Genomic DNA, 107,206 nt, shown 5'->3' with positions numbered 1-107,206 from the left:
ACACTGGTGTGTGAGATCAGAATCAGGCCCTTGGGTCTGCATCCTACCAGCACAGTAATATTCTGACTGTTACCAAAGAGGTTGCAAGAGGAAGACCTGAACCAATAAACGATCTGCCTTTTATAAAAGGAAATGTTAGCTGTCATTCAAGCCCATCACTGTCTATCTCTTGTCCCCTTTTCAGGAAGCCCTGTGGGGGAGAGGGGCTCTTCAGGACTGGCCCATTTGGTACTTTGTGTCCCAATCCTGCTGCACCCACATAAGAACTTCCAGGTTGGGCCCTGTAAGAATAGTGTGTAATGCTAGCTGGTGGCTTGAGAGAGGAGGAGACATGCGGACATATTTTTCTGGGGCCTTATTGGAAGTGGCTGTTGAGGGGGCCAGTGGGTGGAGTTGTACTAGTGAGGCCGGTGCATTGTCTTACTGCTGAGTGGCTTCATTTTTTGTCTCTGTGTGCAGCTGTAACTGGAATTGTGTCAGAGCTGGAAAGTGAGACCAGGCAGGTTATTTAGTCTGCCCATCCAGCCAGCAGCGAGTCAGAATGTCCCTATTTGAATAACAGCGTTGGTCTTAACCAGCCTGTTGGTACCAGGAACCTAGCACCTCTGAGGAGAATGCACATGTTGTCAATATTTGTTGAGCTATGTCCTCAGCTGGTGATGCGAAGAAGCATAATTCCATTAACTTGTGTGTGTGTATATATATATATATATGGAGATATACCTATCTGCTAGAGCTGGAAGGGGCCCTGAAAGGTCATTGAGTCCAGCCCTCTGTCTTCACTAGCAGGACAAGTACTGATTTTGCCCCAGGTCTCTAAGTGGCCCCCTCAAGGATTGAACTCACAACTTTAGATCTCGCAGGCCAATGCTCAAACTACTGAGCTATCCCTCCACTTCAGTAGAGCTACATTGGCTTCCACCAGCTGAGGATCTGGCCCTCTTATCTATAAGACAATTTCTTTTCTTTTTGGGGGGTGGGACTAATTCCTTAGCTGAAAAGCCCTAGTCTTCTTTATGGCCCCTGACCCTGACTCCTGTACAGAATTTAAAGAGCAAGGGAATCTGCTCAGCACTCATCAGCAGTTTCCATTGCAGGACAGAATTACAGGGTGAGCAGATGAGGACGCTGAAGCTGTCTTACTCAATGATTCTCGAGCCATGAGCCAGGGACCACCGGTGAGCTAAAGAACCATGGGATGAAATATTTTGGGAACCAAATGTTGTGGAATTGACTGGCTCTGGATGTCACTCAAAACACCTGGTTCTGATTAAATGGTCTTTGGTATCCCAATGCCAGAAAAGTGCTGGTGGGAATTAACCCTCTTCTAAGGAAAAAAGTATTACACAGAGATCTACTTAATATCATGTACCAGGCTTGATCTAAGCTAATAGCATGGGGAAGGGGAAGGAGACTGGCTTGACTGGCCCACAAATAGCTCTTACTAATGGAGTCAGATTATAGCTGTGTTAAGTACTCCCCTGTTTATGTTGGAGCGCCTAACAGCTTGTGCTAATGTATACTTCAACATGTGTTTGGATCCACCAAGGTATGGGGACTCCAGATAGGATGAAAGGCTTTTTTCTGAATGGAAACATACTCACCTGGGCTGGGAACAGCAGGAGGAAGCCAAGAATTGATGCTGCACCTGAATGCAGCTGAGACAGAGTCCAAGAACGTCGATCATTGAAAAGAGTGTATCTGTGTATGGCGAGTGGAGATATTCTCTAGACACAACCTTGCCTTCTGGGATTAGCAGTGTGTGAGAGAAAAGGAGTGCCTGCAATATGTCTTCTCATGCTGTCTTTGAGTGTAGTTTTGTGTGTTTTTGATGGTTTCCATGTAGACCACCTCTTCCACCGGAGGAAGCCTCAGTGAACCACCACATCCAAAAGCATAGGATACATATCCCAGAAAGTGGCTGGGAGTTGGTTGGAATCCAGCTTCCTCAGCTGCATTGGCAGAGCAGTCCCAGCAGGAAACTTGGGATCCTGTGTTCTACATACATCTCTAGCCCCACTCTGGAATGGATTTGCACATGGGCTCATGTGGCAGGATTTCTTGGAGGAGGTATGTGAAGATCTTTTGGCCTTGGCTGAAGACAATCTGTATGAGATGAAGTGGCTTGGGAGAATGTGAGGAATTTTTGGTAACACTTAGAAATTGTGCCCTTTGCACAGCTGGTAAAGTAATGACCTGAGAATGCCTGATTCTAGAATTTGCTGGTGCTTCAATGATGTGTCCCTATGGAATTTATGTTCTTAAGCTATTTCCATGGAAAAGCCCTATAGAATTGAATGGAGAATTCTATCTGTGCTTATAGGGCTGATTAAACATAACCTTCAGGAAGGACCTCGCTGTCCATTCAAATCTATAGGTTTTCAAAAGTGGTTTCTATAGACCCTACTGATTTCTGCCTTAGTACATTCCATAGGACTTTCCCACAAGTAGCCCCATAGCAAGACGTTGCTGAATGCTTTTGTGTGGTATTCAGGACTGTTCTGCTCTTTGGAAAACCAGAATAGCTAAAAGTTCCATAGCGCAGAACTCTTCTGACCCCCTCTGCTGTTGAACAGAGGCAGCCTCTTCCAGCTGGTGGGACATATTTAGGAAGAGAAAGTCCGCTTCGCAGCCATTGCCGTGTTCCATTTTGTTACGTTTGAGGACTGGGTAAGTTGTTCAGTTACATCTGAGCTTTCTTGATCAAAGCCATTGAGAATCTCTCCCGGGCTGCATTCCAGATTTCTAAGTATTGCCTCGGTGGGGTGGAGAAGGTGCCTTGTTTGTGCTCCAGGCTATGGGAAAGAGTCACTGGGAGTCATGGCCCCAAGAGATTAGTGTGTGAGCTGCTTGCTAGGCCTCAGTTCTGTCCCGGGGACATGGATTGTGGAGGCTCTTATGAAATAAGGACCTCGCCTGATGCCTCTTGAAGTCAATGGGAGTCATACCATTAATGTCAATGGGTGATGGACAATGCTTGAAAGGCCTCATCCTTCAGACATTGCTAAAGCACAGTAGTATCGTCCACTGGGCCTCGTTGGGCGACTTTTACCCTGCTCCACACCTCGTCTCGATTTCATCAGGAAGACTTGCAGAGTAAGGTATCTGCATGAGCACAGGTAGGAAAACTGGGCCACTGACTTCGATGTAGTGTTCACACCAGTAAGAACTATGCTCAGCAGTTTTCAGGAGGCCTGTGTGCAATTCTCAGCTGGGCATAGCGAGTTCCAATGTGTGACCTTTACATTGGACACTTCCTTGCTGCGCAATCTGTTCTGGAAGCGGTCATTTGTCGGCACAGCGGCAGTTCTGAATGGGTAACTGAGGAGAAGGAGCTGCCTTTTCCTCCTTGGGGAACGATCCAGTGTGTGCGATCAGGGTTATGTCAACAAACAAATGGGATAAGTGCAGAAAATTCTGGGTCTGCTTCGAATCTCTTGCCAGCATGTAAATTTGGAGTCACTACACTGAAATCAATGGAGTTACTCACTGGAGCTGAGAATCAGACCCACTAACTCTGGGACAGCGATGGGGGAACAATGTTAGGATGGTCTCTAATCCATTTATCATATTGGTCGGCTTGTGGGTGCTTCATGTGACTCTCCCCCACATATTACTTCTGTTAACCCTTTCCAATCAGTAGAGTTGCTATTGAGGGGTACGTGTTAATTGTGATGCTAACTAGTGGCCTCTGATCATCTGTTTGTATATACACAGCATCACAGTGATGGTTCGCATGTATGTGTAGCCTCCATCATAAGGAACTAAATATATATTTATACCTTATCGCCAACGGACTGGTTTTGAGAGCCCAGCAATAAAAATGAGTGGTTGTGTCCAAATCCCCCCACAGCCGCAGGTGCTATTCTGCTATCCCAGGAAATGATTGCTTGATTGATTTCATGCTATGCACAGGAATTTTTCTTTCCTGCCAGGAAGCTATTGTATATGTGATGTTTCTTCTCCGGTTAGCTTTGGAAGTCTTCTGTGTCCTCTATGGAAAAGTCCTGTAGAATTTAATAGAAATTACCCTTTCTGTAAATTCTATTGTTAACCATCCTGTAACATTTTTAAAGACCCAGTCAGCTTGGGTTTGTTTGTTTCTTTAATTTGTTTTTAAAATGTTTGTTTTTCTGATTTGATTTTGCTTTAAGTAGACTGTCGGGTAATGTTTTAAGGATGTCCTTAGAAGAAAACCAGGGAGCGGATGCTGATACGCTTACACATGCTGGGTAGTATCTTATTCCATAGGTAACCCCACTGACTTCAGTGAGATTATATCTGGAGTAAGATACTCCGTGTTGGCAACTCTTGTGGTTTTTATCATGAACCTCGTGATATTTTTTTTTTTAAGTCTTTGGCCCCACTGTCAGGATTGTGAGAATCTTCCTCTTGCTTCTAACGTATTTGTAGAGTGTTTTCTTGTTACCCTTTCAGTCATCACGGGAAAGGAGGGCTTTAAGAAGATATTGAGTTAGTTTTGCAGATGTTTATGGGGAGTTCCTCCCAAGCATGAGGGCAGCATAAAAGAAAGTGTGAAGGGGCTTGTTTGAAATATAACACGTAGCCAATGGAGGATGACATGGGCCGATCAGAGGTGGGAGCTGCCCTTTTGATGCTGAATCAGAGATAGTAGATTAGGTGTTACCTATAAAAGTAGTTGGTGCCACATTTTCAAAAAGAACTTGATTGTCTGAATTGAAGTTTTCCCCTGTAACATAAATGATACCCTTGCTGTAGGCTGGGGTTAAAAGAAGCCTATACAAAGGATCTCATTCTTTATTGAATTCTACCGGCTTTTGTTCTGTAGAACCCCATTATTCCTCTGATTTATTTAAGCGCTTAAGCAAGTGCCAAAATCTTCTTGAAGTCAATAGAATGGGAAAGGCTTAAGAGAGGTAAGTGCTGCTCTGGCTACGGATGGACTTTAAGATGGAGTTTAAAGTTTCTACGGATTTAGGGCCTGTGATGGGGTGGGACCTACCACCGTGGCGCCCCCTGCTGGATGTCCCAGGGATCAGTTCTGCTAGCCAGTGCGCCCTCTTCTGGTGATGTCTCGCCGCCATCATTTCTACTCCAGGCACCCATGTCACTCCCAGGATCACAGCGTCCTCTTCGTGACACTATTAAATTCTGTAGGATGTTCAATAATGGATCAAGCTCCAGGTCTTCTGTCCCATTTGTTAGGTGCATTGGTTGTGTCCTTATGTTTGCATGTCTGCCTGGATAATTTGTTGCTTAAAAATCTGGGTTAGACGAACAGCTGCAACTATCAGTAGCTTGCAAAATCTAAGGGGCACATTTGTCCCTTTTCCATGTGCACCAGTAACCCGCATTGTGTTGTCAGTGGGGATTATTATTATTTAATATGTTGTAACACTTAAAGGTCACACCAGCTTGGACCCCATTGTGTTAAGTGCTGTACAAACACATCTTAAATGACAGTCGTGGATGCACATGAGAAGGGGGAAAATCACAGTTGGGTTTGAATTTCACATAACCTCATCAGTCTAGTTTTAACTTTTCAAAACAGGGATGGTTTGCAGCAGAGTCATAATTTAACTCACTGTCCAGAATTTCAGGAGAAGGGTGAACTGGGTTAGGATCAGCTGTTCAGTTTTTAGACTGCTTCTATAAAACAACTAGTGGAGGGTGTGAACTGCCATCCCCACCTCCACAGGGTTTAACAAAAGGTTTCAGAATCCTTTACTTTCAATAAAATGAACATGTAGACTAGTAGGTGTGTGTTATGTACATGTTGATACACACACATACACTAGAGCTCTGTAAAATACACACTTACTGATTGCAGAATCTCACATGACAGTGTTCTCCAGTTCAACCAATTTCATAGCCCTTCAAGTTCTATTTTAGTTACAGGGTTTGTTTTCACTTAGACAAGGGGATGAAAAATTTTGCATGAAAAACTCAAAAGAAGTGTGCGCTTTAAAAAAAAATATACAAAGGCTGCTCTTGCTCACTGATGGTTGTATATTTGCTAAGGCACCATCCCTAGTCTCACTGGAAAATGGGTTTACAAATTCTTTTTCTTGAAGCTTTGCATTCTATAGTAAGATTGTCCAGGAAAATGGGGTGATTTTTGAGTTGGTAACAAAAAGGGAACTCTCCCACCCAAACGTTGATGATAGTCATTTGCTAATAGATATTTTGCACGCCTCAAATGGGACACCCTGCAGTTGTTCTCGGCTCCTGCAAATCATTTGCTCAGCTGGATGTAGAATACATTAGTGAAGATCTGAAAGTCTAGTGCATCTTTTCTTCTCCTCCCCTCTCTCCCCCATCACAAATAGTTTGTAATATGGTTTTGTTTTATCTTTTATCCAACATTCCCACACCGGTTGGATGAATTGAGACTTTAAAGACTCATTTGATACTCTTCATTTTGTTAAGTTTTAAAGAGCATTGTATCAAATGATCATCTAGATCAGTGGTTCTCAAACTAGGGCCGCTGCTTGTTCAGGGAAGGCCCCTGGTGGGCCAGGCTGATTTGTTTAGCTGCCGCGTCCACAGGTTCGGCTGATCGTGGCTCCCACTGACCGCCGTTCGCCGCTCCAGGCCAATGGGGGTTGCGGGAAGCGGTGCAGGCCAAGGGATGTGCTGACCGCCCTTCCTGCAGCTCCCATTGGCGTGGAGCGGTGAACTGCAGCCAGTGGGAGCCGTGATCGGCCGAACTTACAGATGTGGCAGGTAAACAAATCGGCCCGGCCTGCCAGGGGCCTTCCCTGAACAAGTGGCGGACCGGCTTTGAGAAGCACTGATCTAGGAGACTGGTGTGAACATGCTGCAACTGGAGATAGCAGAGGACTGAATTGACCACTAGTGCTGTCAATTTTTCACAGTTGATTTTGTCCCATTCTCCCAAATTTGTAGCCACAACACCTGAAATTTTGCACCTGATTTCAAGGTGTTGAGGTGGAATTCCTGTGTAAAATACGCTCGAATTCAAACAGGAATTATTTCGGAGAACTTCTCTGGCCTGTATTATACAGAAAATCGGACTAGATGATCACAATGGTCCCTTCCTGCCTTGGTGAGTCTATACCTTATTAACTGTGCTTATTAACTGTGTCCTACTGAACAACCTCCAAAGAGGAGCACACGCTCCTGCATGTGTCACTGATGCTCTCCCAGACTTTTCTTGTTTCCCCAGTTTCTTTAAGAGAGTCGTAGCCCCCAAGGATAGGTGTGGAAGGTGGGGGAGATAGACCAGAGAGCTGAGTTTTTCAGGAATCAGCCACACCACGGTTGGGGAGGAGAATGAGGAAGGAGATGGCTTCCCATGTTCCTCTCCTGGAGCTGCCTTCAGGACCCTGGGTTCAGTCCACCCTTTTGTGCCAAACTGTCCATCCTCAGGGTCAAGTGCTTGAAAACCATTTGTGCGTAGATTGTTTTCGGGGCCTCGGAGTGCACATTAAGAAAGGGCAAGTTGTTTCATGTTAGCAGATTTTACCTTCTCTTTGTAAATCAAATCTGCACCTTGGCCCAGATCTTCATCTACTGGGACGCCACACAGCCTGAGCAGCTTCGTCTCCTGATTTACACCAGCGTAAGTACTGCTTTTTAAAAGAACGGCTACAAAACCAGATCAATGTCACATGGGACCTGATCTCCCACCAGAGGCAAGTGAGAGCTTTGCCATTTGCTTCAAAGGATGCAGAAGACATACTTAAGGGCAGGATAGCTCAGTGGCTTGAGCATTGGCCTACTAAACCCAGGGTTGTGAGTTCAATCCTTGAAGGGCCATTTAGGGATCTGAGGCAAAATCAGTACTTGGTCCTGCTAGTGAAGGCAGGGGGCTGGACTCAATGACTTTCTAGGGTCCCTTCCAGCTCTATGAGATAGGTATGTCTCCATATATTATTATTTATATGCTTAATTTTGAGCAGGTGGCCACAGGCCTGATCCAAAGCTATGAAGTCAGTGGAAAGTCTCCCAGTGATTCCAGTGAGCTTTGAATCAGGCTCTTAGGCCCAGATCCTCAAGCGTATTTAGGCTCCCAACTTCCATGGATTTCAGTGTAATTTCGCTGGATAGGGATAGAACTACTCATGTGCTTAAAGTTAAGCAAGCAGTCACGCCCTGTACTGCTCCAGGATCTCGCGGTGCCCATCCCTAGTTTAACAAAGAAGCCAGTCGGATGCATGTATCCATGATTAATAATTTTCCCTCATAACCACAGAGTTGTGTACATAGCATTATAATGTTGGACTCCTGTCGCTGTGCTTAGACAAAGAGCCGTGTGGGAAGGCATCTCTGTCGGCTGGTGCTAATAATTACTAGTGGTCTGTGTGCGTTCCGTTTCCTCTGATAGTACTGCTGAGTGCAAAGCATCTATCATTCACATGAGACGGAAACTGAATACGTTCTTTCAGCATTAAATAATGAAACTAGTGACAGTACATTCGGGGTGCTCTCTTTCCTTTCTTTCCTCCTGGATTCAGCTTTGTTTTGACTCCAGGTAAGGACTAAAAGTCACAATGTTACAAAAATAGTTTTTTCAGGGGTTTTTTTGGTGGTGGTTCTTTTTTTTTAAACCTGTCCTCTGGGTAGGTAGCGTAAATATGGCCACAATTAAGACTCATTTTCTTTCTCTTGTTTTGAATACAGGGACAAGAAGAAACTGCTGAGAATGTTGGCAAAATTTGTTCAGTTTTCCCAGCAAAATCTCTGTGATTTTGTTGTGGTTGTGGGAGTTTTAGGTAAAATCCATTCAATTTCTTCCTGGATTTTCTCACTTGTAGCCCAGTCCTGGAAGATGTTGATCTCCCTTCGCTTTCATTGACCTTGATGTGAGTTGCCAACACTCAGCAGTTTGCAGGATCGGGCCCTTACATTTTAGCCCTGCGTCACCCAATTCCCCTATTTTAACACTGGATCCTATTAGAAGATGATACATGGGAGAGTCCGATCTCGTGCTCGTTCTCCACTAAAGTAAATCTCTTGTTGCCACTTCTGGTTTATGCTGGTAGAAGATGTAAGATCAGAATTGGCCCAAAGAGAGTAGCTCAAGATATTGGATTGGAGCCACCGAGCAATCATGGTTCCTCTGATGGGCGATCAAGCATCTGGTGCCATCCTGCCTCTGTCAGCAGGAGAGAGGAAATTAGCTGAGGTAGCCAAGAATCTTCATCTCCTCCTCCTCCTCTGCCTACCATTGGTGTGCTGTCAGCATGCTAACCACCATGCAGCTCAAGAGAGGGCACTGGGTAGCATTGTCCAGCCGGGGGAAACCGGTGCAGCGACAGCTACACATGGTCTCTTGATGGGGCTGGACAGGGAGACAGATGGAAGGGGCAGAGGCGGAGCTGAATAGAAACAATCTGTGGCTTCCAAAGGCTTTGTTTTTCAAGAAGAAAAGAGAGGGCGATGAGAGGAGCCATGGTGAGTGGCTGTTAGTTACTGAGAGGCCCACAACGTACCCACTGGCATGCGCTGGGTTGTTGAGAATGAGGCACCGTTCCTTCTGTGTTCTGGGCGACGTTCTTTCTCCCCGTGGCCAGTTAGGCCAGGGGGCGACATGGCTGAGGTGGTGAATCCCGACCACTGCTTCTTGACCACGTTTTATAGGCCCCCCTCCAAAGCGACAGGAGTCCAACGCTCTGCCGCGGACTGCGCTGTACGTATCGTTCAGTGGACAGGACACGGGACGAGGACTCAGGAGACCTGGGCTCTGTCTGTGAGACAAACTTGCAGCCAGACCAGAGCTACTCACTCAGGTGCTGCGACGAGTCAGCCCTCAGGCTGGCAGCAGCCACCTATCTCCAAGCAGAGCCTGGGTCAGGTGACCCCAGGCCCAGGTATTTCCACAGCCCTGGCAGAGTTGCAGCTCAGTCTGAGCAACAGCACTCCTTGCCCAGGAACCGTCCTGCTGCTGCCTTGCAGGACACCAAGCTCCAGAGACTCCCAGCCCTGCCTGAGCCCTGCCCTGACCCTGCACTAGCCTCTGCTCCTCACCGACCTGCTACAGCCCAGCCTCCGCCTCCTGATCCTCCCGACACCCACGGACTCTCCCTGGGTTTTGACCTTTGGCACGTATCTGGACCCTGGTTTCGGTACCGATTTGGCCTGTCCCCGGATCTCGATTCCCGGTCCACCCTTGGTTTTGGCCCAACCCTACACCTCACTGTGACCCATGCTCCAACCACTAGGCCTGACTGTCAGAGGCAGTGCCTGACACTGTCACCAGCTCAGCCACTGACTTCCTGTGGGTCTGGGAGCAAGATACTCCACCTACCTGTTCCCAATCCCGCCCTGTGTCTTGTCTATTTAGATTGCAAACTTTTTGGGGGTAGGGACTGCCTCCAACTATGTACAGCAACCAACCCAGCAGGGCCCCAAGCTCCACGGGGGCATATGATGCCAACGATAAATATAATAGGAATTAGGTTGGTATAAAAGCTTAGCTAGATTATGTGTTATCCTTAATGTGTGCACGGAGGAAGGGTGACCTCAGATAATCAAGGTCAAGGTTGTTGGCACAATAACCAATGCACAGAACTGACTTTCGTAATACTAATGTAGGCTGCCAGGTGTAGGCGGCCGACCTAGTGGGTGGAGCAGGGCCGTCCCTGGTGGGTGTGGCGGTAGTTTGGAGGAATGGTGAGGGTAGATCCAGGAGTCAGTTACCGGCTGGGGGATGAAGCCAGAGTCGGGGGCGAGGAGCAAAGGCAAAGGTCAGAGCCTGAGTCAGAATCAGAGCAGGAAGGGAAGGACTAGACTGAAGTGGGCAGGGGGCAAGGCACGAACAGGGCTGGAGCAGGAGGAGGAGGCAGAAGCAGGGCAAGCACTGCTGCAGGCATGGGACACGGTGAGCAGCCACCGAAGCTGCCGGACTCAAGTAGGGGGCTGCAGGCTCCTGCGCCCAGTTAGGAAGCAGGACCATTTGGAGAAGGCTCAGGGGGACCAGCTGAGTTTGCTGGGTTGCCTAGCACCCAGGCTCAGAGCCAGCTGTGCTCATGACAACTAGTTTCCAAACCTGTTCAGTGCAGCTGCAATTTGATTCTAATGTTTAGTTGCTATGGAATGGTCATCGCTCTCTGTCACACACACACACACTCATAAACATGCTGTGTGTCTTTCACATTTTTTTTTATTGTAAAATAAAACACTGGTCAGGTAACATAGGCGTCCTTAGACTTTCCCTTCAACAAAGATTTGTGTCCACTAGAAGTACAGTTGTGTTTCTCTCTATCAAAAATTGTTATTGGCACCTAAAAAATGCACATTTCATTGGTAGGACGCTCCCACTGATTCAAAAGCTGCTGAGATCTTGAGTTTTACTGACCTATTTTGCAAACTGTGATTTAAGAAAAAAACAAGGAAAGGACATTACAAATTTCCGTGACATCGTAAATATAAAACAACCCTATGAAAAATGAAAGTTGATGCAACAAAGCCTTTCAAAACTCTGTGTGCGATCATTGCACTTGTTGATTCTGTTATTGTGCGGAAGTAGGGGGGATGCAGACTCCAGGTAATTAATCAAACTGAACAGATATAAAACTACCAGGACTATAGGGACAAGTCAACTGCTTCTGCAGCTGCTAGCACAAAAAGAGGATTTCTCCCATGCTGCAGCCCTCACCTCCTTGGAGCATGCATCAAAGTACTGCTCTTAAGCAAATAGATATATCAACTTGTTACAGATCTGTATCTTTACTTTTTACCCATTGATGCAAAAGAAAGACAGGAAGAATAGTAAAAAGCCAAGATGGCTCCATCAGGAGGTCTTTAATGATCGGAACATCAAAAAGGAATCCTACAAAAAGTGGAAATATGGATAAATGGGTAAGGAGGAGTACAAAAGAAGAGCACACGCAGGTAAGGACAAAATCAGAAAAGCTACAATAGAAAATGAGTTACACCTAGCAAGGGACATTCTTTAATTACATTAGGAGTCAGAGAAAGATGAAGGGACGTGTAGGTCCTCTACTTAGTGGGAAGCAGAGCTAATACCTGATGACATGAAGAAGGCATTTCCCCCCTTCTGCCTCTGTAACAGAAAGCACCTGAATGTAAAGATTAAATGAGGCCAAGGAAACAAAACTCAAAAGGCAGGTGTGGAGGTCAGTCCGAGGGTGTGTGTCTGTCGGAGACATCTAGCATCATGGTCTGGTCTGATTGTACCTGTTCTTCAGAGCTCACTCCTTTTAGCCTTACCTTTCTAGTGCACTGTTTGCTGTTCCAGCAGGCGAAATCCCCCTACCCACTCCCACACTTACTCTTTTCTTTCTAGCGTGAGTTCTGCTCAAAAGAATGGCCAAGGCTTCTCACCTTGCTTAGCGCTACATGCTTCAGACCAGCTCCAAATGCCTACAGCACAGATCTGCTGCTTCCCTTGCTGCTGACAACTGACCCCCGTGTGGTGAGGCTGGCTACCGGGTGTGGGGAGGAGCTGAGTCTGAGATTCCATAAGAACATAAGAATGGCCGTACTGGGTCAGACCAAAGGTCCATCCAGCCCAGTATCCTGTCTACCAACAGTGGCCAATGCCAGGTTCCCCAGAGGGAGTGAACCTAACAGGCAATGATCAAGTGATCTCTCTCCTGCCATCCATCTCCACCCTCTGACAAACAGAGGCTAGGGACACCATTCCTTACCCATCCTGGCTAATAGCCATTAATGGACTTAATCTCCATGAATTTATCTAGTTCTCTTTTAAACCATGTTATAGTCCTAGTCTTCACAACCTCCTCAGGCAAGGAGTTCCACAGGTTGACTGTGCGCTGTGTGAAGAAGAACTTCCTTTTATTTGTTTTAAACCTGCTGCCCACTAATTTCATTTAGTGACCCCTAGTTCTTATATTATGGGAACAAGTAAATAACTTTTCCTTATCCACTTTCTCCACACCACTCATGATTTTATATATCTCTATCATATCCCCCTTAGTCTCCTCTTTTCCAAGCTGAAAAGTCCTAGCCTCTTTAATCTCTCCTCATATGGGACCCTCTTCAAACCCCTAATCGTTTTAGTTGCCCTTCTCTGGACCTTTCCCCTTGCATGGGTGACCCTTGTGCCATTCTGGCTTGCTTCATTCTTTTGGGATCGGCCTTCAGTCTTCCCCAGTCAGAAGAGTGGTTGAGATGATGAAGGGCCTTGTTGGATGGAGGGAGAAAATGGGGAAGGGGAGGATGTGAATTCCTGGAAAACAGAGGATTCTGCCCTGAAGGAAAAATGTGGTTACTGTTCTTTTCCTGGCCAGGAAGAGGGAAACATATCTGTTCCTAGAGATAGAATGAGTCCAGTGCTTAGGCCACCTCAGCTCCTTGTGGTCTCCAGATCTGGGTTCTAAGTAGTGCTTTAGCTTTTAAGCTCCTGTAAGGATCCATTCGAATTCTTTCCCTTCCCCTTTCCCTGCTGGGTGAAGTAAAATGGCAACAAATCACAGATATGTTTCTCTGGCTTAACCAATACAGTCCCTCCCCACCCCATTTATATCAATAAACGTGAACTTAGAAACACCCAGGAACAACATAAATCATCGCGTCATTTACATCTTTGTTAACCGTAAAACATTCATGCGCACAGGAAGGAAGGTGGCGCCTGAGGCATACTGGAGCTCTCTGAGGACACCTTCCCACTTCTTCCCTTCTTCGTCATACCTGAAGGGAGGGAGACAAAATATTATGATCAGCAAAGAACTGTATTCTCATCAACTGTGTTCCCTATCCCAGCTCTAACTATGACAAATAGTCAGATTCAGTGCTGCTCTAGTGATGTGTTTACTTGCAGTATGTTATTCAGCCACTAGATGTCTCTGTGTGTAGAGTTCCAGATAGGGTGTGGTGTCTGGTAAACAAGAGAGACAGAAGTGGAACTCAAGGTGTGTTTGATTGTGTCAGTAGCTGTAGTTTGTTTTCTTTAATACATGCCTCCTGTTTAAGGACTATGATTCCATATATCATGACAGCTACCAAGATTGGTAGGTAGGGCTTGTTTGTTCAGTTTCTATCATTTGAATATGGACTTAGGCCTTATCTAAAGTCCATTGAAGTCAACAGACTTTGAATTTGGCTCTTAGAGCTGATGAAAAATGCCAGACTGAGGCTTAAGTCCACTCCACAGAACTGCTACAGTACAGGCATCAGCTAGCAAATTTCCTTATGATACCCTGCCAGTATACCTGCCCCCTGCCCCTGGTGGGGCACGTTTAGTGGGGAGGGATAGGTCACTTCCCAAGGACTGACTGGCAGTGGTCTCTCTGCTGAGACTGCTGACGAGGGTACCTGTTAGAGAGGTCTTGAGGAAGTAGGTACTTTTCCACTGGGGACTGGAATGAGGCCCCCAAGACTTAAACAACCCCCATTGCTTGGTAAATACCCACCTAGCTTTGATATGATCCCATGCCAGAGAAGTGACAGAGACAGCTCTTCAGCTGGTGTAAAATGCCATAGCTCAAATGAAGTCAGTGGAGCTCAGGGAATTTACACAGCTGAGGATCTCATCCCATAGATCCCTCTCCTCCCAAGTTTGTTAGGTTTTGACAGTCAACCTGCTTGGGAAGTGGCCTCATATTTTGTCTTGGTTCAAAGCAGATTTGATCAGCACGGCGCTTGGAACACTGAGTTGCCTTTTGGCACCAAGACTAAGCACATACCAGTGAGGCTCAACCCCAGAGTTAGCACTAGCGGGAAACGTTGTGCAAAATTTCTCTAGTGCAGACAAGGCCTTGGTTAAAGGGTGATTGAAAATTTCCAGTTTCATAGACTTCGAGGCCAGAAGGGACCTTTATGATCAGCTAGTCTAATCCCCCGTATAACACAGGCTGTTCACTTTCACCCAGTTACCCCAGTTTTGAGCCCAATAAGCTGTGTTTGGCTAAAGTGTATCTTCCAGAAATGCACCCAGTCTTTATATGAAGACGTCAAGAGATGGATAATCCAGCACTTCCCTTGCTAGTTGTTCCAGTGGTTAATCACCCTCACTGTTTAAAAAAAAAAAAAAAAAGTGCCATATTTCCAGTTTGAATTTGTCTGGCTTTAACTTCCAGCCATTGGCTCTTATTCTGTCTTTCTCTGCTCAATTAAAGAGCCCTTCAGGACCTGGTATCTTCTCCCCATGAAGGTGATATACACTGTGATTGTCATTTCTCAGTCTTCTTTTCTATAAGCTAAACCGACTGAACTCCTTAAATCGCTCGCTGTCAGGCATTCTCGCCAGCCTCTGAATCATTTCTCTGGCCCTCGTTTCTGTCCCCTCTTCATTTTTTAAATCTTTTTAAAATCGTGGGGGAGAAGTGAGCAATCAGTGGACAGCAATAAAAACAAGGCAAGAGAATAGATTTTAAACCGCCTCTGGTTAAAACTCCAGAAGAACTCAGCCCCCAGCCATGCCCTTCGCTCGCAGTGGCGATGTCTCTTACCTCCAAACATCATTGAGCTCGGTTGGCACCAGTTCTCCTGACTCCGTCTCCACTGTGGCAAATCCACCAAGTAAATACAGACTGCCAGCCAGACTCACCAGGCTGATGGAGCTGCGCTCCTGGGGGAATTCAGGGAAGGGCTCCCACCTGCCGGGCAGAAAGGTCAGACTTGTTAGCAAGGTGTTCTGGGCACCCTCTATCAGTGCAGCTGTCTCAGCATGGATGTGGGCCTGGAATCTGGTGCGTTCTGAGTGCTAATCCCAGTAGTGTGACTCGCCGGCTTGTGTGGCCCGCAGGCAAGTTGCTTGGGGCTAGTTTTTTTCAAAAGCAGCCTCCAGTTTGGGGTGCCCGATTTCAGACATCCACAGCCTGATTTTCAGGAATGCTGAGCACCCACAACTCCGCTCGGGAGATGCAGAAGACCGTGGATACACCAGAAACAATCTATCATATTCTTATCTGTATCATATTCTCAATCTATCAGGTTCTTATGCTGCACTCCTCACTGAGGCATCTGAGCTTACCAATCATGCATTACACAACGTGACTGGTGGGCTTCTGCTGAGTGTGTGTAGGAGGGAGAGGGGAGAGTTTGCACCCCCTTGCATACTACAGAGCACCAGACTCACCAGGGGGTTTTGGGGTAGGGCAACAGAGTGGATCTAAGACTACATAGAACCATGGAAGGGCCCTTGGGAGGATTCCTTCCCTTCCAAGTTCCTACAGCTACATGGCCTGTGCCCGGTGCGCTCTCAGGGGTTCAAGCCCGTTGAAGCCAGTGGGGATCAAGCTATTAGTGAGCAGGAAGGAGTCAGAAATCTCCCCTCCCAGATGAGTTTCGTTCACACCCTCGCCAGGCTGAGAAGTGAGAGTCACCCCTGGAAGTTGCGATATATCTGGATATCTGGACAGGGAGGCTACCCCATCCCAGTGTCTGGGGATGCAACAGCTCAGACCTTCTGCCTCTGCCCTGGTTGAGTGATCCCACTCTCCAGGTTCTCTGTGCATTCAAGCTATTGATACTGCAGCAAGCCTCTGGCGCTAGACAAATGCCCCAGGCAATTGGCAATAATTAACACCAGATGAAGAGGTGCATCAGTTGCACAGGGAGCTGGATGGATGGAGCCAAGACAGCTCCAAATCATTGGCTGATTGGGGGCAGGTTGTTTCATACACTCCTGCAGCTGGTCCCTGTAGCACGGAGGTGGCCAACCTGAGCCTGAGAAGGAGCCAGAATTTACCAATGTGCATTGCCAAAGAGACACAGTAATAGGTCAGCAGCCCACCGTCAAATCCCACCCCCCAGTGTCTCCCACCCACCAGCAACACCGCCGATCAGCACCTAACCCTCCACCCCTGAGCCTCTCGCCCGCCGGGATCAGCAGTTTTGTGGTGTGCAGGAGGCTCAGGGGTGGGGGGGGGAGGAGGAGGAGCAAGGGCGTGGCAGACTCAGGGGCAGGGGTAGGGGCCTTGGGGGAAGGAGTGGAGTGGGAGCTGGGGCCTGGGGCAGAGCCAAGGGTTGAGCAGTGAGCACCCCCCCCGGCACATTGGAAAGTTGGCGCCTGTAGCTCCAGCCCTGGAGTTGGCGCCTATGCAAGGAGCCACATATTAACCTTTGAAGAGCCACATATGGCTCTGGAGTCACAGGTTGGGCACCTCTGCTATAGCATTTTCATACCAAGGATGAGCCATGCTACGTACTTGTTAGCTGCAATGTCATACACTTCCACCGAGTCAGTCAAGCCAGAGTCGGTCACGCCAGTTGCCACATAGATCTTGCCATTGTGTACGGTTGCTCCGAACAGAGAACGGGCAGTTTTCATGGGCGCCAGCTCCTTCCACTCAAACTTCTTTGGGTTGTAGACGCACATCTTGTTCAGGCACTTCCTGGAAAAGGGCACGAGGGAAAAGCAACCTCACTGACTTATTACATGGAATCGTTCCATTGTGCCGAGGGATTCTGGAGTATCGATCTAAGTCGGCAGCTGATTGTAATTTACAGACTCTGCCGTTACAGTTGAAATTGGGGCCAGTGCATTTTACTGTTGAGCCCACATCAATAGATGTCTTTCCTTTGTACAACAGGCACCTTTCTTGTCTACAAGCTATTGACCATGAGCACCCTGGCATAGGCTCCAACTTCCCCTCCATTCCACTCCCTTCTCCCAAGTCCCCGCATCTGCCCCGCCTCCTCCCCTGAGCTTGCCACGTCCCCACTCCTCTCCCTTTCTCCCGGAAAGTCCTAAGTGCCGCCAAACAGCTGTTAGGCAACAGGGGGGTGGGAAGTGCTGGGAGGGACGGGGAGGAGTGGGAACGTGGTGCACTCAAGTGGAAAGGCGAGGCACCATGGGCTCAGCGCCTCTGCACTGATTGTGGTGTTGTGTATGTGACATTTCACTCCATATTCTTTATGAAAATATGATCTGAATATGACATAACTGAGATGTACTTTATGCAAGATGGATCTTGCAAGATATCATTAGAAAGGTTATAATTTACTGAATGGGATTATCCAATTTGTATGCCTGTATCATTTCTGTATCTGAAATTAGGAATATTGACTATGTGTCTGTATTTCAACTATGCTACTTTGGGTGACGCCCACTGCCAACACTTCAGGTACAACCATGGAAAAGCCAGACAGGGCTGATGGGCATCAGAGAGGACAGTGGACTGTGAAAAGGCTCGGCCTTCCTGCGGACGCTTCATACTGCCACTGACTCATGGACGCTGTGATTCTACAGAGTCAGGGGGTCTTGTCACCTGATACTAAACATTACCTGGGACTTCTTGTAACTTTCCACTGGAAAGGACCGGGTGTGTGTGTCAATTTTGGGGAAAAAATGGATTCCCGCCTTATGTAAATCCTATTTAAGGGTGGGGAGGTAGGCAAATGGCCTCCTCTCCATAGCCGATCTGCCCAGGAAGAAAGACTGAAAAGGGAAGACAAGGGGGGAGTCTAGACTGAGACATGGGTCCAGTCTGAAAAGAAATAGAACTGGAACTCTGAACCCCAGAAACTTTGAAACCTGCCTAAAATAACATGTAGGGTAAGAAATTATATTTTATAACCTGTTTCTTACGAATATTGAGCTTAGCTTGCGTGCTTTGGTTTATTTGCTCAGTAATCTGCTTTGTTCTGTCTGTTATCCCTTCTAGTCACTTAAAATTCACCTTTTGTAGTTAATACACTTATTTCTTGTTTATAATATAACCCAGTTTATGTAATTTTTAACTGGGCGGGGGCGGGGGGGAGAAGTTGTGCATCTCTCCCTCCACATTGAGGGAGGGGGCGAATTTCATAAAACCATTGGGTTTGTGCCCCTTAAAGGGAGAGGGCCCCAGAGTGTTGGGGGTGAGCCCCTAAGGCTGAATCTTTCCAGAGCAGATCTCTGTCTCTGTGCAGCTGGGCGTGGCCCTGCCAGTGTGCTTGGCTGGAAGAGGCTTGTGAGCCTTGCCCAGATAAAGGGGACCCCGGCTGGCAGAATAGGCTGACTTAGTGGCACCCCAGCACATCAGGTGACACCCCAAAGGGCCCAAACGCACCGCTGCTAGCTATGTGTCTGTCTAGCTATATGCAAATCAGGGATCTGCATGCACGCACCCGGCAGCAGGCCTTATTTGTTAAGTACTGAGGATGAAATTTGATGCTGTACCAGAAATTAACAAAAAGAGTCCCGGCCCCAAAGAGCTTACAATCTAGGAGGTATCTGCCTGCGTATACACCCTCCTTCCAGACTGTAATCTCTTTGGCGCAGGGCCTGCCTTTGCTGTGGTAGGCTGGGCTTATTTTGTCAATATTTATTTTTGCTGTTTTACAATGGCTGGAATTTTCTTTTAAGGCAGCAGGTTATGCTGAGGCCTTGTTCCCTGCAGATAATAAATGGCAACTGGGCCTGACAGAGTGTTTCGTGAGGTTGTTTACTCCTGCTGGGGCTGCGACAGCTGAGTCTTGCTGTGCCAGACCAGCCTTCTCCCGGGCAGGGATCCTTGGCTTGATGCCAGGCAGCTTCCCTGCTAAGGGGATTCTCAGGTCTCTCCTGTCTTCTCCTGCTATTCGTTATGCTTGTTTATATGGGGAAGGAGGAGGATGTCCTTTCTGCATTGTGGCCTTATATTGTCCCTGATCCTTGTGCAGATCTCCCATTGATCTCAATGGAGTTAGACAGGGGGCCAAAGGCCCTGAGTGAAACTTTAGTGACACAATCAAGGCTGGACTCTGACCAGAGGCCTGGAAGTGAAAGGTTCCATGTCTTAGCCCCCCAGCCCAATTTGATCCATCTGTTCCCCTCCACTTCTTCATCTGCTGGTTACCCTAGAACGCTACTTATGTACCCAACAGAGCTCCCTCCGCGACTTCCTTCTTCTAGACATCACCTAGGATGTGGAAACAGCCCAACCCATGTGCCATCAGCGATGTTTTGCCCCTCCCACACCTTTTATATCCCTTGTTCTTTCACTTACTTGTCACTTCTCTTGCCTCCTATGACGTAGATTAGATCCTTGTCTGATACCACAGCATGGCCATAGACCGCATAGGGGAGCGGATCTGACTCGCCCCACTTAAATGACCTGTATAAGGATTATGGAAAACAAGGGTATTATATTGTTTAGCTGGGGGGAGGATCCAGAAGGCACTAGGTGCTTTCCAACCCCATAGGTGGAGGGATGCAGTTCCTGCCCAAAGTGCATGGAGTCTAAAAACTCATTAACAAATTCATAGTCGACCACTAAGAAAAAGAAGCGACATACGGGATACTTGCTATAATGCCCGTTCTTTTCTGTAGCATCCTCTCGGCCGCTTAACTTGTTGTATTTGGCTTCATGTTTTTACAGCACCTTCTGTCCCAGGATCTCAAACACTTCACAAACATTCATTGACTGAGACCGCTGTAAGGTAGCTATTCCTGCATTATCCTGGCTTTACAGAGGGGGAGGCACCGATGTACAGAGAGGTTAATGGTCACATTTTCAGAAGTTACCACTAATTATGGGGTAACTGAGTGTGACACTCAGTTGGGGTGTTGAGTGTTCGGCATCTCTTAAAATCAGGCTCTCGTTTTCTAACGTTGGGCACCCAAATATGGCAGCACCTAAAATTCGAGGCCGCATCTGAAAATCTGGACCTAAGTGTCTTGCCTGAATTTCCAGAGCAGGTCACAGTCAGAGCCCTGATTAGAATGGAGAGCTCTTGACTCCACCCTGTAGCCACTCGACCATGCTATCCAAACACCGCACACACCACTCCAAACAGTCCCTCTCACACCCCGACAGATTTCTCTTCCCACAGACTGAAGACCAGTGGAAGGCACTTCCATAGAAACCGAAAAGTTCTGGATTGAATTGGCCTTAGATCTACCAAGTCTAACCCCTAATTCAAGCAGGAATAATCCATCTATCAATAGATAAGGCTGCTTGCTGAAATTTCAGCTGCCAATAAAGTGGGGCCGTGTATGATTATTGGGCTGGTCACTTTGAAACCCAGTTGCATAGAAGAGGATCTGAAAGCTCTCCCTGGTTATCATCTTTTTCAGCTACATGCACTTCAGGCCACTTAGCAAAGAGAGCCCCTGCCCCAAGAGAGATTTAGGGCCCAGATAAACACCATGGTTGATAGGAATGGGACTTGGTTTGAAATCTCTGCCTATGAAACAGACATGCCTAAATAAAACAGTGCAGACATGTCTAAATATAAACTGAGCAAAACTCCAGCTCACTAGCTATTCCAGCTCATTGCAGGCAGGCTGGGAAGGATTGTTTGGCATTTCTGTTTGCCTTTCAGTGAGATTTAATACTTCAGGCAGTTCATAGTGCACAATACAAAGCATATGCTAAGATTAGTCTTAACCACTGTGGGGAAGCCGAACAGCTCCTGTACTTCCAGGGGTGTCTGCTAGATTAATGGGAAAAGACAGTTTGATGCTTTTTTCCAGAGAAGAACATGGGACATGTGGCTTTCCGCAGAGTAGATTAAAGTTAGGTATAGGGAATGGAGATGTTATGATTCACAGATGAGAAAGCCCAAAGGGGCCATTGTAATCATCTGGTCTGATCTCTTGTATAATACAGGCCATAGAACTTCCCACAAATAATTCTTGTTTGACCTAGGCCAAATCTTTTATATGCTGTCCTAGTCTTGGCTAGAAGTGGGTGAACCTCCATCTTTACAGATGACTCATTGCTTCTTGCTCATTAACAGCTGAGTCCATAATGGGTTGCACTGGATGACTGGATTATGGAAAATATAAGAGCCGGAGGGGTGGGTGTATGCTTTAATTTTTCAAACCATGCAACATGGTTCTCAAACTAACTGGAATGCAAATACCTCGAAACAGAGAAAGGGAAAATATTTTATGCAATGTGTAATTAACCCTGGGAATTCGCTGCTGCATGATAGGAATGAGGCAACTAGCTTTACAGGGAAATGACTGGTATGACGCCACCTTCTCTGCTCCCAGAGTTGAAGGAGAATTTGGTAGCCTGGGCTCTCTCTTTTTGGTCCCCTAGCCAGAGGGGAGGGAAATCAGGCTGGTCCCTTTGGTGCCAGATCAGTGCACAGCGCCATAACACCTGAGACCCTGCGCAGTCACTGGCATCACTTATTCTTGTCCACAGCTCCGCTCGCTGGGATTGAGATTGCCAGGGCAACTGACGTTCATGCTTCTGAGCATATGATGCTCAACAGCGGGGTGGCACAGGAGAGCACACTATGGGGTGTATTGGGGGCAGGGGCTGCAATCCTCCAGCAAAAAGGTTCATTTCAAGTTTGGTTGTAAAAAGAGGCCAATAAATTCTCAGTGGACCTGATCCTCTGAGTATCCTCCACAAAACCTTGGAGGATCTGGACCTTTGAGTGGTCTGGGTTTGAGAGACTCTGAACCTCTTTATCGGCAGCATAAACTGCGGTTGTGACCAGAGCCCAGTTTTGCTGCCCATGAACAGGGGCTTGTTTGCCGACGGGTGTCCTCTTAGGGCTGTTACACACCTATGAGATTTCCCCGGCACCCAAAACATTAAGGGCCATATCCTGCCTTCTGAGATCTCCGGGCAGTTCCTGTGTGAGCATAGCCAAAGGCATAGTCTGGCCCTTGATACAATGAGTGTTGAGTAGCTGCCCCTTAATGGCCTCAATCTCCTTTTCCTTGGAGGTTTCAGTTGCAATACACCCAACAGATGTTACCGGAGATGGATCAGAGCCACAAGGGAGGGATTTGGATTTGGGACAATGCCAGTTGCTGGGGTGACTGGCTCTAGCGTTCGGAGACTGTCTCTAGATGTTACTTCAATTTTTAGGTCCCTGTACAGATTGACTCATTCTTACACCCCAGCCCAGCTGCTTCGCTTCCCAGGCACTTACAGTCGGTCGTAGCACATGACGGAGTCCAAGGTCTGTTCTCCTTCTTTCAGTTCTTTCCCTCCTACCACAAAAATGGAGTTTTCTGCCTCTCCCAGGCCAAAGAGGCAGCGGGGGGAAGGCAGCGGAGGCATGCCCAGCCAGTCGGAGTCCAGGTGGTCGTACTGCAAGGAGAGGAATCGCCATGAGGGTACAGCATGCCCTGCGCCAGGCCCTCTCTGGCGTGTAAAGAACAGATTTGCTTACTCTGTCAATTTGCTACATTCAAATAAAAGATCAGGGGCCAAGTGCACAGTGACAAAGCGCGGAGCCCACTCCTACAAGCAGCAAAGGGCACGCCCGGTTCTGCAGCCTCCTGCCAAAGCAGCCCCAGAGTGGAGATGCTCTGTGGGTCCTTTCCTTGCTTGTTTCCTTGTGCTCCAGTTGCATCCACCTGCTGGCTTTTGTCTCATACTTAGCTTGCAAAGTCTTTGGGCAGGGACTGTCTTTTTGTTCTGGGGCTTGTACAGCACCTTGCACAGGGAGGTCTTGCTCCATGATGGGGGATCCTACGTGTATGGTGATAAACAGGACCCCAGTGACCTGTCGGAACGGCCTCTGCTCTTTTCACGGAAGGCCACTCTATGATGACTTGGTACGTTTATATGCAGCTCAGTCTCCTTGGGCTCAGCTGGTCTCGAATGTTTCAGTTACTGAGCAATCATTGTGCCAGGAGGGGCTCACATACCACAGCCACCTCAGCTTTAGCTCCGTCTCCCAGCCTTCCAAAGAGATTTCATCATAATAGCTTTCGGCAAGGGAAGTAATGCAGCCCACTCCCTTGAGTAACGTAAGAATAAAATGGTGGTTCAGTGCTTGTCCCACCTGGCAATGATCAATTGGCACTCTCGTCCTTTGCTTCTACTGCAATCGGAAACCGAGCTGGCTCTCTTTGCTTGCTTCCCTGTTTGTGCCAGGTGAATGGCAACACTGCACTGCCAGTAATGTCTGCTAATTATTTGTAGTTGCAGAGCCAGGGGGAGGGAGCATAAGATATTGGTATTGATCCTATATAAGCATGGGGCAGGGGGCGTGTGCGTGCATAAAAATGTGTATTTCTATGAAATTGGTGTGTTAGTGCAAAGATCAAAGCTCTTGACTCAGTCTTAGCCCCATTTTATAGATGGGGACACTGAGCCACAGAGAGCTGATTGATCAAAATTTCAGAGGTGCACAGCACCCATGACTTCCACTAAAGTCAATGGGGGGGTACCCAAAATTACAGGGCCCTGGGTCTGAGCTTCTGGTTCTGGTGACAGGCTGTCAGGGCCGCCTGGGGGGGGGGGGGGCGGCAAGTGGGGCAATTTGCCCTGGGCCCCGCAGGGGCCCCCACGAGAGTTTTTTGGGGCCCCTGGAGCGGGGTCCTTCACTTGCTCCAGGGGCCCCGGAAAACTCTCACGGGGCCCAGGCTCCCGGAGCTTCTTCCGTTCTGGGTCTTCGGCGGCAATTCGGCGGCGGGGGGTCCTTCCGCTCTGGGACCTGCTGCCAAAGAGCCCCGAAGACCCACCACGGGGGGGTCCTTCCACTCTGGGACCTGCCGCTGAAGAGCTGGGTCTTTGGCGGTAATTCAGCGGCGGGGGCCCCCACCGCGGGTCTTCGGGGCACTTTGGCGGTGGGTCCCGGAGTGGAAGGACCCCCCGCCGCCGAATTACCGCCGAAGCGGATCCCCCGCCACCAAGGACCCCAGCCCCCCTTAATCCTCTGGGCAGCCCTGCAGGCTGTGTTGGGTTAGATGAGACCGGGGCGCGGTGGTTAGGCTGCCAGCCTGGGAGCAGGATACCTGGGTTCACTTCCCTGCTCTCCTTGTGTGAACTTGAGCAAATCCCTGCGCCTCTCCTTGCCCCCTGGGGACAGTGGTGCTGTGAGGCTAAAGATTGGGAGGTGCCCAGATCCTGGAGCTGATGGGGGCCCAGGTCGGTGCCATTGAGAGTGGCGCTGCTCGCTCGCTCCCGCTGCTGTTAGAGCACAGCTCGTCTGCGCCAGGTGAGCAGCTTGTTTATTCTGAGTCTCGCTGAGCACAGAGGGGGGCAGGCGAATGACCTTGCATTGCTCAGCGCTTGTTCCAGCCAGTGCTGCAGGACTCCGCAGCAGGGAGCGGCTGCTTTAGTTGTTGCCTGAAGCCCTGTTTGTCATGGGTTGTTGCTTCAGGGTCTCTCCAGACTAAGCATGGAGAGACTAAAGCAGGGAGAGTAAAAGCCCAGAGCTGCTGGGTTGAGGGTCCCTGGAGTGGAAGCTGGTGTAGAGGGCAGGCCTGGGTTCCCCTACCAGCCACTGGGGGAGTGGTGCAGACTAGGCAGTGGGGAGCAGACCACTTGGGACTGTTTGCCTCAAATGGCTTGTGACACTCTGGAAGCAGGGAGGGTTTTAATGTGACTTGGCTGGAGGGCTAAGCTATGAAGAAGACACTGCTGCCGCCAGGGGCGGCTCTGTGTATTTTGCCGCCCCAAGCACGGCAGTCAGGCGGCTTTCAGCGGCGTGCCTGTGGGAGGTCCGCTGGTAACGCGGATTTGGCAGCACGCCTGCGGGAGGTCCGCCAGTCCCTCACCTTTGGCATACCTGCCGCTGAAACCACGGGACCAGCGGATCTCCTGCAGAAATGCCGCCGAAGGCAGCCTGACTGCCGCCCCCACAGTGACCTGCAGGCCGCCCCCCGTGGCTTGCCGCCCCAGGCACGTGCTTGGTGCGCTGGTGCCTGGAGCCACCCCTGGCTGCCGCTCCCTGTGCATGAGAGGCCGTGGAGTAACTGAGGGGAACAACAGACTGAGTAGCCGCAGGAAGTGGCGTCAGACCAGGTGGCAGAGCTAATTCCCCAGATGAGGCCACAAGTGGGTGCTGCTGAGTAGTGAGCAGAAGAGTCCCCCGTCCCAGGGCCTTACAGCCTAAAGTTTGTGGGAAACAAATGACAGGAGAAGATGGGATGCTGGCATATAGAGAGTAGGGAAGGGGGAGGCTGTTCTGGGAAAGGCATTATTTTTCAGAGTAAAGACAATGCTAAAGGCTTTGAGAGCCATCTACAAGAATGACCTGTCTTGACAGCCCAATATACATTCTTTCCAAGGTCACCAGCAGGCTGGCTTTAGGCCGATTCCCCCGAATTGGACCCCATGCCTAAGAGGGCCCCGCGCCCAACCAGAGCGTGGCAAGCCCGCGGTCCCCCTCCCCCGGCCAGAGCGTGGCCAGCCCCGCGGCCCCCCTCCCCCGGCCGGAGCGCGGCAATCTGAAGTGCCGCCAAAGACTCGGAGCGCTGCCCGGGGAGTACAAGCCCCACGAATTGGGCCCCACACTTGCTAAAGCCAGCCCTGGTTACCAGTACCTTTTTGTTAGACCTGGAGCTAAAGACCCACCTCCCTCAAGGCATCCAGTTTCCACCAATACATAAGAACATAAGAACATAAGAAAGGGTGCAGGTCAGACAAAGGTCAGGTCCATCTAGCCATCTGTCTGTACAGTACAGTGGGCCCCAGCCAGGGCCCCCGAGGACCCTGACAGCAAAGATCAATGATCTCTCTCTCCTCTCTCCCATCTCCCATCTCTGACAGAGGGCTAGGACACCATTTCTTACCCATCCTGGCCAATAGCCATTTTAGGCCATATATGGACTGAATTTATTATCCCCCCCCCCATTAACTTATTTATAGTCCTCTCACCCACAACTCACTCCTCAGGTAAGGGTAGTTTGTTGAGAAAGCTGTGCAAGAAAGAAAAAAAGAACTTTTTTTTATTTTAAATGCAAATTAATTAATTTCATTTGACCCCTAGTTCTTGTATTTGTATTATAAATAACATTTTTCCTTTTTCCTTTTCTCTTTCCCACACATCATTTTATATACATATACCTCTATACCCTCCCCTTTCCCTTTTTTCCTCTTTTTTGAGTCCCTCTAGTCTCAAGCCTCTTTCCTCTTACCCTCTCTCCCTCCCCTTAAATTTTTTCAGTTTTCTTTCTAGTTTTCTCTTTTTAAGTAGTGCTTTTTTTTTTTTGAGTAGACATCTGAGATGTGTGCGTACCAGATATGGGGATATACATGGATTATATATATATTATATTATTCTATCTCTATTATTCTTATTCTTTTCTTTAATGATTCCTTTTTTTTTTTTTTTTGCTTTGACCGACCACATCTTGAGAGAACTATCACACTAGAACACTATCCACCCACTCTCCATGATCTTTTCCTAACCTATTAGCCATATTAGCCCCATGTATGTTTGTTGTATTTATTTTTTTTTTTTATATTATTTTTTTATATTTTTTTTAATTTTTAATTTATTTTTTTTTTTTTTTTTTTTGTTTTTGTTTTTTCTTTTTTTTTTTTTTTTTTAGTTTTTTTGGTTTTCTATCTTTTTTTTTAGTTTCTTCAGTTTAGTTTCATGCTTTGCACACTTTTTTCACTCATTTTTCCTTTTATTCTTTCATTTTTGATCTTATTTTGAGGATTGGGACCTAGACTGACCCACCCTCTACCCCACCCTTTCCTACCCATTACATTCTACCCTTTTCCCCCCCTCTTTCTTGTTTCCTGTCCTTTCTCCAGTTCCTTCTTTTTTTTTATCCTTTTTTTCTTTTTATGATACCTTTTTAATTTTATTGACTTTGGTTTGAGGGAAGAGCAAAACACTCTGGAAACCTATCCCCTTGGTCCCCCACCCCCATCCCCTTGTCCACTGTCCAGAGAACCCCTTAAAAACTTCAGAGATGAGTAAGACAAGATTTCACCTAGATAGATTTGACAGTTTATTATGTTTTTATGTTTCTTGTTTTTTTTTGTGTTTTTATTTTTTTCTTCTTTTTTTTATTTTCTTAATTTCTTTTGTACTTACGAGCCTCTCAACTGATCACTTCTAGCCAGACTTATAATAGACTCTACATTGGCCAATTGTATTTGGGTACGAAGCCGTTTTTTGGACAGGTTACAGTTAAATTTTAATTTTTCAACCTTTCAGTTTAGTTCTTCAGAACTTCATTTTTGAGTTCTTTCAGAACTTTGAGTGAATCAATTCTGGTTTATCAATTAATTATGGATCCCTCCCATTAATTTAATTCCTCTGAGTTTATCAAGTGACACTTCAATCTGCTCACAGCAAACTTCAATGTCACCTCCAAAAGCTCCTCAAGGCCGGGGAATCTTTCAACATCTCAGCAACATCAAGACTGAACAAGAGTCATTTTTTTTTTTCCTTTTTCTTTTTCTTCTTTTTTAATTTTTCATTTTTTTTTTTTCCTTTGTATTGCTTGTGTGCTTCTTTAATTTTGTTTGTTAAGGTTGTTTATACATTTGGCTTCTTTATTACCTTTCTTTTTTTTTTCTTTTTTCTTTCACTTTTGGCTTTCTTATTTTGTGTTTTCCTTTCTTTTTGGTTTTTTTTTTCTTGTTTCCTTTTTAACCTTTCTTTTTTTTTTTTTGAAGTCTTTTATTTTTATTTTTTATTTCTTCTTTTTTTTTTTAATCTTTTTTCTTTTTTTTTTTTTTTTTTTTTTTTTTTTTTTTTTTATGGCATTTTCACAATTTACTATTTTGTGGGTTTTGGGGTGTCTTTACAACTTAACACTTTACTTTTAGGCCTTTTTACTTTTTACTTTTTTCATTTAACTAACCCTCATTTTTTATAGTTCCCCTTGTCTAATGGGGGCTTTTTTTGTGTTCAGTTGAGATGTTCTTCTTCCATGTGTTTTCTTTACCACTATTTGTATTCCCACTATTGTTTTCCAAGCGGTCCTCTATTGTGGTCTACTCACTCATCTGGTCCAGCTCCTAAATCTAGTCTCCTCTCTTTCTGGTCTTCAATTAGGTGGTCACTGGAAATAAATGTCACTTTATGAGTTGACTGGCTTTCCCTGTTCCTTTGTTGTTGTTTTTCTAATTATCAGGTGTGAGAGGGGAAGAGCTGGTGCCATGCTGGAGATGAGCAGTGGGAATTAATGTACGAAAGCAGAATATGGTACCTGTGAGCAGACAGTATTAGCTAGGGCAGTGGTCCTCAACCTATTTACCATTGTGGGCTGCATCCGCACAATATATATACTACCTGTACGTCCCTGAGGATGTCACATGGGCCACAGCTGTGTCCTGATTGGGCCATGGGTTAAGAACCAGTGGTCTAGGGGATCTCTTGCGCTCAGCTGACCCTCAGACCACACCTGGAGAGATGCTAGTTACTGCGAAGAGCGCTAATGGGTTTTGCATCCAGAGTAAAGGTGGTTGAATAATACTTATTCCAGTCTACATATGTTCTTATGCCGCACTCATCACTGTAACACCTGAGTGCCTAGGTCCTGCTCCTAATATTCATTGTGCATTGCGACTAGAGCTGACTGAATACATGGAATTTCTGTTTCTGCAGGAAATTCTGTGATTTTGAAATTTGGATTTGTCCTGAAATGGGATAAAAAGTCAAAAATTCTTGGAAATTTTTGCGAAATTAAATATTTTGAGATGTTTAATTTTGACTCTATCATTTCACTATGACCTACAGTATGGTATGATATAATACTATTGACATAGCATGTAAGTCGACATGATAAAATCAAAACAAAACATTTCAAAATTCTCAAAATGAAATGTTTGATAATCTCCTGTCGAAAATGTTAATCAACACATTCCCATGAAACATTTTGATTTAGTCAAATCAGTATTGTCCGATGGAAAACTGTTCCATTGGAAAAATATTCACCTGCTCTAACTATGACATATCCAGGTCCATCTATCTACCCAGATACAATATGGCCCACATCACCAAAGCATCTGAGTACCTCTCATGATCTTAATTTCTGTGTATGTTACCTATTTATACATTTTCAGCCTATTTATTTGTTATTTATGTCATGTGACCAGTCACATGCTATTATGACTTCTTCCTGATTGGGTGACTGAAGTTTATTTTACTTGAGAATAACAAATGGCAAAGAGAAAACAATGCACTTCCAGATACACCTCAACCCTGATATAACATGACCCGATATAACACGAATTTGGATATAACGAGGTAAAGCAGCGCTCAGGGGGGGTGGGGCTGCGCACTCCACTGGATCAAAGCAAGTTCGATATAACGCGTCTTCACCTATAACGCAGTAAGATTTTTTGGCTCCCGAGCACAGCGTTATATTGGGGTAGAGGTGTATGAATTTTTAGCTGAATAATCATTCATATTAAAATTTGCAAGACTTCTGGATTTATGACCTTTTTTTTTTGTAATCAGCATCTGAACTTTCATTTTTTATCATTGTCTGTCCAACTTGTATGACTAAACCTATCCCTGGTCTAACTCTATTGCCTTCAGTGAGAAGAATTGGGCCCCTAGAAGCCTGTATCAGCAGACGCACTGCCCTATATTGGTGGACCCGGATACATATATGTAATATGTATATGGTACCAATGTTTTTAGGTATAAATTTCTCTCTAGATCGGACTGAAAAAGACTTGAAACTGCTTTGTATTCATAAGGGCACCGTCAGCTAAAGAACAGTGCAATAGTAATAATGACTACTTTTGAAATTTTATAGCACCTTCCATCCAGGAATTTCAGAGCACTTCACAAACATGAATTTAGCCGTGTCCCCGTTTTATGGGCAAGGAAACTGAGCAGTTATGTGATTTGCCCAAGGCATCACAGACAAGCAGTGGCAGAACTGGGAGCAGCATCTAGAAATCTAGAACTCCTGTCTCCTGCAATTTAGCCAACAAGGCCATGAAGAGACTTAAGCTCTGCTGTTAAGGTTTGGCTTTAGGCAAGAGAGACATGAAGATTTAACAGGACCTTCCTTGCTATGCAGGGCCGACTCCCACTCGCTGGTACTGGAGCAACGAAAGAGGGAGTTGTTCTATTCCCTATGCAGCAGACTAACAGGTTGTTAATTGGCATAGCTGCTAATTGCAGGGAAGGGCACTCTGGAGGGGATCTCTGGGCATTACCTTGCCAGCGACTGTACTAGTCAGCATTGTTCAGCAGAAATGTGCTCCCTTGAATGTTTGTTCATTAGTTCTCGCAGGCTGAGCACAAACACTGTCTATGTTCTCTGCTTATCAGTGCCTCCAGTCAGTGTGAAGAGCGGTGCAAAGAGGTAAACGGCTGTGGGTGTGGAATTTTTCCCTCCTTGGCTTCCCCGCCTCTGTTTCACCTTTAGTCCTAGGCCGGGTATGCAGTGGACAAGCTAGGCAGCCCCAAGAACTCAGCTAGGGTGGGGCTGATTCTTCATTGCCACCTTCTCTGTGTGTGTCACTTACACCTGAGCCCAGTGGGTGTAAAACCCTGTTGGGTCAGAATAGTAACATTTCATACTCACCCTGTGCAGGTGTCTATGGCGAAGGCAAGTGGAGAATCAGGCCCATTATACCTATGGGGGGAGGGAGGAGCTTGTTGTTTCACACCCTCTGCTTTGTGCAGCCTTATACACAACTACTTCTTGCCTTATGATCTTTGTTCGCTTTCCTCTGGAGCATCAGCTGTAGAGTATTGCTGATTGTAGTTACAGGTATTGGTCAGTGCTGGAGAGGGAGGATACAGGATTTGCTGGGTGTCTGTAAGCCCGGAGCATAGGAAATGGGGGAGAAGCAGGCTCCTCGTGTTAGCTGCATATTTTGCTGAGGGGAAAGATTGCCTTGAGTTACAGCACAGGCCTAGGTTCGGATGGCTGGTTCCCACCTCTCTCGCTGATCACAGATGTCTTTGGTTACTTCTGGGGTTCAGCGTGCATCCAGGGCACTGTTAGCTAGGGAAATTAATGCCCTAAGACAGCAGTGAATGAGACTGCTAGCACGGGTTTCAGTGGCAGAAGACAGATGAATGTGGCAGAGAACAGAAGGCTGCAAAATCAAACAGTGCTTAGCCTGGTGCCAGCTCACAAGACATGTTGCCTCTAGAGAGGGACAAACCAGCTTTGAAATAAAAACCTCCCTGATAGATATCAAGGCCAGAAGAGACCATTATGATCATCTAGTCCAACCTCCTCGTAACATAGGCCAAGGATCCTCACCCAGTCAGCACTGCATTAGCCCTATTTGGAAATTCCAAACTTTTTGCAACACATCTATCTATCTATCTATCTATCTATCTATCTATCTATCTATCTATCTATCTATCTATCTATCTATCTATCTATCCCAATACACTCTCTCTCTCTCTCTCTCTCTCTAATCTGTCTATCTCAGAGTTTTCTGTAGTATCATTTCACGCTAGTATCTAAATATTTTCACGGCCTACATATTACTATGTAACAAGCCATTGACTTAATGCGTAACAGCGATCAGTGTTCAATCAGTCTCTGTGTCTGACAGAGCAAAACAATGCTTGTGGCATGAATTTTTATAAGGGACACACAAGCCAAATACAACTCACACACATGCCGGTGAGTTTCATTGGCTTTGTGCTATACAGAACCTAAAAATCAACGATCTTTCTAGTGGACCATAGAAGCAAAAGAGTAACGAAGCCAGTACCTGTAAGAAGTAGGAGCTCATGGGGTCCTCTTTGTTATCCTCATTGTAGTACAGTCCACCTGCTATGAAGATCTGGTTCTCTTTGGTTACCAGACTGACATGATTCTTTGGGATCTGAGCCGAGATGGAGGCAAAATAGCACTCGTTAGCGCTGGGGTCATAGGCCACCGCCCCAGCACTGCTCACCATAAAAATGAGGTCCTGGAGGAACATCCCAAAGCGCATTGTGTCATTTAAGATCCCCGGGAGGACGTCCTCCTCATTATCATCCCCCTCAGCCACTTCTCCATTGACAGCGTTGTCCCCAACTGTTGTCTCACTGCTTTTCTTCAGCTTCTTCTTTTTCACCACCATGAATTTGCCTTCGCTGGCATCCTTCACCACCTGGAGTTTCTTGACCAGCTCCGGGCTGGACTTCACAATGGGGTGCTTCTCCACATGGTCCCTGATGTAATCCTTGGGCATGAGGCGGAAACGGATGCTCTCGAAGACGACTGGCAAGGCCTGGATCCGGCTCTCGCGGTCCTTGGCTTCCGCCCACTTCATCACCACCTCGAAGACCGTCTCCTCCTTCTCAATGTTGAGGGAATCGGTGGATATGACAGCAATGAGCTCATCGGGGGAGAGCTGGTAGAACTCGTCATCCCGGGAGACCAGGGCAAAGCGGTCGCAGATGAAATCCCGGGCGGCCACTGCTAGGCGGGCGCAGTCCAGCATCAAGCCCAGCCTGAAGATAGCCAAGCAGTTGCTGAGGCAGAGACGCTTCTGCAGGAAGGAGACACAGACGGTGAAGATGGAGGGGATCTGGAACATGTTGGCCACAGAGAAAATGTCCTGCACGTTCTGCTCGGTGAGCTCCAGCTCGGAGGTGTAGATGTAATGGAGGATCTTGCGCATGACTTCAGGGTCCACGTCCTCCAGGTCGATCTCCTTCTTCTTACTCTCCTCCATATCTGAAAGGAACATCGCCCGGAAATAGGGGCTGCAGGCTGCCAGCACCAGCCGGTGGCAGGGGAATTCCTTCCCCTTGACTTTCAAGACACAATCCAGGAACTTGTTGTGGTCCAGCATGTCTTTGAGCCCATCCTGGAGGAGCGTCTGCTGGTAGAGACGCAGCTCTTCTGCTTGGTCTATAGGCAGCGTCATGCTCGGGAGTAATGGCTTGTTTGCTCGTCTCTGTTTTTCTCCCTATGCCCCAGCAGAGAGACTTACCCGGATCTGTGCAGCTCACCCTTGCTTCCCGACAGCTGGAGCCTTAAGAATGTGAAGCACTTGCTGCTAATACAACTGGCTGTGTGCTTCAGCCTCAGTGAGGGGCTTTATATATAACCACAGCCTCACAAAGCTTAAGGAACCCATATTGGAGCATGTGTAAGCCGATCACCCTCTAATATGACACATTGGACAACCGGGAAGGGAGGGGGCCGGGGGAACAGCTGTACGTGCAGCCTGGACCCATCAGGAATGGTCTGTCAGCTCATGAATCAGTGCTGCAAGGGTCTGGGCTTTTCCGGAAGGCCAGCGTGTGACTGGCTGCATCCATAATAGTGCAGGGGAAACAACTTTTCCTTCAGATGAATCAGAAAGGAAAAAAACCCTGCTACCTAGCTGGTGATCTGTAGGGTTGTTCTCCCTCATCTCCGCTCCCCCGACACCTGCCCCTCTTCAACATGGAGTGCAGGACTCACCTGGCTAAAAATACACTATGATGCTAAATCTGTAGATATGCAATGAGGGATCGTATTGTACTGTCATTGTGACACAGCTAAGGCTGTCTAGGTCATTCGGACGGTTGATTTTCTTGGGGGCAGAGGGGAAGGGAAGGGAGACATTCCCGTGACCTGCTCCAGGGTAACTGTTGTGGGGAGAAGTGTTTTACATGCTCAGCTGTGTGTCATAGCCCTCTACTGGAAGCAGCTGAAGGAGGTTCTCCTACAGCACATGTGGTAGGGGCCTGTGGTTTTGGAGGATGAGACTCTGGGGTCTGTTCCGTCTGTTGTATCTTTATGGAACCCCAGCACTGTCGTGTCTGAACGGGCCACACAGCTTTAATGTCTTTATCCTCCCACCCCGTCTGGGAGGCAGGGCAGTGGTGCTATCCCCATTGTACGGATGGGGAACTGAGGTACGGAAAGATTAAGTGACTTGTCCAAGGTCACACGCGTCTGGTGGAGCCGGGACGCAAGGTTGGCACCCTGCTCACTGGGCCGTCCTCCCTCTCTGTTGCCCGTTATTCCCTGTGATCTAGAGCCAGCTGAAAAAAATTCACACATTTTCAATGGAGGAAAAGGGACGCACGTTTCGTAATAAAGTCTGAGAAAGATGATCCAGTTTGGGGTCCAGCTCCGGTGCTGTCTCTGTGGCATTTCCAATGGCCAGGGAATGTAGCGTCACGGCACCCGCGGTGCTCCGAGGTGGCTGCCAAGATATTGTTACCGTAATAAAGCAAAATGGTGACCGCTCAAAAAGCTCATGGGAGCATTTTACGATGGACGAACCAAGCAGGGGAACCATTAGAATCAGGGCCGGCTCCAGACCCCAGTGCGCCAAGCGTGCGCTTGGGGTGGTGTCCCGCGGGAGGGCGGCAGGCGGCTCCGGTGGACCTCCCGCAGTCATGCCTGCAGAAGGTCTGCTGGTCCCGCGGCGCCGGTGGACTTCCCGCAGACGTGCCTGCGGAGGGGACGCTGGTCCCGCGGCTCCGGTGGAGCATCCGCAGGCATGCCTGCGGGAGGTCCACCGGAGCCGCGGGACCAGTGGACCCTCCGCAGGCACGTCTGCGAGAGGTCCACCGGCGCCGCGGGACCGGCGACCGGCAGAGTGCCCCCTGCGGCGTGCCGCCCTGCTTGGGGCGGCGGAAATCCTAGAGCCACCCCTGATTAGAATCACCATTATGTTGTCACTCGATAGTTATAGTTTATACTTAGACATCAAGTTGCATAGCAACGTTTCCGTTACAAAGGTCAATCCCTTCCCCCTAACCTGTACCTCTTTCCCCTCCCCCTCCCAATTACTATTAAGGGTGCGTCTACATTGTACAGGCTTTTATCCAGATTTTAGCCCTAACCCCTTTCCTATCCACACCGAAAATCTCTGGCCTGTGGAATGCAGGTCAGACTACATGATCTCAAGGGTCCTTTCTAGCAGGGGTGCTGGAATGGGGGGAGGGGGCCATGGCCCTCCTACTTGTTACCAGCCGTAAGAGAGAGTGATGAGGGGCGGGGTCATGGGGAAGGGGGCGGAGCAAAGGCAGAAGCTCGGGGAGAAGGGGCAGCACATGGGCGGGGCCTGGCGGAAAGGGCGGCATGAGGGCGGGGCCTCAGGGAGAAGGGGTGGTGCAGGGGCAGGGCCTTGGGGGGCAGCGCAATGTGAGGGGGGAGGGGCAGGGCCATGATTTGGGCACCTGTGGTCCCCCCACTTTTAGGGTGCTTCTGCCGCTCCTACTTTCTAGCCTTACTTTATGTTTATGAATCAGTACAAATACCCCCCAGTATAGACAGGCCCAGAGAGGAGAGAAGATCTTGGTTTTCACTTGTGCTAGGTCTTCTCCACTGGGGAAGAGCATCCTTCAGTCATTGTACCTGGCATTGTCACATCAGGCGAACAGAAACATGCCTGATTGAAACTCACGTGGATACATGCTGGCTCCTCCAAGCAGTTCTTGTAATGGAATAACAATCTGTAAACAAGACAAAGATAGATGGAAAGAAAATTGTGCTGTACCTGAAGATTGGGATGAGGCAAATTAGTTTTGATAGACAGAGGTGAGCACAGTAACTACAACAGGGGTCGGCAACCATTCAGAAGTGCTGTGCCGAGTCTTCATTTATTCACGCTAATATAAGGTTTTGTGTGCCAGTAATACATTTTAACATTTTTAGAAGGTCTCTTTCTATAAGTCTTTAATATATAACTAAACTATTGTTGTATGTAAAGTGATAAGGTTTTTAACATCTTTAAGAAGCTTCATTTAAAATTTAAATTAAAATGCAGAGCCCCCCGGACCAGTGGCCAGGACCCAGGTGGTGTGAGTACCACTGAAAATCAGCTCGCGTGCCGCCTTCGGCACATGTGCCATAGGTTGCCTACCCCTGAACTATAACATAACAATTCGCAGCTATTGTAAAATTGGTACATACGTTTCTTTTATTTTCTTCCCTTGATATTAGCCTCAGGGCCGGTCTACACACAGAAATTGCACCAATTTAATTATATCAATGTAATTAAATCAGCACAAAGATATCAGCCACTTTTACTGGTTTAGTTAAAACGGTACAACCCACCCCCTGCAGTGTGGGCGTCGTTATATTTGTATAAAATTGCCTTATGGTTATTCTCCTACCGGAAGGGAGGCAACTATCTATCCTGGAATAACTACAGCCATGCTACTGGTATAACTATTTCAGTGAAAAATCACAGCCCTCACCGAAATAGTAATACCAATACAAAAACTGGGGTGGACCAGGCCTAAAATAATTTAAGAGTGTCCACACAAAAAGAGTGCTAATTTTACGCAGAGACAGGTTTTCGTAACTCGGTGCAATTTCTGCATAGACTGGGCCTCAGATTTGAACTTACCACTGTTGTTTCAGGCTCTGGATGGCTCCAGGCCTTAAAAGGCCTCTTCTTCTAGATTTAATCTGGGTGCAGTTAGAGGTGGCAGAGCTCTCCTGAGTTTTCCATCATTGATGGTGGAAGCCACCTAAGATCAACTGATCTCACCAAAGTGTTGCCATTTGGGGATGGAGGCCTGTGAGAACAGCTCTGGAGACTTCGGTGCCATCAAAGCCCAGCCCTGGTTTGGCCTGGAATCCAAACACCAGACCCATTATTCAGAAAGGGAGCAGCTGGGTGGTTGAGTGAGTGTGAAAATCTGGGACTAGGTGACCTAGCCAAGGTGACACAGGAAGTCTGAGGAAGAGCCAGGAATTAAGCCCAGATCTCCATCTTGTTATATGTGGAGCAATTTGTCCATCTAGAAGATGGGGGGAAGCATCCAATTGTTAGTGATCTGAAATGAATGGAAGACAACAGAGACTCTACACGATACTAGAACCTTGCAAAGTGTCACTGAGCTTGTGATAACAACAGTCTCAGATATGACCCTATCTGTCTAGTTGACTGACAATCAGTTTTCATTACGGCCCCAATACAGCTGCATCCCATTCTGCTCATGCACCAAAGCTGATGGAAACAGCATATTGTCCTAAGGGCCATCACTGAACTGGCAGAAGCTCAAGGAGTCTGTAAGCCAGGGACCTGGATGTTTCTCATCTGCTGCTGGAGCACTGGATCCATTTGGCTTAGGTGGGTTTAAGCTATGCAAGCAAGTTCCTACAACTGTATGGTGGGAAAGAGGGCATCATTGCTAGAGCTTTTCATCTTCTTTGGTTCTATTGGATATATTTGCATCTTGGAGTTCAAGAGAGACACAGCCCATCGCAATGCAGGGCTTGCTTTTTAGCCGGCTGGGAGTGGGCTGCATGGCCACTATACACACAACATATCTGATGCCTTGCTGACTCCCGCATGCCCAGCAGTGGATGAGTGACAGATTGGAATATGGCCCTGAGAATGCTCTTACCCTGCTGTCTCTGCTCTGTCTTTTTCAGGCAGCGTCTTCTGTGGCTTTTAAACTGCAGCGTTTTAGGAGCTGGTTTTGTAAGCTGCGTGTCTGATGTAGTGTTGCTTTTTGGGGCTGGGGGCTGTGGCTGCTCAAAGCCAGGATCCAAATTCTCCCTGCCACTGAATATCTGGGTTTTGGATTATTTCCCCCCGATGCATTAGTTTGGACTTTTCCAAGCTGAATCTCATTTTTTACCCATGTCCTCAATCTCTCCAGCTCCTGTTCTTTTCTTTGTCCCTCTTGAATGGTATCATTTCAGTTTTATGAGTGTGTTATTTATTTATGCTTCCAGGTCATAAGGTGAAGCAATTCATTGAGACTGGACCGAACCCAGTTCCAGAGAGCAGAACATAAGAATGACCATACTGAGTCAGACCAAAGGTCCATCTAGCCCAGTATCCTGTCTCCCGACAATGGCCAATGCCAGGTGCTAGAGGAAATGAACAGAACAGGTAATCATCAAATGATCCATCCCCTGTCGCCCATTCCCAGCTTCTAGCAAACAGAGGTTAGGGACACTAACCCTGCCCATCCTGGCTAATAGCCATTGATAGACCTATCCTCCATGAATGTATCTAGTTCTTTTTTGAACCCTGTTATAGTCTTGGCCTTCACAGCATCCTTTGGCAAGGAGTTCCACTGGTTGACTGTGCATTGTTTGAAGAAATACGTCCTTTTGTTTGTTGTAAACCTGCTGCTTATTCATTTCATTTGGTGACTCCTAGTTCTTGTGTTATGAGAATGAGTAAATATGGAGTAAAATGATCCTGAAATATACACAGGTCATGGTTTCTTCCACTTTGGAGTCCCACATGGGGTCACAGTGACACACCGGACCAAAAGCCGAATTGAATTCTCCATTGATTTCAGTGGGTTTGCGTAGGGTGTAGGAACCTAATCCAAAACCCGTTGAAGTCAACGGCCGTCTTTCCATTGACTTCTGTGGGGTTTGGATTGGTCCCTACGTCAGTGCAGAATAGTGGTGTTAATGGTATAATCTGGCTGCTGTGAAAAGTTTTTGTCCTCTGACGATTGTGCAATGGTGGAATTTGTTGGGATCATTTTGGATTTTGGCCACATGTAATTAAAGCAACATTTGTTTGTAACGGCATCTCCCGGTGGAGATTGCCATTCTCGGCTCTTCCAGAGAACCTGATCATGGGAGGAGCGAAACACAATAATGCTTAGCATTGACACCTGCCAGCGAGCCCACAACACCTCTGTGAGGGAGATCAGCAAGTGCTAGACTTCCCCATCCCCACAGAATTGCCTAGGTGAGGAAACTGGGACCAAATGTGACTTTGATTCATAGACTCTAAGGCCAGAAGGGACCATTGTGATCATCTAGTCTGACCCCCTGTAGAACACAGGCCAGAGAATTGTCCCGAAATGATTCCTGTTTGAACTAGAGCAGATCCTTTAGCAAAGCATCCAAGCTTGATTTTAAAATGACCAGTGAATGAAAGATCGTTCAGCCCCAAGCTGGGCACTGAGCCAGGATTAGAACTCAGGCCTTCCTCGCTCTTTCCCTGCACCAGGCTGGCTTCTAACATCAGCAGTAGCTTAGCAAGACAGGAGTGGGGTTAACCTCATGTGTGTGTGTGGAGGGGGAAAGCACCAGATCTTTCATTAAGCGTCTCTCCAGCAGATTGCTCCCACAGCCAGCTTCTAAGATTAGCTCCGGCTGAAAGTTCCAGCAGGTGCAGCTGGGGGATAAATTTAGATTCTTAGGGAATGGATTATTTTTTCTCCAAGTGCACCGAAGGCAGTACTGCCCTGCACTGTCACACACAGCTTTGCCACTTGAGTCATTCATTCTGACACCCGTGGCTGGATGAGTTCTGACTGCTCTGAATAGTCTGTGCCTTGGCTCGAACCTCCTGGGGCCAGTCCGAGGGATCAGCACGAAGCAACTCGATACATCTTCAGCCTCCTTCTGGAGGAGACCTGCATTTCATAAAGAGGAGAAGTGACTTTTCTGACTATGTTGCTGTTACTGATGGGTAAATTTGGCATCTCTGGGGCTGCTGGCTTTGCCAAGAAACATGTTCCAAGGATGCCCAGCAGCAGAACCTATGTTCGGGTAGGGGCTGGCATCTGAGTGGGTTTTATGAGATCATGCAAAGGAGAGGCTCTCCCAAAAGACAGTGCCCATCCATCTCCCAAGACTTTGGACCAGATCCTCAACTGGAGCACATCAGCCTGGCTCCTTGATTGTCTTACAAAGACATCCTGACATTACGGGCAGGCGTCACTCCAGTTTTATGACTGTTGGAAAACCATAGTGCTAATGAAGCCTTTTTGTATTAGGCCTGAGTAAACCAAAGTTGTTATGCTTGTCCAAACTGTGTTGGAAAGCTTACAGAACTCATTAGACTGAAGGCCGTGTATCTACCTGTGTCAGCTATTTTGCTTATCAGTTTTATTTGGCTCCCCAAGTATATGTTGGCTCCCCAAGGGTATGCAGCTGTGTTCCCATGTAAGTCTCCAAAGTATTTAGTACAAAGTGTCAACAGATGTATTTTGTGTCCCCTTTAGAATGACAAATGTATCCTCAACAGATGTATCTTGTTTCCCCCACAAAATGATATATGTATCCTGCATACCCAATTATCCCTTAACAGATACATGTATAGGTTCTACAGGTCAACCAAATGACGTAGACGAACGTAGGCTAAGTCGTTTGTTACTGATTATAAAAAGGCCCGTTCAGGCTTGTGGGGTGTGTCTCTTTCTCTGGCACTAGCCGAGAGGAGCACCTGCTCAGCTGACCGATCAATAAAGGGTGTGGTACTTGTCTTCCTGTCTCCGTGCCTCCTTGGTGTAATTAGGTAAGCTCCAGGGGGAAACGAGCCCTTTTGGCTAACATGACCGTGTAACTCCTTTGAGTTCAGTGGCATTACAGCAGCATGAAACTGGAGTAACAGAGAGTGTGCATCTGAGTCAGACCTATGTGTCACTCCATGGGGCCTGATTGTCCTCTCGGGCCTGCTGGTGTCAATTGGGAGTCACTCCGGTAAAGTCAGTGAAGTTATATCTTGTGTAAATGGGTGTGAGTGGAGAATGAGGGCCTGTGGGCTGATTCTCCTCTCTTGTGTGGTGGTTTTACGCTGATGCATCAGTGGAGTTACACCCACGGAAGTGAGATCAGAACCAGGCCCCCCTGTGTGTGTCCAATCACATCACCTTGTGGGAACTTCAATAAAATCCCTTCCCCCTGAGGATTGCAAAGCTCCTCATAGAATCATAGAATCTCAGGGTTGGAAGGGACCTCAGGAGGTCATCTAGTCCAACCCCCTGCTCAAAGCAGGACCAAACCCAACTAAATCATCCCAGCCAGGGCTTTGTCAAGCCTGACCTTAAAAACCTCTAAGGAAGGAGATTCCACCATCTCCCTAGGTAACCCATTCCAGTGCTTCACCACTCTCTGAGTGAAAAAGTTTTTCCTAATATTTAACCTAAACCTCCCCCACTGCAACTTGAGACCATTACTCCTTGTTCTGTCATCAGGTACCACTGAGAACAGTCTAGATCCATCCTCTTTGGAACCCCCTTTCAGGTAGTTGAAAGCAGCTATCAAATCCCCCCTCATTCTTCTCTTCTGCAGGCTAAACAATCTCAGTTCCCTCAGCCTCTCCTCATAAGTCATGTGCTCCAGCCCCCTAATCATTTTTGTTGCCCTCCGCTGGACTGTCTCCAATTTATCCACATCCTTCTTGTAGTGTGGGGCCCAAAACTGGACACAGTACTCCAAATGAGGCCTCACCAGTGCTGAATAGAGGGGAAGATCACGTCACTCGATCTGCTGGAAATGCCCCTACTTATACAACCCAAAATGCCATTAGCCTTCTTGGCAACAAGGGCACACTGTTGACTCATATTCAGCTTTTCGTCCACTGTAACCCCTAGGTCCTCCAGAAATATTAATGAATTCAGCCTGAGAATGAGAGGGCTAGGAATAGTCCATGTGGAATCTGAACCGCCCCGAAGTTAAGTGACTTGCCCAAGGTCACAGAGTGGTCCAGAGTCTAGTCTCACTTACACAGATATGAATCAGGAGTAAGACCACAGAGGTCATTGGCATCCACACCAATGTGTGTGAGACCAGCGTCAAGCCAAGTGATTATATCAGGGAGCCAGGAGTAAGACCCAGATCTCCTGACTCCCAGTGCTTTAACTACAAGATTCATAGATTCTAAGGCCAGAAGGGACCATTGTGATTGTCTAGTCTCACCTCCTCTATAACCCAGACCAGAGAACTTCCCTGAAAAAATTCCTGTTGGAACTAGAACATAATTTTTAGAAAAACATCCACTCTTAATTTTAAAATTGCCAATGATGGAGAATTCACCACGACCGCAGTAAATTGTTCCAATGGTTAATTACCTGCCCTGTTAAAAATGTATGCCTTATTTCCAGTTAGGATTTGTCTAGCATCACCTCTTAATCTTCTCTTTGTAAAGCTAAATAGATTGAGCTCCTTGAGGCTGTCACTGTAAGGCAGGTTTTCCAATCCTTTAATCATTCTTTTGGCTCCTCTCTGAACCCCCTCCAATTTATCAACATCCTTCTTGAATTGTGGACCCCAGAACTGGACACAGTATTCCACAGTGGTCACACCAGTGCCAGATACAGAGGTAAAATAACCTCTCTACTCCTACTCGAGATTCCCCTGTTTATGTATTAACCCAGTGGTTCCCAAACTTTTCCCCTCCATCACCCCATTTTCACACGTATTGCTTCCTGTGACCCCACACAGCCTGGAGGACTCATTTTTAAAATGGCGTTCTCCACACAGCATGAGCTCACACACATCATGTATCTGAGGTCATGCTCCACAGAGGATGCCATTTTGTAGAGCAAATGGTGTTCTCCATGTGGCGTGACCTTGCATACGCCATACGTGCAAGGTCATGCTGTGCAAAAGATGCTATTTTACAATCCTGCACACTCAGGATTGCTGCATCCCCATCCGCTGACGGAGTGACACCCCCACACTTGGGGTCGCGACCCATCATTTGGGAACTGCCGCATTAGCTCTTTCGGCTGTAGCATTGCACTTGGAGCTCATGTTCAGCTGATTATCCACCATAACTCCCCAGATCTTTTTCAGCACCACTGCTTCCCAGGATAGTGTCCCTCATCCTGTAAGCAAGGCCAGCATTCTTTGTTCCTGGTTGAATACATTTACAGTTGGCCATATTACAAAGGTCTATTGTTTCCCTGTGTCCAGTTTACCAAGCGATCCAGATTACTCTGCATCAGTGACCTGGCCTCTTTGTTGTTTGCCACTCCCCCAAGCTTGGTGTCATCTGAAAACTTTATCGGTGATGATTTTATGTTTTCCTCCAGGATCATCCTCCCCGCTGACGTATCTGTATGTATAAAACACACCCAAATGCACTAATCCAGTACATTTCAAAGGAGCAGTTTCCCAAAGCCACACAATATTTTTCCACTGATCAACATGTGTGTTTGCCCATCAACTTCATTCAGAGTAAACCTTAGAATTTGCCCTTTGGATGTGTGAGCGCATCTCATCCATTCACATCACCGGCTCAGACTGTGAATCTGTCAGAATCACTCAAGCATTAAATGGAGGATCTTAATGGCTGAGTGGTCAGACTTTCTTACTTCTCAGTCACTTGTATGAATTTGAGCCTAAGCCTTTTCAGTGGTCAGGACAAAGTAAACGAGTGGGTCTCTGTTTGATTCCTAGGGGACAGGTATCCGTGTCACAGAAACCAACACCAAAAATGTCATGGAGGTCGCACTACTCTCCTAGTCCTATAGGTGGCGCCCTTCAAGTCAGACTCAAGGCATATTGGTGGAACGTTGGGTGAGACGTTTGCACTACGGTTGCTTGTAAGTGACCATTCGGGAGGTCAGTACAAGGCCTCGCTCTCCCAGGCTGTCATTCAGGCACCTTTCACCAGCACTTAATAGACTTAAAAATGTAATTGATGTTAGAGGAACTTAAAAAGGGAGGCTCAGGGCCTGTTCCGCAGAAAAGTTGAATACTCACTGATGCTGACTTCTTTGCATTCGTCTTCAGCATAGATGTTTGGAAACCCCTGCTCTGTCCGGCGCTGCTGCTGGCCCTCTTCATTTACATATTCATTTGTAGAGTCATTTAAGGGCAGAAGGCACCATTAGTCTGACTTCCTGTATAGCACACACATCCCTCAATTTCACCCTGTTACCCCTGTATTGAGCCCAATAACTTGATTTTGACGAATGCACACCTTCCAGACCGGCATCTTGATCTGAAGACATCAAGAGATGGAGAATTCCTGCAATGTTTCTTCCCATCCTGTCCCTGTATTTCCTTTGGGAATTTGTTCTAATGGTTAATCACCTTCACTGTTTAAAATTTGTGCCTAATTTCCAACTCAAATTTGTTCTTGTTATGCCTTTCTCTGCTAGATTAAAGAGCTAAGTAGTCCTTGGTATTTTCTTCCCTTGAAGGTCCTTATATACCGCAATCAAGTCACCTCTGTTTTATTTCTTGCAAGCTGAAGGCTGAGCTCTCTGTCACTGTCAAGCATTTTCTCCAGTCCTAATCATTTGGGGGGGCTTTAAAAATTTGGGGCGGTTTATATAGATTTTATGATGGCCTCTGTTGTTATACTAGGTTGACCAGACAGCAAGTGTGAAAAATCAGGACGGGGATGTGGGGTGGGGAGGTAATAGGAGCCTATGTAAGAAAAAGACCCAAAAATCAGGACTGTCCCTATAAAATTGGGACATCTGGTCACTCTATGTTATACAGAGATTAGAGTGAAACATATGCATAGCACCCAGAATGCATTAGTGAAGGGCTGGGTAATTTTTGGATCCCTACTACGAATCTATAGTTAGATAGGATAAGAACATAGTAGCCAAACTGCATGCTTCAGTGTATAAGATGGTCCTCTCTTCTTGGGAACAGGAAGGAATCCTTCCCTTCCTATGGGGAGAACAATCAGCTCGGTGCATTATAGGGGAAATGCCTTCTTCTGAAACACCAAGTGTGTCTTGCAAAAGGACTGAATGCTTTATCTCAACTAGAAGTTATGGGCTTGAGATGCTGGGATCAGTGGGTGTTATGCAGGAGGTCAGACTAGATGATCAGGTCTTAGAATCTATTAAACGGATCTAACATAACTTAGCCTGCCATATGTTCTTAGCATATTAAAAGCCTATTCAAGTCTTATGGAAAATCTTTATTTAAGCTAGAAGATTTTTATTACAGGTGGTTTGTACATGGGTGAGAAACAGTAGCTTGACTGCAAATAATGCCGGAGAGCCCCATTTCAGGGGTCTAGGCCTGGATGGCCGGGAGGAAGTGATGCTGCCGCTGAGCTGTCTGGGCCAATCCTCTTCTCATCTCTACGCTGCCTTTTCTTTGTCTCGTTTCTCCTCTTCTATTGCCAGGAGGCGCTCCCTCTCCTTGATCAGCTGCACTCCGCAGTAGGTGATGAACCAGATGGACAAGGTGCTCAGTGGGAAACCTGCGAGTCAGAGGGACAGACAGTCAGCTTGGCTTGGGTGCTCATGAAAAGGGTGAGGTTCTTCTCCAAAGCTAGTCTGAATGCAACTCAGCATCCTTGCTCGGTGTGGGGCAGGTCCTGAGAGGTGATAAACACGGGGAACCGTGTCTGTGCATGAGCCACAGCCCACGGCGATCCATGGCAGTCTTTCCATCGACTTCCATGGGCTTTGGATCTGACCCCATCTGCACTCATCCACTGGGGTGGAGTTCTCCAGGGATGGGCCCAGATCTGCCGAAGTTGCATGGTCTTCTATAAACCATGAGGCCCTCCCAGCTTTGCATCCCGTGGAAAAGACTTTCTCAGCTCCCCAAGCTCAGACGGACTCCTTCGTCCCACTTGGGGCTTCTCTGCATGACTGCGTAAGTCAATGTAAGTTAGGTCACTCAGGGGTGTGAAAAAGCCACCCTCCCTGAGCGCTGTGAGGTACATCAATGTAAAGCTCTGTCCACGCCGCGCTATACTGGTGGGACATGTTCCCCACCAACATAGCTTCCGCCTCTCGTTGAGGTGGAGTGTAATTATGCCGACGGGAGAGCGCTCTCTCCCATAGGCATATGTGTCTTCACGAGACGCGCTACAGCAGTGCAGCTGTGCCGATGTAGTGTGGCAGTGTAGACTATAGCTCCATGCAATGTTTCTTCACATCCCATCCCTCTATAAACACTGGGCCTGGATCTGGCCCTCTGGAGATCCCACCCCAACTCTCCATCTCTCTGTCCTAGATAACAGGAGAGTTCAGTCACAGGCCCTCGTTTAGAATATCAATAATAGAGAGGACAAGCAGCCTCCAGTACAGGGCCGTAATTCCACTGGGCAGGGGACTGGCAGTGTTAGAGGCCACAGTGATTTCCATAGCAGAGAAAGAGAGATCTAGGCTCTGTGCCTGTTAAAACAGGACCTCTGAATGAGTTACACGACTAGCTCCGACAATGAACTCAGCCGTCAGGAACGTCTGTCGTGCTGAACCCCCCAGGCCACACGTTATCCCTGTCCTGGGCCCTGGGTCAGTCCCATGGGGGAGTCCGGAACAGGACGGGGCACCACTCAGTCAGCCACTTATAGCCCAGGCTGTTTCAACACGCTGCTGCCACCTCTTGGTGAGAAACGCACAGTCAGGGTAAGTTATTAGGGGATGAGAGAACGAATGGGATTTAATAGCAGAAGGGATCCAATACAGCTGCCTAAGAAGCTCTTAGAAATACAAGGCTGGTGAGGAGAGCGTGTGTCTGACAATCTCAGCTCCACATGGGAATAGCGGCTGTAATGGAAGAAGGAGGCAGTGGGGAAATAAATCCCTGTTATTATTATTTCCGTTGCAATAGCATTGACAGGTCTAAACCATGGTCAGGGCCGCACTGTGCTAGGCCCTGTACAAACACGGCAACAAAAATGATGGTCCCTGCCCCAAGGAGCATATAAGCTAACCACCAACGCTCCTCCCGTGAAGTCGGGGTGCCAGGCTGGGGGGGGTCGTTGGTTTGAGTTTGGTGTAGTGACTCCTGTATGCAAAGAAAAGGGGCTGGCCCATCCCAGGGGGAACAGAAGACCTTTACCTGTCAGGAGGATTCTCTTGGCAACCAGCAGTGTGAAGTCCAGGCTGTTGAGGGCAAGGACGTTGTAGAGGACAATAGCCCAGAAGTTTGCAGCCCCGAAGATCCCTCTAATCCGCCGAGACATCGGCTCTGACATGTTGGCCTGCCCAGCGAAACAGAGGGACAGGAGCATAAGGGGACAGCGCTGCCTGCTAAGGGGAGTGGGGGTTTTGTTAGCTGTGCTCTCCGAGAGCCCATCTTTCTATCTCAGGTTCCACGGCTGTGGTATCTGAACACCACACCATCTTTATCCTCAGAGCATCCCTGGGAGGTACAGTCGTGCTATTACCCCCATTATACAGATGGGGAACTGAGGTGTGAAGAGACTAGGGCCTCACTCCCACTGAATTCAATGGGCCCAAGATCATACAGGGAATCTGTGGCAGAGCAGGGAATCGAACCCAGGTACAAACCACCTGAACCATCCTTCCTGTCTAGTCTATTCGCTCCTCTCTCTGGCCCATTCGTTGTCTCCCTCCATTTGACACTCCTGCTCCCAATCCTGTGAAGTGTTGAGCTGTGAAGTCTATGGGAGCTGGAGATGCTCAGCACCTTCCAGGAGGCACTCCCGGGACTAGGGTTGCCAACCCTGCAGGATTGGCCTGGAGTCTCCAGGAAGTAAAGATTAATCTTGGATTAAAGATGATGTCATGTGATTACATCTCCAGGAATACGTCCAACCAAAACTGGCAACCCTACCTGGGCCTGGGCCTGCTGCCCACAAAGATGGGCTCTGTGGGAAGTGCCTGTAGCAGAGTGAGGATCCCGTGCGGCCATCAGGCTAACGCGTGAGCTGAGCCAGCCCGAGGCCACCACCTTCCATTCTGCGAGCACCAGCCTGCAACGGCGTTTAGTGCTGCGGACGGGATGGCGCGCGCCCCTGGAGGGCACAGTTCAGAGTGAGGGAAGTCACCAGAGCCAGGGCAGCGGAGTCTGGCCTAGAGAGCAGAGACCCTAAGTAAACGTCATTGTGCTTCACGCTGGCTCGTGCCCACGGCTGACGTGGTCACTCTCATTTTCCCTACGCTCTTCCCCCTGCCTCACTGCTGCCTTCGCCCCTCTCTCCTTCCTCTCGTGTGGCGGCCTGGGCCTTGGTGCTCTCTCCACCCCTCATAGCCACCTTGCCAAGCAAACCCTCCCCACTTCAGTGATCCCCCCCCACACCCGCCCTGGCCTGGATTATACCCCTGGGTCTTGCCCCCGGTTCATTTGTCTTGCCTGAGTGAGACTGGAGGCTCATCAGGACAGGGAGGCTGATGGGAGTGGAAGAATTCAGCCTCTCCCATCACCGGGCAGGCAGACAGTCCAGGTTCACTCCATACTCTAGCTGCATTGTTCTGCGATTCCTTCAGTGGGACTGGCCACCATCCCTCCTGGCCTCCAGAGGGGGGGCCTGGTCTGGGGGAGGGGGCATGGCTGGAGACCTGTGGCTGATCTCCAGTTGCTGGAATGGTTTCCTGGGGGCCGTGGGCAGCCATGTGTAGAATGCAGCAGCATTTAGGCTCTGTTAGCACCCAGGGGACCCAGCCCTGGGAGAGCACAAGGGTGTGTTAAAACTTCTCTGGTCCTGCACCGAGTTCCGCTCAGGTAGACAAGGGAATGGGCCAACGTTTGCGAAGTGCACACTAGATGCCGGGAGCCCCTCCTGTGCACCTTAGTAATAGCAGGCTGCCCTGAGGCACACTGCTATGGGCACGATCCCTTGTCATAATTGTCATTGGCTCTAGCTGGAGGCTGTTAAGATTGAAAAACACCTAAAGCCCCATGACAACGGCAGAATGTGACCGTCACTTGCACATCATCCTCAGTGCCACTGCTGTGACTGGAGACGGGAAGTGGTTTTTATAGCAATCTTCAAAGAGAACTAGAAATCCCAGGATCCTTGGAGCTGAGAATTGTGGTGCCTTGGGCAATAAGATTTCTCTGGCTTTGTGTGTTATAATCTGGTTACAGGTTCAATTTGAAGAAGCAAGGGGATGGTTAGCGCTGAAGTGTTTCTTTGAAGGGAGTCGTTGTCAGGGCCGATGGTTTTTAGGTTTGGTAAAAACAACAGAAATGTTTCCCTGGTGTGATTTCTTGCATCGTTCCCAGCAGCATCCTCCTACCGGCCACTAGCTCCCAGATTTAGAGGGGGGTCACCGGTCTTTAGAACGGATCAAAAAATGGCATTTCAGACCTGTGGGAGATTCCAGTATTTCAATGTTTGTTTTCATCCCAAATCAGAATAAAAAGTTGAAATGTCAAAAAAAAAATTGCAGAATGAAAAAAGGTTCTGGAAAAATTCCCTGTGGACACACTACATATTTTGTTTCGGGTTGGCATTAACTTTACTTCCACCTGAGTTGCTGTGGGTGCTTCACGGGTAGTAGTTCTGGGTCCCTCGATGTCCTCTCCATTTTCCCCTAGGGGAAGCACCAGGTCTCTGGCTGGAATCAATCTCCCCGGAAGCACTGCAGGAGCTCAGGTGGGCTCTGGGGGGAGGGAATTTGGATTTTGTGTGTGCATGTTGCTGCTTGTGAACGTGAAGGACTTGGAGCACAAAGGCTGCCATCCAGAGCCCTTGTTGGTAATCCCAGCCAAAAGGCCATGGACGCTATGGCCATGGAGACTGAGCTGCCCTCTCTGCCCTAGAGGTGATCCCTTCAGATCTACCAGCCTTTCAAAACCAAAATGAGGGTGATCTGAAGTATCCAAAAGGCTTTAGGTGGGAGGGATGGGGCCGTCACCCCTTCCCAACCAAAGATGGGGAATGTCCCTGTGATGTATAGACCCTATGAGAGAACGGACACTAAGGCTACGTCCACACAGCTCATGGCAGCGAGATGCCTAGCCTGGGTCAACAGCCTCAAGCTGGCACTACTGTGCTAAAATCAGCTGTGTAGACGTTGTGGCTTGGGCTCTGAAGCCTAAGGAGGGGGTGGGTGTCAGGCTCTGAGCTCTAGCCTGAGACACAGCATTTACACAGCTGTTTTTAGCACGGTGGTGCGAGCCTGACTCTGTTGACCCCAGGATGGGACGCTCATGTAGACATATCATAAAGGGTTAAAAAAGGGAGTGATCACCTCCCCAGCTGCACCTATGGGCCAGCTATGGGAGGAGGGGAAGGTCAAAGGCTGCAGCCCAGCCAGAACAGGGGGGCTGGAGATCCAGAGAGCCCCAGGGCAGGGGCTCCATGGGGCCAGACAGGAGGATGCTGCCCAGGAAAACCAGTTCTCTGCCAGAAGGGATCTGAGAAGATTATCAGGCAGGAGGAACTGTCAAGGCCCTGAGGTAGGAACCAGCCCAAGGAAGCAGTAGAAGATTTATATAAACAAGTCCCTGATTGCATCACCCAGGGTCCCTGGGCTGGGACCTAGAGGAGAGGGCAGCCCTGGATCCTCCTCCTAGCCCCGCACGGAGTAGAGACTTCTGAGTACCCTGACCAGGGATGGCAACAATAACAGAAATACACGACTTTGCCTTTGTGTTCCTGCTTTAACTTACGTTATTCCTGCCCTGTTGAAGAAAGAAGGGAAGACACCTGTAAAGGGGGCAGCCCCAAAAGAGGGGATAAGAACAGAGGCCCCAGGCCGAAAGCCCAAACTCCTGGGACTACTGAGAGAAGGTCCATTAAAGAGACAGGAAGGACTTTGGGTGGGGCCAGACTCCTTTCAGCCCTAAAAGGGGAGAGACACAAGTAACCCAGCCGGAGGAGTGGAGTTACAAACGCAGACTGAGGGATATAGGTTCCATCCCTGAACAAACTAAGGGAAACCGAGGCAAGGACAACTGCAGTTCGGTGGCAGACTGCCAGGGAGTGCAACAGTGTTGAGGTTCCTCAGTTACGGCTCCCCATTTGATCGGAAATCTAAAATGATGTCTGAAACCAGCGTTTTGGACCCCTGGGTGTAAACTGGTGCAGCTCCACTGAAGTTGCACATGTTGTTATCGATCTGTCACCCCAAACCAGATGATCCACCCCACCTGACGGCAGGTTGCCGTTGAGTTTCTTACCTCCATGCTGCCAAAGGGCTCCCTCTGGAAAAACTTCTGCACCCAGAGCTCGAAGTTGAGTCCAAAGCAGTTGCAGACAGACCAGATGTAAACGATCTCGCAGGGGCCCAGCCACAGGGTGGTGACAGCGAAGGTGCAGATGGTGGCCCGAAGCTCCTTCACAACATTGTCATGGTTCTCCCCAAGGTGATCGTAGATGTACCTAGGGGTCAATAGGATCGGTATTGTTTAGTGGAGATCTGCATTGTATTCCTGGTCCGGCCACTGGTCTGCTGGATGACCTCGGGCTATAGGTGCCGACTCCATGGGTGCGCCAGAGAACCCACAGGAAAAAAATAGCGGGTTCTCAGCACCCACCAGCCACAGCTGTTTGGTGGCCCAGGGAGGGGCTTGGGGAAGGGTGGAGTGCAGCAAGCGGCAGGTGGGCAGGGACTTTGGGGAGGGGGCAGAGTGGGAACAGGGCCTTGGGGCAGAGCAGGGGGTGGAGCACCGCTGGGAAAAACTAAAAGTTGGTGCTTTTGCCTTGGGCAAGTCTTGTCACCCCTCGCTGCCTCGGTTTCCCCATCTGTAAAATGGGGATGGTGATCCTGGCCCTCCTTTGTGCTTTGGGAGCCATGGATGGAAAGTGCTGTGTAAGAGCTAGTTGTTGTTCTTACTCCAGCCCCTGGGCGAGAGCAGCAGCTCTGCAGCTTGAACAGAGAATTCCTCCCCTCGTTACCCTATGGAGAGCATTGGCTTCCAACCAAGTTACTCCAGGCCTGTCTTCTGCAGGCGTTTTATCTCCTGGCGATCGTACGGGAGGAGGAAGATTTTGTAGGGGTTCCCCTGGCAATGAAAGAGTTACATCTGCTGGGGAGTGAATGGCGGGGGGGCTGGGGATGGCTGCGGTCCGGCACTGCCAGGGTTACACCCTTCTGCAGGGCAACTGGGAGGAGAGCCAGTAGGGAATCGCAAGACTTTTCACAGGCGTTTGGCCTGGGGCTGGGATTCTGCAGCAGGCAGGGCTGGGGCCGTGTTACTTGCGGGGCTGGAAGGATGATGTCTGGGAAACCTCCAGCAATGAGCATGTACCGTATCACCGTGGTACAAGCCACTGCACAGCCCCTCTCGCTCTTCTCCCACAAGGGTCTGGGTTTTACGATATACACTTATTGTGACACCTCTTCCTAAGGGGACCACGGTTTTTTACCGGAAAGGTGGGTCGAAAAGAGGATCTGATAGTGTCCAGTCAGATCTACTGACTGGACACACCAAGTCCAGTTACTGTGCGCGGGGGTGGTGGGGAGGTGCCAGGTCATTACCCACGCCAGCCCCTACTCAGCCAGGGCCGCCTCCTACCTGCATTGGGCGGCTGCAGCTCCCAGCCCCAGCTCCACAGATAAGTCCCTCCCAACCCCGGCAGGGGAGAGAGGGGAATAGCGATGGGGGAGGGAGGAAGAGGAGTGAATGTTGGCGGGGTCTTGGGGGGGACGAGGCGGGGCTGGGGCGGGGCCTCAGAGGGAAGATGCAGGGTGGGGAAGGTTCCGGCACCCCTGCTGAAGTATCCAGTTTTTAAATATTACAAAGTTTGCAACCATGAACCATTTACCAGGTTCCCTGGTGCACAACCATTTCATCACAGGCCACCTGACACTTTCCTCGCAGTCACTAGCATGTTATTGTTACTGAAAACAGTTGAAAGGCTGAGGAAGACGTGGATGCAGCATAAGCCATGGGATATGGTCAGAACGAGGTCACCAGAGATTTTGAGGGGCTGGATTCGGCGGAGTGAGAGAGAATCGGATTGGAGGGGAGCCGGGATAGAATTGTTCAGCAAAAAGGTTTGAGTCAAGTTCTGGGTGGTGGTTCGGGCTGGTTCTTATTGTCTCCAAACTAGTTGGCTCAGCCCTTTTTTAAAAACAGACTGGCTGGATCACAGCTTAGGGAGCTGATCAGCAAACAGATGAGAACTGAGATGCTTTAGGGTTCTCTGTGACCAGGGTGAATGATGCTTAACATCCTTCTGCCGTCTAGGGCCAGTTACATTGCCATTCCGGGAGTCAGTCATTCCCTGGAAGAGACGGTCCCGAACCCCAGTGGAGATGACAGATCTCCTAAGGAGACTTACTTGCATAGCCAGTCATTAATCCCTCTGTCAAAGTGCCTAAAATACAGACATGCAAAAGGAGAGAAAAATATTAACACGGGAAGTGTTAACAATTGCATTATATTACATAGTCATTCAAAGATGTCTGCTCTCATTTGCACCTATTTTACACTGGTGTAACACCATTGAACTTACTGCTGATTAACCCGTTTGTCTGCCAGGCGCAGAATACCAGTGTTAACTTTAACTGTCTCTGATGCAAACGTTTCACCAAAGCATCTGATTTTGCAGTTATCCCTATGCAAACGCCACAGAAGTCAATGGGCCACCTTGGGACCTGGGCATAAGCAGATGCCTCTTCCAGCGCCGTCTCTGGGCCATTGACTTCAGTGATATAAATAGTGACGTGAGCTACATTTTTAGCACAAGTGGGCCAGAAAAGGGTGGTAATTCTCCTCTCACGTCACTGTAACACTATGGATAGTTGGGAACAAGCTGACGTTTTCCTGACGGATCCACCATTGAAGCTGGAGGTGGGAAAGGTTTCGTAGTTCACTGACTGAATGTACCTCTCGGGGAAGGACTGTTTCCTGCATTGCCTAGTGTCTAGTCTTAAAAATGTCATAAGTAATGGGGCTTCCACCTCCTCCCTTTGGAGACTATTCCACATGACAATACATCTCCTTGTTGGGAAGTTCTCCCTGCTGTTCAGCCTACATGTCCCTTCTCTTCCATCCATCCCATTACTCCTGCTTACGTCCTCCTGGATCACGCTAAAGAATTTCTCTCCATCCTTTGTGCTTACACCATTCTGGTATCAGTAGGCAGAGATAATGGGCCAGATCCTCAGCTGGTGTAAATCAGTCTAACTAACTCCATAGACTTGAGCAGAGTAATGACTGTTGACACCAGCAGAGGATCTGGGACCATGTCCACATCTATCTAACTAGGTAACATATGTGGCATGTGATCATTCTCCCTTCCTTTGCAACCTTAGCCGATAAGATCTTGGGACTATCTGACCAACTGGGTGCAAGGAGAGAGAAATGACAAAGCTCTGTTCCTTCTCAGTATATTTCCCTTGGACTGACTGGATCAGTCATCTGCTGCCTGAGCCCATTAACATTTTAGATGCACTCACGTTTCTGCAAAGACGTAGAGCATGGTGATGCATTTTGGGGGCTGCGGTGGGTCCAAGTGATCCAACCTAGCAATGGTGTTGATAACTCCAAACATCACCGCAGCTTTCAGCCAGTCATACACCAAGTTACAGTAGGCCAGGCCAGCTGTATGGTGCGCATCAACAAAGGGAGTAAAGAGAACAGCCCAGTGAGAGGCAGGCAAACAGCAGCATGATCTAATATTAACACGAGAGCTGTGCAGAAGACAGAAGTTCCGTTTAGCGAAGGATTTTGTGATTTTGAAATCTGGCTTCATTCTTAATAAGAACAGACCCCAGAGTTTTTGGAATTCTCTGGGAAGGAAAATTCAGAAGAAAAATCGTTTTGCGTCATTTGAAACATTGTTTCAAGATTTCCCTTTTGATTTTCTGCTATGATACACTACAAAATTTAAAAAAATTGAAGTGAAAAGTGGTTCCAAACCAAAAAAGTTGAAACGTTTTGTTTGGAACATGTCAAAATGGGAAGTTTTCATAGTGTCAGAACTCTCCCCCTTCCCTCCCTCCCCGGTTTTCTTCCAAACCAAAATTCCAGTGAAACTGTCCCGATTTCACAAAGAATTTTCATCTAGATGCAACTGCATATTCTGACAAAATAGGCATTTAACCCGCTCTGGTTACCACAAGGGGGCTCTGTTTTCCTCTGGGGTCCAGACTTCATATAGAAGTAACTTGGATTGTGAGCTTGTTTGGGCAGGGACTGTCTTTTTGTTGTGAATTTGCATGGCACCTATGGGGTCCTGGTCTGTGACTGGGGTTCCTAGGCAGTGCCATAATACATAAATCATCATCATCATAATAGGCTTAGGACTCTGCTGCTTCCTCTGAGCTAGCAGACCTGGTCTTTTTAACTCAAGCAGTAGAGGCTTGTGCTTTTAGATCTAAAACTCCTGGATTCAGTTCCTGCATGTGATCCATCGAGGATAATGGCTCTAGTAGCATATGCCAGCTGTCTCAGCACCGGTAGCAGCGGTTAACCCAGGCGTCACACTTTAAAACAAATCAAAGTTTGTTTTTATTCCATTCTCAAACCTTCCCATACATTCAGAGGCTGAGCTATGGGCACATTCTGGTCTCAGAAAGCACCATGGCAAGTACACCTTCCGCCTGAAATGAACCAGGCTCAGCCAGCGGCAAGTTTTCTCTTTATTTGGTTGTTGCCAGTGGCTCTTGATTCAAGGCTCTGTCTCCTGTGACACCTCTGCCTGTGTCCACACACACGCATAGTAGGCCAGATTCTGCTCCCGGTTACATCAGTGCAGATGTGGAGCCACTGCACTGAAGTCCTCTGCTTTTACCTTCTGGTGGCTGTGGCTGAGATCAGAATCTCAGACTCTGGCCCCGCGAATACAGAGTCATGATAAACAGCGGCGAAGCTGTTGTCGAACATGAAAGTAGATACTCTGACAGTGTCTCTTGTTGTCTTAGAACTTTGGCCCAGGGGCTAAAATGTTCATACATGGCCACTAATTCTGGGTTACCGGGTGCCCCCTTGAGACACCTTGGGGCTGATTGTCAGAAGTGCTGAGCTCCCATGATTCCCACTGAGATCAATGGGAGCTGCTGAGTGCCAGGCCTTTTTACTACAGCTCCCTAAATAATGATTTAGTTGCCCAACTTCAAGCACCCACAGTTAACCTTGCTTTATCTTCGCTTATTACATTACGTTATCCAGGCACCTGAATAAAAATATTAATTAACATTTCAGACTCGAGCAGTTCCTAAACCTGCTAAGATCAGAGACTGCCAATGACCAAGCGGCTAAGGGACAGGAACGAAAGGTGGTTCTCTGCGTCACTCACCTAAAGCCCAGTCTGAGAGCCGACTCACAAACTTCACGTCCGCAGGAAGGGTCAAGATGTAGAAGAAGTGGAAAAACACGTCCACCGCGACGATCGCCCCCAGGTTGACAAAAGCCTGGACGCGAATGTTCCACATCTCATTGTCTTTGCGTCTCAGCTCGCTGATGCTTACCTATTGGGAAGACGAGCAGGGGAAGGGCTGAATTGAAAGGGACGCACTTGCTATGCCACCCAGAGGATGGACTGAGAGTCAACCAGCCACCTTTGGTCATCTCTAGTAGAATTTCCCCAGCCTGCCTGAAGCCTTGGCTACACTGGGGTTTCTGCAGTTTCTCTTTGAAGTCTGTTTTTGAAGTTTTTTGTTGCAGGATGGCTACTTTTAAATCTGTTATCTAACGTCCAGGGAAACTGAAGTGTTCTCCTACTGACTTTTGTATGTTACCGTTCCTGATGTCTGATTGTGTCCATTTATTCTTTTACGTAGAGACTGTCCAGTTTGGCCAATGTACGTGGCCGAGGGGCATTGCTGGCACATGATGGCATATATCACATTGGTAGTTGTGCAGATGAACGACCCCTGATAGTGTGGCTGATGTGATTGGGTCCTCTGATGGTGTTGCTAGAGTAGATATGGGGACAGAGTAGGCAACGGGGTTTGTTATGGGGATTGGTTCCTGGGTTAGTGTTTCTGTGGTGTGGTGTGTAGTTGTTGGTGAGTATTTGCTTCAGGTTGGGGAGCTGTCTGTAAGCGAGGACTGGCCTGTCTCCCAAGATCTGTGAGAGTGAGGGATCGTCCTTCAGGATAGGTTGTAGATCCTTCATGATGCTCTGGAGAGGTTTTAGCTGGGGGCTGTAGGTGACGGTCAGTGGTGTTCTGTTATTTTGCTTGTTGGGCCTGTCCTGTAGTAGGTGACTTCTGGGTACCTGTCTCGCTCTGTCAATCTGTTTCCCCACTTCCCCAGGTTGGTAGTGTAGTTTTAAGAATGCTTGATAAAGCTGCAGAGCTACAATTCATTTGCAAACTTAACACCATTAATTTGGGCTTGAATAGGGACTGGGAGTGGCTGGCTCACTACAAAAGCAATTTCCCCTCTCTTGGTATTGACACCTCCTCATCAGTTATTGGGAGTGGACCACATCCACCCTGATCGAATTGGCCTTGTCACCACTGGTTCTCCACTTGTAAGGTAACTCCCTTCTCTTCATGTGCCAGTATATTTATGCCTGTATCTGTAATTTTCACTCCATGCATCGGAAGAAGTGAGGTTTTTTACCCACGGAAGCTTATGCCCAAATAAATCTGTTAGTCTTTAAGGTGCCACTGGACTCCTCGTTGTTTTTGTGGATACAGACTAACACGGCTACCCCCCAGATACTTGTGTGCATCAAGCTGCTCTGGCAAGCACAATCCTGGCTGCTCCTCCTGCTGGGGCAGGGTGACTTCACTCTGACCCCTACTTTTTAGAATGGCCATTGCACCATGTGCATATTCCCTGACCACAGTTTCACTGCCATGCAGCGAGGGTTGTACTAAAAGACAGGAAGGGCTGGAACAAGGCTCTCAGGAATCCAGAGCAGGGGAGAATCCTGCATCAGTTGGGGCTGCTCTTTTCCCTCTCTGATTTCGGGGGTTCATTGATGTGCTTTGCAGTAACAATCACTGCTATTCCTCCCAGTACCTGCAGCCTCCCTGGAATATCGGAATATAATAATGTTCCTAGTGAGCATTTAGGATTATGCTGGGGAGATTGACAGCCTTGGCTCTCAGCAGCTCCGTAAAATTGCTGCTGAATAAGAAATCCACTTATATTCACTACGATTTCTTCATTCCCCACGGGGCGGGAGTTCTCGGAAAGCACTTTGGCAGCGGCTGTAATAGCCCAATCGACAGAAACAGATGATTTCCAAGGATTAAAGCATTGGCCAGCATCGCTTGTGTATGTTACTCTCGCACAGCCTTTGATATCGGCCTGCAAGCAGCCCCGCTGTCAGGAAATGAAGAGGCTTCCAAACATAGGAACAGAGAAGCCACCGGAGTTTAATCCGGCGGGGATCAGCTGTTACTGGCCGATTATCCCAGCTGTCATTTCTCCCCTCTAACAACGGGTTCTGGAACATTGAGGTCTAAGAGGAAACATCTGTGACGCAGTGCAAGAGGCTTCAGCGAATCACAAGGGCCTCCGCTCAGCTCTCTATTTCTAATGCCATCCCTACGCAGTGTCCTGGGCTGGGCGTGGGGATGGATGGAACGCCTGACTCAGCATTCCCATGGATACCACACACAACATCCTTCCAGGCGATTCATCCCACTAGGGGCTGAAGGTCAGCTGCTTTCTCTTTGCACTCAGGGGCAGTGCAGAGCCTAGCTGAGTGGAAGGATGGTGCAGTGATTAGGACTCTAGTGTGGGAGATAGCAGACTGGGGTTGATTCCCTGAGCCACCACAAACTTCCAGTCTGACCTTGGACAACTCACTTAGCCGCTCTGTGCCTCAGTTTCCCCTCTAGACAATGGGAATTGTAGCCCTGCCCTGCATTAAAGAGTGTGAGGCCAGCAGAGGTAATGGAAATTGTGGCCATATAAGCCCTTTAAACAGATGATCAGTGTGGAGGTGGTAGCAGTGCCTGTGATTCAGGTTGCTCAATGCTTTCTGTGATAAATGAAATTTCACTTGCTTTGGGCTGAAATGTTTTCACTTGCTTTGGGCTGAAATGTGCCACACTGGGCATCTGCCTCAGGCGGAATGATTTTTGGAAAGTTTCAGCTCAAATGGCTCAGCTGTTTCTGAAAATGAGGCTGGAGGGAGGGTATTGGAAATACATTGTTCTGGCGATCTTTCATTTGAGAAGGCACTAGAAATTTGGCAGGAGCATGACCTTTGCCTCAGGAAGGTGCGGCAGGGGTTGGGGAGCAGGACCATGGTTCCCAGCCAATGGGAGCTGCAGAGCTGGTGCGGCAGGCACCCTGCCTGCCCAGTCAGCAATGCTGACTGGAGCGAGATGGATGCCAGGTTGGGGGGATTGGATAGGAGCAGAAGAGAGGAGCGGCTGTTTGGACGGGAGGCAGTGGGTGGACACCGATGGAGAGAGGGAAGGAACAGGGAATGGGGGGTTGGATAGGTGCAGAGACGGGAGGGGGCAGGAGCTCGGGGTGGGGTCGGAATAGAATAGGCACAGAGGGAGAGGGAACGGCTAGGAGCAAAAGTGGAGGGGGCAGGAGGCACGGGGGATGGATATGAACAGTGGGGGATGGATTGGAGCCTGGATGGGAGGAAGATAGGGGGAGCGGCGTACAAGGACAGGAGCTGGGGTAGGGTCAATAAGAGCAGAGGGGAATGAGAACAAGCTGGGGGCACAAGAGCAGAAGGATCTATAACCACTAGAGCACACTTCCCTCGAACCTGGAACTTAACCCAAAGCTCCTGAATAGCTTCATTTCTCTGCTGTCAGCAAAATAGTTGGGAAAGTCGGCATCCCCCTGTAGTGGCTGGTCCGCACCGAGAATACCAGCCTGCTTGTGGCACCAGTGACTCCGTTAGCTCAAGGGGCAGACCCCTCGGCTGTGGCTCGCAAAATCTGAACCCATGGAGGGAGTCAATACGCTTCCACAGGATGGAACTTGGTCAGTTTTCTTGTTCAGCAGCTTAGAAAATTGCATACGAAACACCTAAATTAAGGTTAAGGTTGCGAAGTCAAGTACTGAAAAGCTAGAAAATACCAATTTAAGGGTGCCCTTAATTCAGCTCTCCTTTGTACGTATCTGTAATGAGCCAGTCTTTAATTACATGATCACTTCCTAATTTTCCCACCGGACCCTGCCCAGGAAATTTCCATCCAGTTGAATACCACCCTGGAGAATCGGATTCTACCCCTGCCTCAGTGCCAGCTGTTCCTGTGGCAGTCTCTCCAGAGGGCCCAGCTTTCTGCTAACTGTCTCCTTCTCTCCATCTCAAATTAGCTCAGTCCATCAGCCCTTAATCTCCAGGGCTTGCAGTCTTCCTTTGTCCCCCTGTCAGTTTCCCAGAGGCAGGCTGTGGCCCGGCTGCTATCCCAGGCCTTTCTGCCTCCTCATCTCTCTCTGGTGTCCTTCCGTTAGAGCTGGGCCTGTTTTCTTTATTGGTCTCAGCTGTGGTGCCTGCCTCCATGATGGGCCCTTCTGGCAGCTGCGCTGGGGTGTAGTCAGGTGGTTGCCTGTTGTAAGAGCCTGGAACAGCGGATGTTCCCACAGGGCCACCTGGCGGGTCTGCAGAGCCACATCGCGAGAGCTCCGTGGAGAGCAGGCGCCGCAGAATCTCCCACCCAAAGGACCCGGAGTGACAGTACCCTGCGGCCCTCTGATTGGCAAAGCGCACTATTTAACCCAGCAGGGGCCCCGGGAAGTTGTCTGGGCAACCACACAGACTTCTGCCCCCGCTGCGACTTCAGATCTCATCTCGTCTTTTGATCTCCGGTCTCCGACTCCAGCCTGACGCTGACCCCCACTCTTGCAGGCTGGTACTACCTCTGATCTCTGAACCTGGCCCGACTCTGACTCTTGCTTATTGAACCTGGCTCTAGTAATTCCTCTGACCCCTGCTCACGGACTACCATCCTTGACCTGTGGACCCCAGCCCAGCTGTGACCGCTAGGCTACACTACCTATACCCGGGTTCCTTACATCTGTAAGTGGAGAAGATTCTCCTCTCTCTTCTGCCTATGCTCAGTATGGGGTTTGTAAACCTCATTACATCTCCTCCTCCACAAGGCCGAGGCCTGGCCTTGGCTGGCAAAGGAACTTCTCTTGACAGAAAATCGGCATTGAGATGCAGGCTTCCTGCCTTCTGTTGTATTGGGACGGCCTCCTCATCTCTGCAGGCTCTGTCCTTTAGAGGTGGGCTTGTTTTCCTTATTGGGCCCATCTGTGGGTGCCTGTCTCCATGATGGGCAGTTGTGGCAGCGGCACTGGCTGCCTGTGAGCGGGGAAAGACTCACCCTCCCTTGCTCAGTGTCAGCTTGGTGAACACCATGACACTCTGCCAGGGAGTTTTTATGTGATGCTGGGCAAGTCAGCTGGTTGCTAATTCTCGGCTCCTCATTTTCGGGGTGCGGAGCCTGACACAGCTGGGACTACATAGACTCATAGACTTTAAGGTCAGAAGGGACCATTATGATCTTCTAGTCTGACCTCCTGCACAACGCAGGCCACAGAATCTCACCCACCCACTCCTGTAACAAACCCCTGGCCTATGTCTGAGCTATTGAAGACTTCAACTTATCCCTTACAAGCGTCGCAGGAACATCTTTCAATGGAGTGTTTTGGATTGGTAAGACCCCTTTGGACACCCCACTTTCTGTTCCAAAAAGGTTAGCTGGGTGGATTTCCCCCTTCAGGAGATCTGACCCTCAGTCTTCCCTTAAAACCTGATTCACAGGAGAGGGATCTGGCATCTTAAATGCAGATTTTTCACCCTTCTCCTGGGAAAGATCCTCCCTACAATATGCAGAGGTGCTGAGCGCTCACAGAAGCTGAAGTCAGTGGGAGTTGTGCTTTGAACAAACAGAGTGCAATTTAATGCTAAGCACTCTGAAAACCCAAGCCCTCGCTGTCCCACGTTGGGGACCCGAAATTAGTGGAAACTTTTACCTTAATCTCTCCGTGCCTCAGTTTCCCATCTGTCAAATGGGAATAACAGCCCCCCATCTCATACGAGAGAATTTCATTAATTGAAAAGTGAAGTGTTTTGATATTAGAGTGCTGAGTGCCATAGCAACACCTCTGGGGAAATGAACAATTCTGTATTCAGTGCCAGCACTGGATGGTACTCAGTAAATAAGGCTGGGGGAGAGGGGGATAACAGCACACTGGATGAACAGAAATATCGAATAGCCACCCACACAGGCTCACCGTCCTGTGAATGGAATGAGGCAGAGTCCTGGGGAGAAAGACTCCTAGGTCTAGTAATATGTAATGATACCTGGTCATGTCATAACACATACGCACAAGGAGGCCAGATTGAAGTTGCTCCGGCAACCTGAATTCTGGCATTTCCTAACTTTTGCGTGCTTGGCTTTGTTCAGTTGTAATGTTCTTCACACGTGAGTTTTGGGTGTGTGACAGCTACAGCGGCTTCCTGTTGACACTCATGCTTCTGTGCATGACCCAGCCTCTCGGGGCCTGAGCCCAAAGCCCCCTGACTTCAATGGACTTTAGATCAGATCCTGAGTGATGGAGGTTAGGAATAAACTGCTCCTGTGGGCTGGTTAGTCCATAACTGTCCCCTCTGGGGTTTCTTGCTCTGCAACAGCTGGCACTGGCCACTGTCAGAGACAGGATACAGGGCTAGATGGATCATTCGTCCGAGCCAACCTGGCATTTCATACGTTCCAATGGCTCTTCCAGAGACTCCTTGGGCATTTAGATGCCTCCTTATTACCCCAACTTTTTAAAGTTTCCCGTCTTTTAAGAGTTATTTCAATGGGTCCTGACAAATAGACTCACCGTTTAGGGTTTGTGTTAGTGAATATATAATTTCACAAACCCCAATAGGACAGTCATCTCAAATTGAACCTACTTGTGCCGGTGAAATTACCCAGGGATGCGTTTGGCCCAAGGTTAAAATAAATGCTTTGCTGAAATGTTTGCAGAGTGTTAAATTCTCATATTATTATTGGTTATTTGTATTAGCGTGCTGCCTGGGAGCCTGGGTCATGGACCGGGACCCCACTGTGCTAGGTGCTGTACAAAATACAGACCAAAGAGATGATCCCTGCCTCAGAAAGCTTAGAAATTGCTGCTGATGCTCTTATGCTGACTAGCATTTACTCCCATGAATAGTCCCACCGAGTCAGCCCTAAAGCCAGTTTTCCATTGGGAAATGTCATTGGTTCCACCGTCCAGCTGAGCCGGCATCAGGACTGGTTGCAGCCCTAACTTAGACAGGATTCCTGCAGCTGCCCTTGTGTTCAGCGCTGTATTAATTAAGCTGGCAGTCAGCAGGTTTAGTTAAAATGGTGGTAAAACTACCAGATCTTCTAAAATCTTGTCTACACAGGGCTCTCACAGTTGCTACTGCTATTGTTGTTGTTATTCATGTGTACTGCAGTAGCACCTAGAGACCCCAAACAGGGTCAGAGTCCCATTGTGCTAGGTGCTGTACAGACACGTAGTAATGCACAATCCTACCACTGGTGCAGGAGTACCAGTGATAACACCCATGGGAAATTAAAACCCCCTCGTGTACGCACATCTTTACCCTGTGAACTCTTTGGGGGAAGGGACCAAGTCTTTCTTTGATTTTTCTGATGCACCCATCCCATCTTTGGGTATTATGCAACTGTTACTATAATTATTATATTATTATTTGTTATTAACAAGGCACTGTACCAACAATATTTCAGGGTCCTCCATCCCATAGATGGCGCCATTGTGCAGCCCACCCTTTCTGAAAGGGGAAATGGCGGCTGCGGTGGGAGGAGATGTCTTGTGTTTTAAGCATAATCAAAATGTGTTGTCTGGGGGATTCTGGTGGGCTTGGTATTGCCTGGCGGGGAAGTGTTGCGCAGTAGGTCATAAGGGAGAGGACAGTTCAGCTCTGACAAGCTGCAGCTTTTACAGCATCAGGGCTGTCAAAAAGCAGGCTTTGGTTCTTTGGGCAGGCGAGGCTCTGAATATTGCCCAATGCAATCTCATTCGTCCGAATGGAGCTGGGGAGGCGTGACATCTCAATGGACCGTCCAGTGCAGCAATGCACATCCAAGCCTGGCCCAAGTTTGGATAATGAGGAGGGGTGGGCAGATGGGAGGGTTTCAGAGATGCAAGTTTCTGATGTATTAACGGGTCAGGGCCTGAGGTCCTTACTCAGTTTTTGTTCAGGGAAACGTCCATTGCAGTCAACGCACTTTCTAAACATAGTCAATTCAGCCGCAGAGCATCCCTGAAAGTTCCTAGATGTAAAGGCTCAAAGGGACCGTTAGAGGATCTAGGCCGAGGGCTTGTCTACACTTACAATGCTATAGCAGCACAGCTGTGCCACTGTAGCTGTCAGTGTAGACAGGACAGAGTTTGCCCACAGGAGGGATTCTCCCACAGGAGTAGGCAATCCACCTCCCTGAGAGCCGTAGCTAGGTCGACGGAAGAATTTGTCCATTGACCTAGCTCTGTCTACACAGGGACATAAGTTGGCTTAACTACACCCCTCAGGGTGTGTATTTTTCACACCCCTGAGCGACGCAGTTATGCCGACCTAATTTTCCCGTGTAGACCAGGCCTGAGTTAATTGGCATGACCAGTGCTCCCAATTTACAGGTGGATAAACTGAGAACCAGAGAGGCTAAGTGACTGCTCAGAAGTCACAGAGCCAGTTAGGGGCAGAGTCAGGAGCAGGGCTGGTTCTAAGGATGGGCAAGCAGGGCAGTCGCCCTGGGTGCCAGCTTCCAGGGCGGGTGCCGAACAGCTACACCACTTGTCTTTTCCCCCCCCACTCCCCCGACTGGCCAGCGTTTTGTTTTTGTTTTTCTCTGCCACTGCGAGGGGGTGGGGAGTAGGGAGGCCACAAAATTTTTCACCTTGGCCAGCAAAACAGCTGAGGCTGCTCCTAGCCAGAAGTGAGCCCCGGAGTCCTGTCACTGTTCCCGGCTCCAACCATGAGCTCCCCTTGCCTCCCCAAAATAGCCCTCAACGACCTGCGATCGTCAACGCTGTAATGAAGTGTGTAACTTGCCACGGCAAGTTCAAAATATAAAAAGGACCCTCAGGGCCAGATTTTCAGCAGCCTCCTAAGGATAAGGGCAGAAGAACCTGTTGCATGTCCATTTAGCATCGAGGTCTTGCAGGTGCAGCTAGAGAGTCTGTGGAAGTTACGCTGACCTAGCTTGTTAGCCATATATAGGAGCTAACTAGCTTTGCCTTCTGCAGTCATGTGCTAGTGCAGCTGTGTTTATCTCCAGCTTTATGTTTGGCTTGCTTGTGAATTTCCCTTTATTTTCTCTAACAATCCCTCCTTTTGTTGTTGTTTTTAAAGGCAATAGCACTGGAGAGGGGCCCTGGGGAGAAGCAGCATGAACTCAGAGGAGGCTGCTCCGGAGAGAGGTAGATCTGAGCACTCGATCCGGGGTGCAGGGCCACTTCCTCTGTAAATAAAAGGGAGCTGTTGGGCTTAGTGCAGGAAGCACTGGGTGAAGTGCTGTGCCTTTTGCTATGCAGGAGGTCGGACTAGATGATCTTACTGGTTCCTTCGGGGTTTTGAGCCTGGGAACCAGTCTGCAGGGTATGAAACAAAAAGGCATTGACATACTCCAGCGTGGGTGTGGGCTGAATCTAAAAACATAAGGGTCACGAGGTTTGGTGGCACTGAATAATTAGAAGGCTTAATTACAGCCTGACATGGAATCTCGGGCCAACTTCTCTGTGACACCACTGCACAGAGGGAGTAATTCCACTGGTATCAGTCAGCCAATTCTGGATTTACCCCCGTGAAAACGAGCACAGGATGTGGTCCCCTGTGTTGATGTCACATCAGATCACATTTTCAGTCTTGCACAGGAGAACTTATGTGGCAGCAGCTGTGCAGGTTGCAAATGGTGTTTGACTGGAAGTTCCCCAGGGACAGTAATTAGTGGATGTGTGAGGTTGGCCTGTTGGTATCTGGCAGTCGGCATCATGTCTGCTTTGCGTGCAGGTGAGACAGAACGGACCGTAGATGTCAGGTGGGTGGAGCATATGCTTTGGGAGGAGCACTAGAATTAACTTGGAGAAGTTATTTACTGCACTGTGTCACTTATTGGAGACAGATAAGGCCCAGCCCTAAGATGCAAGAAGAGAATCCTCAATTCCTATTGACTTCATTAGCAGATGAGGGTGCAACGAAACCTCTCATCAGCAGGGTTCGAACCCAGAACCTCATCCATCAAAACGCAGATCTCTACCATTGGAGACAAAATATAGCTCCGTTAGCTGGCAGCAACAGCAGGCTGTTCTCCTTGATGTTGGGTCACCCCCTAGGGTGAGCTGCAACACTTATTTATGTTACCAGGCACTCAGCACTTCATAGGAGGGGGTGCAGATGGAGAAAACAGCTTGCTGGCTGGGATTTGGCCACAGTTACATGATGAGGCATAAGGCTGTCTGTAAACAACATGGCCTACACACACAAATCCAGTGACCATGTCGTCATCATGCAGTGCCACGATGAATCTGCACGATCAGCATTCTGGTTTAGTCTTCAAAACTAAAGAGACACTGTCAAGATGCAAAAGCCATTTTTGCCTGCCTTGCTAATACCAATACAGGGTGATAAGAGGGAAGAGTTTGTTAAGCCGTTTATTCTGTTTTATGTTATGTACTTCGCTTCACGTGGGCAATGAGGATACACTAGTCGGTTTCACTTGCTAGTTCTTCTGCCTCAGCACCAATACTGCCACGTTTGCGGTTCCATCCCTGCAGGGAAGCATTTACCAGCCCCATGTTTTCACTGAATTTTTTTTGAATTAATTACAAGATTTCTATTTGCGTTAGGTTTTAGAGAATGTTTCTGGGTTCAGATCCTGAATTTTAGATCTCCACTTGACCTTGTTCCTTTAAAAGAAAATGAAAGTGGGCTGATTAATATTCCACGATCTGCTAGCATGCTTGGCTGTGTTTGTGAGTGGATTTTTTCCTAGCCTTTTTGGGGGAGAAATGGGGGAAAAAAGAACTGGCGTGTCATTTTGTTGCCTTGCTAATATTTAGGTTTTGAATCATTTTAAAAGCAAAGCTGTGATAGGGAGGGTGAAAATGAGCCCGGTGCTGCTATGTTGCTTTGTGTTTAAATATCACACACTACACAGATGTCAGCTGGGTTCCCGCACTGGGAGTTCATCATCTCTTTCAGGTTTCAAGACCAAAAATACGGCAAAAAGAAACAGCATGTGCTTGTTCCAAGGCTTAACATTTCCACCTTATTTGGTGTCGTACTGAGTTGTGGGTTCTGTTTCTCCTTTTTGAACAGACAGTTGAGTATCAGCCAATGACTAGGATTACTGGGTGACTGCGTACATTTGGAAGTTCTCCTTGCAAAGATAAGTTCTGTGTTGTACCAACATGTAACATACGTATGTATGTTAGTGTCTATAGACGTACACACGTGTACGTATATACAGACACAGGAGTATGATAGGAGGAGCAGGAGGAACCCATATATTTAGTTCCCAAGCCACTTCCCAGTATAAAAATTCATTTGTCTGTTATTTATTTATTTATATATCGATAAATGGCTTGATTTTTCTGAGCCTTAGAATATCTACATCTCCCGTTAACTTCAGTGAGGCTACGGGCACTCAGCACCTCTGAAAATCAGGCCTATATAAAATTTTGCTGTGTAGCTCGAAAGCTTGTCTCTCTCACCAACAAAAGTTGATCCAATAAAAGCTATTACCTCCCCCACCTTGTCTCTCTAGACTGAGATTCTCTCTTATACGAAGGCTCATAGTGTCTGTCGGCTACAGAAGCTAGAGGGCGACGTGATCACATGTCTTAGCCTGCCTAAGCAGGTCTGATGTTGCATCCAGTAGAGGGCAGTGTTGCACACATACATTGTGGGAGGACGGACAGACACAAAGATGTGACACACAAGGGACGCAAACAGATAATGTGTCTAGTCCACCTTGGGGCCCACGTGGCAGCTGCACAATGTGTGAGCATGTGCACGTGGGGATAACTGCATGTACAAATGGGAAGTTGTAGGGGCAGCTAACTCTGCACACCGCTGAGTACTTTGCAGGTGCAACTTCTGTCTGTCATCTAGGTTGTCATCTGGCCCCCATAGTACCTCAGCTCCTCACAAACAATGAATTTATTCTTGCAACACCCCTAGGAATTAAAGAAGAATTATCATCCCCATTTTGAAGATGGGAAACAGACACAGAGAAATTTAGTCCCAAAGTTGCACAGTGAGTCAGTGGCAAAGCCAGGAATTGAACCAAGATCCTAGTCCAGTGACTTCACTGCAACACATTTCTTCACATATTTTCGGTAGAAACAGCTCAGCTGAAAACTTGACCCAGTGGCGCTGATTTTTAGAAACAGCTTCTTGTTTTGCATCGGAATTTTGTTCCATCGCCTAATTGCAGGTGCAACTGATGTCACCTTGATGTTTAGCCACTGTTTAAAATTTGTGGTGAGCCCTGGCACCTCTGGGCTTGGCAGTTCATAGCCCCGTCACCTCTGGACTTGCCGCATCAGAATGTAAAAAAATTGCTTGAGCCCCAGCACCGTTTTTGTCTTGCTTTAAGCAGGGGGTGGGACTAGATGACCTCCTGAGGCCTCTTCCAACCCTAATCTTCTATGATTCTATGCTAAATTAAGCACTGCGTCTACCTACCTGACTTGTGCCCTCAAATCAGGTAAGCATATGTCTAAATGAAACTGACTGTGCCAGCAATTATTTGTGGGAGTAAAACTACAGGTTCGAAGTGGGAGACTGGGCTGAGGATCCCTTTTAAAATCTGCCCCGTAAGATGTAAGGAGGAAAACCACAAAGCTAGTACCTGAGAGTAGAATCGATCAAAGGTCATGATGGGTCCGAAGAAAAAAAACGGGAGGTAGAAATTATATTTCAGCAGGTCAATGATGGAGTAAATCCCTTCCTTCCTCTCGGAGTTCTCCAGCGCAAAGCTCATGCAGCGCATGATGGTAAAGCCGCTTCCTCCATAAAACAGAACATCTTGAAGATCAAAAGTTCGTGTTACAAATCCATTCTAAACAAAAAAGAATAGTTACTATGTCATATGGCTGAAAAGGTCTTCTGTGCAACTGCCTACAGTTGGCATCTTCTATGACCGAGTCTGGCTTCAGATATGTTTTTCTATGAATGGCGCCTAACTTTCTGAGAGCGTAGCTATATAGATTTTAAGACCAGAAAAGTACCATTATGATTATCTAGTCTAACCTCCTGTATAACATAAGACCTGGAACCTCACACACTAATTTCTGCACCAAGCCCATAATTTCCATTGGAGCTATAGCATATCTTTTGAAGAGACACCCAGTCTTGATGGAAAGACTTGAAGGGACGGAGAACCCATCACCTCCTTAGGTAAGTTGTTCCAGTGGTCAATTACCCTCACTACTGAAAAAACTGCTTGAATGGTCTGGCTCTTACAACCAGAAGGATCACAAAAACTTTAAGCTGAAATTCACCATTGTGCAGGAGTCTAGCACAAGGCCGAGGGTGCACATAAGAGCTCAATAGAGCACTGAAGTGGGTATAGGTTTTGTGCTGGTCTTTGGAACAGGTGTGAATGTCACCCTTATAGAATATCACACACAGGGATGACTTCACCCAGCGCTGACCTGCAGCCACCTCTGGGGTGGAATGTGACCACTAGCCAGTCTATACAAATGGCTTGAATGGAAAATTGCAGCTGCGAAATTGCAAAGGGGTATTTAGATTGACAGAAAGTAATTACCAGTGGTGGGACTGAGCCAAGGGAGCTCGGACTATCACCTGTACATCTGCAAAACGTGCTACGGGAAATGGCTTGATGTGCAGAAGTGCTGAGAACCCAGAGCTTCCGTTTTCTCTAACGGGAATTGCGGGTGCTCGGCACCTCTGAAAATCAAGCCCCGATGGACTGTGGGTAGGCAGGACGTTGGTTTTAAGCCTTATAATACCCCTGTAAGGCAGAGAAGTATTACTGGTCCTGAGTCAGCAAGCTAATTAAGGAATATGCCTACCAGTAATTTAATAATAATAATATTCAGCTCTTCCATAGAGCTTTTCAGCCGTAGATCCTGAAGCACCTTACCAATGCGTTCAATACCATTTTAAAAGATGGAGAAACTGAGGCACAAGGAGGGGAAATGATGCACTCAGAGTCACCCAGCTAACTCGATGCAGAGCCTGAGTCCCAGTCCAGAACCCTCTGCACCAAGCCTTAGCTGGGCTATCACTACTTCCATGGGACTGCTCAGGTGCTTAAGGGGGAGGGATAGCTCAGCGGTTTGAGCATTGGCCTGCTAACCCCAGGGTTGTGAGTTCCATCGTTGAGGGGGCCACTTCGGGATCTGGGGCAAAATCAGTATTTGGTCCTGCTAGTGAAGGCAGGGGGCTGGACTCAATGACCCTATGGGGTCCCTTCCAGCTCTATGAGCTAGGTATATCTCTGTCTATTATATTACATTGCTAAACTGAAACAATTATAATCTCTGGGGATGCTGAGGCACAGACAGGCTAAGTGACCTGCCTGAGGCCCCTAGCTCATCAGTGGCAGGGTCAGGATTAGAACCCAAGAGTCCTGGTTGCTGCTCTAGCCATTAGAGGATGTGCCTCCATACAGGTGGCTTTTCCTCAAATGTTTTAGTTTGACAAGAGCTATCAAACCATAGGCCCAAATACACCAGTGTGTGGCCTGGGAAGAAAACCGGCTGCGCACGTACCTGCCACGTGCTGAAAGGTTCCAGCCTGAAAGAGGCCAGGCTGCAAAGCCCGGCCGCAAAGCACAACCACCTCTGCTTCGCCAGCGCCACAGCGTAGAGCACAATGCAGTGAGAGAGGACAATCATCAGGTAGGCGCGGCCCATGGTGCCCAGCACGGCCAACATCCCATAGAGCATGTAAACCACAGATCTGTGCTGTGAGAAAAGAGACCGTGCGTCAGGCTGCCCCTGGGGGAGTCTAACACCCAGCGCCCACGGGCAACAGAGCCCTGCCGCCCACTGCACCGCGGGGGTGCCAGGCAGGTACAGGGGGAGCAGGAACAGCTTCATTTACACTAGAGCAGATCAGCGTATGTGGGTTCTTCTTCTTATTATTTTTAACATCCAGCCAAGACGGGGGAGTTTTCTGCCCCTCTCCTTGTTCGCATTAGTCCTCTTAGAATCACATCACCCTGGGAGCTCGTGTTCAGCTGATTATCCAGCAGGACCCCCAGGTTCTTTGGGGCTTTTTCCAGGCATGTGCCGCCATTCCTAGATGGGTGCCATCTTAGCCTCACTGACATCAGCAGTGACACTCACACTGACTTCAGTGGGGCCAGGATTTCAGCCAATAAGTTTCTCTTTCAGGTACTTATCTGCCTCCCATCACCCCGGCACCTCACAATCTTTAATGTCTTTATCCTCACAGCACCCCAGTGAGGTAGGGAAGTGCTGTTATGCCCACTCCCCAGGTGGGGAACGGAGCCACAGCGAGACGAAAGCCTGGATTGTAAAGGTATTTAGACACCTAACCTGTGTTGCAATCAATGGGAGTTAGGCACCAAACCACCTTAAAAAATGTGGCCCTAATTGGCTTGCTCAAGGTCTTCTGAGTCGCAGGCTAGTACGCTAACCACTGGACCGTCCCTCCTCTCTGAGTTGCAATAACTGAGCCAGGAGGTCTCAGATTTGTGGATTTTTTATGACACTTTTTAGAAAAGGAAAACAAGGTTAATGAAATGTGTCCCCCCACGCACAAGCAGCTGTAGTAAATAATGAGCAATGATCCTGCTTTTATGCATCTGCCCTGATTAAATGAGTGATGGACAAAGAGCTAGAAAACCATCCCCCAAACGTGTGATTGAAAAAAACAACATTGTCTGGAAAGTCGAGAACCAAATAGTCCTTCAGCATCTCTCTCGGTCACAGCCACTCATGGCCTGATCACCCACACCCACACCCAGCAATTGTTAGTAGTGCCTAAGTGACAGACAGTCCCTGCCCTGGATGGCTTTTAATGGGGCACACTTCGAAGGCCATTCTTTGGGGGAGCCCCCTCTCCCATCAAATTCTCAATATACACAGATGGTTTTTATGATATTGTCCAAAGTGCCAAGTATTTAGCTTCCACCCTGCCAGCGTGACTGTGGATTCTCTGTGGCCCAGCTGAGTTCTTTTGTCTTAGGCCTGGCCTAAACTAGAAAATGAGGTCAGCGTAACTACATCACTGAGGGGGTGTGAAAAATCCACACCCCCGAGTGGCGTCATTAAGCCGATCCAATTCCCTGTGTAGACGGTGCTAGGTTGACAGAAGAATTCTTCCGTGGACCTACCTCCTTCCTCTCAGGAGAACCCCTCCCGTCAGCGTAGGTAGTGTCTACACTGAAGTGCTAATGCGTCACAGCTGTGCCGCTGTCACGTTTCGAGGATAAACAAGCCCTGAGCCCCACAAGGGCGGGTCAGAGCATGAGGCATTTGCAGACCTTTAAAAAAGTCCCCTAGGTCCAATGAATGTGCCCTGTGAACAGTGTTTATTGGAATCGTAAATGACGCCATCACTAGTTAAGCAAGGAAAGGGATCTGTGTTTGCCCTGCACTACCATGTGCGCCCCTGTCTGGGCATGTCTGGGGAATGGCCCTTGCTCACCTGAGGAGCCACCATGGAGCAGATCTTGGCGAACAGGATGTGCCCTGAAAGGGCAAAGATGATGATGTTCCTGAATGAGGTGAACCACATCGCCCACTCAAAGTCAGCTGCGTCCTGTCAGAACAGAGCCACGTCAGCACGGACAAGCCACGGAAAGGCTACTGCAGTCGCTCCAAGGCCCCCTAATCTCTGACTTCCTGCTTAGTAACCCTCCTCCCCCCCGAGCCTTCAGCTCCCCCAAACGTCCTTCTCTATCAGCTAGCACAGATACAGCACCTGCTCCTTCTCGGTGCTGGAGGCCTTCCACTTCCATTGACTTCAACAGGGGTCGAGGGCACTTGGCACCTCACAGGATCAGGCCCACAGTTCAAGTTATTTTCCTGCCCTTTCTACCATCTGTTGATTTCAAAGGATGTTAGCTTAGCTCTAGCAACCCTGTACGGGCTCTGCTGGGATCACTTGTGTCTCTAGGTGCACGTAAAGGCCGTGCACGCTTGCTGTGTTGCGTAAATAATACATTCCTTAGCGAGTGAACTTTTAATTGATGACGCGGTCGTTCCGACAAGCAGCAGAAAGGTTCACGCGGACTATGCAGAGGGACCCGAGTGGCGGAAAAGTCAGGGCCCTTTTTTTGGTAGCTGGCAGCCTTGGTGGTGGTACTTTAAGCAACCAGTGTCCCACTGTTGGGTTACTTACCATTTTCCTGCCGAAGTAATGCCAGCCCGGCTTTATGCCCTGCCGAAAAGCTTTTCTGTTCACATTATCTGCAAAAGAACAGGTGTTACCCGGGGAGATACCACTCTGATGCGGAGACTGTCTTCTGTACACAGCCCAAGGCCGCAAAGCACTTAGGCACGTGCTTCACTTTGAGCTCATGCGCAGCTCCCATTGAAGCCACTGCACTCGCTTACAGTGGAGCACGCGCTCCAGGGCGTTGCTGAGTCAGGGCCTGCGCCGTGATGCTGCAGCACTTCTTCCCCGTGATTGGTCAGCCCAGGGGACGAGCATCGGGGTAAGCAGGGGAGGGGTTTCCCCTGGCTTTGTTGCCTCCTTCTGGTAGGTGGGAGGAGAAAAAGCAGCTGAGGTTTTCAAAAGTGACCGGGCGTGGGATTTACTGCGTGGCTTCTGCTGGAATGAACCTACAGGGGCAAGGGTGCGGAAGATTGACGAGGAGCTAAGTGGCGGACCAAGCACGTGACTGAATGTGAAATCATAGAATCATAGAATCTCAGGGATGGAAGGGACCTCAGGAGGTCATCTAGTCCAACCCCCTACTCAAAGCAGGACCAAGCCCCAGACAGATTTTTGCCCGTGAGCGGAAGATGCAGGCCGTTCAGTGAACTTTGCCTGATAGACCCTGATAGACCCAGCCAAGATATGGTTTAGTACCATTCAGCATATTTTTGTCTGTAAACAAGTCAGTTTCTATTTATGAATGTAGCCAGCTGTTGACCCCGTATAACTGTGAGATAAGCATGGGGGATATAACATCACAGAAAACTCCCCTTGGCAGAGTCCTGCCTGGCCAGCTGTCCCGAAGGGCCAGAGTCCCCCGCAGCCCCTCCGCGCGCCTCAGGGACTCCGCACGCAGCTTGGAGTGTAAGTTCTTCCCTCAGTGAAGCCTTGCGTATTATTCTCGGGCTCATGCTTTCGCCAGTACCTCGGCCCCCCTTGCAGGCACAGAACGGGAGCTGTGTAGCTACAGCTCGTCTTCCCCTTTGAAAAATCCCACTCAACCCAAGGAGCCATCTCCGCCATCACTCCAGCTCTTTCGAGTCGCCCCCTGAGCACTTAGGGTGGGGTACTTCTGGGGGTGCCAGACAGCTTCTCTGTTACCCCTCATCATAACTATAAAGGGAAGGGAACAGCCCTCCTGTGTACAATACTATCAAATCCCTCCTGGCCAGAGACACCAAAATCCTTTTACCTGTAAAGGGTTAAGAAGCTCAGGTCACCTGGCTGACACCTGACCCAAAGGACCAATAAGGGGACAAGATACTTTCAGATCTTGGTGGGGGGAAGGCTTTTGTTTGTGCTCTTTGTTTTGGGGGTGTTCGCTCTTGGGACTAAGAGGGACCAGACATCAATCCAGGCTCTACCAATCTTTCTGAACCAGTCTCTCATATTTCAAACTTGTAAGTAACAGCCAGGCAAGGCCTGTTAGTTTTATCTTTGGTTTCTCAACTTGTAAATGTTCCTTTTGCTAGAGGGTTTACCTCCGTTTGCTGTAACTTTGAACCTAAGGCTAGAGGGGGTTCCTCTGGGCTCCTTGAATCTGATTACCCTGTAAAGTTATTTTCCATCCTGATTTTACAGAGATGATTTTTACCTTTTTTTTAATTAAAGTTCTTCTTTTAAGAACCTGATTGATTTTTCATTGTTTTAAGATCCAAGGGTTTTGGATCTGTGTTCACCAGGACTAATTGGTGAGGGTATACTCTCAAGCCTACCCAGGAAAAGGGGTGTAAGGACTTGGGGGGTGGGGAGGAATTAGTCTCAAATATGCCCAGGAAAGTGGGGGTTAGGGACTTGGGAAATATTTGGGGGAAGGCAGAGTTCCAAGTGGCTCTCCCCTGATTTGCAACACACTTGGTGGTGGCAGCTTGCTGTAAACCTAAGCTGGTAAATAAGCTATGGGGGCTTTCATGAGGGTCCTCACATCTGTACCCTAGAGTTCAGAGTGGGGAAGGAACCTTGACATCCCTACAGCCAGCCCATAAGGGACCAATCATGGGAGGTGCTGAGCACCTGCGGCTCCCATGGGATTTGGGAATGGAGCCACTCTTCTGAAACCTACGGGCCTGATCCGAAGCCCACTGAAGTCATTAGAAAGAGCTTCATTGATTTCAGTGGGCTTAGGGGAAGGTTCTCGGTCAGCTGCTTGGACTGCTCCTTGGTCCATCGAGGCGAGTTAGTCTCAGTCATAGCTATGCCCAGTTAACTGTGTGGATTTAGGGTTTAGCTGGAGGGGGCTGGCATGACCACCCTCAGCCTGAAGCCCCCTGTTTATGCTTCAGACAGATACATCATAGGCAGCAGCAGTCCAAGCGTCACCTGCATCACCCCACCAATGTGCTTCAGACTCAACCCAGAATGATCAGCCCTACGAGGGTTGTTTGCACTGCTAAAGGAGCCAGAGGAAAGGAGCAAAGACCAAAGAGCCTCCAACCAGGGATTTCTCCAATGTCCTGCCCCTGCCCTGTTTGAGGAACCCTCAAGAGATGAAACGCTGTAGATAGGAAGAATTGGGAGCTCTCATAGGGGGAGGGGAACCCAGCCGTCAGCAGTGCCATGGTCTGGTGTTCCATAAAAAGATGTGCTGCGTTGCTGACGATCAGAGCCCTTGAAGATAATGTATCGGCCTGTCTAGGACGTTGACAGAGGGGCTTTGCCACTTCTTTGTGCCTGATGTCGCCATTCACATCTGTGCCCAGTGAGCGTGGAACACAGCATTTCACACCTACTTTGCTCAGGTGTAAGTGACTCACAAGGTCATTCTCAGCAGAGAATCAAGTCCAAGAGCTTTATACTTATGCTCATAAGAAAAAATATTGCAAATGGGTGGAAATTGGGCTCCTTCTGAATTCTGGATTGTAAGAATACCTGTTTGGAATACACCTACCACTTACACACCCACACCTGGCTAGCTTGGATTAGGAAAATTACCTCTCGATGCGTCGAAGATCCCATTTCCACTGTACACCACTGCACAAGTCAAGATCAGAGCGTAGAACCCCAGCTCATAACTCGGTAACGCTGCTTTAATACCCATGTTGGTGGGTTAACACCCCAACAGCCAAGTGTCTCCAGATCTGGCAGAGAAAAAAAGGAAAGGAAAAGTTTGGTGTCCATAGCTACTCATACCCACACGGTGTGTGGGATCTCATTACGCGTGAATGACTTGAAATTGGAGGGTTGGATCCATTTTGTCGTCTTTTGTCTGCAATGTTCTACCAGGTGACGGGCTCCTTTACCTACCACCCCTGGGCTGACATATCCTTCTACTACCCTTCCTGAACAAGAAAGAGAATTTCCTCAGCACTGTGATTCCAGCCTGCCTTTATTTTTCGAACATAAGCTGCTAAACTCAACACAAGAATGGTCCATCTATTCCACTCCGTCTCCAGCAGACCACGTGACCATAGAAACCAGAGGGGCTATTCGGTCATGTGTTTGCTCTTTCTGATGGAGCAGGGTTGCTCCTTACAGCGCTCGGACCAGCCTGGTTTTAAATATCCCAGGGGATGGGATTCACCTCATTATCCGATATGATATCATGACTCTAATGCGCCTCACCGCTGCAAAATCCCCTTGCAGTCAGTCACTGCCAATGCCGCCCTCTGCTGGGCGCTAGCACGGTCAGTGGCACATTGCATTCAGCGTTGTAGTGTTGCAGAGCACTTGGCTCTCATCCCTTTCCCCCAGGCCGGGGCTGATCGGCTTAGGCCAGCTTCCTCACCTGGGGATGGCCAGGCAGTGAGCCACAGCAGAACCCCACCATACAGCCACCTTATGCCATTGCAAAGTAACAGCCTCTCTGCCCTCCCTTCCCAGCTTCTTGGAGGGAGGAGGTCCCCTGTTTTGTCTCCCCCCTCCTGTGGACTAGGTCAAGCCTCTACCTCATTTACTGCCCCCTGGGTGGTACTTTTCATCCCTAGATCTCAGGGCTCTTTGTACTAGAGGGCAGGTATCATTGTTGCCCTGGCACAGAACCCAGCTCACCTGAATCCCAGCCTAGTGGATAATCCTCTGGACCATGCTGCCTTCTTATATGAGTATTGGGTACTTCTGGGATACAGGCAGAGGCCATGGAACACCTATCTAATGGATGGATATTGCGGGAGCCTTGAATTATATGTACCTCAGAGAACCACAGGCTGGGATTCCCTGCCTCAGGAGATTACATTGCTTGGCCTCTGGCCACTTCCTTTCATTTAAACCATCTCCCCCCTACTCACCTGTGTTGGTGCTTTTCCTTGCAGCGGACTTGCCACAATGAAGCTAAAGACCACAAACCCGCGGCTGGGAAATCGTCTAGGCACAGACATTGTTTTCGAAGGCACGTAGGACTGTGTGTGTCCAGGGCATGCCCTGTGGCGATGCCCCTCCCACAGTATGCTGGCACCGGAAGCGGACTGCAGTCCTCTGATCCCCACAGGGGCAGACAGGCATGGAGCATGAAAGTCACAGCTGAAACCTTGGCCAGCACTGGGGATTTTAACCTGGGACCTCCAGAGCCGGGCTCTCTGCTAGTGCTGTAACAGAGTCACCATCCTCTGTGACTCAGGCACAGATGGGAAACTGTGACTGGCGCACGATAGAGGGATCATGCAGGAGAGTCCTGACCTAGGCAGGATTCTTGCACTAAACACTGAAGTCAGGGAGAGCTGTAGGGAGCTGAGCAATTCTAAAAAAAGGGGCCACTTGTGTCGGGGCTAAGGCATGTTTTTTGGTGCCTAACGTTGGTGATCAAATGTGGAAACGCTGGCCATTCCGCTTAGCCTGGGGTTCCCCAGAACTACTCGGGGCGGGGTCTGGTGGGTAAACCCCCCCTGAACAGGACTGAATCTCTTGTGCCAGGGCCTGTGTTTCTCTGTGTCCGTGCAGCACCTAGAAGGATGGGGCCCTGATTTCTGATTAGGGCCTTTGGAAGATGCCATAATACAAATAATAATAAATAACAAAAGTCTGGGTAGTTTAAGCTGTATCGGGAAATTAGCAGAGAGCTACTATGCTCTGCTACTCCCTTTCCACATCATTGGCTGGTTCTGTGCTAGTAAGTCCCATGGCAAGACACTCCCACATAGGGGGAGGGATAGCTCAGTGGTGTGAGCATTGGCCTGCTAAACCCAGGGTTGTGAGTTCAATCCTTGAGGGGGCCATTTAGGGAACTGGGGTAAAAATCTGTCTGGGGATTGGTCCTGCTTTGAGCAAGGGGTTGGACTAAATGACCTCCTGAGGTCCCCTCCCACCCTGGTATTCTATGTCCTGTGTGTAGCTGATAACCACACAGCATGTTGGATGCTAGATACTGGATGTAGCTGGTAGTACAGAGTCATGGACAAGAAGCTATTGCATCACTGGCAGTGTAGCATGTTTAGCCAGCCGTGTACAGTGGCAATGAACAATGGGTAATGTACTTGGTATCATTGGCAACATATGGTTACCAGTGACAATGTGTCATGTGCAGCAGGTCCCTGGTAGTGTCCTCTGCATTGTTAAGCAATTTAGTCTAGGGAAGCAGATTAGAGTTTTTATGTGTATCTTGTCATGTTAAACAGGGTCACATTTTTCAGGGATAGACTTAGAGCTTCCTGAGCCATCACGACCAAGTGGGACTCCTGTATGTTGCATTCCCCACTCCCTATTCTGGGATCAGAGACTGGAACAATTTGTATCTAAACGCACCCCCTCCCCATGGCTGATCTACCCAGCACTTGCTTTAAGGCCTGCTAGGGTGGGATCTCGCAGGGCGAGTATGACTGCAGTGTGGTTTCCAATGGCTTGGAGAGATTTAGTGACCAGCTTGTAACTGCTCTGAGTGTATTTGCTTGTCTGCTAACATGATCGCCTTCCATGCATCATGTGTCCAGACGCCGCTGAGGGAATGGCTAAGGGCAGCATTGCTTGTTCAGTCAAAGCTGTCCAAGAGGCAGGACGGCGTTCGGTGATCTTGGGCAAGTTACTTCCTCTCTCTGTGCCTCAGTTACCCACCTGTCACAGGGCACTTCCTTCCGCTCCCTTTGTGTGGCTGGTCTTCCACTATTGTAAGCTCTGTGGGGCAGGGACTGTTTCTTCCTCACAGTGCCTACGGCCAGGGGACTCGGAGCTTGGTTCTGGCCGAGCTGCAACTCCAAAGTGCTATCTCTTCTTAGCACACCAGTGCAAGCCCTGCTAGCCCAAGCCTGTTAACCCAGGCTGGGAGCCGGGAGCTGTGTAGACGTGCCCATTAGTAGTAGTAGCTGGTGAATTTCTCCCCTCCCCAGTTAGCAGAGTCACTCATTCAGTGACTCCATCTCCTCCATTACAGCGGCCGAGTCTCACAGGCTCATAGACTTTAAGGTCAGGAGGGACCATCATGACCATCTAGTCTGACCTTCTGCACATTGCAGGCCACAGAATCTCACCCACCCACTCCTGTAACAGACCCCTAACCTCTGGCTGAGTTACTGAAGTCCTCAAATCATGATCTGGAGCAGGGGTCTCAAACAAGCGGCTCGCGCCCGCCCCCCTGGCATACCTCCAGGCTAGGGGTGAGCAAACTACAGCCACGGGATTGCCCCCCCGTCGAGCCCCGTGCCGCTCCCTGAAGCGGCTGGCATCACATCCCTGCAGCCGGGGGCGGCGGGGGCGGGGAGGCAGAGGGCATCGTCCTTGTGCTGCCCTGGCTTCCAGGCACCACCCCCTCGCAGCTCCCATTGGCCGGGAACCGCACCGGGAACTGGGAACCGCGGCCAATGGGAGCTTCGGGGGAGGTACCTGGAGGCGCAGCCAGCAGCATGCGGAGCCCTGTGTCCCCCGCCCCCAGGGGCCACAGGGACATGGTTCCAGCTACTTCCCAGAGTGGAGCGGGGCCGGGGCCGGCAGCCTGCCCTGGCCCTGGTGTGCCCAGGGCTCCACCCTGGAGCCCGAAGCCCTCCTGCACCCAACCCCCCCAACCCCCTGCCCTGAGCCCCCTGCCTGTACCTCAACCCCCTGCTGCACCCCACACCCCAACCCTGTGCCCTGAGCCTCCTGCTGCATCGCACACCCTTTCTGCACCCCAACTCCCTGCCCTGAGCCCCCTGCCTGCATCCCAACCCCCGGCTGCACCTCAGCTCCCTGCCCTGAGCCCCTTGCCTGCACCCCACCCCCCTGCTGCACCCCAACCCCTGCCCTGAGCCTTGCCTGCACCTCCACCCCCCGCTGCACCCCAACCCCCTGCCCTGAGCCCCTGCCTGCACCCCAACCCCTGCTGCACCCCACCCCCCTGCCCTGAGCCCCTTGCCTGCACCCCAACCCCCTGCTGCACCCCAACTCCCTGCCCTGAGCCCCTGCCTGCACCCCAACCCCTGCTGCACCCCAACCCCTGCCCTGAGCCCCTGCCTGCACCCCAACCCCCTGCTGCACCCCAACTCCCTGCCGTGAGCCCCCTGCCTGCACCCCAACCCCCTGCTGCACCCCAACTCCCTGCCCTGAGCCCCCTGCCTGCACCCCAATCCCCTGCTGCACCCCAACACTCTGCCTTGAGCCCCCTGCCGCATCCCACACCCCTTCTGCACCCTGAGCCCCCTGCCTGCACCCCAACCCCCTGCTGCACCTCAACTCCCTGCCCTGAGCCCCTGCCACACCCATGCCCCCTCAGGGGGCAAGGAGGGGGCAGAGATGGGGTGGGGACTTCAGGGAAGGGGTTGGAGTGGGGGTGAGGAAGGGGTGGGAAGAGGCGGGGCCTCATGGAAGGGGTGGAGTGGGGGCAGGGCGGGGGGGCAGCGAGGGGTGTGTGTGTCAGTGATGCGGCCCTCGGGCCAATGAACTAGCCCTCATGTGGCCCTCGTGGTCATCTGAGTTTGAGACCCCTGAGCTAGAGACGTCAAGTTACAGAGAATCCACCACTTACCCTCGTTCAAACCAGCAAGTGACCTGGGCCACATGCTGCAGAGGAAGGAAAAAAGCCCCCAGGGTCTCTGCCAGTCTGACCTGGGGAAAATTCCTGCCTGATCCCAAATTGAGCAATCAGTTACACCCTGAGCATGTGGGCCAGACTCAGCAGCCAGCCCCTGATGAACCAGAGGCAGGGGAGCCGAAAGGCTCATGGCTCAGGCAGGGAGATGTGCTTAGCTGGAAGCCACCCTGGGCTACCTGGCAGGGAGATGCAGAAAACACGGATCCGCAGAGGAGCAGTTAATCCTGTGGACTCAGTAACATTAGCAGAGTGAACTTTAAAGGGGCTCAGGAAGGGGCCTGCATGTGTGAGCAGCAATAAAAAAACAACCTCTGGCGGCCCCTGATTTAAAGTCTGACGTGTAAAGCTTTTGCCTCTGGTGGGTTATTTTTTTTTCTTTAATTTTACTGAATTTTTAAAAGCTGGAGCCTCTCTTTGATCCAATGAAGGCAGCTCAGTCACGGCACCAAAAGCGCAGGTCAACCCGTGGCTTGGCTTGGTGAAGGGGTCACCTGGGGCCCAATCCGAAGCCCAGTGACGTCCACAGGAGCCTCTGGCCCTGGTCTGAACCCTCCTTCCCGTTCAGCCCAAATGCGGCGGAAGGCAGGAGGGGCCAGTGGTTAGCCTAAAATGCGCCAGACCTGATGTCAGGTTCCTCCTCTGCTGCAGGTTTCCTGTGTAGCCTGGGGCAAGACTTTCAGGGCTATATCCACGGCCACTCTCAGGCCAACATCTAGGTGCGCCCGAGCGCCTCAAAATTCCCGCTCAGCCGCAAACTAAACTAATCCCAAATCTCCTCCAGGAACAGCCCCTTAGGCAGCCTAAGTGTCTGCTAATGGGCCTGGACAAAGCCACCTCAGTCCTGGCGCTGCCTCATCGCTCAGCACCGAGGTCGTGCCTATGGCCTTTCTCCGACGACGCCTTCCCCTGGGTCTCTCGCCTGCAGGTGTGCTCAGAGCACGGGACAGGCCGTGCACCAACGGCTGCCGGGGGCAGTCAGATGAGGAATTTCTGGAGCAGGCGGGCTGTGTGCGTACATCCCATTGTACCCAGGGGGTCGCACACTCCCTCGGAGCGAGGCGACTCAAGTTTGAAGCCCCAGTCTGGAGCAGAGCCACGAGCCTGACCCTCCCGCATGCCAGCAGTGTGCCCTAACCACCAGGCAATAGGCTGCCTTCTCTTTCTCACCCGCTTGCTCACCCCAGGCATAGTGAACGGGAAGCTTCAGCAGGAGAGAGGAATACCCGAGGGCCCAGCACTTTGGGCAGTCAACTGGAAGATCTGGGTTCAAATTCTGGCTCCAGATCAGGCAGAGCAGGATTGGAAAACAGGACCACCGCTTCCCAGCAGCACCCCACCCAGCTTGCTGGCATCTGTGCCGCGCATTCTGTGTCCTCCTAAAATGCCTGGGGATGCCCGCTCGGGGCTGTGAATGCCACGGGGCGCCTGGAAGCTAGCTGCTGTGGCGGTGAGCGCTGGGACGCCTGCATCCCCTTGCGGGGAGAGCCCTTGCTGTCTCCATGCTCCTCTGCCCACCGCTTAAATGGGGCCAATGGCATTTTCCTGCCGCCCCGTGGGGCTGTGAGGAGGAATGAAAGACTGTGAGATGCTCCGCGTGTGCAGCTGGAGGCGCAGAGTGGCAACGATAGGGTGGCCAGGTGCCCGATTCTCAACCGGGAAGTTGGGTCGAAAAGGGACCTGACAGTGTCCGGTCAGATTTACTGACAGGACACCCAAAGTCCGGTTACTGTGAGCAGGGGAGGCACCGGGTCATCACCTGCTCCAGCCCCTACTCAGCCGGGCCCGCCTCCTACCTCCATTGGGCGGCTGCAGCTCCCAGCGCCAGCTCCACAGGTAGGAGGATTGGGGGTGGGAGTAGGGTGACCAGACAGCAAATGTGAAAAATTGGGACGGGGGCGGTGTGTAATAAGAGCCTATATAATAAAAAGACCCAAAAATCGGGACCGTCCCTATAAAATCGGGACATCTGGTCACCCTAGGTGGGAGGGGCAGAGGAGTGGAAGGGGGCGGGGCCTCAGGGGGACAAGGCAGGGCAGGGGAGGTTCCGCACTCCTGCTGGAGTGTCCGGTTTTTAAATATTACCAAGTTGGCAACCCTGGGCAACGAACCAGGAATAGCGAGGGGAAGAGGGTCATCTCCGTGCCTAGGCCAGGCAGGAAAGAGGAGTCAAAGAACCTGCTGAGAAGTGATGCTGATGGGAGATGATGCAAAGTTGGTGCAGTTTGGGCTGATGCCGCTGGGAGCCTGCGTTCAGTCCCAGGCACCTCCTTCCCAGAGCAAGGGGAGGCCGCCTACACTCATTCCCAGGCTTTGCTCCTGGGAGAGTCACCATGGGCCTCGGGGGTGCCTCGTGGCACTCAGCATGTATCTGCGCGTGGGCTAATGGTCTCCAAACAATTGCCATGAAGAAAGGCCAAGGAGACTGGCCAGGCATCCCACGGGGGGCGAATGAGGGGTCTGGCTGGGGAAACGGGCATTCAGCTGGAATAGCAGGCTGGGCTTCCTGGCAGCGAGGTGGCACAGTCTCCCAAGGGATGGGCACGTTCACAACCAGACGAAAGCCCCGGGGAATACAGCGAGGGCACGGTCAGGGGGATTCAGCGCCCTAACACGGCAGCTGTTTCCCAACGCTGGTTGCCGTGACGCTTTTGCAGTTTTTTGCCTTATGCAAGAGCATGACGGTATCCGGGCCCAATTCTGTCCCCTGGGGTCCCCTGCGGCCTTCAGTGGTGCTGCCGGGGAGGTTGCATGGATATAAACCAGGGTGGACTTTGGCCCCTGCTGCAGTGATCACAATGAACTGAACAGTGCTGCCTGGTTATTGTGAACCATGCAGAACCCACTGCTAGCTGGAGATGGTGTATTGGCAGCTGGATGGCCCCTGGCAATCACTGAGTGGCCTGGATCATTACAATAGGGTCCTGTGCCTTTGCTCTTCTGAGACCGGGTCAGCACTGACATCGCACTTGTCAGCCACGCAGCTCAACATGCCCCGCAAAGGTCAGCACCACTATCCCACTTGGCAGGTAGGGAAACCGAGGCACAGCACAGGGAAGTGACTTGCCCAAGAGCCAGGAGTAGAACCTGGATCCCTTGAGTCCAAGTCTGGTGCACTAGCCACTAGGCCCCATTGTGTGTCATCCTATCTGCCGTGCAAGACCACGTCTTATGATCAAAGTGCCTTTGCTTTGCACTGTCTAGTTTTAACCCACTCAGAGGGTGTGCTTGGTGTTTTGTTCCTCATTGTGGCTATCTCGTTAAGCAGCCCCCCCCTTCCCCCCCTCAGCACGACTTCAGCCACTGTGCACTTACAGGGTGTTTTTCAAGGTGTTGATCCCAGCAGGGCCGGATGGGAGAAGGTTAATGGAGCAAAGTTATGTAACCGGGAATGCAGTGCCCCCGAAGCTGGTGTGAGGCCGAGGTGGGAAAAAGCCTCGGTCTGCAGAACACGGAGCCCTTTCCAAATTTAGCTGAGCGATTGCCCTGCCTGCAGCTGCAGGCCTCTGCGACAGCCCAGGGTGCCTGTCCTTGGCTGCAGTGGGGCAGGTAGGTGAGTGCACAAACCCATGCACAGGTAGCTAAGCGTGCCCATCTCCCTGCTCTGCTCCACACCTGGGAGGCACGCGGATGTGCTAGGGGATGTGCACTTTGCCCACTGTGTCCACAGATTACGGTTGCGTTACCGATACTTCTGCACTGTGGCTGAATCTTGTTGCAAGAGGTCGCTCTTACATACAGCGCTTGCGCCCTGGCCAGTGAAAGCAACCCGTCCTCACGTCCCATCCACCGCAGCTGCAGTTAACAGTAGACTCCGGCCACAGACACAGCAAGACATTCAGCTCAGCCGCGCTGCCAGGGCCGGGTGGCAAACACAATGCAAGAAGGGGCGAGCTCGCGCCAGGCAGCTAAGTCGTTTAACAATGACCCGATTTACTCGCCTCCTTTTGGAACATGCATTTCCCTGCAACTGACCTTGACAAGCAGTTGGCACAATGCAGCACCAGCCCGGCACTCAGAAGTGAGGCAAAGCAGGGGGACGGACGATTCCTTTGGAAATCTGGATCCCAGCACGGTAAGTTGGGTGGGAAGGAAGCAATAGCAAGTTGTCCTTCCGCTAAGGCATGTCTGTCCGTCCGGTGGCTCTTTGGGTTCTTGGCTGCCAGTCCCCCCCGGGGTGGATCTCTGGAGTGAGTTGAGCTGGGAGTAGAGTGCAGCAGGCTGGAGATAGTTTTATTTTAGATCAGCACTACCGAGGGGGGTTGGTTCAGAAGCTGCCTGTCAAACAGCAGCCGCAAAAGTTAATTCAGGGCAAGTGGGGGAGGATGGAGGGATGGGGGAGGGAGATGTGGAGGCAGGGCTGGCAGCCTAGGGCGACAGGCTGGGCATATGCCAGCTGGATATCAGGTCCCTTCTCGCACTGGGAGTTGGTTAGAGTTTTACCTCCAGGCTTCTGGGTCAGTGGTATCAAATCGCTGCCCCGGGCGTGGTGTTTCTAGGGCAGAGAGTGTTATGGCAGCCTGACCTTGCGAGACAGGCTCACGTCCGGGCTAACCAGCCCACCACATTCACCCGGCAGCTCAGCAAAAGGCCTTTAGCTCGCGTCGTACCACGGGCACAGATTGAGGCCCCCACCCCGCGATGCATTTTGTAAGGGTAGAAACCTGCTAGGGTGACCAGATGTCCCGATTTTATAGGGACAGTCCCGAGTTTTGGATCTTTTTCTTATATAGGCTCCTAATAACCCCCACCCCCGTCCCGATTTTTCACACTTGCTGTCTGGTCACCCTAAAGCCTGCGCCCAGGCGGAGCCTGGTTAACTTCAGTGAGTCCGGGCGTGGGTGCAGGGAATGCCTGTGCGGAGGAGGGTGCAGGGTCGGGGCCTTATCTGCTTACCCAGGGCTGCTGGGACTTCCCGCAGTTTGGAATTGGACTTTTCTACCCCTGCGTAATCTAGCCTGGTTCCGGCCCAGACACTCACAGACACAGGAGCCCAGGGGGCACAGGAGCCCAGCTCTGAATTCACACACCTGAAACCCCCAGGCGCTGGGAGCCTGTGGATCAGACCCTGCATCGAGCAGGGGAAAACCGTTCCAGAATGGCCTCTCCAGCACTGAAATGGCCAGGGCCAAATGCAACTTGGGAGCCAGACCAATAACTGCTCGGACGCTGTGTCAGCTTCCCCCGCGGCTGAACGGGGCCCAGAAAACGCCAGCTGCCAGTGCCGGTGTCAACGCCGGCCTCAACGCAGCCCTGCCATCTCCTCTGCCGCCGCGGCTTCAGTCTCTTCCGAGGAGCAGCCAGGCAGGATATTAGAAGTGACAGGACCCAAGCAAGCCACGCGCCCCCCGGGAGCAGCTTTGCAAAGTGATCACTAAGGGACTGAACAGCCCAGTGGCTAAGCCAGGAGGAGGCAGGAGAAGGGAAATGCTCCCACGCTGCGTATCAATTGAAAGCGGCCAGACTAGGATGTGTCTTCTCACCTGAGGCTCAGGGAAGGGATTAACAGGTGCACACTGGGATGGGTAAACAGGTTTGGAGGTGATAAGAGCCTTCCCCCCTTCCTGCACCTTAGCTCTCCCCAGTCCTTTGGCCGTTGTTGGGCACTTCTAGCTTCTCTTTGGCACTTCAGGTGCCAAAAATCTCCCTAGGAAGGTTGCTGTCCCGAGCACATTTCCAGGCCAATGACAAGCAAGAAGTAATGCTAGCGCTTATACAGTGCTTCAGCTATAGGCATCAAAAGTGGGTAGATATGATAATTGCCGTTATACAGATGGGGAAACTAAGGCACGACACTGCAAAGTGACTCATCCAAGATGTTGCAGCGAGTCAGTAACTGAACCCAGGCTGCTTGATTCCCAGGCAGGCCCCCTGATCATGGGCCCTCACTTCCACCTGCCATCGAAATGCACCAGAAAGCCAGTTCTTAGCACTCTCTCTGCTACTCCTCCTGCAGCCCTTGGAAGGTCCATAGAGAGGGGAGAGGAAAGCCGCTTGAGCTGTGCCCCAGCCTCCTCTTTGTGAAGCACTTTGAGGCGCTAGATAAAAGGTCAGAGCTGTAAGTGCCAGGGATGCGAGTTACTACCAGAGTCAAGTGAACTTTCCCTTCCAGTCTAAGATGAGTAGGAAGGTCCTGGAGACGTCTCACATTTCAATGGCGTCTCCAGAATGATGACATCTGCCCCTGCTGTTCCATTCTTAGTGTGAGCCAGCCCGATCCGCCTCTCTGAGGCTCACTGTTTGGATGCTACGTATTCTTTAGTTTCTTATTTGGCCACCCAGCTGCACAGACAGCAGGTTTGGGACTGATTTGGGAGGATCAAAAGCTTCTGTGTCTGTCTGGGCTCTCTGATCCCCAGCACTGCTGGGAGGGCAGGGATGTGATTGCGAGCTGGAGTGGTACCGCCATAGAAACTGGAACGAAACTGGTGCTGATTTCATGGCTTTCCCTTCCCTCCCACACATCTCCTGCCACCAGTCTGTGGCGCATGGGAGTGGACACAAACAGCCAGCGATACCCAGCCTTAGAGAAACAGGGCCAGATCTGCTCTTCCAGCCAATGGTATAAACTGGGAGTGATTCCACTGTCACGCCAGATTTGCACAGGTAACTGAGATCAAAATCTGCCCCGTGCTGGGTAAGGAATCTGGTACAGGACATCCAGCCCGGTGGAATTAGAGGGAGAGACCATTGTTGGGGTAAAGGATGTGTTGCTAATCTCCCCAGAAAACTCACCCGGGGTGTATGACAAATGGTAGCAAACCCACTGTGCACATACTACTCCTGCAAGCTGAGAGGGGAGGAGAAGGCGAGAGAAAACAGCCCAGCCCTGCTGAAGACCGGGGCCAAGAACGTTTTCTGCCTCAGTTTCCCCATTTATATATTAGGGCTGATAATGCTTCCCTAACTAACAAACACGCTGCGAAGCTTAATTAATTCCCATTTGTCAAGCCTCAAATGGAGAGGCCTCTAGCAACGCACCGTACTGGTATACACACACCCGACTGTGCCAGGAGTCATTACTTCGATGCAGTATTGAAAGAGACCCTGCACTGTCACAGCAGGGTGTGTCTGTGTGTGTGTGGCCCCGGCATGCTCTGTGAGACTGAAGCCCTGGGTTCCGGTGGCCTCCCAGCCCCATGGGGCTAAAGCCCAGAGACCCCCTGCCCCACAGCTGAAGCCTGGAGCCCCCAAGAGGGGCGGGGGGCTCTGGGAAATAATCGCTGAGAATGTAAGTGCTAAATGGGAGTTAGACGCCTAAGTACCTTTGAGGATCTGGGCCAGAGTTCCCATCCGGGAGCACAGGAAGAAATCACCCTCTTGTGCAATGGATGCTGTATTAAATTCCTGCCCTTGGCATAATTTACTGTCTGCTTAGAGGAAAAGTGATGGATCCAGCGACACCGCTAAGCTAGGGAATACCGTTTGTCATGATGGAGGTGTCTATGGAGAGCTCATTTTCTTGACAGCACCTCGAGTTATGTCCAGCAGCAGCAATATGTCAAGAAACCTTGGAAAGAACGGCAGTGGCGAACCAACACCAGGAGAGGCTCATGGGGCTGAATGCCGAGGAAGGCAGGGGACTGGCGGATTTCCCCAGCAAAAGGGGTGACAGGCCTGGCATCCCACTATGATGCAGCCAACGTTTCTTGAGCTCTAGGCCGGTAGGAGAGCTTCAACAGGGGGCAGGAACGGCCCTGCCTGTCTATTTCCTTGGGGGCACAAAGGGTCATTTTGCTTCACACAATGTCACTGGTGTGTGTGTGTGTGTGTGTAAAACAGGGTGAGCAATGGCATTGTGTGTGTGTGCGTGTAAAATGGGGTGAACACCGGCACTGTGTGTGTGTAAAACGGGATGAGCAATGGCATTTTGTGTGTGTGTGTAAAACGGGGTGAGCAGTGGCACTCTGTGTGTGTGTGTGTGTGTGTGTGTGTGTGTAAAATGGGGTGAGCAATGGCATTGTGTGTGTGTGTGTAAAAGGGTGAGCAATGACATTTTGTGTTTGTGTGTGTAAAACGGGGTGAGCAATGGCATTTTGTGTGTGTGTAACAGGTGAGCACTTGCATTGCTTGTATGTGTGTGTTTGTGTGTAACGGGGTGAGCAATGGCACTGTGTGCGTATGTGTAAAACGGGGTGAACAATGGCATTGTGTGTGTGTGTGTAAAACGGGGTGAGCACTGGCACTGTGTGTGCGTGTGTGTAAAACAGGGTAAGCAATGGCATTTTGTGTGTGTGTGTGTAAAACAGGGTGAGCAATGGCATTGTGTATGTTTGTGTGTAAAACGGAGTGAGCAATGGCATTGTGTGTGTGTAAAACGGGATGAGCAACGGCACTGTGTGTGCGTGTGTGTAAAATGGGGTGAGCAATGGCATTTTGTGTGTGTGTGTGTGTAAAACAGGATGAGCAGTGGCACTCTGTGTGTGTGTGTGTGTGTGTGTGTGTGTGTGTGTGTGTGTGTGTGTGTAAAATGGGGTGAGCAATGGCATTGTGTATGTGTGTAAAACTGGGTGAGCAATGGCATTTTGTGTGTGTGTGTAAAATGGGCTGAACAATGGCACTGTGTGTGTGTAATACGGGGTGAGCAGTGGCATTGTGTGTACGTGTAAAACGGGGTGAGCACTGTCACTGTGTGTGCATGTGTGTAAAACAGGGTGAGCAATGGCATTTTGTGTGTATGTGTGTGTGTGTAAAACAGGGTGAGCAATGGCATTGTGTGTGTGTGTGTAAAATGGGGTGAGCAATGGCATTGTGTGTGTGTGTGTGTAAAATGGGGTGAGCAGTGGCATTGTGTGTGTAAAACAGGGTGAGCAATGGCATTTTGTGTGTGTGTGTGTGTGTGTGTGTGTAAAACGGGGTGAGCAATGGCACTGTGTGTATGTGTGTGTGTGTGTAAAACGGGGTGAGCAGTGGCACTGTGTGTGTGTGTGTGTGTGTGTGTGTGTGTGTGTGTGTGTAAAATAGGGTGAGCAGTGGCTCTGTGTGTGTGGGGGGGAAGAGGGGGTACTGATTTGGGCCCTTCAGCAGGCTTGTCTGACTCAGCCTGACGCTGCGCACCGGTGCTGAGGCCGCAGCCAGAGAAGCCAGCCAGACACCGTCACTAGTCTGTTAACCCTCCCCTGACGCTACCATTGCAGGTGCCTTAGGGCTGCAGCCACTAGAGGGCGACAGCGCTCACTGGAGCAGCCCTGACCTTCCACCGGGGAGCGGTGACTATTTGACCCTGCCGGGACAAAGCAGCGGGTGGCGTCTCTGAATCCCCATGACCCTTGTGCTCCCCAGTCACCTCACAGCCTGACAGAGCCTCTCGCCCGCTGCGGCTGTTTGTCTGTCTCCTGCGCTGGGTGCCCCGGCCTCCTCCCGCTCCACTCTCCTCTGTGCAGACTCCCTGGGGGACTCCCACTCCAGACGGGAGCTGCTGCGCGGAGCGAGGGCCGCCTCTCCGCCGGGATCCTGGGGCCTGACAGCAGCAGCATCTGGCTGCAGCGGAAGTGCTGGGAGATGCGGCTGCCGGTGGCTGTACCGCTGCTTTGTGGGGGACGGCGTGGCTGGTGCCATGCGTTTGCCCTCCCTGTACTGTCAGAAGGGCAGCACGTATCGCATACGGAGTTAATGGCCCGGGTGCTGCCAGGGCTCTGCTGTTAACGCCATGGCAGGGGTGTCACTTACCGATGCGAATGGAGCAGCAGGTGGCTATAAATCCGACGTGGGAGCTCCAATGTCGAGGGACAGCACAAAAAGCTCCGTGAGCCAAGAGACAGACCAGCACAGTTCTCGTGCAGTGGGCTCCGTTGTGCAGCTGGGGTGTGTTGTGTACATTTCGCTGGCCCGTCTGGGCTAGCGCTGCTAACATAACCCGTCACTGGCCACCGTTAACTCATGTTAAACAAGGTTTGGGGTTCAGGACACAGAGACCCCAACCTGCTTAGCACTACAGCAAACCCACCCTGAAACAGCCGTGTCATCCTTTCCGGACGAGACAGGAAAGGAGGAAAACCGGTTAAGGCATTTGAAATGTAAAAGGCTTTTATTTTAAAAGCAGCTCTTGTTCCCATTCCCTTTAGCTGGAGAGACAACCCCCCTTGTTTAACAGGCCCTACGGTGGAATTCAAATGGTAATAGCTGGCTTTAGGAGGAACCGAGATGAAGGCTGGAGCTGTCACTGCGGCTGTTGTTACAGTCTAAGCCCATTTCCTTTCAAACACACCGAGACACACAAGGGGAAATGAACAGCACAGAGAAACTGCAGCTTGTGACTCTGGTGCTCTCGCTCTCGTAACCTCGCTGCTGGAAAAACAGCCTTAGCACGTGGGCTGCTCGGGCATTCTGAGCCCTGACCAACTCGTACCAGCTCTTTCGAGTGTGGCTTTTACGTGGTCACAGGCTCATAGGCGTGTGGCAGAATATACGGTCTTGGCAGGCTAAGCCAGGCTCCTCGTGGAAGGAAAAAGGAGAGTGAGCGAGAAGAAATGAGGTGGGGAAGGAAAAAGACACCTCGGGGGAGAGGAGCAGGAGGAAGAGACAAAGTTTCACATCCCAGGTGATGGCTGGGATTCACGTGGTGCTGGTAACGGTGGTGCCACCTGGTGTGACGATGCGGTTCTGGTGGGACCCGACTGAGAGTGCCAATTCAGGACCAATTGCTCAAACAGGGCAGTCACAGCCCTAGGCTGGGGTTTTTCCACCTCTCTGTTCCAACGCCGCTCCTTCAGCTCCAAAGTGACAGTGAGAGTCTGATGATGATATGGATTTTCCGGCAATAGACAACTCCTGGAGGCTGAATTTATGCAATAATAAAAACTGATTCATAATCAAAGAAATCATTTATTTCTCAGGATTGTACTGTTGCATGGTGATGGCAGCTGGTGATGGTGTAGGTAGAAACTGCTGCATAGGGAAAGAGGTTTGGGAGGTTGGGGTTTTGGCGGGTAGTGCTCTGCCCTGCATTGCTACCATTGACTGCATGTCTGTTTGCTCCTGCTTTCTGTTTGCCTCCAGTGATGCATCTTTTCTCTCCATTCCTTTTATTCTCTGTTGCACACTGGTTCATTACAGTTCTTCTTTGCTCTTGTTAGGTTTCCTCCTCAGGTTTTGCAGCTTTCTTTCAGTCACTGATAAGACTGGCCCAGGACTACTCAAGGTCACTGTAAAAATGCAGCAAACGACATTTTTTAGAGAGCTCATTGTGTGTATAATCTGGTTATTTTTTTTTCTCAAACATTCATTCACACATTTCAGCAACTGCTAGAGAATTCACAGCCTCCCAGAAATGGTCTGGGCAGGGTGCGAACAGTGCCTGAAGCAGCACTGCCATGTCCCTCAGGAATTATGCCTGGGCAGGGTGCGAACAGTGCCTGTTTTGGGGCTTTGTTAAAGGCAGGCAGCAAGCAGCACTTGGGGAAAGCAGCACTGAAACACTCTCCATTTCCCACAGGAGTTAATACTGGAAGATATCTGTCCGTATGCAGCGTGCCTCTGTGCAAGCATGGTTCCTCCTGGAACAGTCCTGAATGGGACAGGGACTGCAGAAACTTTTGAAGAGATTACAGAGGCAGATTAGATAGACCACATCAATGGGATATTCCATGTCTAGGCATGCAGCCATACCATCCCCTCCTCTCCCAAAACCTTTGCATTGCAATAAAAAGCTGCTACCTGGGACCTGCTCCTGTGATTCTTCTGCAGCAAGTTCCACTCCTGGCTTGAGAAGAGCTCCTGACTGCATGCCTCCTCTGAACTGTCCATTGTGGTCCTTCCCAAACACTGATGAGGTCTATCAGCTCGCCATTGCTCCATGCTGGCATGGTCACCTGTAAAGATTCACTGATTGCATTCCATACCTGGCTGAGCAAACAGGAAAGTCTGACCTGATGAGCAGAGTGGCTGAACAGGCATTCTGGGATACACCTTATTTGTAGCCACTAAGGCAAACCAAACCAGCCAGACACAGAGGACTTCGGTCTCACCCCACTGGCTAACCACAAGTCACACGAGCAATTTCCTTAGACACTCCAGTCTCTCAGTATCACCACCAGCGCCACCCGTCCTGGGGATGAATGGTTATGAAAACCAACACCCCAATAAAAGAAAAAGGTTCTCTCGATTCCAAAGAATCAAGCCCCAGACCCAGGTCAATATACACATTAGATCTTACCCACAAATCACGCTGTTGCCAATCCTTTAGAATCTAAAATCTAAAGGTTTATTCATAAAAGGAAAAAGGTAGAGATGAGAGCTAGAATTGGTTAAATGGAATCAATTACATACAGTAATGGCAAAGTTCTTAGTTCAGGCTTGCAGCAGTGATGGCATAAACTGCAGGTTCAAATCAAGTCTCTGGAGTACATCCCCCGCTGGGATGGGTCCTCAGTCCTTTGTGCAGAGCTTCAGCTTGTAGCAAAGTCCCTCCAGAGGTAAGAAGCAGGATTGAAGACAAGATGGAGATGAGGCATCAGTCTTATATATGCTTTTCCAGGTGTAAGAACCTCTTTGTCCTTACTGTGGAAAATTACAGCAAAATGGAGTCTGGAGTCACATGGGCCAGTCCCTGCATACTTTGCTGAGTCACAAGGCGTGTCTGCCTTCTCTCCATGGGTCAGTTGTGTAGCTGATGGTCCTTAATGGGCCATCAAGCAGGCTAGGCAGGGCTAACACCAACTTGTCTGAGGTGTCACCCAGAAGCAGAGCACAATACAAAATACAGACAGTACAGAGCCAATACTTATAATTTTAACTACAAAATGATACACAGACATACAGACAGCATAATCCTAACCAGCAACCCATAACCTGGTCTTAGACACCTTATATGACCCCCTTTACATCAGATTTGGTGCCACTACAGGACCTTGGTTGCAAACCATGTTCTATATGGTCCCAGTTTATGTCAATAACATCACACCCCCAACGCAAAATTGATGCAGGAAGGGATGACACAAACATCACTGACTGCATCCCAAGAGCTCCCCCTCCTTGGGTCTGTCTCACTACAGCTAGTGTTGGGCTAGAGGCCGTACCAGTGTATAACAGAAATGGTTTATCAAAGTCATGTTCAATAACATGATTGAATATCTTTACAAACTTAAGGTAAAACTTGGTTTGAACAACAGTGGATTGGATCTGCTTTTGCCTAACAGAAGTCACTGGCTGATGGGGTGGGCTCTCTGTGCTAACAGCTATTATCAAGTCTTTCTTCTCCCAGACAGGCAGGTAATTTGCATTAACACAAACACTAGCTTTTAACTTCTTAGCTGCTATGGATTCCAAGGCTGGACTTTGTCTTACAGAGATACCACACAAATTCTAAGGGTCTGAGGGTGAGAGCTGGCTTGCTCTCTCCTGCATCCTCAAGCATTCAGCCATAAAACTGTTTTGCTCTGAAACACCAGTAACTGAATCTGTCTTCAGACCCTGAAGCACAGACTGCTCACTCACAGAATCAGCATGGAGACATTCCTGTTCTAACACCATTGTCTTCCCAACACGCTGGTCACACACAGCCACGTGGTTACAGGGCTGCTCAACTTTCTTAACAGCCTTTACTCCATCTGAGACCTTTTCAAAGCTACCCACACTGGATCTCTCAAAAGGAAAGTCAGTGGATCCATTCACAACAGAAAATTTCTGGCTGTTAGGAACTAAAACTTTCTTGATTAAATCACTTTCACCCCCTTCAGTTGCAGTAAACTGCTTGCACAGATTATGATGAGGATTCCCTTCCCTATGAGCTTTTCTAAGCAGCAATTCACCCCTCTCAGAAATTCTGCCCTTCCCCGCTTCACCTAGGGCTTGCTCTAAATGAACACTTTCCTGAGCAACCACAGACTCTTGCTGGGTCTCACTTATTCAGAATCACCTCTGGCCCATCAGGCAGATCTCTACACAATCCCCTTTCAGGCAAACTTACAGACTTTCTAGATAACCGGTTAGAAGCCTCCTTCCCTTGGCCATGAACAAGTTCAGGAATCTTTTCCTTCTTGCAACAAGTTGTCAAACTGTCAGTAGGTAACACAATTAAATCACCTTCCTGCTCTCCTTGTGCCCTGGCTAGGGTATCACCCTGATCAGACAGAGTTGCTACACCCTTTTCCAACCACACATTAGCAACTGGCAAACTACAAACACCAGAATTGTCTGGTCTTTGGGATCTTGCTATGACACTAACTGGATGCAACCTAGTCACAGAGCCATTCTCCCCAGCAGACACAAACTTAGGGCCATTCCCTTCCTGGGCTTTAGCTGTATTTACAACCAACTCCAAGACAAGTGAATCACCCTCAACCATCACAGGCTGACAGGCACCTTCTGTCTGCTCAACAGACACAGAAAAGCCGGAGACACATTCTCCTTCCCCAGACACACAGCTTGGGATCTCATTTCCCTTGTCCCAGCACACAGGGCTGTTCACAGACAACTGCTTGGAGACTGAGGTAGCTTTTCCCATAGGCAAGTCAATACCCCTGACAGAGACAGGCACATTCCCTTCACTGTCACATTTCTCCACCCAGGACACAGGTAAGGGACAGGGACACTCACCTTCCACTAGCCTGGCCTTCCTACACTGCTGACTAGACAAAGCCATCAGCTCACAAGGCTGCCTAGGCTCCTTCAAACTTTCCCTACCAGGCACATTGCCACTCCCAACAGATAAGCTGCTGCTTTTTTCACTACACTGAGCTACTTCCAGCAAATCACAGTTACCTATTTCACTTTTACAAGCTGTACCAGCCAACAATCCATTACCCATTACAGATCTACCCACATATCAACACAGTTATAAACTGGATTTTTAAGAGGATACAGTCTCTGCTGTTCTTCCATTGCTTTTTTGACTTGGAGCTGAAGTCTGGCAGTTTCTTGTTGCATCTTGTGAGTCTCCTGTTGCATCTGTCGAGTTTTCTCCTCAGCAGCCAGCAGCTCCAGACGCCCCTTACGAGCTTTTTCTTCTCTCTCAGCAGCTTCTTTCTTTCTCTCAGCAGCCTCTTTCTCTAGCTGGGCCAAGGCTTGCTTCTCTTCCATTCGAATTTCTGCCAGTTTTTGCTCATGTTCAAACCGCAGGCTGTCTCTCAAGGCTTGCAGTTTCCTTGCTTTTCCTGATGCTTTCTGTCTCATGGTCACTGATTTTTAACCCACCAAACTCTCAATCTCAAATTTCAAATTTGGATAGCGTGAGGTTCTGACCCAAAGCTTAATTGACCTGGTTCTGTGGATCCAAGCACGACTACGCCACTGTGACGAAGCGGTTCTGGCGGGACCCAACTGAGAGTGCCAATTCAGGACCAATTGCTCAAACAGGGCAGTCATAGCCCAAGGCTGGGGTTTTTCCATCTCTAAGGCAAACCAAACCAGCCAGACAAAAAGGACTTTGGTTTCACCCCACTGGCTAACCACAAGTCACACGAGCAATTTCCTTAGACACTCCAGTCTCCCAGTATCACCACCAGTGCCACCCGTCCTGGGGATGAATGGTTATGAAAACCAACACCCCAATAAAAGAAAAAGTTTCTCTCGATTCCAAAGAATAAAGCCCCAGACCCAGGTCAATATACACATCAGATCTTACCCACAAATCACGCTGTTGCCAATCCTTTAGAATCTAAAATCTAAAGGTTTATTCATAAAAGACAGCATAATCATAACCAGCAACCCATAACCTAGTCTTAGACACCTTATATGACCCCCTTTACATCAGATTTGGTGCCACTACAGGACCTTGGCTGCAAACCATGTTCTATATGGTCCCAGTTTATGTCAATAACGTCACACCTGGGTCCTTCTCTTTGGCCCACTCAGGACATCTCTTGGGATTAGGATGAAGACAGTCCGGGCGGGGTCCTGGGAGACTGGGCTGGGGATGGCAGCCATGGTGGTGCAGTTGCTCCAGAAGCCAACTTTTCTCTCAAAGGCGCTTTCTTTAAGGCCCCCAAAGGCGTGCGGGGTGGCCTAGCTCACCCCCTGCATTATTTTGTCCACAAATTAGGCCTTGTGTCCAACACTCCAGTGATGGTTCACTGGTTTTTGGTCCGCCCACTTCTCTTGTTTACCAGGCATGAGCGTAACTCCGCCCCGGGGTTCTAGCAGGAGCCCGTTTGGTTTGCACTAATTCGGGCTTTGTCTCCTGTTCATGTTTGTGCCCAGCCAGCATTTGCCATTATAGGTTATTGTGCCCTCATCTGAACGTGCACTCGCTTTTCACACTTCCGCTCACCATTAGGGTCCCTGGGTAGGCCCACTTATCACACCTGAGCCCCAGCCCAGCCGAGGAGGAGACAAAGGCTACGGCGAGGAGCTCAGTGACAGTCTAACAAACTGGAGCCAGACACTGCAAATCAGCTGCACCAGCTCCATCACCTTGGGCCTCTCGTCACCCTCTTCATAACAGAAACATTGCGCCAATGAGCCCACAAGAAACCCTGGTTAATTGCGGGAACAGGTTCCACGGTTACTAACATGCATCGTTTTTAACTCTAGTAACAATACTGCCCTATACTGAGCTCAGCCTTGCAAGATTCAGCCACCCTCAGCCCTAGCATAAGGCTCGCCCAGCGCTTTCCAAAGGCTCATTATCCCCCCATTGTATAGCTGGGGAAACAGAGGCCCGGCGAAATTATGGGATTGGCGCAAAGGCCAGTCCCCCCTGTGTTCATCCCCTAATTGTTTCAAGACTAAACTAAGTCACAAAGTTAAAAAAGGGAAAAGTTCCTAGTAGTAGGTTTGTTACTGGTGGGTTAGATGCTCCTCACACAGCTGCACAGCTAGCTGGCTTCCATCCTCTCTACTGGCGAGGATGCTGTCAACCGAGCTCCATGTATCCGACCAAGCGGGATAATGTGTATGCTTGATACTGCCCCCTGCTGGATGGAATCAAAGCTGTGGCTTGGCATGCCGGGTTCTGCACCGCCAACAGGGGCTTGGTCTACATCTAAACCTTAAACTCTGTTGGCCAGGGGTGTGAACCCCCCCTCCAAACCATGGCTATACCTACAAAAGCCTGCAGAATAGACGCAGCTACGCCAGCAGAAGAGTGGCTCTGTGGGCACAGCTAACGTCATTGGGGAGGTGTGGTCCTACACTGGCAGAAAATCTCCTACCGGTGTAGGCAGCACCTACAATAGAGGGCTCTGCTGGTATGGACTCGGGAGTACAGGCCTGGCCGTAGACTCTCAGATCAAGCAGTAGGGGCCAGAGCTTTTGGGGCAGGCGTTCAGTCTCTGTGCTGAGTGGCCACACCATGTGACCATAGAGCTGTGTTACAGTGGGTAATCTATGAGGCCCTTTGCGAGCCTCTTGGATGAACGACACCGTATAAACGGAGGACGGCTTGGTAGATTTTCATTAAGCCCCGAGAACCACAGCAGTAAAAAGCATTTCACTTTAATTTATGGATCAGGACATTTAACCACCCTCCCCGCAAACGTTATTCCTAATAGAATGTGATTTATCTGTAATGTGACTAAGACTCCTTCCTCGGTGCGGGCTCCTTCTTTATCACCCCGGGGCTGGTGCTTTACGACGGGTGGGGATTTATGGCGTAGGCCGGCCTGCTGTTTTGTTTTTTTATTGCACATGTATGATGAGGCCCCGCTCCTGGAGGCAGCCTGATATGGGAAGTCATGAAGCTGTTAACTGAGATGGGGCCCTCGTGACAGCTAAATGACCTGGATGGGGAGGCGCAGATTCCCAGGGAGCGGCTCACCTCTCACTGATTTCCCAGGTGTAGTCACCACCACAGCCCCTGAATAAATTAGCGCACCCTGGAGGCTGGCTTTAGTAACTAAATGTATGTTCATACACTGCAGTGTAAGCCCAGGGTTTGAATTCAGACACAAGCCTAACCCCTCGCTCCCCACCCCCCCGCCATGTACACAAATCCCACACTAAGCCAAGGCTCGGCTCCAGGGTTCCAGGACCTTGTAGTGGTGGCGGGGCTCAGCCTGAATCAAGCTGGGGCCGAGGGTTCAAGCCTCTATTGCTTTGCCATGTAGACACAGCCCAACTGGCTTTGTGCACTGGAAATCCACCAGAAGTATCCCACAGGCTGACTGTCTTTGTCCTTGGGACAGTCAAGTTTGGTGGACGGTCAGGTGTTCCCCACATGCACCATAAAGGGCTGGAGCAGCCACATTTTGGCAGGATGATGGGAAGTCTGCAACACTCGGGGCCGGACTCGGGCCCACATAATGCAGTGTGGATGCTGGAACCCCAGGTTGGGACTCAGGGGTCAACAATTCAGAACCTGGGATGTGTTGTGGACAGTCAGGCCCTAGGTTAACAAAGCCAAGGGCTGCTCACTTGAGTTCTACTAACTGGGCTGACACTGCGGTGTGGCCAGACCCTAAGGGACCATATGTGTGCAGAGCAGAGCTGCACTCCACCACCTATGCTGTGGTGGGTACACTGTGGTTGGGCAGGATCTGGCTTTACCAGCATTGTGGCCTCGGCTACACGCGCGGGGGTGTTCGAACTAAGATACTGCAACTTCAGCGAAGTCGAAGTATCTTAGTTCGACTCACCTGGCCATCCTCACGGCGGTGAGTCGACTGGCACGGCTCCCCCGTTGACGCCGCTAATTCCTCCTGCCGAGGTGGAGTACGGGCATCGATTAGCAGATCGATTTATTGCGCCCAGACAAGACACAATAAATCGATCCCCGATACATCGAACACTACCCGCCGATCCAGGTATATCGTCTATACTACCCTATCCGGCGGGTAGTATAGACGTAGCCTGTGTTAGCTGAGAGCTCTCCCATGCTGGGATGAAGCTCACTGGAGCAGCAGCCCAACCTCGGGCTCTTTTTCCCACTTGGGTAGTGCAGTATGTTTGGAACAGAGGGGCAGAACCTGGCCCATGCATCACGCCCAGACGCCTGTAGCAGGGCTACTGGCGTTACAGGATCTCGGGCAGACAGGACATTGGTTTACAGTAAATACCGAACTAACCTTTGTTAAATTCAGGTTAGTGCAAGCACCTCCTCCTGTGGAAGCCAATGGGAGTTTGGCCAAGCTCAGGCCCTTGGATTTCATCCACTGGGGAAGCCGATTCAGAGGGAATCTACCCGCTGTTACCTCCTTTCCCCAAAGCCCTGAGATGCAATGGTCAGGCTACAACAGAGGGGACAGAGCAGATGGCAGCTACAGCTCCATGGCGAATGGTGGCTGGGCCAGGGGCCCTGGGCAGCAGGGGTTGGAACAGGCAGCCTGGGCGCTTGATGGCTCCTGATGGTGTCTGTCTCTCCTGTGTATGCGGGGTCTGACTGAGCTCTCCCCTGCCAGCTACCTGGGAAGGGGAAAAGATTCAGGAGCAGCCTGTATTTACATGAACACGCCTACTCTGCCTAGGTATCCCGCAGACAGAGCAGCATTGCCCGAAGTGATCAACTTTGGCTGGTGTTGGGTTATAAGCAGGGCCGGCTCCAGGTTTTCTGCCGCCCAAGCAGCAAAAAAAAAACCCCAAAACACCGCAGCAGCATGACTGCGCTGCTCCATTCCTCGGCGGCAATTCAGCTGCGGGTCCTTCGCTCTGAGAGCGACTGAGGGACCCGCCGCCGAATTGCTGCCGAAGACCTCGACATGCTGTCCCTATAGCGGCCGGAGGACCGCCCCTTGGTATTGGCTGCCCCAAGCACCTGCTTCTTTAGCTGGGGCCTGGAGCCGGCCCTGGTTATAAGTCACTGGTTATGTCTTAGGCACGTGCTCACCTGAGGTGAAATCACTTGTGGGACAGCAGTTCTGCCCAGCTTGCTTCAGCAAGGAAGTTCCCCCACTTGGCGTTGACACTCGCTGAGAGCATAGGTGCTGACTCTGTGGGTGCTGCGGAGCACCCACAGGGGAAAAATTGGTGGGTGCTCAGCACCCACCGACAGCCAAGCTCCCCTCCCTGGCCCCCAGCTCACCTCACCTCACCTCCGCCTCCTCCCCTGAGCGAGCCATCCTCACTTCTCCTCCCAGCGCTTGCTGCTGCAAAACAGCTGTTTCACGGCGAAACAAGCTGGCGGGGGGAGGAGCGGGAATGCAGCGTGCTCAGGGGAGGAGGCGGGGAAGAGGCGGGGATTTGGGGAAGGAGTCCAATAGGGGCAGGGACGGGGTGCAGTTGGGGTGGGGACTTTGGGGCAGGGGTTGCAATGGGGGCGGGGCACCCACCGGTGCCAGGAGAAGCTGATGCCTATGGCTGAGAGCTGAAAAATGAGTAGCCGGTGGAGTGGAATGGCGGCTAGCAGGGAGGCTACTGGAGCAGAATGGCGGCTGGTGGGGCGGCCAGCCAGAGCAAGTGCTCAGATGGCGGAGCAAGCCAGGTGCCTTTTTCCCCCTCCACCCCCCAGGGTGGGAGGTGAACTCACACAGATGCACCTCTGAACCCTGGGTCTTCCCTGACCAAGGACAACCACTGTGAGTGGGGTACGGTGAGGGAGCAGAGAGGGGCACTGAAAAGGAAAAAAACCGGCTACTCACCTTCTCGTAACTGTTGTTCTTTGAGATGTGTTGTTCCCGTCCATCCCAATCAGGTGTGCGTGCCGCATGCACGACAGCTGGAAGATTTTTTTGGCCACGATGAAGGCACGACTCCAGGGGGCACCCAGACTGACCCTCCAGATACAGCTAGTGGAAAAATCGTCCAGCTGTCGTGCACGTGGCACGCACACACCTGATTGGAATGGAAGTGAACAAGCACTCGAAGATCTTTGGGTTGTGAACCTCAAGAACATGAGGCAGACGACCCTGCCCCACGCGCTCTGGGGTGAGTGCATGTGCTCATTGTTTTAGGGTTAGAAATCCTACTTGTGCTATTTTCTCTAATTAATGTCGGGTGACTTCCCTCCTTTCATTAAAAGGTTTCTTTTCTACACTCAGACTCTGTGCTGGCGATTGGGGCAGTGTTCCTCTCCGAGGCGCCCAGGGGTGATGTGTAAATTTCCCAGGTTACTGGGTGGGGGCTTGAGCCGGTTCTGTGTTGTATTGTTGAAAAGGAACCTCTAGATCAGAGCTGGGCAAACTATGGCCCACAGGCCACAGCCAGCCCGCGGGACTGTCCTGCCCGGCCCTTGAGCTCCCAGCCAGGGAAGCTAGCCCCTGGCCCCTCCCCTGCTGTCCCCCCTTTTCCCTGCAGCCATGCTGCCACATAGGCAGCACAGCTTGCACCCGCCCACCTCCCAGGCTTTCCAATAAGCCTGTCCTGCCGCTCTGAGCGGCCTGGTAAGGGGGTGCAGAGCAGGGGGAGGGGGTTGGATAAGGAGCAGGGGGTTCCGGGGCAGTCAGGGGATGTGGAGCAGGGGGCAGTTGGATGGGACGGAGGTTTGGGGGTGTGTGGTCAGGGGATGGGGTGTTACCTGGGGCTCTTTCAACCCAAAGCTCTTGGTAACTTTTACTCTGTGCGAGGAGGTGTCAGGAAATAAATCAGGGGAGACACGGCCGTCCCACCGATAGATGGCTGGCACAAACAGGACAACACAAGACTGCTTTCACTTCATGTTAAACTTTACTTAGTCTCAAGCACTTGTCAAGCACAAGATTAGTAAAAGCACCCCCAACCCTTGATAATTACCAAAGCTGAGTGTGACTCTCGAGTGACACAGCGGCAGCCCGTCTGCCGCTGGGGAACAGAAAATGCATCCAGAGGGAGAGACCTGTTTCAAAGAGTCCCCAAACGAGTCCCTTTATACATAAGTAATAGAATGACATGTCCCCTAAAGAAACCTGTTAAGCAAGCATTTCAATGATCAAGCAAGAGGCTCCTTCTGATTATTGAATAACCAGGTGTGGGTTTTTTCAGAACTTGCAGCCTTGAGACCTCCATAGACATTCCTGGGGCACATCCTACTCTTTTAAAACGCATGTATCAGCAACTTCAACACAATTCTGATCAGGAAGGACACGGGATCAAGCTGCCCTTTCGGTAGCGCCCTAAACCCCCCTCCTCTCCTGCCTTGGTCAAGCTGAGACTTGCTTTTAACAGCTTGCTGACTAGGCTGTCTTTAACAATAAGTCATAGTGGTTTCAGGCACTTTACTGGTTTGCCAAAGTCTCCCCGTACGGGGGAACAGGGGAGTTGGATAGGCATGGGAGTCCTGGGAGGCCTGCCAGGGGGCAGGGGTGTGGGTAGGGGTCAGGGCAGTCAGGGGACAGGGGGTGTTGATAGAGGCATGGGGTTCCAGGGGGCAGTTAAGGGCAGGGGGTCCCGGAGGGGGCAGTCAGGAGACAAGGAGCGGGGGGAGGGGGTTGGATGGGTGGGAGATTCTGAGGGAGGCAGTCAGGGGGTGGGAAATGGGAGGGGGGCAGATAGGGAGCAGGGGCCAGGCTGTTTGGAGAGGCACAGCCTTCCCTACCTGGCCCGCCATACAAATTTTGCAATCCCAATGTGGCCCTCAGGCCAAAAAGTTTGCCTACCCCTGCCCTAGCTCTTGAACCGGGCTCTGGCTGCTGCCGACGCCACGTGGCCGAAGGGTTATACATGGATAAGCCCAGTAGGGTCTGGCACCCCGTCCCTCTTGACTGATGGTTCTTGTTAGCAGCTAAGTTGGGTGAGGGGTGAGAGGCAGGTCCAGGAGCCAATGCAGAACGGTGGTGGCTTGAAACAAAGCACTGCCTCACGCAGACAGCCTACGCTGGCCCACCTGAGCCCCGCTCCTACCCGGCTGTCCTGGATGAAGCACGGCTGTGCACGGGTGGGAGCAGCATCCAGAATTAGCACTTCATGGCCAGATGGGTGAGCCTACCCCCCCAGGGGCAATGAAGAGAACCAGTCAGGGATTGAAGGAGGCAGGGTCCCTCCCAAGTGATCCCATTCTTCCGGCCATGCCCAAGCATTCTGATTACAGCCACACAGCAAAGTATAAATAGGTGCCGCGGGCCCTGGGCTGGCATCCTGTTTATCACGTACATCAACGCTTGTTTGCAGAAACCACATTCCTTCCTTTGGAGACCATGGTTTGAGCTGGAGTTTGATTTCAAAGGAAACAGGACTGTGCAGGGAGTTTGCATGTTTCCAACAGTAAGTAGATCTACCCATGGCAAGCAAAGCAAGCAGTCATGGGGTAAGAGGGAAGGTGCTCTCCTGGATTGGTAACTGGTTAGAAGATAGGAAACAAAGGGTAGGTATAAATAGTCAGTTTTCAGAATGGAGAGAGTTAAATAACTCTCTCAGGGGTCTGTACTGGGCCCAGTCCAAGTCAACATATTCATAAATGAGCTGGAAAAAGGGGTAAACAGCGAGGTGGCAAAATTTGCAGATGATCCAAAACTACTCAAGATAGTTAAGTCCCAGGCAGGCTGCGAAGAGCTACAAAAGGATCTCTCAAAACTGGGCAACTAGGCAACAAAATGGCAGATGAAATTCAATGTTGATAAATGCAAAGTAATGCACATTGGAAAACATAATCTCAGCTATATGTATAAAATGATGGGGTCTAAATTAGCTGTTACCACTCAAGAAAGAGATCTTGGAGTCATTGTGGATAGTTCTCTGAAAACATCCACTCAATGTGCAGCAGCAGTCAAAAAAGCTAAGAGAATGTTGGGAATCATTAAGAAAGGGATAGATAATAAGACAGAAAATATCATATTGCCTCTCTATAAATCCATGGTACACCCACATCTTGAATACTGCGTGCAGATGTGGTCGCCCCAGCTCAAAAAAATATATTGGAAAAGGTTCAGAAAAGGGCAACAAGAATGATTAGGGGTATGGAACAGCTGACATATGTGGAGTGATAAATAAGACTGGGACTTTTCAGCTTGGAAAAGAAACAACTAGAAGGGGGGATATGATAGAGGTCTAAAAAATCATGACTGGTGTGGAGAACATAATTAAGTGTTATTTATTCCTTCTTATAACCCAAGAACTAGGGGTCACCAAATGAAATTAATAGGCAGCAGGTTTAAAACAAAGAAACGAAGTATTTTTTCACACAACGCACAACCTGTGGAACTCCTTGCCGGAGGATGTTGTAAAGACCAAGACTATAAAAAGAGTTAAAAAAAGAACTAGATAAATTCATGGAGGACAGGTCCATCAATGGCTATTAGCCAGGATGGTGTCCCTAGCTTCTGTTTGCCAGAAGCTGGAATAGATCATTGGATGATTATCTGTTCTGTTCATTCCCTCTAGGGCACCTGGCATTGGCCACTGTCAGAAGACAGGATACTGGGCTGCATGGATCATTGGTCTGACACAGTTCGGCCATTCATATATGGCACTTGTCTGGCCCACATCCCCATAGGTCTGGGCCCCTCACACTCTCTAATGTGTTTACCCTTGCAACTCCCCTGGGAGTAGGGTTATCTGTTGTCCCCATTACAGATAGCGTCTCTGTGCCGCAGCTCTATAAGTGACTTGCCCAAAGTCACACAGGAAGTCTGTGGCAAAGTAGGGAATTGAACCCAGTGCTCCTGAATTTAAGGCTAGAACTCTAACCACTGGACCAGCTTTCCTCACAGGCATAGTAGCTGCAAAGCTGTCCCTCTCCCTCTTATGCATCCTGTCTTGCCCTGCAGTGAATGTTGTTCTGTTTAAAGTGAGTCATTCCTCAGGAATAACAGTTCTCTCTGTTACCAAAAAAAAGAGATGGGAAAACATTTAAACAAGAACTTTACACTTCACAGGCGCCTGCCATTCAGGTTCCAAGCCTTTGGCTCGAAATGGGAGCAGTGTAGGGATCTATCCAGGATTTATGTACCAGGATGCCATCCTGTCCTGTGGGAGCAGCAAGCTTTACAAGCTACCATGGAAGAGGTGAGGATGACAAGAGAAACCCAATACTCCTCTTGGCCTGGACAGAGCTTAATTTAGAGCATGGTGGCTCGGTTACAGTTTTTTCCATTTGCATCCTCGCTTCATTCCTCTTGTGAACATAGCAACTGCCCCCCTGCTCATGCAGTGGCAGCAGCTGCTGCGTTGGCTGCAGTTTGGTCTGTAAATGCAATATGAACTCACATGCATGGAGAGCCCCAACTTTTCATCCCTAAATTACCCGATGAGGTGGGCTAAAGCCTGCAGCCCTTATCCAGGCAAAACGTCAGCAGAAGTGCCTAGCCCACTGCTGAACAAATGGAAGATGTCATCTCTCCCACTGTGCCCACACCTAGGCCTCGCTCAAATCCCTCCTGCCTAGGGGATCATGTGGTCCCTTCTGGCCCTAAACTCTGGGAATACAGGTCTGTCGCATCTTAGGCGCATTTAACATGCGCAATTTCAGCTTTACGCCGTTGGCAAAAACAAGAAAAAAAGAGAAAAATAATTTAAATACTGTTTCTGTAGTGCTGGCGATTCCGCCCGCCATTACACTCAATGTAATTTTGACTATACGCGATTTTCGCTTTACGCGCTGTCTGCGGAACGTAACCCCAGCGTAAGATGAGACAGACCTGTACACCTTTTTCCCTGGTGTGGCTGCATCCTTTTGGTGAGCTGGTTTACAGCAGTTGTTTTTTGAGGTAAGAGCGAACCTGGAGGAACAAACAGCTCAACTGCTGGTGAGGATCAGGGTCTACAACATAAGCACTTACATAGAACCTACATGGCTCATTTCTCTATCGCCTGAATCTGGTGTCATCACTGACATCAATGCAAAGTAAGCAACTCAGTGATTTGATAGTGTTTTACACTCACTGTGCACTGGTGTGAATGAAGGCACAAGGTGCAGGGCAACAGGCAGTCAAGCCCTAGTTTCAGAGCAATGTGCAAATGTGAGTCAATCCGGGCAACACGTGTGTGTGTGCTATAGACAGCATATGGCTATAGATGAGGGACCCAAAGCAGAAGTCATATGCCAGAGGCCACAAAGAGAATCGAATTCAGAGCTGGGCTGAGACACCAGGAGGTCCTGGCTTCCTGCCTTCTGCTCAGACCACGCTTCTCTCTAATGTGATGCAGCAAATTCACAAGGTTCCCCAGCAGAGAAGAATTACTGCTGAGTGAGTTACACCCGCTATTTTACCTTGGATTTGACTTTTTCTTTAAGGCGTATTGGGGTACTCTTTATAAAAACCCCAAAGTATTTGGAAAAAATGCATATCTGCAGAACCCCATCTCCCCATAACGTATCCCCCACGTTCACAAAAGGGACACAAATGTGCTAAATGAAAGTCGTCATAGTTCAAAGAAAAGGTTTAAATAATAAAACATTAGGCTGTGTGTTCACGGAATATGCTTACAAAAGCACATCGCTTCACATCAAACCATCTGCTGGAATCCTGCAGCCCTCTGAGCCATTCCACAACTCCGTACGTAGCTTGGG

The 107,206-nt window shown here is 49.7% G+C and overlaps 2 protein-coding genes across 7 annotated transcripts; both read right to left on the bottom strand.

Moving 5' to 3' along the window:
- Positions 1–11,092: 11,092 nt before the first annotated feature.
- On the bottom strand, positions 11,093–33,803 carry KLHL40 (kelch like family member 40). Of its 2 annotated transcripts, XM_039525525.1 has the most exons (7): positions 32,211–33,803; positions 22,741–22,901; positions 19,848–19,955; positions 17,085–17,270; positions 15,384–15,530; positions 13,516–13,623; positions 11,093–11,317 (listed from the first exon to the last, which is right to left on the bottom strand). In XM_039525525.1, the coding sequence occupies exons 1-7, from the start codon at positions 33,354–33,356 to the stop codon at positions 11,248–11,250; spliced, it is 1,926 nt and encodes a 641-aa protein (XP_039381459.1). In that variant the 5' UTR covers positions 33,357–33,803; the 3' UTR covers positions 11,093–11,247. The 2 variants fall into 2 exon arrangements, with proteins under 2 accessions (XP_039381459.1, XP_039381460.1); XM_039525526.1 differs by lacking the exon at positions 11,093–11,317 and having other exon boundaries at positions 13,492–13,623; positions 32,211–33,802.
- An 11,249-nt stretch (positions 33,804–45,052) lies between these two features.
- HHATL (hedgehog acyltransferase like) lies at positions 45,053–85,191 on the bottom strand. Of its 5 annotated transcripts, none has more exons than XM_039521704.1 (12): positions 84,952–85,191; positions 75,984–76,129; positions 73,014–73,081; positions 72,318–72,431; positions 70,412–70,606; positions 68,521–68,730; positions 56,022–56,193; positions 54,181–54,325; positions 53,061–53,096; positions 50,954–51,155; positions 46,922–47,063; positions 45,053–45,326 (listed from the first exon to the last, which is right to left on the bottom strand). In XM_039521704.1, the coding sequence occupies exons 2-12, from the start codon at positions 76,087–76,089 to the stop codon at positions 45,205–45,207; spliced, it is 1,512 nt and encodes a 503-aa protein (XP_039377638.1). In that variant the 5' UTR covers positions 76,090–76,129; positions 84,952–85,191; the 3' UTR covers positions 45,053–45,204. The 5 variants fall into 5 exon arrangements, with proteins under 5 accessions (XP_039377638.1, XP_039377639.1, XP_039377640.1 ...); XM_039521705.1 differs by having other exon boundaries at positions 68,521–68,696; positions 70,412–70,601; XM_039521706.1 differs by lacking the exon at positions 75,984–76,129.
- Between the last annotated feature and the right edge of the window lie 22,015 nt (positions 85,192–107,206).

The sequence above is a fragment of the Mauremys reevesii genome, linkage group 2 (genome assembly GCF_016161935.1).
Source record: "Mauremys reevesii isolate NIE-2019 linkage group 2, ASM1616193v1, whole genome shotgun sequence".
NCBI classification, from domain to species: domain Eukaryota; kingdom Metazoa; phylum Chordata; order Testudines; family Geoemydidae; genus Mauremys; species Mauremys reevesii.
The sequence above is the reverse complement of the archived record's forward strand: the minus strand, read 5'-3'. Positions and strand labels throughout refer to the sequence as shown.

Excerpts from the sequence above, each read along its gene's own strand:
- KLHL40 (XM_039525525.1), bottom strand. The coding sequence starts at position 33,356 with ATGACGCTGCCTATAGACCAAGCAGAAGAGCTGCGTCTCTACCAGCAG. Across the intron at positions 19,956-22,740 it reads GTCATGTGCTACGACCGACT|GTCATTTAAGTGGGGCGAGT; the intron begins GTAAGTGCCTGG and ends ATCCTTATACAG. Across the intron at positions 11,318-13,515 it reads GTTTTACGGTTAACAAAGAT|TTTGCAAAATAGGTCAGTAA; the intron begins GTAAATGACGCG and ends CTTAAATCACAG.
- HHATL (XM_039521704.1), bottom strand. The coding sequence starts at position 76,089 with ATGGGTATTAAAGCAGCGTTACCGAGTTATGAGCTGGGGTTCTACGCT. Across the intron at positions 73,082-75,983 it reads GATCTTCGACGCATCGAGAG|ATAATGTGAACAGAAAAGCT; the intron begins GTAATTTTCCTA and ends GTTCTTTTGCAG. Across the intron at positions 68,731-70,411 it reads AACCTTTCAGCACGTGGCAG|AATGGATTTGTAACACGAAC; the intron begins GTACGTGCGCAG and ends TTTTTTGTTTAG.